General features: G+C 37.4%; 1 protein-coding gene and 1 pseudogene across 1 annotated transcript; one reads left to right on the top strand and one right to left on the bottom strand.

Annotated features, from left to right (window-relative positions):
- Window positions 1–35,242: 35,242 nt before the first annotated feature.
- LOC129766761 (uncharacterized) lies at window positions 35,243–142,699 on the bottom strand. The gene is made up of 9 exons (XM_055767358.1): window positions 142,595–142,699; window positions 136,314–136,493; window positions 130,846–131,065; window positions 125,888–125,916; window positions 123,139–123,338; window positions 43,038–43,152; window positions 42,694–42,774; window positions 36,401–36,601; window positions 35,243–36,340 (listed from the first exon to the last, which is right to left on the bottom strand). Exons 1-9 carry the CDS (start codon window positions 142,604–142,606, stop codon window positions 35,966–35,968), a joined length of 1,413 nt encoding a protein of 470 aa, XP_055623333.1. The 5' UTR covers window positions 142,607–142,699; the 3' UTR covers window positions 35,243–35,965.
- LOC129772173 (U4 spliceosomal RNA) lies at window positions 72,178–72,361 on the top strand (annotated as a pseudogene).
- Window positions 142,700–144,179: the final 1,480 nt, after the last annotated feature.

Genomic DNA, 144,179 nt, shown 5'->3' with positions numbered 1-144,179 from the left:
ATTTTGGTGGTTCTATAAACTAGCGATTGCAATGGTTTCTTTTATTATAGCTTTGCCTCGTGGGCCGCGATCACATACTGTATGCTGGTGGCGGCGGCAGCAGCTGTGAAAATGTGATTTTCCCCCCTCGTTTTTTCGGTATAACGCCACCGCGACCGTTCAAGAAGCTGCCCACGGCAGCCAATCCTTTGTTCGAGCACCCTTGTCGACTTAATTAGCGTGGCAGTTTAGTATGGCGGCGATTGTTGTTGGCTTTTCCTGCCCGTCCCATGCTTGTTAAAGCTTGTTGTGTTCGCGCACGGCACAGCGGTGGAAACAATTTGATCTTCATAAATTTCACAGTCGCCCGATACGGTTCAAGATCGCGTGCACAAGAACGGCATTGGGCGGTGGGAAATTATGCGCTCCGGCTGCAGGGATATTCGGACTGTTCGTCAGGCTAACCGAATTTCGTTCAAACTGAACCCAGCTAAGATCTTAATGCGTACAATGTACATGCTCCGAGCCTGTCATGTTTTTTTTCTTTTATGTTAGTTACAATTTGTATCTTTGTATTATTTCTAGGAAAAATAACATTTTGAATTAACTGTTCAAATGCTCGCTCAAAAATCGAATTTCATATTAAAAACTTTAATATCACACCTCTAATAAATTTATTTTTACCGAAATACTACTGTCTCAAACTACCAAAAATCGATATATTTTTTTTTTAATTTCAGTGCCTTATGAAATCGAAACAATTTTTCAAAGGAATATAAATATGACAAGGACTCTTCTCAAACCTGAAGCTATTTCTTCTCATTAGAATGATATGAATGTTTTGAGTCGAACGAAAACATATCATTCTCGCATATCACATGAATAGGACCTATCTATAATTCTTCGGCTTCTATAATGAATAATGAAACCAGGTGTGTGGAATTTCTATATGATTTCGAAACCTAAGACACTGCACTTTTTTGGCCAATATGATTATTCATTATATTTTATTATATTCAGTCAACCATCAGTATTTCAACCGTAAACCGTTAAAGTATTTAAACAAATTTGAACGCATTATTTTCATCAACGTTGTTGTGAATCTTTTTGTAGTTTAATTTTAGTATTTAAATTATTTCGATGAAAAAGTCTTTGAGTATATCGTTTAGTGTGTCTCTTTTTTTGTAGAATATGTGTTCATAATTTTACAAGTATGTATATTAGGATTCCAATGAATGTATGGGAAAAAATCGACCCTAAAATTTCAAAAAATTACCCTATAAAAAATGTTCACCACCTCGAAAAACACCTTATACAAAATATCAGCTCAATCGGACATAAAGGAGAGTGGAGCAAAGCGGTCAAAGTTTGAATTTTATGAAAATCGAAAAATCACCCAATGGAGAGTTGAGGAAGTAGTGGTTTTCGAAAAAAAAATTTGATGCCAAATGTCTTAAAATTGCATGAAACGTCGAGATCTATTGTCATCTCGAAAAAAAATATAAATTAATAAAATGAATAATAAAATTATAAAAATTGTATTTAAATTATTATCAAAAATCGACACTCTGGAACTTTTCGGAATACAAAACGAAAAGTATGGTTTAAGGTGCCAATGAAAATAATTATCTCGATTTTTCATTCGGAACTTGCTGCGAGATGTTGATTTGCACTATAATATACCCTATGCAAAACGTAAAGCGGTATATAAAACATAATTAGCGGACTTCATTTACTAGTGTCCAAGACGTGAAATTTTTTTTGTTTTTTTTTTTTGAAAACCGAAAAATCACCGAAATCGGAACCTACCAAATTTTTTTTGTGATGTCAAATGTCTTAAAATCAGGGGGTCTTCGTAGCCACTTGGTTACGCGTTCGCTTACTAAGCGATCGATCGTTAGTTCAAACTCAGGGCCCTCAATTGACCATCTTTGTGTTGTTATAGAATGCACGCAACCATCATCAGCTATGGAGATCGATCCACGGTGGAACAAAGATCGATTCATCCATACAACTGTTCTATAAATAACCCAACAATGATCAATATCAACTGTCTCCGCTGTCCGGTCTGCTGAACAATGGAAGAACAGAAAGAATACCCTTACGCCTAAATGGCTACTACAGTGTAATTTACCATAATGTAATGGAACAGAACATCTAACGCCTAAATGGCTACTACTTCTACTGTGTAATTTACAATTTATAGAAACATAAACATATGTACATGTACACGATAAAAACCCGGCTCTGTTACAGATAATGCTAATGAGCCTGATAAATAAATAAATGGTATAAAAAAAAAATGTCTTAAAATTGCATTATACGTTGAGATTTACAGTCATTAAAAGAATTGTCAAAAATTGACTTTTCAGGCGGAAATTGAATGTTTTTTTCGAAATAACAGTAAATCTTGACAAGAAATGCAATTCTAAGACATTTGACATTAATTTTTTTTTTTTGAAAACCATGATTTCCTTTACCCCCTTGTGTGATTTTTCGATTTTCATAAAACCCAAACTTTGACCGCTTTGCGCCACTCTCCCTTAAGTCTGATTGAGCTTATATTTGGCATAGGGTGTTTTATCAAGGTAGTGAACATTTTGAAATACCACAGGAGACCATTTTCATTGGCACCCTAATGTATATGCTACGTTTTATGTTGGTCAATTCCGTTTATTTTAACAATTTCTGAAGCTTCCAGCTAGATTGTAAAGGGTGTGTCACATCAAATTGCATCACGGAAAAAACGCTGTAGAAATTTAATTTTTAGGAATTATATCTTCAGCTTTAGTTTTATAATCAGATAAGAGTGTATAGATCACGTTGGCCATGCTTCACTGTCAATTTTTCGTAAATTTGGAAAAATGTCGTCGAACGAAAAAGAGCGTCGTGAATTAATCTTGTACACTCATTTCGAGAATCCGGAGTTGTCACATCGGGACATCGGTAAGATGCTGGGAATCGTCCAATCCACGGTCAGCAGAGTACTAAAACGATACTTCGAGAACCTAACCATCGACCGGAAGGTGAAGAACGGCAAAAATGGATGCTCCGTCAGTGAAAAAGATCACAAGCGCGTAGTTAAGCAGTTTAGACGTGATCCGAGAAGTTCTGTCCGGGATGTCGCCAATAAGCTGAATTTGTCAAGTTCATTCGTCCAGCGGACCAAGCAGCGGGAGGGCCTGCGTACATACAAGGTTCAGAAGGCTCCTAACCGCGACGAAAGGCAAAACATGGTGGGCAAGACGCGAGCCCGGAAGCTGTACACCGAAATGCTGACGAAGCCGCATTGCCTGGTAATGGACGACGAAACCTACGTCAAAGTGGACTTTCGTCAGCTGCCGGGCCTGTTATTCTTCTCCGCAGAGGACAAATTCAGCGTTCCGGAGGAGATTCGCAAGCAGAAACTATCCAAGTTTGCCAAAAAGTACATGGTGTGGCAAGCGATCTGCTCTTGCGGAAAGCGGAGCGCCCCCTTCGTGATGACCGGCACGGTAAACGGGCAGGTTTACCTTAAGGAGTGCCTACAGAAGCGCTTACTACCACTATTGAAGCAGCACGAGGGCCCAACCATCTTCTAGCCAGATCTCGCTTCGTGCCACTATTCAAAGGACGTGTTGGAGTGGTACGAAGCCAACGGGGTCACCTTCGTGCCAAAGGAAATGAACCCGCCCAACGCGCCGGAGCTTCGCCCAATAGAGAAATATTGGGCGATTATGAAGCAGGCCCTCCGGAAGAACCCAAAAATTGTCAAATCGGAGGCGGACTTCAAGAGAAAATGAATTTCTGTTCAAAAAAAAACTACAACCTGACGTTGTACAGAACCTTATGGACGGGGTAAAGAGGAAGGTGCGAGCATACGGGCTTGGGCTCGAAGTATGATTAAAAAGAAAATGCCAAAAGTTTTCTAATAGTTTTTATTTTACTGTCTAAAATTTTCAAAAGGATCGGTCTACTGGGCGAATTTCTACAGCGTTTTTTCCGTGATGCAATTTGATGTGACACACCCTTTAGTTGAGCATTTTTTTACCTAAATTGTAAAGATGTGTAAATTTGATCGGAAAGGTGGAAGCATAGAAATAGAATAGGGTGAAATTTCTAAAAACGGAGAAATCCGATGACTTTCATAGTGAAATTCATGTTTTGATGCCGATCGTTTCAGATCTCTGCAATCTGCATCGATTGAGTCATTGTGGTAAACTTTTTCTATCATAGCTCCGAATAACAACTTGCATCGATATTCGAGTGAGTTCGGTAAGTATAAATTATTTTTTTCAAAATTTTCAGTGCCATGTGACGCCTCTAGAGATACCAAATCTGTTATTACATTTTATTATATTTCTTTAGATGCAAAATTTCCAAACTTGTGCCTATTAGGAAGGGAAACCTGATCGGACGTTGAGCTAAAGCTCTCTAGAATTTTATTTATTCCGTATTTGTTTCGATTGAGTTCGAGAAGATGTGAATATTTTCGAATGTTAGATTTTTTGCTAGAGTAATTAGGTTTTTTTTTTGAAAAAGACTCCTGATTTTCTGTTATTACTCTATCTAGTTAGTTTTATGTATCTGTTAGAATTTTCGATACACCATCGGTTACTAAATTTCTCATGAAGACTATGTTCCACGTTAAAGTCATATTCTAAGATAGTTTAGTTACTATTTACATTGCTTAGCACGTTGTCAGTCTCTTGACAGTGTCAGTCCGTAGGAACTGACAAAGCTCAATTAGAAAAACTTTTATTACTGGGACTCACAGTTAAAAATCAAGGAAATGAAAGAACATATGGTTTGTTTTCGGATGTTTTAAGTTACTATGTTACCACTAGGCTATTTTCTTTTTGTACAATAAATATCTGTGGGAGCGGGGACCGACACTGATATTATGCAATTGACGAATTTCATGCCAACTCATATTATTCAAGGGTCAAAGTCATCAAAGGAACCCCTTGAAGAGCAAAATGTGATAAGATATATCTGCTTTAGGAAGCATAACATTGTTAGTCGGAAACTCGCGACATCTGCTATATGCAGTTGATCTATATGTTTGTGAAACGGTCTAGTATAAGTATTTAATGCTTTTGTGATTTTCTTTTTCGTTATTAGTTTGTTTGTCTTGTCCCCTCATCTCACCGTCGCCCACCCTCGACAGCTAGTCGAACACCAGATGCTATCCCTGGTCATTTTGCACAATGCTACAGTGCGTGCGGAAAACTTCGGTTGAGACAACGGTACCCCTTATCTTAATCCCTAACCTGTCCTGTCCCACAAAAATGGTTGCCCTGTTAACCTCGAGTAAGCCGCGAGTATTCGGTCGAATCTTACTAAACCTAGCAATTAGTTGAAACTTTGTATAAACAAACCTTGAATTAGCGGCTCCGCAAAGCTTATGCGGTTACCCCCATTTTGTTTATTTTTGGGCTTAGCTCTTGGTCAATGCTCGGAATTTCTTCACATTACATCAGCTTATGAAGGGATCTATTGCGGACATTTCCCCGCAAACCGTTTTCAAAAATCTTGATTTGGCTCGAAGCTTTGAGCACAGAAGTGAAACAACTCAAATTCGAGTACCCGAGATGCCTGGGTATAAAGTTGGCACCCAATTTTTTTTTCTATTTTTTCAAATTAAAAGAATCGTCCTGAAATCACTGAAAAATGTATTTTTTGACATTTTCATACAAAATAGAAGTGAAGTACACTATCTTACGTAAATTAACTCAACTTTGACGAAAAAACATGCAATTTTACATAACAAAGAGGAACAAAAGAACGATTTTTTCAAGAAAAAGTGAACAAATTTCATTTCGATTTATGTCCAACTAAAAAAGTAAAACGAAATCAATCCCCAAATCAGGCGAAATATAATTTTGCTGCATGGGCATGTAAAACTTAGCTTAGTGTATCATCAATACTATGTTTACATTGGGGTTCCAAATTACCCGCATACCGAATTTTCACTTTGGAATGAAATCTATGAAATTTGTGATTCAAATCTCGATACACTTTCTCGAATTCATTGAAGAACATTAATTTCTTGATCCAAATCAGCTTTAATATTTAAAATCGGCTCACTATTCGATTTGTAATGATTTTTCAAAAGACGCACATGAAAAATTTTCGAGATTTCAAAAACAACAAAACTTGGAATGTTTTTTTTAAAAAACACAGATATTTTGGGTTTTTGGCATCTGACGTTTGTTACTACATTACTAGAACACTTTTTTTTATTCACCACCAGAGTGCGCTCATTACCGCCGGAGATCCGGGTGGGTACCAAATTACCCACGGGGTACCGAATTTGTACCAGTTCCTCTACAAATAAATGAATTGGAAAAAAAATTGTCAGGGGTTGTATTTAAGACACGACCGTATATTTTCGACGTAAAACTACACAATTATAATATGCAGTCCACTTTTTTACCACTTCGAATATTATTTTAGAATGCATCGAAATTTTTGTAATGTTCTTGTAATGTTGTTCTTCGTTACAAATAAATTTGATGAACATCCTTTTACGTTTGATATGATGCCTAGGAGTGCTCCCTTGGCCGAGTGGTTAGCGTCATAACTAACATGCCGGGTGTTCGGGTTCGATTCCCGTTCTGGTCGGGGGAATTTTTCGTCAAAGAAATTTCCTCCGACTTGCACTGTGATCACGCGTATTCTAGAACTTGCCACTCAGAATGCATTCAAGGCGTGTTATTTGGCATAGAAATCTCAACTAAGTACTAATGAAAATGACGCAAGTAATACTACGTTGAGACGGCGAAGTTCCTCTAGGAACGTTAGTGCCATTGAAGAAGAAGAAGAAGATGATGCCTAGGACAACCAAAATATATGAACGGAAAAACTGTCAAACGATCATTGTATTTTACATTTCCCTCTGAAACTATTGCACATCTCATGTTTACGTAGTTCTCGAACCGCGAAAGTTCATTCACCTCTAGTATCTGAAATGACGATTTTCCCAGGCTTCTCAGTTTAAAAGTACGTTTTAGGGAAACATATTCCGGTCTGCACAACGACAAGCGAGTACAAAAGTACTCAACACCAATAAATACCTCCGACTTGCATGTATTTGCAAAGCGAATTCCCCCAGGCACATTGATTTTGCAGTCCGTGTCAGGGAAACAAAGCCTGGTGGGAACAAAAATACCCCAGACTTGCATGTATATTTGCAAAGCAGATTTCCACAGGTACAACGATTTTGATGTCTGTGTTGAGGAAGCCGTAAATCGGGTCAATCAGCCATTGACAGTTAGGGCGTTTAGATAACGCTTGAAATTTCACAGTTATTCAACTGTTGTGATTAGACACGTAGAAATATTTCCTATCGATTGATGCAAACATCTTTCCGATCTGTTAAGAAATGTTCGAGTTATAATCATTCGAAATACGGGTAGGGTTAGCACACAAATAGGCAGAACAAATATATGTGAAAACAAGGAGTTCTTCCAGTTTTCATGAATTCAAACCGTTTAAAGATTAACGAATTATAATGTATAGAATATCAAACAAATCTTAGAGAATTTCCTATTCGATTGGTATGCAAATCATGAGAATTCGTTCACAGTGAAAATATTATTAACGTTAACCCTTCCTGAAAGACGTAGTTCTACGTCAAAAAACATTGTTAGTCGTTTTCCGGTGGTGGCTCATTTTTTTCCCAAACAACAAAGTAGTTTCGGTTGCGAATTAATCGCTTAAATCAAACAAAACAACTGTTTACCTCTTCCCGAATATGAAAACAGTCGTCGAAACTGATGATTTTATCAGTTCAGTTCAAATCAGTTCAAATATTCCAAATTTCATGGAAATCCCTTAAATACGATATTACATCCGAAAGAACAATTTCTGTTTTGACGTAGGATTACGTCTTTCGGGAACATATTGGGGTACAAATTGAAAATCGAAAAACGAGCACATCGTGAAAATTGTCCAATTTCAAACGTTTATTGCTCAGTCATTTCACGATGGATTGATGAGATTTTTGCGTCAATCGATTTCTGCACTCCATAACAATTTTTGATATTGAAGAAAATAATATATGACTTGAAACTAACTATCGAACAGTTCAAAAATCTCAACCCCTATCCTAACGGAAATACCCACTTCTGATTGGTCGAAATTGACGACACATGCGGCGGTTCACTAACAGAGACTTCAAAACCAAGCTGCCTGGGGGAAATCGGCATTGCAAATGCATGAAAGTAGGGGAGACTTTTGCTCCCACCGAAATGTGTTCCCTAACAGAGCCATCAAAAACAAGCTGCTTGGGGGAAATCGGCATAGCAAATACATGAAAGTAGGGAAAACTTTTGTTCCCTAACAGAGATTTTGAATTCAAGGTACCTGGGGAAAATCAGCATGATAATACCCTCGTGGTCGATAGTTTAACAAATGGCGCGCACAAATGGATAGTGCTCATTATAACTAGCGTGGACATTGCTGATTGCATACGTGCTGACAAATAAGTTGGGGGCGATGAACGAGTGTTTTTAGTGTTTAAGAATATTGAAGAATAGTAAGAAAATTAAAGAATGATGTTTCAATGAACTGAATAGAACTTATGTTTGATAGAATATAAATGAAATTTTAATTTGGAACTTTTATTTTGGTTACTTCGTGTAATTTCATATAAAAAAATTTTCTCTGTAATAAAGTAACACGTTTTTTTTTCTGGTGAGAAAAATTGTTCTCTCGTGATACGCATCACCCAATGACTAATCACCATCCTTCTATCATCAGTCGGTTGTGAACACTGGTGGAGTGAACAAACAATACCTAGCAACCAGACAAAACCGCTCTTTTTAGGGCCACCAAATCATTATCGATTAGTTTAACAATGTTATTCTTCAAACATATCCAAAATCAACATACAACAGATAGCCTAACGGAATCCTACGTCAACTATGCGGTCGTGTCTCGGACACAACCCTCCTGTGACTTTTTGTTTATTATTTTCAACATTCGACAAATTCGTGTCTCGGATAGCTTCATATGTTTTTAAATAGGGTGGTCAAAAAGTATTTGTTGGTTTTTAGTTAAATCATTGAAATTTATGCATTGGTTCATTGTTCCATCTCTTCCCCTTGTGTTATTTTATGGTTTTCGAAAAACTCAAACTTTGACATTTTTATGACAATAGTAAATAAAATCTGGTTGAGTCGAAATTTTTCATAGGGTATTTTCTAGCGGGAATCAACATTTTGCAGAAAGCCCCGTTAAAGAATTCGAGATGACCATTTTCATTGGCACTCTAGTGAACACGTGTACTAGTGTAAGTCGGAGTATCATTATTTGCCCTGCTTTTACCAGCTGAAACGATAATTTAACCAGATGGTGGCATTAAGGTGCTCCATATTACAATTTACGTGTCGTTTAGGTACAGAAAATTGCAACAATTAACAGAGTTCAAAGCCTGTCAGAGCCGAGTGAAAATAAAACCTCACATTCTAGATGCTACTTTATTTTTTTTATTGTTACGCAAGCGCAATGAATACATCAACAAAATAAATTTTAAAGAGTATAGATGAGACTTTTTGCAGCTTTTCTATCAATTTTAATTTAGTGTTTGTTTTTTTTTCGTTAGCGAACCCTTAACGAATCATTTTGTTTTATGCAACTGAATGTTGTTCGGTTTCTGAAAATTCCTAATAGTTCATTATTTTCGATGCCCTTTCATCCTAAATTCAATTGGTTAATATACCCATCGCAACATAAATCTGCAATTATTTCCATCTGTTTATACGCTCAACGAGTATAACATTCAGACTGGGACGGTTTTCTAATTGGTTACCCTTGCCGAATCCATTAAGAGCTATCATACAAGAAAGAAACCAACAGAACCTCGAGTGCAGAACGGCTTTCCGCGGAAGATGCATCGAAAGCGACGTATAATTAGATTATTTTCCATTTTCGATTGTTCTGAAAGGAACTCCCTCTCCGACGAAAGAGCATATCGATGAATTTCAATGTCTTCTGGGTTGGTACCGGTTGAGCCGAATGATAGTTTCCGAGGTCTCGTAGTTTAATAGTTTCCGAGGAAAATGAAATCGCTGGACAGAGGTGGATTGCCTCCGTTACCGATGCATCATCGTTATTCACGATTTGAGCATCTAATGTTATGAAAACGTTTTTTGTGGTTTCGAAATATTTTAGAAATTGAGTCAAGGGTAACATGGGAGCACTTCGGAGCATCGAATGCTCTACACTCTCCGATTTTTACGTAGGACTACGTCTTTCATTTCTATACCGGAGTGTAAAATCAAAGTTTCGAAAACGAAAGCGTTACGTCGGAGACCGAGATTTTGAGCGTTAATAGCTCCTAAACAACTGAACGAAATGGTATGATAAACACTTCATTCTAAAGATAAAATGTCTATGCGTTATATACTTGTTACTTTTTGACCCAAAAACTTGTTTCAATAGGCTTAAAATTGCTTTCAAAACAGGCTATTGAAATCACCAATCGGTATATAAGCGAGCGTCGCTCGGAAATCCACTCAGTTCTAATTGAACAGCGATTGGAGCATGTTGTCGCTGTTGTGATGAAGCTCTTCGTTTATCATGAAAGCGCGGATGAACGGTGTCACCAAGAGCCTGTTTGTGCACCTTAGGCCAGACATGAATCCATCAGGAGGAGAGTGATGCCACAAACGGTTCCCCGGGAAGATCTCGAAGCAGCCGCTACACACACACACACACACACACATACACGCGCGGAATTCTTTCCGTTTGGATGCCATTCAGCATCGAGAAAGTTCCGGAAAATAATCTGCCAGTTCCTCTGGGAATTTAAAAATACATTCATGTGAAAGAGTTCATTTGAATGTTTTCTATCCATGTAACACTGTGACCAAATATGTTTCAATCAAGTGCTATTAACAGATGGTTATCGAGTTAGCATTAACCACTGGTGGGCTTCCAGTATCGAGGAAAATGTGGAAATATCTAATCGTTACTGAAAATAATCTGTCAGTTCCTTTAGGAATTTAAAAATACATTCATGTGAAAGAGTTTATTTGAATGTTTTCTATCCACTATGACCAAATACATTTAGTTTTGTGATTTTGCAATTAATCGCAATTAACAGGATAGCTTCTGAAGATTATTCTTCCCCATCAGTAGGATATTTCCGTATCCAATATTGTATGCGCCCGCAATCGATTATTGCTCAGTCGCCGAAAGTTCCGAGCTCAAAGAGTTCATTCCCCTCTAGTTTGCCTTCAAAATTGCCATCGTAAACCACGCCTTCTCTCGATTCAATCACGCACAAAAAGCATACTTAAGCGATATTCTGGTGGTGAGACGCATTCATTTTTCGTAAGGACATCGACAAGACAACATCGTTGCTGAGGATGCTAGACGGCGAAGGATCGAGATCTGCCCTGAAACGCAAGCAGTTTGTTTGAAACTGTGAGGGAGCACAGAGAAGCCGATCCTTCAGGAGAAGAGAAGGTGACCTTCGAAGCAGCCGCTACACACACACATACACGCACGGAATTCTTTCCGTTTGGATGCCATTCAGCATCGAGAAAGATCCGGAAAATAATCAGCCAGTTCCTCTGGGAATTTAAAATTACATTCATGTGAAAGAGTTTATTTTGATGTTTTCTCTTCATGTAACACTGTGACCAAATATTTTTCAATCAAGTGCTATTAACAGGTGGTTATCGAATTAGCATTAACCACTGGTGGGCTTCCAGTATCGAGGAAAATGTGCAAATATCTAATCGTTACTGAAAATAATCTGTCAGTTCCTCTGGGAATTTAAAAATACATTCATGTGAAAGAGTTCATTTGAATGTTTTCTATCCATGTAACACTGTGACCAAATATGTTTCAATCAAGTGCTATTAACAGATGGTTATCGAGTTAGCATAAACCACTGGTGGGCTTCCAGTATCGAGGAAAATGTGGAAATATCTAATCGTTACTGAAAATAATCTGCCAGTTACTCTGGGAATATAAAAATACATTCATGTGAAAGAGTTTATTTGAATGTTTTCTATCCATGTAACACTATGACCAAATACATTTAGTTTTGTGATTTTTCAATTAATCGCAATTAACAGGATAGCTTCTGAAGATTATTTTCCCCATCAGTAGGATATTTTCGTATCCAATATTGGATGCATAAAACCTTGTACCTCCAACGTAACGCTCTCGTTTTCGAAGTCCCCCAAATATTTATTTATTTATTCATTCATTCAGAATGGATTCAGATTCAACTTCAAACAAAGGATCACTGAATCAACGATAGTCCTACGTCACCATTGCGGATATACCATAGATATAACCCACTTTCTGTTTTTTTAAAACTTTCTACATAAGTTGGCAACTACAATATTACAATTTTCATTAGAATTTGACCAATTTTGTTATTTACAGATTTTGTATAAAGGCGTATTCAACAAATCCTGGTTACAATCCTGGATTTTGGACATTCGATTTCAAATATCAGATGAGACCAAGAACGCAGATGATAAACGCCTAGATTTCAGATGTAAATTTCAGACCGTGAGTTCTGAAATTCGAATTCCAGAGACTCCGAATACGAATACGGAAATACGAATGTTTATTTGAATTTAACATTCAGCTTTCTGGATGCAGATTCCATAATTTGGACATATTCAAGATTTGGAATGCGAGCATAATTTTTCGCATTAACGATTGCTGTCGATATATCAAACAAAACGCATATGCATGCATCTCGTACTGCTAACGTCAGTTCAGCAAATGCGATGTGAGAACACAAACTCAACCATTGATTAGCAACTGACTCCCGTTCTAGTGCGTCTCGTGTTTCCATCTCGATATATCTTAAAATCAAGCGTTGAGAAATCGAAAACGAACGCATAATTTGCTTGCATACATGAAATACCTCTCCTACGGAACCGCAGCAGAAGCTGTTACTTTGAGCAATCGCCACTGCGCCGTGCTTCTGTTACAATAATTCCACTTGTAGGTACACACGCGGCGGCCCCAACAGGGTTTCGCCAACATGTTTCACAGCCTCATAACTGGATAAAATATCTTCATCTTTTCACTCACTCACACACGGACCGCAGAAAACCCTCCTCAACTCTGGGGATTAGCGCCTTGTTGTTTCAAGGCCGGCCACAAATAATGGTGCAAGTCGCGTCGCACTCTTCAAAATTGATGAAACCAAAGCACTTTGAATTAATTCGGCCGGACTGCTTGCAACTGTTGCTTCCGCCAGGAGCCATTCAATGAATATATGCGTCAAATTCAAAACACTGTATTGGATGATGCTATCAGCTTAGAACTAGAGTCATGTCGCAGTTGAATTTTGCACCGAATTAGCATTATAATGTCTTGCACCGGTAGCTGTTTGTGTTATTTTCGTAACTGCCGATAGTTACTCCAGAAGTCGCAATACTAATGAGCAATTTAGAATTTGCGAATGGACGGACAATGGAATTGGTATACTCTGAATTACAATTGATAACAGCACCAGCGAACATGAAGCACGTAATTCTATAATGAAGTGGGTTATGACGTATGTAAACCACTCTTTGTTCTCAGAAGAGTTCGGAAGAGAATGTTCCTAATGGTGCTCATACACTGTTTGACCAAAGCCAAATATTTGACTTTTGACGTAGGACTACGTCTAACCGGAAGATATAGGGGGTGAAATGGAAATCTAGGCACTGAACAAGTAGGAAAAAATGCAAGATTTGGAACGCTTATAATTCGAGCATTTCTCAATAGATCGCAAATGTTTTTGCATCAATTGATAGGAAATATATCTACGCATCTATCATAACGAATAACATTTCATTTTTCTTGAGATAAATAATTGAATAATTGTGAAATATCAAGCATTGTCAAAATGCACTATATGCCAATTTTTGATTGGTCCATTTTGTGCTCCTCAAATCGTACCGACCAAAACGGGCAACCAGAGCAGCAGCGAAATAGAATGAAGCACGATTGGAAAGGAAAAAGAAAAAAATGAACGAAACATTGGTCGCAGTCTCACACATGCGTAATTCTCGAGCCAGCCACTCAGCTTAAAAATCCCCGCTCCGCTGCCCTAACGATCATTCTCATTCAAACCGTACACCACATCGGTTTGCATCACAACACATCAACAAACCAACCCAAGCAGCCATGTCTGGACATGGTAAAGGAGGAAAAGTGAAGGGAAAGGCAAAATCCCGCTCGAACCGTGTTGATCTGGAGTTCCCCGCAAGGGTAGCTAGGCCGAGCGCGTTAGTACCAGTGCAGCAGTCCACCTAGCCGGCGTTATATAGTTTCGGCCGCCGAAGTGATCGAGTTTGCTGGCGAAGCTGCTCGCGACGATAAGAAAACCCGCATTCGGAACAGAACACATTCGGTTCGGTGGACATCAAGACAACAGGCAGTTGCAGCGAGTGGCAAACGCAATCGCAAAACGGCATCAGGTAGCAGAAGAAAAAAGTTTGTTCTTTATACAAACTGCTTTGGTGGCAAATCCAGAACAAGGCGGCATCGAGGGCGTTCGAAATGGTTTTTTTTTCAAAACCACGAGTACTAAGTTTTCTAAATTGGAACCATTCCATAAAACAAGGCGCTTTTCAGGGCCATTAAACCTTCCAAAAAAGAGTTTAGGAAATACAGTTCAATGCTTTCTAAAACAATATCCAAAATAATAATAAAACACAAATTGATTTTTTCATAATTTGTTTGCCAGGATATGATGAGTATGTGAATTTGGCAGTTGTTCTGAGCTTATTGATTTTCACCAATTCTAAATTGCATCTAGATTGAAAGTACAGTAATTTACACTTATCTCGACATTTAGCTAATTGGACAGACCTGTAATACGACATATTTAGTTGGAAATTTTTGTAAACATAGAGTTCGGGGTCCAAATTATGACCCCACATTGAAAGTTGACACTGTACCACTGTCATCGTAAATGTTCAATTACAGGTTAAAATTACCTCCAATACGATACTGAGTGGTGGTAATGCGACGTGCCAATGAATGTAATTTACTGTAAAATATGTCACAAGCTGGATGGGAAGGACCCTTTTTAGTCTGCATGTAAATCCAACGAGCGAACAAATCGTAATGAATGTATTTTTTTGCCATCGCTCCCTTTTAACGCTCATTCGTTCGTCTCGTTGGACTCGCCCCTCTGGCTGAGTCTGCCGATTTGTCTCTATCCTGTGAGTGTGTACCGCTAGAGTATAAAACACGCGGACCCCAAAAAAATATTTTATTTTCTTTCAAACCGTAAACCCGTGTGGTTGTACGGCATCGGCATCGTGGACGTAACAAAGGAGGACAAGTTAAGGAAAAGGCAAAGTCTCACTCGAACCGTGCAGGTCTCCAGTTCCCTGTTGGTCGCATTCACTGATTGCTCCGCAAGGGTAACTAGGCCGAACGGATTGATGCCGGAGCACCAGTATACCTAACAGCGATTATAGAGTTTCGGCCGTCGGAGTGCTCGAGTTGGTTTGCAAAGCTGCTCACGACAATCAGAAAACCCGCAGCAAGAACAGAGCAGCTTCGGTTCGGCGCTCATCAAGGCAACAATTAGTTTCAGTGAGTGGCAAAGTGTTTCTCCGGCACGTCGCATTAAATGTAATTTACTGAACAACATGTCACAAGCTGGATGGGAAGAAATTTTCCAACTGTGAAAGCTGTGGCGAGTGGCAAACGCAATAGCTAAACAGGAAGGTTTAACCGAACAAGATGGGAATATCGAGTGATAACAAAAACACAACACCAAAGGTTCTTTTCAGAACCATCAACATATTCATAAAGAGTAAACAGTAAACTAATCCATTTTTCAGGTAGATAGGTAGGTATTCACGTAGGAGAAGAAAATAAAACAATATATTTAAAATATATATTTAACAAAAGCTGTCCCCTTTGTATAGTCCTACGTCACTCCGGTTATGTCCCCGACATTACCCATCCGTCTTTTTTTGACAGATAAAAATTGGTCAACGTGAACTGATCAAATATATGCTACACAAAACACGACAAGCAAATATTCAATTATTGGATGCCTAAAATATTTTTTCAGTCTGTTCTTCGAACCTGTCGGTACATGGTTAGGTTACCTTGGATATTTCAGTTGATTTTTTTCCATGTTCGGTGTTTGATATTGTTTACTACTGTTTAAAATTGAAGAGTGGCAAACAAAATAGTGTTTGTACAAATATCAAATCAAACCTTATCTGTCAAAAAATATCAAATATTTGACCTCCGGGCAAACAGTGTACGGCCACCTTAAACAAAACGGTTCAAATCAGATTATACAGGGTGGGCCATTTAAAGTGGAAGGATTTGTTTTTGCAATAGCAAAGTAAAGGAGTGGAATTTTAAATATTTTTTTTGAAATTCATTTATTTTGGTCCAAGGAGATTTGTTCTAACTACTTTTTGATTATAATATCTCGTAAATGACCGCCTCTGGCCTTGACCGCAAAATGTGCCCTTTTATCGGCATTTTCAGATCACTTTGCCCAATGTTTCGGCCGATATGGCAGCAATTTCTTGTCGGATATTGTCTTTCAGCGCAGCCAGGGTCCTTGGTTTACCAGTGTATACCTTGGATTTTAAATATCCCCATAAAAAAGTCAGGAGGCGTCAAATCAGGTGATCTCGGTGGCCAGTCATAATCGCCGTTTTTCGATATTAATCTTCCGGGGAGCATTTCGCGCAATAATTTGGTCGTGGCAGCCACTGTATGGCATGTAGCGCCGTCCTGTTGGAACCAGTAATTGTCCAATTCATTTTCACGAACAAATGGCAATAAAAAATCGGTTAACGTTGCTCCATTTTCGTTTTCAAAGAAGTACGGGCCGATGACTTTATCGGCATAAATGCCACACCACACAGTAACTTTTTGGTCGTAAAGAGGTTGCGTTTCGATGAATTGAGGGTTTTCAGTAGCATAAAACCGACAATTTTGTTTTTTTCACTCCTCCATTCAAGTTGAAATGCGCCTCATCAGACATTATGATTTTTTGCCAAAAGCCACGTTCATTTTTGGCCATTTCGATGGTCCATTTCGCAAAATCAAGTCGACGTGGTAAGTCAGATGGGTTAAGTTGTTGAGCCATTTGAATTTTATACGGAAACATTTTCAAATCAACACGAATTATGCGTCGGAGAGTGGTTCGAGCGATGCCTAACTCTTGCGAACGATGGCGACCTGATGTCGATGGAGTCTCTGCAACACTGGCTCGAACGGCATCAATATTCTCGTCGAAACGTCTTGGTCGTTGTCTGGACAGATGACTGGCATTACCAACACTACCAGACGATATAAATTTGGCATATAATCGACGTATAGTGTTGTCTCCAGGCGATGTTTTAACTTTATTTTTATTTTTCCACGCACGTTTAGTTAACACAATTGAGAAGTTATTTTGAATGTACAGCTGAACAATTTCAGCGCATTGTTTAGGTGTGTATTGTTCCATGGTTAAAATTGTACTAAAATGACGCTTCCAACGCGGTATGACATTTGTTAATCCGTCATCTCTGTCAAAAGTTATGGGGTAGCCAGATGCTTCCACTTTAAATGGCCCACCCTGTAGTTCAATTCCAAATAAAATCGACCTGAAAATGCAGATGTTAAAAACTTGTATTTTTGACTCGAACGATAGTTTGTATTCCGTTTGTGTTGGAGGAAATATGAGTTTTCTACAGCATTTGAGAATTTTTTGACTCAAAAGCAACTTTTGAAAAGGGCGTATCGATTTTAGTAAGAGAAATCATTGTTAATTTATATCTCAAAAATTTTGAGTCCTGCCGAAATAGCGTCTTCGAAAAAGTTATAGAGTATTGATGTTGAAACGTGAAAAAATAAACTGAGAAAAAAATTAGTACTTTTTTGACGTAGGACTACGTTTTTGATTTCTATATAGGGGGGTCACTCTACGAAAAATGTAACGTTTATTAAGAGTTTTCAAATGCATATTACGCAGAATCGTTCTTACGGTATATGTTATAATATATACCGTTAGACGGCAAATTTACCCAGATTTTTTTTCGCCTGAGACATCAACAGTGGAAATAATAAAACAAGTGAACAATTTAACAAATAAAAGAGGCATGTTTTGCGAACGGATGCGAAGGTAAATCATGTATTATGCCTTCTTTCTTCCAACTTCGTTCCCATGAATGTTGTATGTAACACAAAATTGCGTGCAATAATTCGTTCTATCTAACAAATTAGCAAGATGTTAAAGTAATCAGATGCAGGATTTCATGCATCACTGAAACTTCATGCAAGATTTCAGCAAAGCCAACGAGGAAAGTGTCACCCATACATTGATCATTCATTAATTAGGAGGAGGCAGTGATTATCATGCGATGACTTATTGAGATCGGCATTACATCGCATCACAAAAATGAAACGAAATGAAATATTAATATTCTTCATGACTCACATTCATAATTCTCAATGACTCAATTCCTTCTATGATAGATTGAGCAGTATGACCAATTCGACTTGATTGTGCTGGTCTGCAAACGAACATTATTTCATCGAAAAATCTACTGCTCCCGATGCCCTATAATAAGAATAAGACAATGGAAAGAAATCACAATACCATAGTTATTCTTTAAAAATAAATCAACTTCATGATTTAATGTGTATTTTACCTCAAAAGCCCGAAATCGTGAGTATTTTCAATTTGTTTTTTCGTTTCTTCGCCATAAATTTCAATGTGTGTAAATTATATGTATGACGATATAATTTTTTTTAGTTACCGATTCACATATACGTCATCTACCATTCCACCCTGTTATGTGTCCCACTGATATTCATTAAGCATTTCCAGTTACACAGTTGAACTTCCTGCCAGAAGCTTATTGTCTTTCTTTGTTTTGTTCGTTATAAACCGTTTGAAGGTTATGAGTACATACAACAAACGGCCCTTTTCAAGGCTACTATTTACAGTTCCAAAAGAGTTAAACTAACAGATTTCTGAACAATGAAAAGAATTACATTTAAAATAACCAAGTGTTCTGAACCTTCATAGTCCTACGTCAAACTTCCGTCCATGCCTCTAGGCTCAGACCCTTCTCCCTTTTTTATTAACAAAAAAAAATTGCAATGTCTAAAATATATTTTTTTTAAATTTTTTCTCATATAAAATAGAAGTAAGGTAGAAAATTTAAAAAACTTTACATTATCGCTACTTTTTGTATTAACCCACATGTCTTCAAATGTTTTTCAACGTAACTCCTAAACATATTACTTTTAAGGTGGCCGTACACTGTTTGCCCGGAGGTCAAATATTTGATATTTTTTGACAGATAAGGTTTGATTTGATATTTGTACAAACACTATTTTGTTTGCCACTCTTCAATTTTAAAAAGTAGTAAACAGTATCAAACACCGAACATGGAAAAAAATCAACTGAAATATCCAAGGTAACCTAACCATGTACCGACAGGTTCGAAGAACAGACTGAAAAAATATTTTAGGCATCCAATAATTGAATATTTTCTTGTCGTGTTTTGTGTAGAATATATTTGATCAGTTCACGTTGACCAAATTTTATCTGTCAAAAAGAGTCAAATATTTGGCTTCGGTCAAACAGTGTATGAGCACCCTTATAGCATAATGATGTATTTGGAAAAGCTGTTATGTTAAAATTATGAGGCTGCCATACAAATGAAAGACAAATTTCTGCATGACTCGAAAACACAAAATACCAAATTTGACATGCGAAGGTTTTAGGGGCCATAAAACGTTTTTTATGGCGAATAGACACTCTTCCCTTCTATCTGAGGGGGGAGGGGCCGGCCATACAAATGAAGCATACATTTCCGCATAATTCAAGAACTAAACGGAACTAAATTTGGCATGTGGAGGTTTTATGGGGAAGAAACATTTCTAAGGTGGTTCGACACTCCTCCCCCCTCTCTAAGGGGGTCTCCCATACAAATGAAACACAAATTTCTGCATAACTCGAGAACTAATCAAGCAAACGAAACCAAATTTGGCATGTGGAGGTTTTAGAATGCCATAAATGTTTCTATGGTGGTTCGACACTCCCTCTCTTAGTGTGGGCTGTCATACAAATGAAAGATACATTTCTGCATAACTCGAAAACTAATCAAGCAAATGGAGCCAAATTTGGCATGTGAAGATTTTAGGGGACACGAAACGTTTCTATAGACACACCTCCCCACTCTCTAAGGGGAGAAGAGAGGGGTCTATCTTTATTCTATCATATTTTCTGTATCAAACATTTATTCCATGTAACGGAGAAACATGTTATTTGCAAGTGGTTGAAAAATCTTGAACGAGAATCGTGTCTGAGAATAATCTGATATTATAATGATGAGTTTTGGTAGAAGTATTTCATAGTAAAAGGTAAATTCAACGGGGTCGATTAGAAGATCAATCAATGAACAGTTCTGCGATTGGACTCATGAACTTGCGCTTAGTAAGAAAACGTGAATGTTTGGAAGTATTGATAACAAAAAACAAATTTTGGGCGGGACGAAGTTTGCCGGGTCAGCTGGTTTACTATAAAAAATACAATAAATTAGAAAATGGCTGCATTTAAAAGGAGATTGATAATGAGTTTTTTTGTTTTAAATCACATCAGAATTCATAGTTTGTGGCTAAAAACGATTGTTGATATACAAAAATTTGAAGTTTCAAAAATTCATTAAAAAAAATGTTCCACAAAGTTCGTCAATAATAGTTTCACTATCTTGTACTCTTATTTTATTTTTTTTTACATGACTTCTAATATATATGAAAAAAATAAAAATTAAAATAAAAAAAAAGGTATTTTAGACTAGCTAACCCGGCAAACTTCATTCGGCCCAATCGGGTCCAATCGCAGAACTGTTCATTGATTGATCTTCTATTCGACCCCGTTCAATTTACCTTTCACTATAAAATTCCTAGTATTTCTAACAAAACTCACCATTGTAATATCAGATTGTTTTCAGACACAATTCTCGTTGTAGATTTTGTAACCACTTGCAAATAACATATTACTCCGTTACATGGAATGAATGTTTCATACAGAAAATATGATACAATAAAGACAGCCCTAAATCGGACAATTCATACCTCGAGTTGCTCTTATCAACACATCCGGCGATCTTTTTATTTTTGTTATAGATAGAAGAAGATATAGAAGTGCGTTTCATCACATTAAAATCCATTTCCAGTTTCGAACAAAGATCAATTTCGCTAGCGCAAACAGCAAATGAATTAACAACACTTGTCACTATGTATTTGTAGAACATATGTGAATTTAATTTTCCGAATTATCCCTTTTTTGTACAATTGTCATGTCTGGTTGGAATACTTTTGGTTGGAATATGTGTAATATTTTTATGGGACCTCATTTCTCATACCCAAAAACCCTCACATCCCAAATTGTACTTGATTGGTTCTCGAGTTATGTTGAAATTTGTGTTTCATTTGTATGGCAGCCCTCCCTTAGAGAGGGGGGTGAAGAGTCTAACCACCGTAAAAACATTTATTGCACCCTAAAACCTCCACATGCCAAATTTAGTTTCATTTGCTTGATTAATTCTCGAGTGATGCAGAAATTTGTGCTTAGTTTGTAAGGCAGCCCCCCTTTGGAGAGGGGGAAGGGTCTCAAACAATCACGAAAACCTTCCTCGAAAACCCCTACATACCAATTTTCATGTTGATCTGTTCAGTAGTTTCCGAGTCCATAAGAATCAGACAGACAGAAATCCATTTATATATATAGATAGATATTGCAAATTCAAGTTTTTTTTTGTAAATAAGAAAAGTACTAATTATTTTCTCAGTGTATATTTTTTCCACGTTTGGACATCCATACTCTATAACTCTCTCGAAGACACTATTTCGGCAAGGCTCATAATGTTTGAGATATAAATTATCAATGATTTCTCTTACTCTCCAACCCAAACGGAATACAAACTTTCGTTCGAATCAAAAATACTCATGTTTTGTCATTTGTCGATTTCATTTGGAATTGCTCAGTAAAACACACACTTTCGAATGACTGGAATATCAGCTACATTTACCTTGACATTATGTCAACTGATCTGTGTGTCACTATATTTTTCTGAAGGGTCTCAAAATATTAGGTGATGAATTAGTTCACATCATCTACGCTCTCGTGATATCCACGACCACCAACTTGTCATTCAAAGCCACCGACGCTACAAATGCTCCATACTGTTGGTCAACATTTCGTCCCGTCTTAGAAGCTATTGATTGGTCCGGAAAGATTTAATTTATAATGCAGCGAAACGAAAATCATCGCATATGTGGATCAGAACGTGACATAGAGTTGTACAATGAACTGAATCTAATCTTCACCCTCCAAAAAATAACTGCGTTCGATGAAAATTGCCTCGCACTATCCATTAAAAAATAAAACAGCCATCTCAAAGTGTTTGAGTGTTTATTATGAAAATAGTTCTGTTTAACTTTCGTTAATTACAGTTGATTATGACACAAAAAAGATATGTATCAATATTACTGAAGAATGTAAAATAGTTTTTCTAATCACATCGTAAAGAAAAGTCTACAAAACATAACATTCACAAGAGAAGAAAAACAAATATACCAAAAACCTACCTTGGCTTGTCCAACTATCACAAACTAGATTTGATTAAATTCTTCAGCCTTCAGCCATGTCATAATCTACTCCACCCGTTGATTTTTAGCCAGCTCTCCCACGAATGGATGGTACATTTTTCATGCAAATGGACTAAATTTCGTAGATGTGAATGTAATTCAAATTAATTGCAGTTTGGTTTATGTTTCAGCATGGAGCTTCAGACTGCTGTTGCAGTGGCTTTTGTTTGTGCTTTTGAAAATAAATTGCGCGGTGTAACAGTTTTCTCGAGAATCGCAAATTTGCAATATTTTTTTCAGTTTGAGCATGGAAATCTTCTTGAGTAACATGCGCATTAATCTTTTCTGTTGAATTAAATTCAACATGCATGGAGTTTGATTCTAAAGCTATGTTATTCGTATCAGCACACGAATCGTCAGACTTAGTGATTCTATTTCACATTCACTTTTTTACAACTTAACATCTCTTGAATGTTAATTTGCTACAATTTTGTGGTGTGAATTAAGTCATTGTTTTACTTCAGGATTTCCTGTATTGCAATGACGCTGAAACCATAAGAAATTTTACACGATAACAAAATATTACATCGCGAGATTTCCTCTAGTAATTAGCATCTAAATAATGACTCATTAGTCTTCGAGGACACATTTAAATCTAATCGAGATGCACTGCAATATTTACATTTTCTCGATTTTTTTCCTCCGTCTCTGAAGAAGTGGACCACTGGAAAAAGGCTTCTTTTCATGCAAATTGTTTGGCTGGAACTCAACCATCTCGCATGAATTACATAAATTTAGCGAAATACGCTGCTCAGCTCGTCTATTCAATGTAGATTGAGGGCGGTTCATCAGTTGCATTAGTGGACTGTGTTACACACACCGATGATGAGACTGTTTTATGATATTTTGGTGTAAGTTTCCTAAGCACATTGACGAAGTCCCAAACACCTCGTACAGACAATTAAATCGTATTTGTAATTTGTATGTCTTAGAAATGATTTGGGGTTATTTGGTGGATTGTAGTTGATTACCACCAATTAAGAATAAATTTCATTAAAGAGGATAGTAATTTTAACCTGAGTAAATTGAGTAAATACTTAGAACTTTCGTACCAAACCAAAATTGACTTCATATGCAGATGATTTGCAGGTGATTGACAAACTCATGAAATAAATAGAATGTCGCTTCCGGCAGAGTTGGAATTTCAGGTTGTACTGAAAATGAATCGTATACATTCAAACCTTTGTTATCTTTGGCATCGCTCTCAAAATAAAAAAGATTATCTGTGGTTTTGTGTCACTAGTGAGATGATATGTATAAGAGTGTTAAGAGGGTAGTCTAGTCTAGAAACTTGAAAAAAAAATTTCTTCATATTTCTGAAGTTCGGAATATCAAGAGTATACCCTAAAACGACTTTTCGTAGATCCAATTATTTATCGAGTTATAGTCATTTTGGTGATGCGATATCTAATTTCGTACAGCCTTGACACAAAATTTCAAACACGTTTCACTCGAAACTAGTTTTTTCAAGCTGGTGTACACGATATATCAAGTTTTACTGAATTTATTTGTTTAAAATTTCATGTGAATAACTTTTTATACATCTATAGCATGAGTCAATAAAAAAAATATTATTTCTCATTTGTACTATTTTTAAAATGTTGAAATCGTCATGAAAAACATGCTGAAAAGCAATTTTCAATTTCAAACGGTCGCAACTTTGTAAAAAAAAATACTTGGCCGAGGTTCATACTATAGCAACATGTTCACTGATTCAGAATCTGTTCGATTTTTTTGTTTCAGATATCCAAAATATATGTTTAGAAGTTACGTTGATAAACATTATTGCTATGTTTTGTATTAACCCACATGTCTTCGAATGTTTTTCAACGTAACTCCTAAACATATAGTTTTACCATAAAGATGTATTTGGAAAAGTTGTTCAAAATTATAAGCAAATTCATAAAATTCCATGAACATGGCGATATAACAAGACAAACATATCAAAAGAGCCTATTTACTATAAAAAAGACAATACACTAGAAATATTTTTTAAATATATCGAGAATGGCTGCATTTAGAAGGAGATTAATAAAAAGCTTTTTTTATTTTAAATCACATAATTTACATAACATTCATAATTTGTGGCTATAAATTATTGTAAACATAAAAAAAATTCAAAGTTTCCAAAAATCATAAAAATTCGATGTTCCACAAAGCTCGTCAAAAAAAGTTTGACCATCTTGGACTCATTTTTTAAATTTTCTGCATGACTTCTGAAATTAAAAAAATATATATATTTTAGATATTGCAAATTATTGTTTTGTTGTAATTGAAAAAAAGTACTCTTTTTTTTCTCAGTGTATATTTTAACCAGTGTGATTTTTACCTAACTTTCTTCGGAATATTTTCATGATGTACTGTCGGCGGCGTAGTGTGCGGGTGGCAAACCCGGCATTTGCCGGGGGCGCTGATCATTTGGGGCGCCAAAATCCTAGAATTTTCAAAATCAATTTTTTCCCCGAATTATATTTCATTTTTCAATTTAGTCAAAAGACATCCATCATGAGTAGTTGCTTCTTTCCGTACATGAATCCAATAAACTCACTTTGATTTTTGGAAAATTGAAACACCCAACATCATATTACACCTTTTAATTTTTTCGTTACGCATGCCTGGACAGTTATTTAAGCAATAACACGTTCCTTGTTCAAATTGAATAGGATTTATAGAAGAAATTTGATAGAGTAGGCTGCTAAGTGTAATTATAATGATAAATTTGAAAAAAGTGGTATTTTTTGGGGCGTCATTTTCATAGTTTGCCAGGGGCGCTGTCTACCCCCACTACGCTGCGGTGTACTGTATTCTTGTAGTCAAATCATTTCATTTGATACCGATATTGAAGGGATTGAAAAAAAAACATAGTCGACCATTTAATGGCGGCGACCTTTTTAAATTTATGTTGTTCATTATGTTTAATGTTCTCTAAGTCAAAATTGAATTTTTTCAAGATCATGGAATATGCAGTTTTATAATGACCAGAGATATAGATGTGTTCCAAATTTCAGATCAATCGATCAACAGAAAGGGGGTTAAATTTCTATTAATGTGGTACATCACTACAGACAAAGTTACAAAGTTACAAAGTCACAAACATACAAACGGGTCAAGCTAGATAAAACCGTTTAATAAATAAGTGCAAATCATAGGTATTTCACGTTTACCGAGAGAAAATTGTTTTTTTTTTAATAATTCGATTATCCGGAGGATTCGATCAGTATTTTTTTTATTATTGAAGAGTATTGATTTTTTTTCACTCCGGATGATTGAGTCCAACCTGTATTACTATAATTGGTACATGGAAGAGTAATATCAAAACAATGTTTTATACAATTTAGTCAATCAATCATCGAAACATTAGCGAAAATCTTCAAATACAGAGATTAAACAGCTATAAAATGTATACTTTTGTACTCTTTTGAACTAAAATAGAGTATTTATTCGCCAATTTCCGTAAATTGAAGACAAAATCTCTTTCATATTTAGTACACATATTCTATAACGTTTTATCCTAGAACTATCCGTTCTCGAGGTATAACATTTTTGTTATAATAAAAATCGTTTTTGTGAAATAATAGGAAATGTATTCTGCTGGTAGGTACCACGTCTAAGGATCTGACATCGTATAGAAGTTTCACAAAAATAATTCTTCCTTACTGCACCCCTGAATAATGGATGCATTATGAATCGTCAATTATCACTAATTTACCCGCACCACATATATATAGTATATATAGAAACGAAAATCGCCAGCATGTAGGCAACAGTACGAACTTTATGTTATGTTCGCCAAGCTTTACGGTATAATATTACTCGCGTGATGTGAGGGACGGTAAAACAGTTTGATTTACAAAACAAACTGTCTAGGGGTCGTTCATATAGTACGTGAAACAAAAAGAAATTTAAGTAGGATTAAGATATTGACAAGTTCTGCATCGCAAAATGTTGGAATTAATAAGCTCTAAAAGTCATACGAAGACAGTTTTGATGTAGAATTTGAAATATAAAAGTGAATGCATAAAAACCCGTTGTTCATGATCACCCTAATGCAACTTAGAAAAAAAAAGCGCTGAATCGATTATATTAAAAGATAGAAAAAAGCTTTATTCCACAAAGTTGTTTAAAATAACTGGGGCTACAACATTGTCGAACTATGTTTATCTCTATCTTTAAAGATAAGAAAGTTAGATTTTTTATTTCATCGACAATTTTGATCACCCTATTTTGATAACATAAAAATGAGCGCTCTATCATATGTAACAATTTTGTCGAAGACAGTTTTTGTCTAAAGAACAAATATCTCCCACAGAGTTGTTTTTTGGCGCTTTCTATCTAAGTTGCATTAGGGGGGTTTTTTTTGCTTCAACTTTTATTCTTCAAATTCTACATCAAAGCTGCCTTCATACGACTTTTAGATCTTATCAATACCATCATTTTGCGAAGCAGAATTTGTCAATATCCTAATCCTACTCAAAGTTATTGATGCTTTTAAACCCAAAAACTCATGATTTCAATTTCAATTTACTCAAACACAAAAAATAACATAGTTTTGAAAATCACATATTATATAGAGTGAAATCTGTTCTTCCCAAACCGTCGAAAATGCTGCATCCGTCAGCAACGCGGTGAATCTCATTAGAAAATGTTTTATTATACGTATGTTGGAACGTTACGAACCGCTCCGAAATTATTTTGGATTTATTTTGAATGGTGATAAAGTAGAGAAGATCCGAGTAAGATCGATCTATAACGGTTTAAATAATCCTACGACGATCATTTATTCAACCTTCTCATCTCATATTCTAACCATGGTGAACAATATTACCAGAATATTTCAAAGCGGAAGGTCGGAGCTATTTACTTTGCATTCGAGCATTTAAAGATTGTTCAGGACACTTTTGGATAACTTTTTTGAGACAGATATGAAAAATATTATCAATCTGAACAACGTGCAGTTCGATCAGGAAAATTATGCCAGTTTGGATAACGTTTTTGCAGGTGCCGCGATTGAATTGTTGATCAATGAATATTTGGTCGCATGTAAAATCTTGCATTTAATTTCAATGATCCTTTGATTATCAACATGATGAATATAGATCCAACTAATGTCATAAAAAGGAAGCATATGTTCTCCTTCTACAAAGTCTACAAAAATTCAGGATGTTGATAACGAGTTTGGAGAGATCCGAAACCTGAATTTTACAAAATATATTATTCCAATATTTCTGATTTTGCCGCATTACTCAGCAATCGTTGAACGATTGTTTTCAGAATACAATTTGAGCGGAACAAAACAGGAACAAAAACTATGCGCGGAATTCTAGCTTCCAAAAATTATGTAGACATGCATAAAGAACAGTGATGTTTAGTAAGAATCACACAGAATGTAAAACTAAAGTATAATGTTAATAATTATCATAAACAAATTGAGGAAATTTAAAAATGCTACGGTACTTACGTATTAACGCTAACGAAGCGCAATTTTTTATGAGTTTATTTTTTTGCTATAAAATTTATTCTGAGGGTAAAGTTATAGGGCGGCGAAGAAATATCATTAAAAAAAGTGAATGTTGCTTCAAAAACGAATGCCGTGAACGTGAATGGTCTACCGTGAACAAGATATCATCCATACATTTAAAAGATATTTTATGTGATTGATATTGTGCAATTCCAAATGAAATCGTCCAAAAAATGCAGATTTTAAAAACATGTATTTTTGATTCGAATGAAAGTTTGTATTCCGTTTGGGTTGGAGGAAATATGAGTTTTCCACAGCAATTGGGAATTTTTTGACTCAAGCGTAACACTGGAAAAGGGCGTATCGATTTTAGTAGGAGAAATCATTGATAATTTATATCTAAAAAACTATGAGTCGTACCGAAATAGTGTCTTAGAAAGAGTTATAGCGTATTGATGTCTAAACATGAAAGTAATATACACTGAGAAAAAAAATTAGTACTCTTTTTTTTATTTACAAAAAAAACTTTAATTTGCAATATCCAAAATACATATTTTTTAATTTTTTTAAATTTTTTTCATATAAAATAGAAGTCATGTAGAAAATTTAAAAAATGGGTCCAAGATGAGACTTTGTGGAACATCGATTTTTTATGAATTTCCGAGACTTCGAATTTTTGTATGGAAACAATCATTTTTAACCACAAATTATAATTTCTGATGTGATTTAAAACAAAAAAGCTCCTTATAAATCTCCTTCTAAATGTAGCCCTTCTCGAGATATTTAAAAAAATATTTTTAATTTATTGTCTTTTTTATAGTAAATATTCCCTTTTAATATGTTTTTCGTGTTATACCGTCACGTTCATGAAATTTTATGAATTTGCTTATAATTTCCAACAACTTTTCCAAATACATCATAATGGTAAATATATGTTTAGGAGTTACGTTGAAAAACATTTGAAGATTACACAAAACCTAGCGATATTAAAAAATCTTTTTTTATCTTAATACAAACTTTTAACATTATATTCGTGTTACACAATCAAAACACGAACAGTAGAATTGAAATCCCAACAACAAATACACCTTGTTGATTTAACCGGACGTTATGGGTACAAATATAATTTACTTGTTTACGTTATGCCTAGATTATACCTGAAGTCAGGTATCTTTAAGCTACCTCTGTACAGGTATATAAAGTCAGGTACCTTTAAGGTACCTCTATAATGTATATAAAGTTACTCATATTCAAACATCGTTCATCAGTCGAACAATCTTCCTTATAGAGTGAATAACAGTATACCACAATGGACTAAAAAAAATGTTTTTCGTGCTGTAGACTATTTCCGAAAAAAGAAAGAAATGTTCATCTGAAAAACGTTTCTTAACCGTGTCAATTATTGAGAAACTTAAGTCAATGGGATGCAATATCCTTTTAGATACTGTATACTCTGTATACTCTTCCAAACCAAAGCAGTGTAATACTGAGGAGCAGATTAGTACAGCAGTAGGAAATACTTTAGAAGAAGTACCATCAATAGTTTCAATCGTTTCAGCATCTTCGCAGGATTCCCAAAACAGCAATATACCAGAGTATTTCCGAGCATACAACATTGATCTATTCAACAAGGGAATCGCCGGTATTAACGTTTCACCAATAATGACAAAAAGACTTGGACAGGCTAGTTACCCCGAACAAAAATTCAAAGAAATTTCTAAAGGTATTAAAAGAAATCTATTTTCCTTTTCACATGAAGAAGACGAAGAGTCGAACTTTAAACAAAAGGCAAAAGAGTTTGATGAGAATATCAATCAGCTCAATTTGGCGCAATTCAAATCATGTTTCGGAATTTTATAATGATCAGTCGATCATTACCTGGAGAAAGAGACTATGTTTCTGTAGCCAAAGATGGGAAGCGTCAACACATCCAAAAATGGTTATTAATAACATCATTACGGGAAACTTTCAACAGATTTAAGGAACTTAATCCAAATTGCTAAATTGGATTTAGCTTTTTTGCATCAATGCGTCCGAAGCATTGCAAATTGCTGAGTAGTTCAGGAAATCATAACGTTTGTGTTTGTACATTCCATTAAAATGTAAATCTTATGCTTCATTGACTCAAAAAATATTCCTTTAACATTGAATGCAAAGAATATATGGAAAAAATACTATATAACAATTCAAATAGATCAAAATACTGTTACCTTCGTGAATTTAAAAAATGCCCTACAATGGACGAGTTGGGAAACTGGTTATAGATGAGCTTCAGGAACGCAATTTAATTGAAATCACTTATGCACAATGGATTTCTACTGATCGATGCGACATAGAAACTCTTGTAAAACCGGTGGAAGAATTTGTATTGTTTTTTTGCGAAATAATAGAAAAATTACTTACTCATGATTACATTAAAACACAACAGTCCACATTTCTTAACAATATAAAAGCTAATTTGTAAGAAAATGAGGTTGTTGGGATGCGCGATTTTTCACTGGAACAATGATCATGCAACAATCCATCCATTCGTTCTTCTTCTTCTTCTTTTTGGCTTTAAGAGGGTTTAAAACCATCCATTCGTTGTTTATTATAGAGATGAAAAAGGTTCTCTGGCAAATTTAAGCTTTGTATTTAAGTAGTTATATCTGAAGTTTTAAGTCATGACACAATAGCTGTGCAAGTATTTATTTTATAAATTGGTAACATTTTTGAAACAACAAATGCAGGTAAAAAGAATAAAATTCATGTCGGATGGTGCTGCATCCCAGTATAAAAATAGGAAAAATTTTGCGAGTTTATGTCAGTTTAAATCGAAATATGACATTGACGCTGAACGGCATTTTTGCAACATCACACGGCAAAGGACCTTGTGATGCAATTGGTGGTACATTAAAACGGATGGCAACAAGAGCTAGTTTGGCTAGGCAGCATAAACATCCGATTACGAGTGCAAAAACATTATTTGACTGGGCTAACAAGCGAAAAGAAGACTATCTTACAAAATTGTCATTTTCATATATGTCACAAGAACAATATGATCAGGGTGTGGAAGAGTTGAGTAGCATGTATGATAACACCAAACGAATTCCAGGTACCCAAAAGTATCATTCTTTTGTACCTGTATCCGAGAATGAGGTAGCAGCAAAGTTGTACTCTAACGACAATGCAGCAAGTTATCATAATGTGTATAGAAATATAAGAAAATAATGAAAAAAAAAATATATACAACAAAATTGTTAGTTGATAAAAATAAATGCTAAAAATTCTAGAATTATTATTAGTATCTCTTAAACTCCGATAAATATAGGAATTATTTGACCAAATTGTAGAGAATTATATTTTTTCCTTTCAGAAATGTTGCGTTCTGTTGGCGCAACATGTATAACATGTTAAAAGTTTGTATTAAGATAAAAAAACATTTTTTAATATCGCTACGTTTTATATTAACCCACATGTGTTCAAATGATTTTCAACGTAACTCCTAAACATATATTTTTTACCATGATGATGTATTTGGAAAAGTTGTTGGAAATTATAAGCAAATTCATAAAATTTCATGAACATGACGGTATAACACGACAAACATATTAAAAGGGAATATTTACTATAAAAAAGACAATAAATACGAAATATGTTTAAAAATATCTCGAGAATGGCTGCATTTAGAAGGAGATTTATAATGAGCTTTTTTGTTTGAAATCACACCAGGAATCATAATTTGTGGCTAAAAATGATTGTTTTTTTTTTCCCATATATTTATTTTAGGCTCATTAGCATTTTATCTGAAACAGAGCCGAATTTTAATCGTGTACATGTCACATGGTTATCATTATCTATAATTAGCACATTACACAGTTGCCATTTGCCAGTATTCCTTCTATACCATTGCATATGGTACATCTACACAGTAGCCATTTAGGCGTAAGAGTTTTCTATCTGTTCTTCCATTATCCAGTTAGACCGGACAGCGGAGACAGTTGATTGATCATTGTTGAGTTATTTATAGAACAGCAGCCCGATGTGTCTTGCAGAGCAGAGCAGTTGTATGGATGAATCGATCTTATTTCGACCGTGGATCGATCTCCATCGCTGGTGATTGTTGCGTGGACGTAGTTATTCTGTAACAACACAAAGATGGTCAATGAGGGCCCTGAGTTTTGAACTCACGATCGATCACTTACTAAGCGAACGCGCAACCAATGTGGCTACGGAGACCCCAAAAAAAAAAAACATGATTGTTAACATACAAAAATTCGATGTTTTTAAAATTCTTAAAAATTCGATGTTTCACAAAGTTCGTCAAAATAGTTTAACCATCTTGGACCCATTTTTTAAATTTTCTACATGACTTCTGTGGAACTTTTGCCGTCTCAACGTATGTATTAACTAGCGTCATTTATTAATACCTATTTGAGATTTCTTAAGCCAAATAACACACCTTGAATGTATTCCGAGGGGCAAGCTCTTGAATACGCGTGACCACAGTGCAAGTAGAAGGAAATTTCTCTGACGAAAAATCCCCCGGCCAGAACGGGAATCGAACCCGAACACCCGGCATGATAATGTGAGACGCTAACCACTCGGCCACGGGTGCACCTTTTCAAAAGTTACGCTTGAGTAAAACAAATCCCAATTGCTGTGGAAAACTCATATTTTCTTCAACCCAAACGGAATACAAACTTTCATTCGAATCAAAAATACTCATGTTTCATTTGTCGATTTCATTTGGAATTGCTCTGTTGGGAGTTCTTGTTATCCGATAGACGACCCTACGAGAACTTCGAGCGTACAGATTGTTATGGTAGCGCATAAGTTTGAAATTCAATTTATGAGTAAACAACGTAGGTTAGTATATAAAGTAAAGGGTGTCACATCAAATTGCATCACGGAAAAAACGCTGTAGAAATTTAATTTTTAGGAATTATATCTTCAGCTTTCGCTTATAATCAGATAAGAGTGTATAGATCACGTTTGCCATGCTTCACTGTCAATTTTTCGTAAATTTGGAAAAATGTCGTCGATCGAAAAAGAGTGTCGTGAATTAATCCTGTGCACTCATTTCGTGAATCCGGAGTTGTCACATCGGGACATCGGTAAGATGCTGGGAATCGTCCAATCCACGGTCAGCAGAGTACTAAAACGATACTTCGAGAACCTAACCATCGACCGGAAGGTGAAGACCGGCAAAAATGGATGCTCCGTCAGTGAAAAAGATCACAAGCGCGTAGTTAAGCAGTTTAGACGTGATCCGAGAAGTTCGGTCCGGGATGTCGCCAATAAGCTGAATTTGTCAAGTTGTAACCGTTCGAAGTCCCGACACGCGAGTGTAGTGAAACACGGTGGCTTTAGCGCCACTCCCAGTAGGGAGACCACCTGTCGTGTTGAATTAATGCCCAACTAACTACAAGAATAGCTCAGGGTCAAGTTAGCCTCGAACGATCACGTACGATTCCAGTAAGAGGTCACGTAGTTACAGGTGAACTCTCTTGCAAGAAATCATATCCGACCAATGCGCGGATTTCACGAACGCACAAAGAAACACTTTCAAAAATCTCACCAAACCGAATGAAAGCGTTGGGAGAGCGAATCAATCACCAATCTTCGAGAAATGAATAAAATCTATTAGGAAATGTTATCTCAATGAAGGAAAGAAAACAGTGTTTAGAACCCTATTTACAATTTTATTTTCTACTTGTTACCTACTCTCTCCTTCTTCTCTTCCTACCCTAATTCTCCCTTTTATCCTTCTCTCTTCCCAAATTTCTCCAACTTAAGAAATTCAACATAAATTAACGTAACGTGTAACGTGTTACGTTTCACGACATGGCCATGCGTAAAATTAGCACCTACCTGCGCGCAGGGTTTTACCGGACGTTGCTGACTGGCTGCGTGCTATGCTGTGTGCGCTGATACAGGCTGGATACAGATGAAGCCCGATTTATCGTCGGTATGCCACCGTTTCTTCCAGCAGCTACCACACAGTATATTGCGGTCGGGTCACAAATAAAAAAGCCCAGCGTGTAATGGCGGTCGCTGGAGGACACTGCGACTTCGTCGAATGCCGGTCGGATGATCCTTAATGTCACACATCCGTTTCGTTGCGGTTGGAATAAAAACCTATCGTGCTCCGAAAGAGCTCATTGAATCGGGGAATATCTCCGTCCCACGTATGCCGCCTGTTGAACAGGCTTTCTGTTCAACGGTAAGGGAAACTCATAATTTTGGGAATGGGAATGAGAGAAGCGGAATTACCTGCTATCCTTGTATAATAAAATTTAAGCGGAACACAATAATATTTTCTTTGTAATTTCAGTTCACTAATGAAACAACAAAAAAAATAAATCTATATAAACTAAACGTACTTTGAAAACTACCGTTTCTATTATCTATCGAAACAACATCTCCACTAAGTACCTTTTGTACTTTCGCGCACTTTAGGAAAAAAAACGTTCCACTCTCCGACCGCTCCGCAAACGAAATGGCCGAGAGTTCCTGAAAATAGTAGGCCGAGGCCGCAGCATGCCAAATGGCGACTTATTTCCGCCCGAAAGTTTCTTGCAAACGATTTAGCCGTGAAACTGTACGTCGTTCCCTTATCGATAGTCATTATCGATAATGGATACCTGAGGAAAACTGGACCCCTAATAGATGTTGTTGTTGTTTTTTTTTAAATATTCGGCAATGATTCTTTTTTTTTAATATTGACAGGGGAAAAACGTTACAAAGTTCATTCGTCCAGCGGACCAAGCAGCGGGAGGGCCTGCGTACATACAAGGTTCAGAAGGCTCCTAACCGCGACGAAAGGCAAAATATGGTGGGGAAGACGCGAGCCCGGAAGCTGTACACCGAAATAATAATTTTTATTTTACTGTCTAAAATTTTCAAAAGGATCGGTCTACTGGGCGAATTTCTACAGCGTTTTTTCCGTGATGCAATTTGATGTGACACACCCTTTATACCTAGTTTTCAGGGTATTTGTGAAATATCCCATCTTGGAAAGCGCCACGCTACCATTAGGGCATGTGAGCTAAAAAGGTTCCAATGCAGGCAATGAATGTCTTAGTGTCATTGGTAGGTGAGAATTATTTTCTGGGATATTTAAGACAAAATTCATGGTCTTTTCGGAAGGTACATACGAACTAAAAGAAACAAAAATTTCAGCGATTTGTAAATTATTCTTATATTAAAATTAATATCATCATCGGCATACATCTCTGTACAAGTCGTCCATCTATTCATTTTAGACACGATAAGTTTCAAATTTCAAAATCATAATAAAACAAAAAACAAAAAACATCTAATTGAATGTACATATGAGTATTTTGCGTAGCAAGGTCACATTTTCGAGCTGTGTATCACCCAGCTAGAAAATATTAGCAGCAAGGTTGAAAAAAAAATGACGCTTTCCGGTCTCTACGGTAGTCTTCGTTCTGCCTGTGAAACAGCGAACGGGGACATGCACCACCGTACGGATGACGATACAATCAGCTTCCGTTCGTCAACCGTCCGGTGCAGGAGAGACTGGAACCGTCTGACTAAAATCTAAATCGAGATTAAGAGTACAATCACGTTTCAGAACCGGTGGCAGCGCTAGAGTCATCTTCTCGTTTTTTACATACATACAATCGTGTTTCCTTTCGTCGGTCGTTTTCCACACCAGCCGTGTCGCTTGCGAAGCTGCTATCGATGGGGCGGTGCAATTGTTTTGCAATTGGTGATGGGACAAATGAGGGGTTTTTGGGAGGCCACAGAGTAGGGGAGTTAAAATAAATATCGGTTGGCAGTGCACAGACGAGGAACCGACACTGATTGATAGCAGCTTAGGAAGCGGGTTCGTTTCCAAGCGGAACTAGAGTGAATTTGGTTGGTTGGGTGGTCTTAGTGGTGGTAGGCAGCGATGTTTCCGTGGTATTCAACGGAAGCATGAGCTGGGGCGTGGGCAGCATAGACAGCTGGGGCATGGGCAGCATAAGCAACGGCTGGGGCATGGACAGCATAAGAGGCTGGAGCATGGGCAGCGTATGCGACTGGAGCAGCAGCAACAGTCTTCACGATGGCTGGGGCATGAGCAGCATAGGCAACAGCTGGGGCGTGGGCAGCATAGACGGCTGGGGCATGGGCGGCATAAGCGACTGGAGCAGCAGCAACGGTCTTAACGACAGCTGGGGCATGAGCGGCGTAGACGGCTGGGGCGGCTGCAATGGTCTTCACAACTGGGGCGGCATGGGCAACAACAGCTGGGGCAGCGTGGACCTGAACGAAAAACATAAAATTAGTTATGCGGTTGAGAAGCAATCGTTTTTTATGTAGTACCGATGGGCCAGATTTGGAGACGACTGCGTTGAATCCGTTAATGTCATCGGCGGTGTAGTCAACAGTGCGGACCGAGCCATCGGGTTCAACCAGAGAGTACTGTCCCTTCACAACATCACCATCACGGCTCTCTACCTGAGATTTCACATCTCCGGTCAGACCGTCTTGTACTCCATAATTGAAGGTATACTGTGGGTGGGACTGTAAGATCGGAACGAAGAGAGGTAACCGAATAAGTAGTGTTAAAGTGGGTTGCTATATGTTGATGTGGTGACTGAACATTGAACTTGGCCTATACATTCCTCAGGCATGGTTGGATTGCGATGCTTGTGCAAACGAGGGGTGCCCACAAGTTCAGTTTGAATTACGAATAGAGCTCTGGAATTTATAAAATGGACACCCCTCAGCGCGAATGATTGAAGCAAAACAAACCGGAAAATTTTGTTCGCTCGATCATTACTGTCCACATGCTTTAGGCGGCTCGCACACCGGAGCAACAAGCAACTAGCAAGCTGCAATATGCAACAAGCAACATATTTTGTTGTTCTTCGCATACCAGAGCAATAATAACGCCTGACATTATGCAAACAATCTACTTAACGTGCGAAACTTGTCAAATTGTGAGCGATAAGTTGCTCTTCAACCGACACGTCGTGTTGCTAGCGATATGTGTTGCTCTGTAAAGACGATAGCGATATCGTATTGCGTCGGTGTGCGAAATCACCAAAAATCAAATGGAAAAATCCATTGGCGATAATATTGCTTATTGCATGTTGATAGTTGTTAGTTGTTTATTGCTCCGGTGTGCGAGCCGCCTTACACTGGATGCGATTTTTTATGCGTCAAAATCGTTTACGCGATTGTGATCAACTCATAGTCATTGTTTTTTTTCACAACATTTGCTGTAATTACTTGCATTCTTGAGCGTTTCGTGTCATCAAGTCATTCGATGCGATTGACACCTTCTGATGGGTCAGATTATATAAGTGTTGTGTAGGAATATGTCATAGCGATGTTAACGTTAATCATTCTTAATCGGATTTCTGCACGTTGAATTTCAAAAAGCTTTCAAGACCAATGGAAACAGGGGCCCTTTTTACCGATTAGATCACAACTTGCTGCACTAATTCAGCAATTATCATGTCCAAATGCCATTCAAGTGCTTGGACAAAATGTGTATGTAAATGTAAAATGTGCGCTCTTTTTACAGGTTCGTCATTTCGCCTCTGTTTGCTCAATCCGTTTGTATATTCCAACCTGAGTACCGCACAACTGAAACCCCGGGCAATTATGAGACGTGGGAAAAAACTGGAAATTGAGATATTTCTCGCCATTCGCGAATGCTGCATCATACCGTTGTTCGTTGAAACGAGGAGGAAGACTGTAGGCGACAACTCGTCAACCTTTTCAGGCGTCGCGGCGTGGTGTGTACTTGCATATTTTACGATGCAGAACCACTTTCGAGCGTTAGAGAAAAAAATGCTTCTGATCATACACACATTTAGCCTAGTATGAACCGTTGTGCTGAACTTTACTCGATCGTTTTTTTGCGCTCCTCGATGCAACTTGAACAAGTGACTTCAAGTGGCTCGGGGAAATGCAGTCTTTTGATCGAGTATGATGGGACGGATGTTGTTTGTGTGGGTATTTTTTTTTTGTACAAAATGCGATCAAGGCTGAATCATTAATCATGGCATTTTACTACACTTCGAATCACCAACGTCGTTTGTAACCTTGCGTAGAAAAGAGTGCACTGCAAGTGGCTCGAAGGCGGAGCAGCGATCATAAGGAAGTTGGTGATCTTGGTGCAAACGTTGCGTTTTAGTCGTTTGGTGCTAAAATGAATCATGTTCAAGCACTTGTCGTTGAACGGTTCGCATTTGTTGCCATCTATGAAAATGGATATGGATGTGAAAAGTGTCTCAAACCTAATCACCAGCACAATGGTAATATGATATAAGGTACCAATAAGAAATTTAGCTAATCCATCTCCCGTAAGAGCTATGGTAAAAAAATCGTACTTTTTTGCTTTCCCACTTCAGTTTCAAAAGCTTTGAAATGGAAATATGAAGAAATTACTCAAAGTACATTGCGAGGTACCTTTTTTTTAAATATTTCTTCGTATTTCGAAATTTACATTTTTTTTTATTTTGCGACCCAGTATAACTCTAGTTTTTTGAACATGTTTATCTCAAATGTGTGTGTTTTTCAGACATTGAGTTTGAGGACATTGAGAGGTTCCAAAAAATATTTTATTTCTGTATATTGAGAAGAAAAAACATGCCAAAATATGCATGGTTGACGTTAGAGCCCACTGTGTTTTCAATTAAAACTAAAATATGAAAAATCATAGAAGACCTCGTGCCCACTGTTAATATTTATTCAAGAGAGACATATTATTCTATATAAATTGTTCACAGTCATGATTATTCTCCTAAAAACAAGAAAAAAAACGTTTTCCATCACTGTGTGAAGTTGGTGGTTTCGTCAACCATGCGTATTCGGGCAGAACAGTGCTCCTCCAATCATCATAATCAGCAATTATTCAGAAGTGTACGTACGCGTTTTTATATGTGTGTTTTTGCACAATTTGCGCGTTACAAAAACATTATATATTTTTCGGTATTTCCAAGTATAGAAACAAAATTGAAACCCAGTACTGTTCACATGAAATATATCTGTACATGTTTTTCTACACGTGTGAACTTTTTCAAATTTAAAGAAAACATTATGCGGTACAAAAATATATTTTTTGGCATTTCAAAAATTTTTAAAAGTTTCTTTTTTATTTTAAGACCCAGTACTAATTTTTATTCAATTACGTACTTGTTTTTTATATGTGTGATTTCTTTGGAGAATTAAATACAAAAAATAATTTTGAGAGAAATGTGCGCGATACTAAATATATGTTTGGTATTTCAAAATTTCCAAAACTTTTTGTTTGTATTCGGAAGACCCGGTACTGCTATAATTTTTGTTCAAATGTATTCGCATGTGTTTTCATTTTATTATATATGTTTTTTTCTGAATTTTTGGAACAATATTTTTGTGGTACCTCGAAATTTCTAAAAACAATATTTTTTTGAATTTTGAGACCTAGTACTGTTCTATCTTTTATTCAAATCTAGTTGTACCTATTTGTAATCTATTCTTATATTGGTGGTCTAATATTTGTTCCATTGTGTATTTTTTTCAGAATTTAAAGAGCATGGTGCGGTACAGAAAATAATGTTAAGAGCATTGCACAATACAAAAAAGTATATTTTTTTGGTTTTTCGAAATTTTGAAAACCTATTGCCCTAATTTCAGTAAACGGAATCGAACGTTGTTTTTTTTTTGTTATGGGTGATTTTTGATATTTCAAAACGTCGAAAAATTGTTTTATTTTGGATCATGAGACCCAGCTTTGCTTTATTTTTTTCTCGTTTCAATGTAATCGTACGCATTTTTATACGTGTGAATCGTTCCATTTTTTAGGAGTAACTCGTATATTTTATATTTTTCGATATTTCGAAATTAATAAAAAATAATTTTGAGACCCAATACTGATCTAATTTACGTTGAAATGTGTTCTTACGTGTTTTTTATATGTGCGAGTTGTTTGATATTTAAGAGCGTGGTACAACAAAATATTTTTTTTTATTTTTCGACATTTCGAAATACTCAGAAACTCATAAATTGGTGACGGATGTATTTCTGGGCGGCGCCTTTTCTCGATCAAATTGAACAGGATTTTTGGAGGGAATTTGATCAAATGGGCACCCAAACATAAATTTAGGATTCGTTGAAAAATCATAAAATTATAAAATCAAAAACATCGAAATATTGTATTTATACTATATATTTTATTAATTTATATTTCGGAAGGATTGTCCTACTTTTTCTTACGAAACCCATGTTATATGACATTGGCATTGTGCATTTCATCTTGATATACTTTCGCAGAACATGTTTACTTTTCAGTGGAACACATTTTAAATAATTTTTCACCATACTTATGCGAAAAATTGTCCTGAACCGATCCGTCTATACCCTAATAATTGCTTTATTCCTTATCATTGTTTCTCGCTTGTCTATCTGGTAATTTTTGTTGCTACCGACAGTCAAATTTGGACCCCGCAAAAAAATCAGCCGAATCGCGCTGGGAACGAGTTAAATGTGTTTTTTACTTGTATTTTTTTTTTGTGTGACTTTTATCAAAATTTCTAGCGCGATCCAAAAGTTATTTTTAAGAGAATTGGGTTGCACAAAAAAAATAGGTATTTTAAAATTTTTAAAACAATTGTTTGAGTGTTGACAACCAGTACTCGGTCAATCATTCGGATAATTATTCTTTCAAAAATTAGGCTCTTTTTTAGTTTTTATCTAAAAGTATTCATACATGTTGTTTTGTTTATATGTGTTTAATTTTTGATGAAACACTTTTGAAACCATGAAAGATGAACTTTGAAGAGTGTTTACACATTTTTGTTTCAGAAGTATTGCAAATGGCGTGAAAAAACGAAGAGTTGGTTTTCAGCCATATTTCTTATATGATTTTTGGATTGGAAACTCAGTCAGGAAACTCAGTGCTTTGAAATATTTAGGTAAGTCAGTAATGAAAACAGAGCTAAATCAAGGTAAAACATCGATGCAGCTTTAATTTAAGATCCGCTTAAACCAAATTTCTCGCGACTGTGAGTAAACTTTAACTTTTTCAGTAAACTTTAGCTATGTTTCGTAATATTAACTGACGACATATTTCAGCAAAATTGAAGTAAAATTTCGATCTCATTCGATAGCATTTTCAAACAAATTCGACCATATTATCAGTAAAAGTTTGAAGTTATAACAAAATTTCAGCTGAATTTGTTATCATCAAACAAAGTTTCACTATTCGCTACTGCCTTCGGATAGGAAAATTATAGTCAAATTACAATTACATTTGACTGAATTCCATTCAAAGTTTGATATATTTTCATTCAAAGTTTGGTTTAAGATCGTATCGAATTTTTGCTAAACCAGTTCAAAATGTAATCAATGCCGTGTTTGTTGAAGAATTTCATACAAACAGCTCTGGAAACTTGATCACTTTTCATTGATGAAAACTAATAATATTGGTTTCTAAACTGTTCAACACAAAGTATTTGGTCGGATTGATTTTTCGCACGAAAAATTAGATGCACAAAAAAACTTTATAAATCCGAAAATTTTGAAAAAAAGGTCTACGTAAAGGTGAAGTTCTCTTAGGAAGCATGTACCATTGGAGAGAGTAAGTCTTTGCCCTAACCTAAAAGTTCATTCAGATTGTTATATGCCCTTTCTGTAGTTGCTGATAAGAAGATGTGATGAAAATTGACCAGAGACTAATAAATGATTATTCTGTTCAAACCAATGTTCTTAAATGTAAATTCACCAAAAATGTAACCAATTAGATACAGTTGAAAAAGCATACGGTTTAAATCCAATGTTTTTCCTGCTACCATAATACATTTTCAGAATTAATTTTTTGATGATCTGTTGAAAATGAACAGACAGGAAAATTAATTTTAAACAAATAAACTCATAGAGAGTCTCAAATTTTATACTTTCTCTCAAAATTTATTTTTTTTACCATTGAAGACAATGTAAGAAAATTCAGCACATTGCAAGCTCTGTTCTCTGTCTGTCTTTGAATCGAGTTTTTATTTTCTATAAACTTATGGTTTTGAGGTTAAAGTGACGAAAGAGAACGAAATTCATTTGACACTCTATTTTCAATATATTCGAATTATTAGATTTTTTTTTCAACCGTATTAAATAATATCTTGAAAAAACGTAAACTCTCGAAGTAATTCATTCGGATAATTGTTCTCGCAAAATCTGAAGCACTTTTACTGTTCATAAAATGGTCGGTGTTAAGTCAGACCGGACCGTGTGACATTTTTATGATTTCGAGAAATTCGAGCTTGAAGTTTGGTGCTATAAGGAATTTTTATAGAGCGTTCGAAACAATTTCGATACGTTATTTCTGCTGCACGCGTGATTTTCCGAATCTGGTTAATGTGGTATGTAGCTTACGAAATCCTTTACCTAATGCAATCAATAACTAGAAATTTTCAATTTTGCGACTTGATCTTCTCTGACTTAACACCGACCAAATTAGAGTAGCATTTTGAGGCAAACATGAAAAGCACCCATTGAAATGCTGCTCAATCATAGATTTATAAATTTGGAAGTAATGTTTCGCAAGAAAAATAGATCCTTAATAATTCACTAGTAAAAATTTATTAACACTGATTCTGTTAAGCGTACCGTTCCCCCACAATACTCACATAGTAATCTCCCTTGTATTCTCCGGCCAGTGGGACAAGTCCAGCGGCGGCAACTCCGAGGAAAGCAATGCACACAACGGACTGTGTAGGCGGGGAAAATGCATGTGAAGAAGAAAAATCCAATTTAATACTTTATCACTTGAGCACTAATCGACGATTGCAATCGAAACACACTGATGCTGAGGCAGATCACTTCAAACCGAGCAGTGTTTTTTCCACGAACTGTGTTTGTTTTGCACAATCTATTTTCTTTCCACGCAAACTGATCACACTCGAAGGATCTGCAACCATCCGTTGTTTCGACCGCGTGCCGCGGCGCTTTCACTATCCACCAGGACACTCACTTTAAGGAAAGCCATTTTAAGTGTTGGTTGTTTGGCAAGAATTGCTTCTAACGCTCTGAGACGGGGTTCTGAACTGTGAATGATATCGATCCTCCAGCGGTCGGACGCTTTTATACTTAACTCCACCCCGAGCCGGACCGATCATCTTAGTCATGGGCCAGTTGTTCTGGCGCTACCAGATTTTCTGCGGCTCGCTGTTAGCGAGACTTCTATGTTCCGCAGCCACACCCCCCAGATTCATCGCTACACAAAAAGGCGCGCGCGCTCTCGCCGCCGATCGCTCCCTCATCTTGTATTGAACCCTTTTCCTCGACCGATGGGCAGGGATCAGGTAGCGAAGCACATCGTTCGAAATACGTCACTAAAGTTGCGCTAGGTGAGTATTACGCTCGTGCCGATGGTAGTATACAGGCTCAATGATGTCAACGAGAGATCGAGAGCGAAAAATAACCATTCGCGCCGCTGCAATATTTCCTCGTGTACCTATGCTCTTTTTATCGTTGTCGTCGCTGTCGTCGTCATCGACGTTGTTCAGGACAAATGCCAAAGGGGTAGAGGTTCACATCGATCGTGAACATACACTGGATTCAGTACGACGCGGAACAACATGAAAAAATGATCCGCATTCTGTGGGCCAGGTGTCGGTGTTTAGAAAATTCTCGAACGTGTCGAAAATGTAGTCGGCCTTTCAGTTGATACAATTTAGTGCTATGTAATGTTTTTCCCCAAATGAATTAAAATGTTTTTCAGTTGAATACCAATTTAGTTTTTGCTGATTGTTGAGCATGATAATACGAAGAAGAAAGATCAATCTAAAAATTGATACAGAAACCGTTGCACAATTTAATAATTTATCAGCATGTGGACTAATCAGAAAAGTGTTAATTACTAGATTACATTGAAGCTAGTGAATTATGGTCCATCGAACGAAGGTTTTTTGTTTCCGTCAATTATGTTATGATGTCATATCACAATTTTAACAAAATAGCGGTACACTCCTTTAAAACTAATTTTTTTTTTGTGTTGAACTTATTCACCAGCAATTAAATAAATATTTCTAAATAAATATTATTGCTGGTGATGAATATTGAATAGTTTGATACACAAAGTAAAAACTTATTACTCTCTTCTTTTTTTTTTTTCAATTTATTTCACACGATAATTAGATGAGTAATGACAAAAAATAGTCTAAAAATGTGGTGCTGGAATAATTGTCCGAAAGTTGGCTTATTCTTGTTTGCTTCAAGAAGGCTGGATATTAAATCAACAACTGTCAATGACACGAAGCTTAACACGTGTGATAAAATAACCATCTTATATATAAAATTCTCGTGTCACGATGTTCGTGGTCGTACTCCTCCGAAACGGCTCGACCGATTTTAATGAAATCATACTCAAAAAACTTGGTAGGCATGAGAATAGGTCGTAAACTATATATTATACTGCTAGGATATCGATTACTGTATATTTAATACCAATTTGGGTGAGTTTATGCAAGTGTTTTTTCTGATTTTTTTTTTGTATTTTTTTGCATAAATTTGGTTTGAAAATCGTTTGGTTTATATAACCAATTTTCACCTCTATCTCCTATTTTTAATTACCTTATTTGTATTTTTATACAAACAATATCAAAACAGGATGAAATTATTTACATTGTTAAATGCCAGATGCCCCTTCGTCCTCTTCATCGAGATTTCACCCCATACATACGTAACTAACCTCAATTCGACTGAAGCTAGGTGCATCGCCGGCGAGCTGGAAACCTTTCTGGATGAGCACAATGAATTATTGAGATTATTCTGAAGATACACATGCTCGGAATGCGATGTAACAGTCTCGCTATTGTGGTCAATCCTGATAAAATAAAACGACTGGAGGACACGTATGTAGATCTAATGCGCTACAGTTACTTCAATCATTATAAACATCATTACTCATTTTGAATTAATATTTTTAAACATGAGGTTGGAGGAGACGAATCAAACAAGAGAGTGCGATTATTATGTGTGTCGTTTGATGAATTGACGCAGTCAGGACAAAGTCTTGAGCAGTGCCAATAATAGCAAAATCTAGCCCTCCTTCAGCAAAATCCAGCCTTTCTTCAGCCGAAGGATCCGCCATCTCTCTCAATGGTGTGATCCACCAAGGACTCTACGGAAAAAATGAAGGTAGTCCCTAATTTGTGTTCTGTAATTGGAAACCACATTCACAAATTGTTTCTGATAATGATTTAATATTATGGATAAAGTTTTGGCGGAAATTCAAAGAGATTTATAGAAGAAATTTTAAGTTAGGACTGTCTTCTAAGTATTCAAACAACTTCGAGTAATGATTTTCAATCAAATTTTAGCAATTTAGAATTGCTTTCGTGTCTGCTGATCTGATAGAGAGTATATTAATAAATTGCGAATATGAATACGGATAAATTATTTTGATGTTTATTTTGCGCCAAGGCAAGATTGCCATATTTTATAGCACGAATGAATTGAGGTCGATCGGATTCCAGAATGCGAAAGACGAATCGTTAGATCCTATTGAGATTCAAAGCAATCGGATTCCAAAATATGGGTGACTGTTCGATATTGTTACCACAAACATGGTTCATAGCCTACGTGGTTATCTAAATCTTTTATCACCATGCATGGCAGATGGAAAATGTACAAGGCATTTTCCAAAAAGCATGAACGGGACCCAGCACACTATCACATAACACACTATCAATACATTAGTATTTTTTTATTGAACAGCGAAACTATTAATTAGAAATAAAGTATATGGCAGAACAACGTTTGCCGGGTCAGCTTGTATACAACGATACTATATCGAAACATTTCTCGATATTCACAACTCTATCTATTGTTTATTTTTCTAAAAAAAAAGTTACAACTAGTCTATCACGAAAAATCAACCAATTATTTAAATTCATGTTATGGATTGGATTTACAATTAAATTAAATGATGTTTTATTCGACTGCTCTTGATTTGAAGAAAACGTTGCCCACGCATTTGCCTTGGGGAACTGAGTATTTACCACAGGCTTGAAAATTTTCTCAACTCAAGAGCTTTTTACAACGAACATTATTTGAAATATTACAGCTCAGAAACTGCTGGTTGAATTAAAAAAATCTGTTTAGGAACGAATTGAAGATAATTAATGAAGTGTTCTCAGTTTAACTGACAAACAATATTCAAAACCAAATTTTGAACCACGGGGAAAACCAATCTTTTTTCCTGCTATTTGGAGTGTGAAAATTTAAAGCCATATTGTAGATATTTATCGCATTTGCAATAATATCAGCTCCCTATTTGACGGCTAGACTATTGGACGAAGTATTCGAAAAATTATTCAAACAACATTTTGTATTTCTTCATTTCATTTCCTTTTTTTTTGTTTTATATCTCCTATATTATAGTATAAAAAATAATTCAATGAGGATTAATCAAGGGAACTGTATTTTTGACGAAGGACTACGTATATGATATCTATATACAGCCATTTCATGACAAACCGATGTTGTGGTTCTCAGATTTTCGTGGAAAGAGGATGGTGTGTTCCTTATCGCTAAATATTAGACCCGTATTTTTTTCATCAGGGTGCCCATTTCCATTTTATATGTCTAGTGTATTGATATGGGTAACTACCAGTGTTTGGATTTCGATCAATATCGATTGATGCACAATGTGTCATGCAAGTAACTATGTAAAACTATGCGTTAAAAATGACAAACATCATCTGACTACCCTTCCCTTAGCCTCTATCGAGCTAAATAATCACATAGCTTGCACTCTCTGAGACTTAACACATTAAGGACCGCACGTTTTGAGGCAAACTTGTACGCTTCATTTGTTCGGATTCCACGAATGAGATCGTTTCCTTCGGTGTGGATGAGACGATGGCGAGTCATCGGTAGGCCTTGTTAGATTCTTGGCAGACCAAGAATGTAACCATCAAATGTACAAAACACGGGTTATTTCGTGATCCATCCGTATAGGCGGAACGCGAAACACGAGAAATCTCGTGAGCGGTCCGCAATGTGTTAAGAATCACGATCTGCTACACTAGTTGAATATGAATCATTCGCTTTGCGCAGTCCGTATGATCCTGCTGTTTCATGATTCATGGAGAGGTTCGATATGTATATGTTAGAGGCAAAGAAGAAAATAAACTTTCTGCACCGAAAGAAGTGCGAACCGATGCAGAATTGTCTCGTTCTCTTTTGTGTCGTGATTTGTAGCACGTAACAACAAAAGAATGCCGCTGGGGGGAATGACTTTTGTAAGATCATATTTGAACGAACGAAAGCGATTTTTTCATTGAATGGATCAGTTGGCAAACACTGGTAACTAGCATACACTGCATGGTTTTCATATGTGTGTTTGTAAGCGTTGAACGTAAACAAAGTTTTTTGTATTTTTCAAGTTTCAAGTTTGTATGTATGTCCACCCTAAAATGGAGTCCTAATAAATTAAAAAATTTAAAGATACGAGTCTATTATTTAGCGACAAGGAACATTACTACCAATTTTCGCGGAATTCTGAGATCGGTTTGACATGGAACGGCTGTATATACATTATGGGTCATTGGTTCTCTACAAACACTTTTGGGATTTTATAGTAGAAGAAATATACCTGGTTAAGCCTGGTTCAGATAGCTATTCATCAACACGAATGAACAGCCAGAAGTCCAAATAAGTTCTTCAGAATCATTTAGTTCTGTTTTGCATCAAAAACTCCATGATAATTGGGTTATTTGGCATCAATTCATAAAACCCGGAAAGGCATGCATGGTTTAATGAAACGGGGCTTCAGATTCTGGACTGGTCAGCTTGTTTACCAGATCAAAACCCTATCAAGAACATATGAGGAGTGATCGTACGAATAGTACATGCAGCTCACAAGCATTATGAGTGATTTGGAGAGCTTAAACGAGCAGTGTCCTCTCTATGTAGAACGAGATACACCCTACAACATGGCGCAGCTTGGTCTAAACCACTCCTAATGGGTTATTTGAACTGATTGAAAACTATAGATCACCTACGAATTAGAAACATATTGTAATTCTTGTGAAATTGACGTTAATTTTGTGAAGGAGCGAGAGTTTTTCCATCTGGTTCTATAGTTATGAAACACTGGAATTTAAGTTTTTTGGATGTTTTGCGACTGGACACAACAATAAAATTCAAATGGCCAGTCTTATCTTATGTATAAAATTCTCGTGTCACGATGTTCGTAGTCAAACTCCTCCGAAAAGGCTAAACCGATTCTAATGAAATTATGCACAAAACGTTTCTTAGCCATGAGAATAGGACGTAAACTATATTAGATACCGCTATGATACCGATTACTGTATATTTACCGTATATATACCAATTAGGGCGACACTATGCGAAAAAATCATTTTTTCTGCATAAATTGAAAAATTATTTTTTTGTATTTATTTTAATTTGGTTTCAGAAAAAAACATGAAAACCCAAATTTTCATCCTTTTAACCCCGTCCCATTTTCTTTATTTTTTATTTCGCGATTTTAAACGAAATCCGATAAACACAATATCTAAATAAAAAACTTAACAACATTGAGCTTCGTGTTCTATTTCTGTAAAAATGACGGAATTTTGGGTGGAATAAACACACTTTTTAAACGAAAAATATTGATGGAAATTTGCTATACTCTTTCAAATATGTTTTGTATGTAACAAAGTGACACATTTTCTACAAGTGGGTGGTGTACAAAAATTCTGTCTGATATGTAGTTAAAAAATGAAATGTAGTTAAAAAATATAGAAAAAAAAAGTTGAGTTAGGGTCAGGACTATGTCATCTAAGTATTCAAGTAACATGAAAAAATAATCTGTATTCAAATGTTACCAATGTAAAATTGTTTTCGGTTTGCTAATCGGATAGAGGGTAGATTGCTCCACAACTTCTGTTTTTGATCAAGGCAAGGTTGCCGCATTTCCATGGATTAAATTTTAATCGAACAGATTTCAGAATGCAAAAGCCGATTTCGTTGAAATCGTGGAATCCGATCGGCTTTCAGACCAATCGGATTCCGGAATATGGGTTAGTGTTTGATATTGTTCCGTCCAAACATGGTTCATGGCCTATGCGGTGAGCTGAAGCTTCAACCGCCTTGCGTTGCAGATGGAAAACACGATCACAAGAGTAGGTGAATATCCAATGTAAAAACGAAGAAACGGACAACCATTGACAAATATCAGTAACGCAGACTTTGACGGACAGAAAATCGTTGGGTATTACCACATTCGCCTCAGCTGAGCAAAACGTTCAATGTTTATATTAGTGTTGAGTTTCGCTGTTCAGCGAAAAGCAGTATAAAAGTCCGTGAATAAGGCAAGCAATATGGTTGTGTTTCAAATTCAGAATATCGATGTGACTACTTCTCGATTGAATGACAACGACGAAATAATGCGTCAACAAATTGTCCAGTATATCAACACCAATGAAGATGTCATATCTTTGGTTTCACAATTCATGAACGGGACCCAACAGTCATGATTTTGGCTATCCATTCAGAAAAGCTATTTTTCACTAACGAAACCGTAATTGAAACAAATGAATATTTATTTTCTTTATTTCATTTTAAACTTTTAGATAAAAATATATTAGGCTGTCAAAAAAATCCTGCGGTATTTTTTTTTTTGAATTTTCATTTGTTCATAAAATGAGTTACAATCATCTGTTTTAAGTCAAATATGCGCCGTTTTGTTCGATGACTTGTTCCCAACTAGATGCCAACTTCATTATACCCCTGTTATGGAAGCTCGCTTCCTTATTGGCAAAAAACTCGGATAGCCAATTTTCACAGGCCTCTTTTGTGGCTAACTTCTGACTACCTAGCTCGTTCGCCATGGACAAAAACAGGTGGTAGTCACTTGGTGCAAGGTCCGGACTATACGGCGGATGCAAAAGAATCTCCCATCCGAGCTCCCGGAGCTTCTGGCGCGTCACCAAAGAAGTGTGTGGCCTGGCGTTGTCCTGATGGAAGACAATGCGGCCTCTGTTTATCAAAGATGGCCTGTTCTTCATGAGTGCTACCTTCAAGCGGTCCAGTTGTTGGCAGTACAGGTCCGAATTGAGCGTTTGGCCATAGGGAAGCAGCTCATAATAGATTATTCCTTGACAATCCCACCAAACACACAGCAGAACCTTCCTGGCCGTTAATGAGGGCTTGGCCACCGCCTGAGCCGCTTCAGCGGGCTTCGATCACGACCGTTTGCGCTTCACGTTGTCGTAAGTGACCCACTTTTCATCGCCAGTCACCATCCGCTTCAGAAACGGGTCGATTTTGTTGCGATTCAGCAGCGATTCACATGCGTCGATAAGGTCAAAGATGTTTTTTTGCGTCAACGTGTGTGGCACCCATACATCGAGCTTCTTTGTGAATCCAAGCTTCTTCAAATGGTTAATAACGGTTTGATGACTTATCCCCAGCTCTTGGCCGATGCTACGGCTGCTACTGTGCCGGTCTTTCTCGGCTAATTCAGCGATTTTGTCGCAATTTTCGACGACAGGGAGCGGCGACAGGGAGCGTGGCGCATCTTCGACGACCTCTACACCAGAACGAAAACGTTGAAACCATCGTTGTGCGGTGGAAATGGAAACTGTATCGGGTCCATAAACTGCACAAATTTTATTGGGAGCTTGAGATGCATTTTTGCCTTTGTCATAGTAGTACTGTAAAATATGTCGGATTTTCTCTTTATTTTGCTCCATATTTGCGACACTATAACTCACGAACGACTTAACCAAACAAAACACTGTCAAGGACTATATTATAGCGGACTATAAATACTTTTCCAACAAGCTATAGTATGACTCGATACAATGAATACAACTAGAACTACGCGCTTACAACGACACCTCGCGGAAATAGTGCAGGACTTTTTTGACAGCCTAATATCTCTGGAAACTCATAAAAAATAGTGGTTCTATAGTTGTGAAACGCAGTGTATTAGACCCCTAGTTTTTCTTTATTTTTGATTAGGATGCCCATTACCATTTACATACATTTGATTTCAAGATATTCATCAGATTTAAATAAAAAAATATAATAAACATACAGCCCTACATCTTTAACCATGCAAACCATAAAAAAATGCAATCCATAATTACAAAAACAAAATATAATTTATTTTCAGATGTGATATTTTTTGGCTCATTTGCTTCAACTTGATATGTTGATTATTTGAATCGGTCCAGCTTTCAAGAAAAAAAAATCTACAAAATATAGCGCCCTCTAGTTCGAAGATTGTTCTATATGTCGATTATCTGAATCGGTTCAATAGCTCAGAAGTTATGAATTTTTGAATAAAGTTATTTTTGGAATAATAGGAGAAAAAATACTTTTCACGAAAATCTGAGAACCATTATATCTGTTTGACATGGAATGGCTGAATATTAGTGTGACAATGGATATATGGAAAGAATGTCATCATCGAATTTCAAAAACCGACAATGTACATTTTGTTTATTATCAATGTTATATCAATCGGACATGATTTAGGGGTGCCTTAAAGCACTCAAAGTTTTGATTTTTTGGCCACTCAGGCTGTCGATCTTTGGCCAAAATATTTTTTTCGAGAGATCTCCAGATCTCGACGATTTATGCATTTTTAAGTCATTTGGCATCGAAAAAAAATTTCGATACTCCAAATTTCCTCCCCCCTTGGAAGATTTTTGAGGATCAAAAAATCAAAACTTTGAGCGCACCCCTAAATCATGTCCGATTGGACTGAAACTTTGCACAGGTCATTTTTTGGGGCAATAAACAAAATTTACATGGTCGCTTATTAAAATTTGACATGACCAATTTCGCTGCCATCCTACTGAATATATGGATTAAAATCCATTAGAATTATGTATTCATATACCTTAAATCAAAATAATAGTTTGGAACATGACACTTTCGATTGGAAATTTTCGAGAAGTGAGAGTTAGAAACAATCAAATTACTACAATAAAATATGACTGTTCTATACTGCCCGAATACTGAGAATGTTTAAAAAAACTGCATGGTCGAGGTAAACGATTATGTCTAAAAGTAATACGTAAGCAAACATTTCTAGTTTCCCGAGAAATAACACAGGATATCAAAAGACATCGACAAATGATTCATTCCAGCCGCAGTGAAGAAGAAATGCAGAGGTGGTTCTGTCTCAACCATAATGAACATTTATTTTTATAATGCATACAAAATGTGAGCAAAAAGCAGACATTGATATCAAGTTGTGCAAGTGAATGCTGATTGCAACTTAACAGTTGTGCTGCAGTTGCCAGTAGGTACCACATTATACAGCTTATGAGCTGCCAATCAATCAAATCCCTTCCAAATATAAATCCTATTGCATAAACAGCGATCTTAACTGTGACCTTCCATTGTGGGCAAAACCAACTAGACAAATTGGATCTTGCGAATGCCAAATGCTGCAATGCAACCGTTTTGAGCCGTTCCCCGATTGATCATTTTACCGGATGTTCTGGTCAATGTGGTTCAGTCGTTGCGGTGCTCAACACGAGCACAAGATACGCAGCCACGGCAGAAAGATAATCATCTCTGCTCCCACGGGCGGTTCCCATTGTTTGCTCTCGCGCGGCACGCAAAATCTTAAACCGTGGTTGAATTATATTGCTTCCTAATATTGAACACGGTCCTAGCGGCACCGCTTAACCGCAAGATTGGAAGTGACCTTGAGCAGCGGTAACGTTCTAAAATGTGAGTTCACCCGATTTGTCTCACGGAATGATTAAGAACGAAAAAAGGATATATGATAAAGTCACTAAGTTGCGATAGGAAGCAAATCGTAAGAGAATGATGTTTAGTTTTTTTTATATCGCATCAGCTATGCCTCTACAATCACAATGGTTTAAATCCCACCTTTTTTCTACTATTAATCGTTCGTCTTAGTTAGTGGGTGCTATACATAGTCACTAACTAGTGGCGAGCAGGGTGTGGTTTAGGAGGATATGAAGATTGATTATCTCAAAACTGTGTGATGAACAGATACAGGAAGGGGTGTAAGCTAAACAACAAACAAGGTAGAACTAAACTTGGACTCTTCACGTGCCTGTTCGTAACTCCCGTTAATCAAAATAAAATGAATTAGTTTGTCGATTATTTCACGCTAATAATAATCGATTTCGAAGTTTTGTTTGGGATATACTAAAATTGTTCGAAATGTCCAGTTTTTGACGTAGGACTACGTCTTTCATTTCTATACTGGGGTGTAAGTTCGAAGTTTCGAAAACGAAAGCGTTACGCCGGAGAACGAGATGTTGAGCCTTAATAGCTCCTAAACAACTGAACGAAATGGTATGATAAACACTTCATTCGAAACATAAAATGTCTACGCGTTCTATGCTTGTTACTTTTTGATCCAAAAACTTGTTTCAATAGCATTAAAAATGCTTTTAAAACAGCTTATTGAAATCACACCAATCGGTATAAAAGCGACTGTCGCTCGGAAATCCTCTCAGTTATGATTACGCAACGATAGAGCTACCATCGCTGAAATGAATGGATGTTTCCCTAACACAGACTTCAAAACCATGGAGCCTGGGGAAATCGGCTTTGGCTCGGTTATTCAAGACTACATATCTCTTCTACGCATACCGTTTGATGATTAGGCAAAATGTCACTAGTTTAATAAATGATTCAATGAATGAATCAATCACTCGTTCGAGAACTCGCGAGCTGATCGGACAAGTTTGAGAATCGATCCGATAACGGTGTTTTTTTTCACGCAGATTTATATTGTGCTTTTTTCCATCAGCGCTTGCGAGTGAAGCGAGCTCAATAAATAGTGGTGCACGATCGAGGCGCTGAGGATCCAGTTCAGATCAACACACATCCATCACACGCTACACAGCAGCGGCAAGTAGAAGTTTATTTTTCTATTGTTCCATTTATCATTCCTTCAACCTCCTGTGTACGATTTACACCATTGTCCAACATTGTATTTACCAAATCGGCAAGCGTTGGCATTAGGGGTGTACATTTTTCTTACATTACCGTTGAACTTTTGTTGAAACTGAGGGCGGGGAGGATCCCCCATCCACGTCATTGAATGTTTCTGATGCTGACCCACCTCCTGAAGAGCAGGTGGATGAAGCAGACGTTGAGGAGGAAAATTCTGTGTATGAAGTAGAAAGTTCTGAAGATGAGGAAATTGATGAAAAACATGATTTTCGTCTAAAGGAATACCCGGAGGGATTCAAAGGTCCATTCATTGTATACTTTAGACGAAAATCAAAACCTCTTAATGTCATTCGCATCTCAAAAAAACTAACGCAGAAATTTTCCAAAGTTACTGAAATTACTCGGATGGGGCCAGACAAATTACGAGTTGTCGTCTTTTGCAGAACCCAAGCGAATGCAATAACGCGCTGTGATCTCTTTGCAATTGAGTATCGCGTATACGTACCCTGTTGCAACGTTGAAATAGACGGTGTAATAAACGAAAAGGGTTTGACTCGAAAAGAGATACTCGATGGTGTCGGTCGCTTCAAGAACTCCTCACTTAAAAGTGTGAAGATTCTTGAATGCGATCGACTGAAGTCTGTGTCACTTAAAAATGACAAACGAGTTCTCAATCGGACAAACTCTTTTCGAGTGACATTTGAGGGTTCCGCCCTTCCAAACTACGTTGCAATAGGTGCACTTCGTTTACCTGTTCGGTTGTTTGTACCCCGGGTAATGAAATGCAACAAATGTATGCAACTCGGTCACACGGCCGCCTATTGTTGCAATAAACAACGTTGCGCAGATTGTGGAGAGAGTCATGATGGGACTTCTTGCGCAAAAGAGCGCAAGTGTCTTCATTGCGACGAGGCTCCACATGATCTTTCTCAATGCCCGGTGTACATACAACAAGGGGAAAAACTCAAGCGTTCCTTAAAGGAACGTTCCAAGCGGACTTATGCAGAAATGCTTAAGAGTTCCGCTTCAACGACTCAGGACAATCCCTACTCCATTCTGCAGAACGACGAGCCTGTTGCTGACGCTCCCAATGCAGGAAGTTCCGGTACATCGCAGGGTGCCATTAGGAAAAGAAAAATTACTTCTTTTCCATCACTCCTCAGAAAGAAGACCGAAACTTGGTGGCGTACTATAGGGGATCAAAAAATGTCACTCCTTCTATAGAGTCACTCTCCCATCGATGACAGGCATTGAAGTTGTCGCTTGCCAGACACAAATCAATGGCAAAGACCTCTGCATTGCCTCGATATATATTCCTCCAAGAACCGTGGTCGGCCGCCATCAGTTTTTTGATATCATCGAGGCACTGCCGGAGCCGCGGCTAATCTTAGGTGACCTTAACTCCCATGGAACAGCATGGGGTTCACTCTACGATGACAACCGTGCCACTTTGATTTATGATCTGTGCGACAACTTCAAATTGACAGTTTTGAATACTGGGGAAGCAACTAGAATAGCCAACCCTCCTGCACGGGCAAGTATGCTAGACATATCACTTTGCTCTTCTTCGTTATCCCTGGATTGCACGTGGAAGGTAATCCAAGATCCCCACGGTAGTGACCACCTGCCAATAATTTTATCGATCGCCAATGAATCAGGTTCTCGTGAGTCAGTCGATATTGCGTATGACCTCACGAAAAATATTGACTGGAGAAAATTTGCAGAAATAATATCTGAAGCACTTATTTTAATGCATGAACTTCCTCCACTCGAAGAGTATAATTTTATATCGAGTTTGATTTACGAAAGCGCACTTCAAGCTCAAAAGAAACGTGTTCCTGCTACCACTTTCCGACGTCGTCCTCCATCACTTTGGTGGGACAAGGAGTGTTCAAAGGTCTACCTTGAAAAATCATCCGCTTTCAAAAAATTCCGGAAAACTGGACTAGTGGAATGGTTTCGAAAGTACCAAGCTCTAGAAGCCAAACTAAAAGGTCTGATTAAAGCAAAAAAGCGTGGATATTGGCGAAAGTTCGTCAATGGTTTGTCAAGGGAGACCGCTATGAGCACTCTTTGGAATACGGCTAGGAGAATGCGTGGCTGGAACCATACAAATGAAAGTGAGGAATACTTTGACCGTTGGATTTTCAAATTTGCAAGAAAGGTTTGTACCGATTCCGTTCCTGCACAAAGCGTCGTACGCGACATTCCGCTCCATTGCGACTATGAGAATTTTTCGATGGTAGAATTCTCAATTGCCCTCCTCTCAGGTAACAATTCAGCTCCTGGGTCGGACAAGATTAAATTCAACTTGTTGAAGAATCTTCCCGACTTGGCGAAACAGCGTTTGCTGAACTTGTTCAACAAGTTTCTGGAGCTGAATATTGTCCCACATGACTGGAGACAAGTGAGAGTGATAGCCATACGAAAACCCAACAAGCCGGCTTGCGATCACAACTCGTATAGGCCGATTGCAATGTTATCCTGTATTCGTAAATTGTTAGAGAAAATGATTCTACTTCGTTTGGACACGTGGGTTGAAGCGAACAATTTGCTGTCAAATACGCAGTTTGGCTTCCGCCGAGGTAAAGGGACGAACGATTGTCTGGCGCTGCTATCTTCTGAAATCCAAATCGCATTTGCTCGCAAAGAACAAATGGCTTCCGTTTTCCTCGATATCAAAGGGGCATTTGATTCAGTTTCCATGGAAATTCTCTCAGAGAAACTTCATAATCGTGGACTTTCACCAATTCTCAATAATTTCCTGTACAATTTACTGTCAGAAAAGCACATGTTTTTCAATCATGGCAGCTTGAAATCTGCTCGATACAGTTTTATGGGCCTACCACAAGGCTCCTGCCTAAGCCCCCTCTTGTACATTTTTTACGTCAATGATATAGATGATTGTCTAACTAGAGACTGCACGCTGAGACAACTTGCAGACGATGGAGTTATTTCCATCACGGGTACTAATCCCGTCGTTCTGCAAAAGTCGTTGCAAGATATCCTGAACAATCTGTTCACGTGGGCCCTCAAGCTGGGTATCGAATTCTCTACGGAGAAAACTGAAATGGTCGTTTTTTCTAGGAAGCACGAACCCGCCCAATTCCAGCTTCACCTATCCGGCAAAACAATCCAACACTCTATGTTTTTAAAATACCTGGGTGTATATTTTGATTCTAAGTGTACCTGGGGGAGACACATTGCGTATTTGAAACAGAAATGCCAGCAAAGAATCAATTTTCTCCAAACAATAACCGGAACATGGTGGGGTGCCCATCCAGGAGACCTCATTCAGTTGTACAAAACAACGATATTGTCAGTGTTAGAATATGGCAGTTTTTGCTTCCGATCATCCGATCAGCTGCCAGGATTCATATTCTCAAGCTGGAGAGGATACAATATCGTTGCTTGCGTATAGCCATGGGGTGTTTGCATTCGACACATACGACGAGTCTCGAAGTTTTGGCAGGAGTACCCCCGCTTACTCTTCGGTTCACAGAATTATCCTACAGATTTCTCATTCGTTGCAAGATCATGAATCCATTGGTGATTGATAACTTCGAAAATCTACTCCAACTGACTCCTCAGTCAAGTTTTATGTCTTTATACCATGAGTACCTTACCCACGACGTGCACCCTTCACCAGGCATCTCCAACCAAGTTTGCTTCCCATACTTCTGCAATTCCTCTGTCATTTTTGATCTGTCCATGCGACAAAAAATCCATGGAATCCCAGACCACCTACGCTCCGATTCTATTCCGCCGATATTTTCGGCAGAATATGGGAAAGTTAGATCTGATAAAATGTTCTTTACTGACGGTTCATTCATAAACGGGTCCACTGGCTTCGGCATCTTCAATGAAAATTCCAGTGCCTCTTTCAAACTCAAAGATCCTTGTTCCGTGTATGTCGCTGAACTGGGTGCGATATACTACGCTTTAGGGATTATTGAAACATTGCCCATCGACCATTATTTTATTTTTTCAGACAGTCTCAGCTCAATAGAGGCAATCCGCTTAATGAAAGTTGATAAACGCTCATCTTATTTCCTAACTAGAATAAGACAACTATTGAGTGTTTTGGTCGAAAAATTATTCAAGATTACCTTAGCATGGGTTCCCTCTCATTGTTCGATTCCGGGGAATGAGAAAGCGGACTCGCTAGCTAAGGTGGGCGCTTTAGAAGGCACACTTTTTGAAAGGCAAATTGCTTATAATGAATTTTTCCACATTCCTCGTCAGTATACGCTCGTAAGTTGGCAGCGCATGTGGAGTGGTGATGAGTTCGGTCGTTGGTTACACACGATTATCCCTAAGGTCTCGACGAGTGCATGGTTCAAGGGATTGAATGTAGGTCGTGATTTCATTCGCGTGATATCTCGGCTTATGTCCAATCACTACAACCTAAACGCGCATCTCTATCGCATTAGGCTCGCAGCAAACAATCTTTGTGATTGTGGCGATGGCTACCACGACATCGAGCATGTTGTCTGGTCGTGTATCCGGTTCCATACTGCTCGCTCTCAGCTCTCTAGAGCACTGAGAGCACAAGGCAGACAATCGGAGATCCCCGTCCGGGATATCTTAAGTAGCCGTGATCCTGATCTTCTGCTTCATCTCTACCTGTTCCTCAGAAACGCCGATGTCAACGTTTAATGATGTTTCCTTCGTTGTGTCCCTGTTTCATATCCCTCCTATACGATCGATAAACTTTTACTTAGTCGCGGCAATACATACACACACTCTTTACAGATACACGGGCCAAAGGTTGTGCATTCAACAGGAGCCAAAGGTTGTACCGCTCATGACAACTCTACATGAACTGATGATTGCGCCGGTTAGTAACCATTCTATCCTGGATTCCTCGAGTCGAGAAAGACGCACCACGCTAGATATGAGGTACAGACTAGGGGGGCGTTGCTGATTGAGGGTCAGCTGCATCCCAATAGGAAGTATCCTGTGTCGGGCACACGCACAGAGCATTAGAGACAGCAACATCCGAATTACGAAAACACTTGTAATACTAACCTCGAGCCAACCGCGAGTAATCGGTTACATATTACTAACATAGATAATAAGAAAAATTGTCAAAGTATTGAATTCCCGGCCCCGTGAGGCTAACGCCATATGAGCCTTGATAAAAATATATATTTTGGAAAAAAAAAATTATTCAATCAATACATACAAAAGATAGCTCTGCGCAGCGGCGATATCGTACAAAATGAGGAACATCTGAGGTGCAATTATTGCCAATTAAGAAAATACAAATGATTACTAAGCCAACGGCAGTCCTACGTCAACCTTGCGGTTATATCATAGGTATAACCCATCCGTAGTTTTTTGATTAAAAAACACATAATTTTCAGGAAAATCTCAAAATATTTTTATTCGTAGTAATCTCCGTTCGATTCTACACATTTCACCCATCTCTCAGGCAAATTCCGACACCACTTTTTGGCTGCAGTGCTGCTCTGTAAGTATTTTGCGGCCATTTGTTTCCCATTGTACAATGGTCTAAGAGATGCATTGAGGTGGAAATTAGCATTTAGAGCTCGACATTCTCTAGACAAAAACTGTCTTAGACAAAGTTGTTACTCATGATAAAGTGCTCGCTTTTATGTTGTCAAAAATAGGGTGACCAAAATTTTCGATGAAATAAAAAATATAACTTTCTTATCTTTATAGATAGAGGTAAACATAGTTCGACAATGTTGAAGTCCCAGTTATTCGAGACATGTTTGTAGAACAAAGTTTTTTTTCTATCTTTCGAATTAACTGATATAGCGCATTTTTTTCTAAGTTTCGTTAGGGTCACCATGAAAAAACTATTTTTTGGTCTAACATTCATATTTCAAATCCTACATACAAACTGTCTTCGAAAGACTTTTAGAACATACTAATACAAACATTTTTCGACGCAGAACTTGTGAATATCTCAACTTCACTCAAAGTTATTCATTTTTCATCCAAAAAAAAAACGCTCTCTTCAATTGCTTGCCATTCTTTCTGGGGCAAACACAAAAAATGTTTGTTGACGGGATTTGAAGAAAAAAAAACAAATTTCACTCTATATAATATGTGATTTTCAAAGATATGTTATTTTCTGTTTTGAGTTGTTTTTGACTAAGTTACATCTCAAACGCAGAACTTAATATTTCAGAAGACGCAGAATGGAAACAAAAAATTCGAACCGAATCTACAAATTTTCACCTTCAGTTTTCCACAGAAGACACAACTCTCCACGCTGAAAAATACCTTATGTCACTTTTAATCCGGAAACAATAATAGTAATAACGGAAATTGAATGATCGATTGAAAAGAATCCCAAATAAGTTATTCACAACTTATCAGTCATCCAGCTAGCGATCAGACGGCAGCAAGGCTTCCCAAATGCTATTTCTCAAGGCCGAGTTGTTTAGATTAGTTTTTAAAATTGGTCTCTTCAAGTTTAGAGGCGAATGAACTGAGAAAGTTTAAAGCCTCTATAATCCGAAACAACATTATTACACCAATAGATAAAAACTAACTCCCGAATTCACAGAAGCCAGCAAAAAAAATATAAAACGGATTTTCAGAATGTATCGGAATTTCTAAAATAACTCTTTAGTTAAAAATTTTAGAACCCTAAAAATTACCAAAGGGTTTGCGTTGTTTCGTAGACGAAGCTTTATGAAATCTCCACGGTATGGAAACCAACAACATACGTTCCATTTAATATTTCGCTTCTGTTTTGATTCTGATCTACACTATGCTTGTCTTGCATATTCTGAAGAGATGCATTCTGTGGCGAAAAAATTGTTCAACACAGTAGCAAAATAGAAACCGGGGTTGACCAGGGCGAGCACAATACATAGAGAACTTTCAGTGACCGCCAACGAGATCCATCGACAAATCTTGACTGATATGGACTTTCAAGCAAGTATTTATATTTATAGATTTTTGTGATTTCAAATTTCGAAGCAGTTCTGAGCTTTTGAAACAAGTTTTGGGTCAATAAGTAACCAGCATTACTCATACATCGTTTATCTTTCGGATGAAATGATTGACATTCAAACATTGTTCAACCGACAAAGAGGTATTGACGCTCAAAACATTGCACCATTGTGGCAGTTATTTGTGGCTTCCTTCCACCTTCACCTTAAGGAAGATTATTTAGAAAGCTTCGCTGCCGTCTGGTCGCTATACCCAAAAATAATTTTTAGCACATGTTTCGGCATCCTTATCTATTACATTAAATGAGCTTAAAAATAACAGAAAATGTGCTACTCTTCCATACCGGTGTAGCATTTGTATGATATATGTGCCATAGCAATATAAGAGCAATTTGAGAGAGCGAAACAAGAGACACATATAAGCTCGCATTAAACCTTTTCGCATACATGCTATATACACGAACCAGACCGAAAAGGAAATAGGTTCACGTTTATGCTCTCCTTTTTGCTTTTAAAAAACACTATCCAACTTAATGTCAAAAGTTTTGGACTTTTTTCCGTACAATCCCAAGCTGACGTTCAGTCTGAGAGAATGAGATGTCTACTCTCATGCATACAAACATTTTAAACCTTTGAAAAAGGTGCTTCAATATTTTGCATTTCACCCTTCTTCGCACGAAAAACTGTAAGACACGATCGCATTTTCGACGAAGAACTACGGAATTATATTATTCAATCCGCTTGCTTATTGCTCCGGATATTATTCTAGAATACATCGAATTTTTTGAAATAACATTTCAGTTATTTAGTTATTCTTACTAGTTTAGTAATAAAAATTATAATTCAAAATATGAAAAATAAAACACATAAAAGTGTACGGTGTATTTAAAATGTTATTTTTCCTAAATAGTTCATTAATTTTCCAACAACATTGTCAAACATCTTATTTTAATCGAGATCGGGATTTGAGTTACGATTTTTGAAAAAATTATGATTTTGAATACGCCATTACAAAATGATTAAATCTCTAACTGTGGATAATGGAAATCCGATGTGCCTAGGATTTTATTTTAGTCTCATTAATACTCTAAATTAATGAACGAAGGCGTATGATAACTGATAACTGCTACTTGCCTAATTATTTTTAAGCTTTTAGTACCTCATCTATTTTATTATTGATTTGTTTAAGATGGTATTTCAGTGTAGAAGCACGAATTTCGGACGTTTTTTCGAGCTCCGAAAAAATAAACTAAATAATATTTTTACTATTAATTATACCATTATTTGTTTATTTATATTTTAACACTAAAACTAAAATCGAACGGAAAATATATATTAATAATTAGAAAAATTACAAGCTGATGAAGTGAGGGAGTTGAAAAAAAGTTGGGTCATAGCGTACACAATTCTAGCCCTCCTGGTTATTTGAAATAAAAAAATCGAACAGATTCTGAATCAGTAAAGATGCCGCTATCGCAAGAATCTCGGACAAACCAAACACATTTTTTTTACAAAAATTGAGAGAAAATGCTGTTCAAAACGTTTTTTTTTCTGGTTTTCTGATTTTTAAAAATGGTAAATTTTAAGAAATATGGTTTTTCATTAGTTCCTGCGATGAATAAATGCATACAGATTGTATTAATATAAATATGAAATAAATCGGTCCAGAAGAAAGTCCTTTCTGGGGTAAATTCATGAATGCCTATACCTCAGAAATATGAACAATCTCTTAATCACAATGGAATCGTTTAACTTTAAAATTTTGTTTACTTATTTTATTTGGTAGTTTTTAATACATTATCTGTAACATTTGTATATTTCTCTACCTTAGAATCATTCAACTTTTTTTTTATTTTTATTTTTTACCTTATTTTTGTCGAAATGTTTTTTTATGACGTACTGTATTCTATTGATCATTTCATTTGATACCAATATTGAGGGGATTGCAAAAAATGCATAGTTGACCATTTCGTGACGGTGACCTTTTTGGATTTATGTTGTTCAGAATATTGTGTTCTTCAAGTCAAGCAATATAATAATTACTTAGTGGCGGCCAAAATGGATTTCTGATTGGAAGATGAAATATGCAGTTTCACAATGACAGCAGAGATAAAGGTGTTTTCCAAATTTCAGATCAATCAGTTAACAGAAACGGGGTCAGCTTTCTATTAATATGGGACAACGCTATAGACAAACACGTTACAATCATGTTACAAACAGAGCAAGCTAAATAAAACCGTTTAGAATACGTATAAGTGCACCAACTATTTATATGTCATTTTTTCACCCGCATATTCCTACCCTATGTCTCAAAATAATGTAAGATAAACTATAATGTTTACAGTTGTGGGGAGTTTTTAATAATTCATTTACTTTCATGAAATGTGCAATTTCGTATCACGTTTGGGAACAGTTATTTTACACGCCATTTCAAGAATGAATTACTCTCAATTTTCGCAGTTCGAGCCACAACAGTTCCTTAGTACTTAAAACTATCTCATCTGATCATCTTCATACAGTTCAACACGAAGCGGAGAAAAATTACCATTCTCAACATGATTTATATCTCCCAAAATTTGCATAAATGAGCGTTTATGACGATAGACGTTTCGTTTACAATCGCGATAAAGTTGACATGTTTATGGTCAATAAATAAGTGTCTTTTTTCATTCCACACGAGATAAATAGATTTAATGGAACTGTTCGAAGGAACACATCTCGACTATTGGCACAAGTTTCATGGTGATATACTGTCGGTTACGTGAATGAATTTATTGGATTTGGAAAAGAGTTCGCTTTGTTTAGTTGCAAATATTGTTCTTTTTTTCATAGCGTTTATTTATCAGGCTCAGTTACCTGTCATCTAACATTATAAAAAAGGACCTGGGTAAGGAAGTAAAAAGTGCTCCCAACCCAAATAACCCGCTCTATGAAAAATATTGTATAGGCACCAAATAAGAAATTATGACTATTTTTTTGAACCCCTATGAGGTTCACCATAGGATCTATGGTAAAAAAATGTATTTTTCAATTTTTTTCATGCCATTCTCGAAAGCTTCGAGCTAGAAATGCGGAGGAAATGCTGAAAGTGCGTTATACAATTTTTTTCATCCAAAATTTTAGAAATAAAAGTATTTTTTTTGGTATTTCGAAATATCACTTTTTTTTTATTTTAAGATCCATTAAAACTAAACTTTCATTTAAATGTACCTGATTTTGATATATATTTTTTCCAGAGCATTATGGTTTTTTGGTAATATTATATTACATTTTGGAATTATTAAATTAAGTTTTGAGACGCAGTACTGCTTTGAAATGTGTTCACACGTTTTTTTTTTAAATTTTGATTTTTTTCCCCTAATTTCCACTGTCTGCATTTTTCATGAAATCGATGATTAATAAAATCGTGGGTTTAAATTCATAAGACTAAACATGTCACCATCTAACGTTTTGTATAGAATTATCATATTTCATATAAAGCAAATTTTTAAATGCCAAATAAAAAGAATTTTCGATGGTAATTTTTTCATAGTACAGGTCGGACTCGATTATCCGGAGACTCGATTATCCGGAATTCGATTATCCGGAGTATTTATATTGATTTTCGGAAATTTTGAATAATTTGAATAATAATTCCATATTGAATAGCCAATATGGGTATCAAATGAAAGGGCTTGACTAGTAGAAGACAGTTATTTATGAAAAATGCAAATCCAAACTGGCCACTACAAAATGGCGGATTACACATTTTTTCAGAACTCCATCAATATGGGTATCAAATGAAAGGGCTTGACTGGTAGAACACAGTAGATCATAAAAAATCCAAATCCAAGATGACCGCAGTCCCCAAATAAACAATTACTTTTTAATGGTTCCATTCAGCTTGCCCTGTTTGTATGTATGTTGAGTGTTTGAGTGTTTCGTAGAGTTGTCCCACATTCATGGAAAATTGACCCCGTTCCTGTTGAATGATTGATCTGAAATTTGGAACATACATTTGATTCTACTGTCATAATAAAACTGTATTCCATGATCTTGAAAAATTCAATTTGGCCGCAGCTAAAAAATGGCTGAATGGTTTTATTTGGAGCATACACTACGCTATGAACAACATAAATTCGAAAAGGTCGCCGCCATAAAATGGTGAACCATGTATTTTTTTGCAATCCCCTCAATATTGGTATCAAATGAAATGATTTGACTAATAGAATACAGTATATCATCCAAATATTCCGAAGAAAGTTAGGTAAGAAATAAAAATTTAAAAAAAAAATTGTTTGAATGGTTTTATTATAGAAAAGTATACTAATGACACAGATAATATACTAAAAACTAGAAAATGAAATAAGTAAAACAAAAATTTTAAAGTTAAACGGTTTAATGTACTAAAAGCTAGAAAATAATTAAACCAGTAGCAATTAGTAGTTATCACATCCGTTCCTTAATTAATCTAGGGCAATGATGAGACTAAAATAAAATCCTGGGATATATGATGAACTGACTGTGGATAATGGGAATCCAACGATTATTTCTTACCTAATTTCCTTCGGAATATTTTCATGATGTACTGTATCCTATTAGTCAAATCATTTCATTTGATACCGATATTGAGGGGATTGCAAAAAAACACATGTTTCGTGTTGCCCAAGTCAAATCATTCAGCCATTTTTAACGACGGCCAAATTGAATTTTTCAAGATCATGGAATACGCAGTTTTATAATGACACCAGAGATAAAGATGTGTTCCAAATTGCAGATCAAACGGTCAACAGGAAGGGGGTTAAATTTCTAATAATGTGGTACAGCGCTACAGACAAAGTTACAAAGTTACAAAGTTACAAAGTTACAAAGTTACAAAGTTACAAAGTTACAAAGTTACAAAGTTACAAAGTTACAAAGTTACAAAGTTACAAAGTTACAAAGTTACAAAGTTACAAAGTTACAAAGTTACAAAGTTACAAAGTTACAAAGTTACAAAGTCACAAACATACAAACAGGTCAACCTAGATAAAACCGTTCAATAAATAAGTGCAAATCATAATTATATTACGTTTACCGAGACAAAATTGTTTTTTATAACTCGATTATCCGGAGGATTTGATTATCCGGAGTGATAAAAAAATCAATACTCCGGATAATCGAGTCCGACCTGTATATACTATGGCTATCTTTTCCATATTTATTTCCAATCTATTGATAATGTGGTAAAAAAGAAAAAAAACTACGTTTTTAGCCATAGCTCTTATAGTGAACCATGTAGGGATTCAGAAAAATTACTTAATTTTCTAATTTGCAACAATACTTTGCATAGCGAAGATGATAAAGTTTGGGGTTCTTTTTACGAATACACGAATACAATACAACAAATTTCAGGAAAATAAAAAAATTAGAAAATTTGTTAAAATATAAATTTAAAAAATATATTAGAAATTTTTGAGATATTTTCGTGCCACACAGTTCTTGAAATATTCAAAAAAAAACCAATATCAAAAAACACATACACAAACAAAAAAAACATGCATATTTGAATAATATTTCTAAAAAAAATCCAAATTTTAGAAATATATTTCTTATATCGCGCAATACTGTTAAAATTTTGAGTTTACAATGAAACATATAAAAAAAAATAAAATATTTCTACATCACATTCAAATAGAAATCACAAAAAACATTTTTCATACTGTCGCGCGATGAATTACGCCTCGTCGATATGTTATTTGCTTGATTCTGAGGGAACAGCTTGGGCAGCACCGATAGCTTATGATAATGAACCAATGGGAACAATGGGATTATCCTTTGGATAATGCTTGACAATTTTCAATCGTCCAATAGTTTGTTTCAAAAAGATATACAAGTTTCTTTATTTTATTAGGTACGTAGAAATAATTCCAATCCATACGATCTATCTGAAAAAAGATCGATTTATGAGCGTACAAATTCTTTCATTTTATTGTTGCATGCTCACTTTTCAGATTTTCATTTTCACACCCTGCCATCCTGTAATAAAAAAATCCATGGAATAAAATTGACGGTTATATTCAAAAACACCGAACCTTGTTTTCACGATTTCCTGAAAAGTTCAGACTTGATTACATGCCCCAAATCTATCTTTTCCTCCAAACTATCGATTTCCGTGTGTAAATAATCATCAATATTGTCTAAATCTTCTTATACTCCTCCTCATCCTGAAAATATGTCACCCTACTTACTACGAGATGACCCCGAATAATCGGGGTAAAAATATGCTCAATAGAATTAGACATTTGACTCCTTCAAACATATGTAACTGAACTTGTAACATTGAATGACTTGAAAAAAAAACAAAAGTTCAAATCATGTTCTTAATAGACATACAAGAAGTGGACACACTTCGCTCAAACACGACATTCCTTAATTTTTATGGTGACCGAAATGCATCGATCAGTCGTGACATTATTTCTCGCCAGATTAACATCCGGTAGCGAGGGCAGCGCGTTTTGGCCGTGGGAGACTGACCGGGTCGTTTTTCCCCTGCCCGCGCGTTAAAGTTTATTGATCTCTTTGTTCGAATTGGTCGCTATTTCTTCAACGCCTAGGCACTGTATATGGTCAGAACCTTTTCCACGCCTCGCCATCTTTCTCTCCACCTTCAGCTTGATTCCGGTTCTGGCCATTGGATCCAGGATGTATAACAATATTATGTCTGATTGGTACTGAGGCGAAATAAGACATTAACTATCCGTTCCACCTACATTGACTTGACCGGACTTGGGTAAGCCGTGGATGCTCGATTGAGAAATTGGATTGTAAAAAGCGCCTTGTACAGGCGGAGCTCTTCTGAAGCAACGTGGCATGCAGATTCAATTTGTTGACACATGAAAGAATAACAGTATAAACTAGATTTACTGTGTGCAGCCAAATGAGTTGATACACGAAGTGACTCACAGTTATTCTACGCCCATGTCGTGGATAGTGGGCCATGTCGTACATTTTTCAAGCAATGTGTGTTCTAAATATGTTTGGTATAAATTATCCAACATTTCTATTCGAAAGTTTGACGAATAAAAAAATATACTCGAAATAAAAAAAAAATTACACATTGTGCGCTAGATTACGTACAACATAAACATTGGTTGAGATTCATGGGGTGCAGAATATTTCCTTCTATAAATACGCCAAATCAGTGCACAACGCCCGGGTTCGTCGTTCATTGGAGGAGTCCCTATGTTTTGTATGCCCTCCGCAGCATAGGTAGAGGAATGGTTATCATGTTTACGTCTCAGTTTATTTATTTATTGCATCTCTGATGATGAATAACATGTTTATTGACTATTCAGTGAATAGGTTTACCAGAAACGCACTTGTCATGAAAAAATATAAGCATGGGGAGCCAATTCGTGTAGGCTAATGCATTGTGTTTGCTGACTTACATCGACCTCGCACATCTCGGAAGTGTCCAGCAAGATGAAGTCTTTTCGAATGTATTATGGTTTTTATTGTTATCGCTGTAAATTGGTTCACCATAGGAACATGAAACAATGAGTTAGTTTTATTCACCTAGTTCACATGTCAAATATCCTTCCGTACAGGTGTGACTTCTGTCTCTCCATATTGTATAGCTGAAAAGATTAGAGGTGGATTGCGGAAAAAAAATACTCTGAATACCGCTATTTTGAAACTGAATGTTGACTATCAAAAGTACCCTCAGGGCATGCAAGACATTTGAGGTGCGTGACTAACGGCTGTTCCAGCTATCGGAAGTACACCATTTTCGTGAAAGACAGCAATTCTACACGTTTGTATGGTTTTGGTTCATAAAACCCACTTTGAACTATAGTCTGTCGTTCGTATTAATTTGAATGTATACTTCACATCACACCACAATAAAATTAGGTTTCATGAGTTTCAATAGCCCAAGGCGACAAAATGGAATGATATTATATAATTAAAAAACCGATTACATCGATGCTACACATATATGGATGTGAATTTGAACGAGATTCGCGCATAATCAGTGACTGGAAGAATTAACTTGTCCGGTTGATGTTTTAGATCAGCTATACCATTTTGTACGTGTAACAATCAGGAAAACTTAAGAAATCATCTAGGGAACATGAGATGAGAATAAAAAAGTTTGACAAATTACACATTATTACATATTACACATTTACACATATGTTAGTTGTCTAGTTTCTAATCCTGTTGACGTTAGTGAATAAAATGAAAATATGGATATGAAAATATGAATATGAAATCATTACCCTTTTTCTTGTGCAAGATTTTTCATCCAATTGCAAATAACATGTTTCTTCGTTATATGGAATAAATGTTTGATACAGAAAATATGATATAATAAAGACAGCCCTAAATCGGACAATTCCTTTCTTTTGCTCTTATCAACACATTTGGTGATCCATTTTTATTCATATAGATAGTAGACGATATACACTGCGTTTCACAATTATAGAACCACTCATTTTTTCTGAGTTTCCAGAGATATGTAAGAAGTCGGTTGAATTGTAATATATAGTGTATAGAACCAGATGGGAAAACGCCGCTTTTCATTGAACCATGCGATGACACTCCGGATTTCATAAATTGTTGTCAAACTACCCAATTATCACATTGTTTTTGATGCAAAAACAGCAGTAAATGATTCTGAAGTACTTCGTTACACTTCTAACTGTTCATTCGTGTTGATGGTAGGCTATCTAAACCAGGCCTTTATGAAAAAATTTCCCCAAACCATGAAAATCCCATTTTCAAAGCTGCGAATCCAAAAACTAATATGGAAGCTAATCCCATGGGTTTCGTAGAGGCGAATGAACTGCAAAGTTTAAAGCCTCTTATAAACAAAGAATCGAATCGAATGGGTTTCACTATTTCATTTCTGAACTTCTCTGATAAAAAGAAATTCGACTTGAATAGAATTTCTTCATACTGGAAGGATTTACGGAACGTGTCATTTAATTTTTCAACTTGTAACTTTGCAGCCGGCAGTTTGATGGATTGGGTATAATTTGCTCAAAAAAGCCTGGTTTATATAGCTTACCATCAACACAAATGAACAGTCAGAAGTGCAATGAAGTACTTCAGAATCATTTACTGCTGTTTCTGCATCAAAAACAATTTGGTGCCGAAAAAAAATATTTTTTTCACAAACAAATTTATTCGAGATAACTGTAAATCTCGACAAGTAATGCAATTTTAAGACATTTGGCATAAAAAAAAATAAAAGCCCGGATTTCCGGTTTTCAAAAAACTGAAATTTTAACGTCTTGAAGTCCGAATGAGATAATATTTTGCACAGAGTATATTATCATGCAAATCAACATTTCGTAGCAAGTTCCGAATGAAAAATCTAGATAACTATTTTTATTGGAACTCAAAACCATACGTTTCGTCTCGTATTCCGAAAAACTAAGTCCCAGAGTGTCGATTTTTGACAAAATTTTTTTTTTTCGGGATATCATTAGATCTCGACGTTTCATGCAATTTAAAGACATTCGGCATCAAATTTTTGTTTTCGAAAAACCCGATTTTCTTTCCTCCCCCTTGGGTGATTTTTAGATTTTCAAAAAACTCAAACTTTGACCGCTTTGCGCCACTCTCTCTTAAGTCCGATTGAGCTGAAATTTTGCAAAGGGTGTTTTTTTAAGGTAGTGAACATTTTATATAGGGTAACTTTTTGTAATTTTAGGGTCGATTTTTCCCATACATTCATTGGAACCCTAGTAAACATGTTGAAGTAATCAGATGCAGGATTTCATGCATCACTCAAATTTCATGCAAAATTTCATTAAAGCAACCCATACAGTGGTCGTTTGTTAATTGGGCTTTTTCACCGAAAAAGCTACTGCTTCCCATGCTTTATAATAAGACTAATAATGAGAATAAAAGCAAATTTTATTTTTTTGTGCGTTACAAACCCTATGATGGTGATGAGTACATATAGCAAACGGCCTTTTTCAGGGGCCAATTCCGGGGACCCTGAAAATATTTAATGGCTTGCGTGGTTTTGTAGAATCATTGCGAGAAGCAACGATTCTTTCTTGCCTTTGCGAGAACAATACACTAATTGGTCATATGTCGCAATTTGTTTCTTTATATCAATGAACGCATTGCACTGAATATTTAACGAGAGGCAGCTTCCGTGCATCGCCATTCCACAAGCATCAAACACGCGTCTGACAGATGCACATAGTTGCAGCGATAAACTTTAAGTGAAATATTCGATAGCATTTACAGCTCGAGGGGAAACATAAAACACAAAACGATCAGAATATATGACCTTTGTTGTTTATGCAATACTTATACGCTAGCGACAGCTTACTTACATCGCAAATATTACCTTTTCGCTATCCCCCTTCGTTGTTTCTATTTTTCTTCTTCTTCTTCTTCTTCTTCTTCTTCTTCTTCTTCTTCTTCTTCTTCTTCTTCTTCTTCGGAGACTTTAAATCCAATGATTCATTCGACTCCGACTGTTTCCTTTTTTCTTTCTTTGTTTTTAAGAAGCTTTAAACGTTGCATTTAATTCTCTAATTCTAGCGGCTGCATAAGTTGTCAAACAAATCTTAGAAAGTTTCCGATTCGATCGTTTAAATTCGTTCGCAGCAAAAATAGTTATTAACGTTAACTTTATTTCATAAAAACGTGACCTGTTTTCTGATTCGGCACCCTGAATGTAAGACTTAGTCCTACGTCAAAAACAACTGTTCTGAACAATCACAGTCCTACGTCAAACTTCCGTCCATGCCCATAGGCTCATACCCTTCTACTTTTATCACATTAAAATCCATTTCCACTTTCGAACAAAGATCAATTTCGTTACCGCAAACATTAAATGGTTAACGAATTGACGAATTGAATTTTTCGAACTTTCCCATTTTCCTTCAGAGTTTTCCAAAAATTTTCAACTGTCCAAACAACGGTTGGGATATGTTTGGTTTAAATATGTGTATTATTTTAATAGGACCCCCACTCCATTCCAGAGGAGTGAGGGCTGTCATACCATCATAGAAACATTTCTCGTACCCGTAATACCCTCATATCCCAAACTTGGCTCCATTTACTTGATTAGACCTCGGGTTATGCAGAAGTTTGTGTTTCATTTATATGGCAGATGTCCGGCGGCCGGATATTCGGCTCTTTATTAGCTAACACAAAATTGAGAGAAACGGCATGTGACAAGGTGCAAATAAAGTGTTAAATGTAAGAAACAAATAAACACATTTTAAAATAATTTTTTTTATGAATATTAAATTTTCATTTAGAGTAAGTATCCATTTTAGCTTTGCGCAGTGGCGATATCGTAAACAATGAAGTTATACCGAGGTACGATTATTGCTAATTGAAAAAAATCTTATTTAATAGTGCATCGCAAGTGTTTCTACAAGGAATTTAAAGGGTGTGTCACATCAAATTGCATCACGGAAAAAACGCTGTAGAAATTTAATGTTTAGGAATTATATCTTCAGCTTTCGCTTATAATCAGATAAGAGTGTATAGATCACGCTGGCCATGCTTCACTGTCAATTTTTCGTAAATTTGGAAAAATGTCGTCGAACGAAAAAGAGCGTCGTGAATTAATCCTGTGCACTCATTTCGAGAATCCGGAGTTGTCACATCGGGACATCGGTAAGATGCTGGGAATCGTCCAATCCACGGTCAGCAGTGTTGTGATTGTCCTTTTCAGTCTCAAGTTATAACGCGTCAAAGATGGAGTCCACCAAGCAAGAAATTCGCCATATTTTACGTTTTTACTACCTGCGAGGTAAAACTGCAACGAAGGCGGCCAAAAAAATTCGTGTGTTATGGACCCGATACTGTAACGATTCGCACAGCACAGCGTTGGTTTGATCAATTTCGTTCTGGTGTAGTGGCTGTTGAAGATACACCCCGTACTGGTAGGCCAATCGTCGTGGAAACCGATAAAATCGTTGAAATCATCGAAGTAGACCGGCATGTGAGCACTCGCTCGATTGGCCAGGAACTGGGTATAGACCATAGAACCATTTGGAACCATTTGCAGAAGATTGGATTTCAAAAAAAGCTGGATGTATGGTACCACACGAGTTGACGTAAAAAAATCTTTTAGACCGAATCAACGCCTGCGATGCACTGCTGAAACGGAACGAACTCGACCCATTTTTGAAGAAGATGGTGACTGGTGATGAAAAGTGGATCACGTACGACAACCTAAAGCAAAACAAGTCGTGGTCGAAGCGCGGTGAGCCGGCCCAAACCATCGTCAAGCCCGGATTGACGGCCAGGAAGGTTTTGCTGTGTGTTTGGTGGGATTGGCTGCTATATGAGCTGCTCAACTATGGCCAGACCCTCAACTCGATTCTCTACTGTGAGCAGCTTGACCGTTTGAAGCAGGCGATTGACCAGAAGCGGCCAAAAATGATCAATAGGAATGGTGTTGTTTTCCACCAGGACAACGCTCGGCCTCACACATCTTTGATGAACCGCCAGAAGCTACGGGAGCTCGGATGGGATGTCCTATTGCACCCACCGTATAGTCCGGACCTGGCTCCAAGTGGTTATCATCTCTTCCGGTCCATGCAAAACGCTCTTGGTGATACTAAGTTGGAGGCTTGCGAAAACTGGCTGTCTGAGGCTTGCGAAAACTTGCTGTCTGAGTTTTTTGCAAATAAGGAGGGGGGTTTTATAAGGGGGGGATAATGAAGTTGCCTTCTAAATGGCAACAAGTTTGCGAACAAAACTGCCTCTGACTCGTTTGAAACCAATGTAAACCTTACAGAAATGATGTATGAAATTACATCGGAAATCTTCTTCGAGAGAATTTCACCTTTGCATGTTCATTCATGCTGATTTACAATAAATTCAAGTGTGCGTTTTGCCCCATAGGGGCATTTTATACATCCTTACCAGAATATTTGTCCAAATTGAGTATTATTTAAAATATTTTTGTGATGCGGCTGAAAAAAATCTAAGGACTATCGTTGTCAACGCAGAATTCGCCGAGATAGCAACCCTATCCACCGATGTTACTGGAGGGGCGAGTCGGCTGTCAACGAGCTGAACGGTTGCAAGAAAGGCAAGTGATTTCAAGCGAAATGTCAGAATAATTTCCGTTCGCAAAAGGCAATTTTTCATTTCCGATCAAAAAGCAAGTGAGTTAAGACGTGTTATTGGAAATTTAGAAATAGTGAAAAAAGAAAGTAGGCAAACCAATTTTTTGAAGCAGGTAATTGAAATTGGAATAATTGATACAATCAAAAAAATTTTCTTTACAATCTCGGAAATCGTCGTAATTTTTTTTTTTTTGCATTGGCGTATTTTGTATATCGATCAAAATCGTAAAATCGCATCCTTAAATTAGTCGATCATAGATACTTAATACATTATGTAGATTGAAGACAACTATAGTATTTGTTACGACCCCTCGGTCGGCGCGTCTCACAATGTAAGCGGATCGACAGACAACTCGCCGGCCAACGAGAAACGTCAAACGATATAATGACAAACGTTTTGTAATAGTTTAAAACAACAGAATTGAATACTATTAACTGAAAGAATAGGAGTTTGAGATGATATGAATTCTTGAGTGCTACGTGAAATTATACAGAATATTCTACTTAAACCTAAAATATGAACTAGTTACTCTATATTAAAACTACTTACTTGGTAAATACCGTCACCGTTTTGTTTTTGTTTTGTTGTTTCATGCTAATTAAATTGTTTTCATTAGGATAACCTTAGAATTAGAATTCGAAAACGTTACATACATAGTTAGAAAAGCTAGTTGAATTCTAAACATAAGTAGAAGGAAAGAATTACTTGGAAATTAAATATGTACAACTGAATTCAGGAAAACAGGAAAACAGCCTACAGCGCGTAGCGCAAACTAGAAGTGAAGCAAATTAGCAGGGATCAAGAAAACACTAAACGTAGGTTGTTAATTCATTGTAATCAACCTCCAATTATTGGGCAGCCAATATGAAAGTATGTCGGAATGAATCATACGATAAAACCAGGCTCGAGCAAATGGGAGACAAATTCGTGAGACAAAGAAATAACATTATATACAGAGCATTGCTTAATTGTTTATATCCTGGCACGACATTTAGCTACCTATAGTTCAATTAACCTTTACTTATGCCACCTGCAATAACAAACCACATGTTAGAATGGCCATTACAAATTACTCACAACACGAATGGAACTCTTTGAATGAACCAAACCAAAGCGTACGCGCCTGGAGGCAAAATCGACCGAGGAACGAAGGCAACCCGCCTCGAATGCAAATGCATAATAAGCCACCAACTCGCATCAATGAGGGTGCATACATTCGTTCCGTTCCGGGTGTGGGTGGCAACGTTGAATATGTTAGAATATCATTCTGATATTTCAATAATTCACGCTGCTGTTTTGCTGTTCTGCGAGACGCCGAGCAGCACCCTGTTTATCCACCCATTAACAAAATGGTGCCTTATTTGGCAAAATTCTGATGTATGGAAAAAAAAGGAAATACCTGAACATACCTGAAACGCCTCGAAGCGCAAACGATTGGCAATCGTTCTTATATACGCCACACGTGCCCTGCCGAGGTCAAACCGATCCATCAGCGGTTTGTTGGCTTCTGCATTGTGTTCAGTTGTCGATTTAATTCACCATAATGTCTTGGTTATATCAGCGTTGGAATCAATTAATTCAACCAATTGCCATAAACAGCTGGACAGTTGAATCGATCTGGTTATCTCAAATCCATCCAATTCTTCTGAGTAAGTGGGTAACATTTTGAGCAGAGTTACTCAAGCCTCCCTTCGAACCTCCTTCGCTAATCATCAATCAGATTGATTGCCCGAATCCGCCATTCGCCGCTCATTTTCACGCTCGTTGGTGGTAAGTGTTCAACATTTGCGGCGCATAGAAATAACAAACCGGGTGATTCCAATCGTAGCCCTTTTATCCGAACAGTGCCGCTTTTCTTCGAACTTTAGCAGTTCTAATTTGAGTGAAGAGTTCTCCCGGGTGTTACGCGACTCGCTGTTTGTGGATCAGGAGTAGAGAGTGCTGAGTGGACTCTAGCGATTCTAAGAAAAACGGTTGCGATTAAAAGTTAATTATTTTTCTCCTTCGCTCAGAGCTGGTGAATGTCCGGATCGTGGATACTAAGTGTGGTTCCCGGCTTCAGACTTCAAGCAGTGGTTATATAATCTCAAATTGCCCTTATTCCAGTCACAATATGAACGTACACACAGAGTTGCGAACCTCTCAAGGACTATCGGGCAATAGAATTAAAACCGGATTTACTCTACGAAGATCACGTATCCAGGCTATTCAATTAGAATCGTTCCAAGCCGATATAGCACACATAAAATAGGCTTCAGTTCCCGCCGTTGCGAAACCAGCGCGACATTCAGTATGATCAAGCGAGTCTGTGATAAATGTGTTCAAAACAAAATTTACGAGACAATTGGGGAGAAAAGAGCCAATTACTCGAACCATTTTCGCGGCAGTGTAAAACGCTTATAAAACACACCCTCACACGCGGTTATTAATCCTCTGCTAGCCATCGGAATACTGTTATTAACCTTGACATTACCGAATAAGCATACCCTCCAGATCGCACTCTGAATGGACCATTTGCACTTTGCCAGAATGAATATCCAGCTGAGAAAAGGCAAAAAATTATCCTCCAACGGTGCATTCGAGGTTGCGATGCGATTGTCTTTGACTGAACCAGTTCACCCGCACCAAATGGGTGACATAACCTCAAACACCAACCGATTGAAGCGCTCAATAAAATGTCCAGCAAATCCTTTGTACAAATTGAGTACTAAGCGAAGGCGTAGCCTGCTAGAACCGGATAATTAATTGTACTGAGATACAGTGACGCTAATCGGTGGATTAAACGCAACAAAGATGAAGTGCATATGGGAAACAATTTGCCGTACACAGGGTGATTCTGAGTGCGCTTGATTCCTCGCAAGAAAGGAAGGTAGAGTTTTTCAATTGCACTCAAAGTCTGGTCGACTAGCATCCGGGAAAATTATTTGTTCTAAACATAGCAGCGCCCTTATTAACGGTTCCATAATGTTCTGAAATAATTTGTGTCGATTTTGATAATCATTGCATATTATGACGGTTTGGTAGAACTAAGGAAAAATCGAAATAAATATATTCATTCCATTTTAAACAACTAGAATCAGCGTTCGGACCTGCTCATGCAACAGAATTAATTGCTTTCAACCACCGCAGATTCAATAGTAATGGTAATGGTAATGGTAATGGTAATGGTAATGGTAATGGTAATGGTAATGGTAATGGTAATGGTAATGGTAATGGTAATGGTAATGGTAATGGTAATGGTAATGGTAATGGTAATGGTAATGGTAATGGTAATGGTAATGGTAATGGTAATGGTAATGGTAATGGTAATGGTAATGGTAATGGTAATGGTAATGGTAATGGTAATGGTAATGGTAATGGTAATGGTAATGGTAATGGTAATGGTAATGGTAATGGTAATGGTAATGGTAATGGTAATGGTAATGGTAATGGTAATGGTAATGGTAATGGTAATGGTAATGGTAATGGTAATGGTAATGGTAATGGTAATGGTAATGGTAATGGTAATGGTAATGGTAATGGTAATGGTAATGGTAATGGTAATGGTAATGGTAATGGTAATGGTAATGGTAATGGTAATGGTAATGGTAATGGTAATGGTAATGGTAATGGTAATGGTAATGGTAATGGTAATGGTAATGGTAATGGTAATGGTAATGGTAATGGTAATGGTAATGGTAATGGTAATGGTAATGGTAATGGTAATGGTAATGGTAATGGTAATGGTAATGGTAATGGTAATGGTAATGGTAATGGTAATGGTAATGGTAATGGTAATGGTAATGGTAATGGTAATGGTAATGGTAATGGTAATGGTAATGGTAATGGTAATGGTAATGGTAATGGTAATGGTAATGGTAATGGTAATGGTAATGGTAATGGTAATGGTAATGGTAATGGTAATGGTAATGGTAATGGTAATGGTAATGGTAATGGTAATGGTAATGGTAATGGTAATGGTAATGGTAATGGTAATGGTAATGGTAATGGTAATGGTAATGGTAATGGTAATGGTAATGGTAATGGTAATGGTAATGGTAATGGTAATGGTAATGGTAATGGTAATGGTAATGGTAATGGTAATGGTAATGGTAATGGTAATGGTAATGGTAGTAATACAGCCATTCCATGCCAAACCGATATATTGGTTCGCAGATTTTCGTCAAAAGGGGTAATTTTGTTCTTTGTCACAAAATATTAGAACCGCATTGGTTTTTTTTATTAGGGTGCTCATATCAATTTTAGGGTGGTCCAAAAAATCATTTTTTTCCACTTTTTCAAGAAAAATGACTTAATGGTCGACATATCAAATTAAAGCCTAGCCTAGTTCAGCTAGCCTTTTATTGAAAAACTAGCTGAACCGACGAACTTCGTCCCGCCCAAAATAGATTTTTTGATTTGAATACTTCCAAACATCCACGTTTTCTTACTAAGTGAACGTTAGTGAGTCCAATCACTCTTCATTGATTGATTACCCTTTGACCTTTTACAATTTCTTTTTGCTATAAATTATCTAGTACTTCTACAAAAATTCGTCCTTATAATATAAAATTATTTTCAGACACAATTCTCGTTCATGATTCTTCAAGCATTTGGAAATAACATGTTTCTCCGTTGCATGGAAGACATGTTTGATAGAGAGAATATTACAAAATAAAGACTGCTCAAATCGAACCATTCCTTCCTCGGGTTTAGGGCACACCAACACATTTGGCCTTCCATTTTTATTTATAGATATAAGATATGGAAATACGTTATTTCGCCTGAAAATCCATTTCCAATTACGAACAAAGATCAATTTCGATAGCGCAAATATCGAATGGACTGACAACGCTTATTATGATGTAATTTTCGAACATGTGGGAATTCAGTTTTCCGAATTTTCCGACCTTTCTTCAACGTTTTCCGAAAATTTTCCGGTTTTTCTCTCCACTATATTGATCTACGGGAAGAGACGAATACAACAAAATAAAGAAGGCTGAAATCGCACCATCCCTTCTTCGGGTTTTCCGCTTACCAAGATACTTTGCCTTACATTTGTATTTATATAGATATCAAACTTGCAAAAGAAATGATTTTTTTTTCGTAATTTATGACTGTAGTCGTTTTTTATTGTTTTCATGGCTTTGGACTAGAGGGGGCTATATTTTTTTATATTTTTGACGTAGAACTACGTCTTTCATTAAGGGTGCCAAATCAGAAAATAGGTCACGTTTTTATGAAACTTTGCTTTCGCTGCGCTTCGATCTAAGATTGGACCCCACCGGTGGTAATCCAACTTGGATATCGTCGTTTGGTTTTTCTGTTCGTTTTTTTCGCGTTATTCGTATCGTGTATTTTTCTTTCCGCGTCATAAATTGGACGCTTCGCGTAATGTGTGATGAGCAAGAAGAAGAGGAAGGCAAGCTCTAGCCCTGCAAAAAACGAACGCATTGCCAGGGACAATAAAATTTCGAGGCAAGCGTCATCTAATGATGCACGCGATGTTGGTGCAGTGAAAAGCGCTCGCACTGAACCGAGCCTTCTTTAATGTGGCACCGCATCGAACAACTGCGAAGTAGGCGCGTCGGTCGAAAATGTAAACGTCGTTACCCAGGCAGCAACCAAAATCAAGCTCCCCCCGCTGGTAGTTAAGACGGTCGCTCTTGACACACTCATCAGCGAATTCGCATCGATAGGTGTTACAGCAGAGTACAAGCTGTGTGGCATAATTCAGTCTTTTTCCAAGCAGTTAACATTGTTTGTTTTCCGTCATCATAAGGGCTTCGTTGGTGCCTTTGAGAATGCATCAATGCATTAAATTGACGTTATGGCGAAGCAGGCGTTAAGGTTATGCGTCAAAAAATTATTTGGGGAATATCAAGCATCTCGAATGTCTTACTGGAATGTTATAAGTTATTTGGGTTCGTGTACCAATCGTAAAACTGCCTTCAACTAGGATTGCATTTGCGCTAATATTGATCATAATGAAGCATTGCTACTGTTTTCGAGGTTGTTATCAACAAACAGAGTTTATTTCGCTTGTTTAGTCACCAAGAATGTAAATGTCGTTCTGGAACTTTATTTATGTGATTAGGTTTCGCTTGTCAGTAGCAAAACTTCCTCCACTAAGTGTGAGAACTGCGCTTCTCTCGAGGATGAGAAAGTAATGCAACTTTTTTCGAGGCCAGTAATATTAACAGAAGAGTTTCTTTTGAGAATAGCGCAAAATGATGAGAAGTGTTTATATTCCTAGTAGTTTCAAGCCACCAATATATGGCTCTGTATACATGCTATGGCGAACGCTTGTTTGGCGCTTGGTTTACGTTGTACGAACGATGCCTAGAGGTGCGATTCCTTTGAGGCAATACTAAATAACATGTATCAGGATATTTGATACTTGCTAGTGTTGTCATTGTTGTTGTTTCCATGCGGTGCCAAAGATATATTGATGTAGTTATGAGATGTGGAATAATGGGGTGCTGGTGCAACATGTATATAATCGACTGTAGCCGAGTCTATGTCAATTGCGAAAAAGGCCACCGGAATAACGTTGGAGGTAAATTTTCAATGCATTGACATGAAATAAATTGCGACATACGATCAGCTAGTGTATTGTTTTGCGAGGGCAAGAATGAATCATCAATAAATTATCGTCAACTGATTCTACAATGAAAAAACTATTTCAGAGATTTTTCTACTAAGCAGTTGTTTCTAAAATTTCACAGCATTATAAATAATATCCGAAGGTATAAATAAGCGACTTATATAAAATAACAGCGTAGTTCTACGTCAACTATGCGGTCGTATCTTGGACACAACCTCCTATAATTTTTTCTTGAAAGCTGAGGATTTTTTACATAACGTATTTCGATATCAGAGATGCTATTTATGCTATATATGATTTTTCAAAGATAATCGATAGTTGGAAAAAAACATATTTCCCTATTTTTTCCACACAAAAATTCATAACTTTCGAATTACTGGACCGATTTATTTGATCGACATATCAAATTGAAGCTTCGTTTTCTTCGAAAAAAAAATTACATTATTGAGTTAGTTTTTCATAGTTTTCTCGGCTAAAGATAGAGGGCGCTATGTTTCCTTTATATTTTTTATGGAAAGCTGAGAATTATTTACATAGTATATATCTCGATATTAGAGATGCTATTTTTTCGATTTCGAGTTATTATATTGACATGTTTTAAGTCTTCGTTCAATATTCCCTTGTGACTAGAATAGACCTATGCGACTTGAATCCAATATTCCCGCAAGTATGATATTTTTTCACAGAAGGCTTATTGGCTTCAATTTGATATGTCGATCATCTAAATCGGTTCAGTAGTTCAAATGGTATGAATTTTTGCAAAAAGTCATTTTTGGATAGAGGGGAAAAATGATTTTTCGAACCACCGGTTTACTTCGAAAAATCATATCTCAAAAACGAAAAATTGGAATCTCTGATATCGAGATATGTTATGTAAAAAATGCTCAGTTTTTAAGAAAAAATATAAAAAAGCGCCCTCTAGTCCAAAACCATGAAAACTATAAAAAACGACTACGATCAATAATTACGAAAATAAAATAATTTTTTTTTGCAAGTTAAATATTTTTTTAACAACTGGTAATAACTCATTGGCTTCAATTTGATATGTCGATCATCTAAATCGGTTCAGTGGTTCAAAAGTTATGAATTTTTGGAAAAAGTATTAAAAATTGAGCTTTCGAACCACCCCAAAATGGAAATGAGTACCCTAATAAAAAAAAAAAAAATACGGGTCTAATATTTTGAGATAAAGAACAAAACTACCACTTTCCATGGAAATCTGAGAACCACTACATCGGTTCGACATGGAATAGCTGAATAGTAATATACCCAAGGATCAGAAAGTACAGAAAATTCTTAAATGAAACAAAATAGAGTTAAATTTCAGGAAAATTTGTTTTATCTCCTTCAAAATATGATCCATCTGAAGCAACACACATGTGCGAACGCTTCACCCAGTCCTCCATGCATCCCTGGCAGGCCGACGAAGGAATGACCTTTACTTCCCGCGTCGCATTCTCTTTGATCTCCTTGACCGACTGAAATCTCTTTCCACGAAGTGGCAAAAACAAAATCGCATGGAGGCATATTAGGTGAATATGGTGCCTGCTCGATGGCATTTACTTGATGTTTGGTCAAATAATTCGGTTCAATTTGGGTTCGATGCGATGACGCGTTATTATCATGAAAAATCCATGAATTAGCCGACGCTAATGCTACATGGAAAGTTATCGAACTTATACGATCCTCGTCTCCCTTAGGTGTGTATATGTTCGACTTTTCAACTGCTGTAATTTTTACAGTTCACCTACTTTTGAGACAAATCTCGAATCCTCAGATGCACCCTGTGCAGATACTATCCACATGCGATAAGCCATAAAATCGCAACTCAGTCAGATTAGATTAGAAGCTGCGGTGCAATTGGAAGTCAATGGTGGTCAACCGTGTGACCACCGTAGATGAAGCCATGATAAAAAAAACAATTGCTCGAGTGTGGGGAATCATTATCTTGGCAATGATCATGAGGCGTGGGAAAATCTCGCCGGGGAACTGGTTGAATTATAACAATTAGATTGGATAACTGAACAACTATCTGACACTAGCTCTCTGCTGTCAGGAAGGACCAACGCTCAAGCAAGAGATGTCTCAATTACGAGACGAATGATTCTTTTTTTATCAAGACATATGCATCGTCATGATCTTAATTTGATAAATGACTTATGCACCGTAAAGAACATTAATCATTCAATGATGGTTTGTGAATCGTTTTGCATCTGAGAATATAATAGTTAATTTACACTGGAGCGGTTTTTTTTCGCGGGGGATACGTGGCGCGTAAAAAAACGGCAAATTCCAAAATCAGTGTAACAAAATGCGTAAATTCCAAAATCAGCGTAAAAATAAACCGCGTAAATCTAAATCCATGTAAAAATCTATCAAACAGTGAATTATTAGTTTAAAATGCAACCCATATTCTAACAATTGATTAACTTTTTTTTGCATGCTTGAATCATGATATCTGTTTCCCCTTTTATTTCTCAGCTACTTATCAGTGATACAATACAAACTTATTTCGTGAAAAGTCACGTGGTTGAAAATTGCCGCGCAAAAAAACCGCGTAAATTCCAAAATCAGCGCGAAACTTCTTCTTCTTCTTGGATGGCACTAACGTTCCCAGTGAAATTTGTGCCTTCCCAACGTAAGTATTACTTGCGTCATTTTTATTAGTAGTATTTAGTTGAGATTGCTATGCCGAATTATACGCCTTGAATGTATTCTGGAGTGGCGAGCTCTAGAATACACGTGACCTCAGTGCAAGTCCGAATAAATTTCTTCGACGAAAAATCCCCGGCTAGAACGGGAATCGAACCCGAATCCCCGGCATGATATTGTGTTACGCTAACCACTCGGCCGTGGGAGCACAAATACGCAAAAACAAACCGCGAAATTCCTAAAGCCGCGTAAGCGAAAGCGAATTCAGTGTAATAGTAATAGTTTATTTTATATGTTTATATGTTTCCTTCAGGATTGATTTTTTTTCACGCAAGACTTCATCTTTCGGGAACATATTGGGGATACAACTTGATAAACTAAAAATCGGTCGTGTCTTCAAAACAATCCTATTTTGAACGCTTATTTCTCATTCATATCGTAATGGTATACGACATTTTTGCACCATTCGACTTGAACAATATAAAGTAGAGTAAAAAATTACTACCTTTTCAATAGTTAATTCAAAAATGGATTAAATAGTAGAATAGTATTGAAATTGAAATTTCCAATACATTTGTGCATACCGTGAAGCGGTTCCCTAACTCGGACTATTAAATATGACACCGTGATGTTACAAGAAAGCTTATTACTGCATTCACAACTGCACCAATGATCCATATAGAACACTACAAGCACTGTATGACGTCACAAAATAAATGACAACTGTCATTATGACACACATTCAAAAAAGTGTTACCTTTTTGTAGTTCTATATCTTAATGAAGACACCCATTAAAATATTTCTTGAATCACTAAACGGCTAATTCAGATGTCGATTGTACATATACATCGACTATTGTTTTTATCACTACTTGAAACTGGTGCTCTGCGAAAATTTTCAGCGATTTTGTACAGGGTCTTTCACATTAAACGCTCACGCAACAAATTTTAATAACTTCTACAAAAAAGAACCGATTTTCATTTAAAAAAAATGAAAATAAAGCTTATTTTAGGAAATTTTCGATGTGACCACCCCTTTTTTCGATAACGCGTATTAAGCGAAGAACAAAATTCTTCATGAACAACTCTAACATTATGACGTCGATGTAATTGAAAAATCGAGTCATTTCGAATTATCATTAAGGCTTCGGTTGCTCGAGTAATACGATTTCACTAAAAATACACGTTCTTGTAAATTATTCATCTTGACACTAAAAACCATCCGATCAGACTGAACGAGTAGTCAAATATTATCGTCACAAAGTGGGAAATGCAGTGTTACCATCGACGGAACGAAAAAAGAAATTTATAAGGAGCTTTTACATTTTTTTTTTTGCGTGAGTGTTTAATCTGAAAGCCCTATACCGTTCTGAATCATATTTCGGACAACATCATATTTCACATAATGCACTGATGATATAACTATCAAATTAATATCACAATTGCTTAATCGGCAGAAATCTTACAACACTACTCATTATCGTTTGTGTTTTTTTTTTTTTTTTATTAATTCGTTTATTTTTACAGGCTCAGTTACTTAAGTTTAAAGGAGCCGAATTCTTAAATATATTTTTAAAACTATATATATATATATATAAACAATTTTCTTACATCTATGGTTAGTAAGGTGGAAAACCGATTACTCGCGGTGTACTCGAGTTTAGAAGGGTGACATATTTTTAGGAGAAGGATGGGATATAAGGAAATTGTAACAATGTTGATGAGCACTCAATTCTTAAATCTATTCGTATATCTATAGTTTATTTACATTTCAACTTATTCTACTATTTATAGCAAGGGGACGAATTACCCGCAAAGGAAGGAAAGGAGGGTATAAGGATGTAGGGACAATCACACACGAAGATCTATAGCTTTAAGGAAAACATATATATGGGACATGTAATCAAGGTCTAACCGAGCCAACACATCTCTCACCGGCACATTGGGCTGTCTTCCTCGGGCCCGAAGGGAGTTTTCTAAATTCGATCTGGCGACCAGATACACCTCGCACGACCAAACAACGTGCTCAATGTCGTGATAACCTTGGCCACAAACGCAGAGATTGCTGCTGGCAAGATTGAAACGGAAGAGTATTGCATCTAACGAACAGTGATTGGACATGAGTCGGGAGAAGGTGCGAATAAAGTCCCGACTCAAATCCAGACTTTTGAACCACAGTTTGAGGCTTACCTTTGGGATAATCGAGTGAAACCACCGGCCCAATTCATCTTCATTCCACTTGAGTTGCCAGTTAGCGATGGTATTTTTGCGAACTAAAGAATAAAATTCATTGAAGGCGATTTGACGCTGATATATATCGCCTTCAATTGCACCTACCTTTGCCAATGAGTCAGCCCTCTCATTACCCGGAATTGAGCAATGTGAAGGGACCCAGACAAAGGTAATGACATAACAGCGTCTGGATAAAGCACTCAAAATTTCTCGTATTCTCTCAAGGAAGTACGGCGAGTGCTTTTCCGGCCTCACTGAACGGATAGCTTCGACAGAGCTAAGACTATCCGTTACAATGTAATAGTGTTCAACAGGTCGTGAGGCGACGCTGTCCAGCGCCCAGTATATCGCTGCCAATTCAGCAATATATACCGAGCAAGGACTGTGTGAGGTGCTAAAAAATACGTTGAACACTCCAAATCCTGTGGACTCATTCATAGAGGACCCATCAGTAAAGTACATATTATCACAATTGACACGCCCATACTTTGCATTGAAGATTGTAGGAACGAACCCCAATCTAAGATAATCTGGATTTTCATGGATTTTCTCCTTCATGAACAGATCGAAATGTACAGAGGAATTGATGTAGTCAGGAAAACAAACACGGTTGGGAATATACGAAGAAGGAACAACCTGCATAGAGGTGAATTCATGATATGAACTCATGAATCCGGAGTGAAAATTTAGCTCGATCAATTGCTCAAAATTTCCGATCACCAATGGATTCATAACCTTACACCGGATGAGGAACCGAAGAGATAATAAATTGAAGCGATCTTTTAGTGGGAGTACGCCTGCCAAAACCTCGAGACTCATGGTATGCGTTGAGGGCATACATCCCAACGCAATACGGAGACAAAGATTCTGAATTCGCTCGAGTTTAATGAGATGTGTTTTGGCAGCTGATTGAAAACAGAAACTGCCATACTCCATCACTGAGAGAATAGTTGTTCGATACAACATAATAAGATCTTCGGGATGGGCTCCCCACCAGGTGCCGGTAATTGTACGGAGAAAGTTTATTCTTTGTTGACATTTTTTACTCAGATACCTAATATGGGCCCCCCAAGTACATTTGGAGTCGAACCAGACCCCAAGATACTTGAATGACATAGCATGAGTGATCGGTTTACCCAAAAGTTGAAGCTTTGGTTTTGCTGGTCTATGCTTCCTAGAAAAAACCACCATCTCTGTTTTCTCCGTGGAGAATTCGATCCCTAGCCCAATGGCCCAGGTTGAAAAATTGTTCAAAGTATCTTGTAAGGGTCCTTGCAGGTCGGATTCGTTTGATCCTACGACAGACACCACTCCATCATCTGCAAGTTGTCTTAGGCTGCAATTTTGTGTAAGGCAATTGTCGATGTCGCTTACATAGAAGTTGTACAAAAGGGGGCTTAAACATGAGCCCTGGGGGAGGCCCATGTAAGAGACCCGACTTACTGCCGAATCTCCGTGAGAAAAGTTCAAATGTTTCTCACAAAGCAAGTTATATAACATATTATTCAATAGAGGCGGCAGACCCCGAGAGTGTAATTTTTCTGACAAAACCTCTATTGAAACAGAATCAAAGGCCCCCTTTATGTCCAAGAATACTGAAGCCATTTGTTTTTTTTCGGCGTAAGCCATTTGAATTTCTGAAGAAAGCAACGCAAGACAATCATTCGTCCCCTTGCCCCTGCGGAACCCATATTGTGTATCTGAGAGTAGGCCATTCGTTTCAACCCATCGATCAAGGCGAAACAAGATCATTTTCTCCAACAATTTCCGTATACAAGACAGCATTGCTATTGGGCGGTACGAATTGAAGTCGGACGCGGGTTTTCCGGGTTTTTGAATAGCTATAACTCGTACTTGTCTCCAATCATCTGGAACAATATTATGCTCCAGAAACCGATTGAATAAGTTCAACAAGCGATGTTTCGCCACATCAGGGAGATTTTTCAGCAAGTTGAACTTAATTCTATCCGATCCCGGAGCAGAATTGTTACATGAAAGGAGAGCAAGAGAGAATTCTACCATCGAAAACTCGGAATCAAGATCGCACCTATCTTGTGGTATATCTCGAACAATTTTTTGCACAGGAGCGGAATCAGGACAAACCTTCCGTACAAAATTAAAAATCCATCGATATGAATATTCTTCGCTTTCATTCGTTGAAGAGCGATTTCTCATGTTTCGAGCCACTTTCCATAATTTTTTCATTGACGTTTCTCGTGACAAACCTCCCACGAAATTTCGCCAATAAGCACGTTTTTTCCCTTTGATCAAGTTTTTAAATTGATTTTCAAGGTCCAAATACGTCTGAAAATTTTCAGGGGTTCCACGTTTCCGAAAAGCTTTAAATGCATTCGATTTTTCTACATAAAGCTTGGAACATATGCTATCCCACCATGGATTGGGAGGCCTTCGACGAATAGTGGAACCTGGGATGGGTTTCGTTTGAGCGCGAACCGCGCTGTCATAGATCAAACGAGAAAGGAAGTTATACTCCTCCAATGGAGGTAAACCATCTCTGGAATTGATGGCTAGAGCAATCGCGTCCGAATATTTTTTCCAGTCAATGTGTCTTGTGAGGTCATATGCCATGTTTATAGATTCAGAAGAATTCGACCCAATGGTGATGGAAATTTTGATTGGCAAGTGATCACTACCGTTGGGGTCCTGGATTACATTCCACTTGCAATCTAACGATAGTGAATTCGAGCAAAGCGAGAGGTCAAGAGCACTTGGGTTAGCAGGAGGTTTAGGTACACGTGTTGTTTCCCCAGTGTTCAAAACGGTCATATTGAAGTTGTTACAAAGGTCATATATCAACAATGAACGATTGTCGTCGTACTGTTCCCCCCAGGCAGTTCCGTGAGAGTTGAAGTCTCCCAAGATCAATCGTGGCTCAGGAAGAAGTGAGCACATGTCATCAAGTTGTTTGCGGCTAACCGCAGCTCTCGGAGGCCAATACAAGCTGACAATACAGAGGTCTTTACCTCTGATGTTTGCATGACAAGCAACAGCTTCGATCCCTCCAATAGGTGGAAGGTCAATTCGAAAAAATGAGTGGCACTTATTGATCCCCAATAGTACCCCTCCGTATCTGTCATCGCGGTCCAAGCGTATAATATTAAAATCGTGGAAAGAGATATCATCTCGCGAAGAAAGCCAAGTTTCGGACAGAGCAAAAACATCACAATTGAAGTTATGAATTAAAAATTTGAATGTATCCAATTTAGGGATAAGACTACGACAATTCCACTGAAAAACAGTGATATCTCCGACCTCTCTATCTAAATTAGACATCAAGAGAGATAATCATTGCAAGGAGGGGCCATGTTTGCATCAATTGCTGTAAAATTGTCTTTAATACTGGAAGCATTGAGATGACAAGGGTTCTGATGGAGTCGGAAACATTAAAACACTTGAAGATTTGGTCCAAAAGGTCAGACAACTTTATAAATCCCGATTGGGAAGTTGAGCTGGACGGAAAAACAGGGACAGTTGGGGTTTTTGATGTCCCCTGGAGTGCTGGGTCGTTCGAAGGTGAACTATTCCCACGGAAGCCAGGAGGAACCTGATTTTGCTTGTCCGCTGCACTCGATTTTTTAGGCAAGCTAACTGGGGGTATCACCGGGGGGACTTGTTCTTGAACTTTGCTCACATTTTTGCGCCGGGGATTCCCTTTGAAAATAAACGGTGTGCCCCCGCTAGCTGTGTCCGCTTCCATTTCATCAACTGGCAACGTGGAAAAGCTATTGTGTGTTGATATTGGTTGTTGTTGTTGTTGGGCCAGTGGAGAAGCGCCCTTTAAAATTTCCGCAAAAGTGCGTTTCGAGCGTTCCTTTAAAGAGCGCTTCTGTTTCTCCCAGCGACTCTTGTAAGTTTCACAAGCTGAGAGCGCGTGTGGGGATCCTCCGCAATATGGACACTTATGCTCAGTCGCACTGCAGGATTTCCCCTCATGTTGCTCTCCGCAAGTGGCACAGCGCTCCTTGTTGGCACAATAATCTGAAGTGTGACCAACTGACTCGTTTGTGTTTGACGTTTCCTTAGCGTGAGCACGTAGATTTTACCCGTTCATAAATACAGTAGAACTCCAATCAATCGCAGCGGATGATCCGCGGTGCGGTTTATCCGCGAAAGCGAGTTCCATAGTAATTCTATGAACCTTTCCTAAATTTGTCAATGATTGGTAGGTTTTTGTTCTTTTGTTTTGGTTTTGTTAGGTTTTATTTAGACATTATTTGACAATTGATGTACACGACCTTACAGATTGATAGTTTAATGATCCCTGTATTGATAAAACATAGTTTTCATACTGAAATATCTTTTCTTTGTGTTTGCACCTAATTTTTAGTAATTTATTCTGTTATCCGTGATATTCGTGATCCGCGGGTAGCTTGCTCGACTATTCAGGATTCTCCTATGGGTTTTTTTTTATCCTACAGACAGTGTCCAATGCAATGACTGTAACCGTACCTTTCCCACAGTCCAAACCCAAACGCACCAGTCTGTCGGGTTTCTCATTACAGAGAACAGCAGAATGACTTGGAGTCTAGCAAAAGCGGTCATTGTTCTCTAAGGAAAAAAAATATCTGTAGAAAGAAATCAAAGAGTTTGATAGAGGAACCAAAGAGTTCAAGAGCTCTTGAAGGCAGCTTGCTGTATTTCTAGAGATGGCAGGTTTTTCAGACTGGAGAGTTAAAGGTGGAGGCTTACAAAATGAGATTAGGCTTCAGCACTAGGTATGGGGTAGATTGAAGTTAGTGAAGAATGGTCATGTATGTCATTAGTAATTCCGTAGCTCAGGGCTCTTCAGAACTTCGGCGGAGAGCTTTGTAAAGTCAACACAAGAAAAATGTTGTGCTTCCGAGGCCTAGTGGTTAGCGTCACATCTAACATGCCGGGTCGAGGGAATTTTTCATCAAATTAATCTCCTCTGACTTGCACTGTGAACACGCGTATTCTAGAGTTTCCCACTCAGGAGGCGTGTTATTTGGCATAGTAATCTCTACTAAGTACTACTAAAAATGATGCAAGTAATACTACGTTGAGACGGCGAAGTTCCTCTAGGAACGTTAGTGTCATTCAAGAAGAAGAAGAAAAGAAAAATGTGGCTCTGTGTTCTTTTTCTCAAAATTTCTTCGACATAGGGAAAACAGTGTTACCACATTTTTATCTGTACCAGAAGGCCAAAAAATCTTTCTCAGCTGTACCTTTTTTAAAAAAAATCTGTACCAAAAATCTGTACCATCGGAAATATTAATTGTAGAGAAAAATCGTGAAGTGCGAAAAAAGGCTTATTTATTTACTACAAAATATTATACTTACTAGCTTTATATCTAGATTTACTTACTACAAATACTAGTACTTACATATTAACGCCACCGACGCGCAATTTTTATTATGAGTTTATATTCCGTAATGAAATTTCATCAGAGGTCAGAGGGCGGAATTCCCATCTAACGAGGATAAGGTATCGAGACGGCCCAAGCCGCCGAGGTGACGCAATCTGGGTCGAATTCAATGTACAGGGTTTTCCAACTCTAAATTCCGAAAGTAAATTGTAATAAAACACACTTAGAATTCGAATTTCGATGAAACTTTTAATTCAAATTAAAGTTTGGTTTATGCCATTATGTGTAAAATACAACATCATTCAAATGTCCACCTAGGGCTTCCTCGCACACCTTGATCCGGAACAGATAATTTTCGATGACTTTTCGGCACATATGGGGCGGTATCTCGGTCATAACTTCACGAATGTTGTCTTTCAAATGTTCAAGAGTTTGCGGAGAGTTGGCATAGACACGGTCTTTCGCATAACCCCACAAAAAAAAGTCTAGCGGGTTCAAATCGCATGATCTGGACGGCCAATTGGCATCACCAAATCGCGAAATTATGCGTCCTTCAAATTTCGTTCGCAATATGACCATGTTCGGTCGTGTTGTTTGGCACGTGGCGCCGTCCTGCTGAAACCACATGTCATCCGTATCCATATCTTCAATTTGTGGCAAAAAAAAATCGGTTAACATGCGGCCATAGCGCTCACCATTCACAGTTACCGTCTCGCCGTCCTCATTTTCAAAGAAATACGGCCCGATGACTCCACCAGACCATAATGCGCACCAAACAGTGACTTTTGGCGGATGCAATGGCCTCTCAACAATCACGTGTGGATTTTCTGAGCCCCATACACGGAAATTTTTGGTGTTCACATAGCCAACACAGAAGTATGCATGAGAAGACACAAATCTGTTCTTCTCATCAAGCTACACTGATAGGTTTTGTTCTGTTTTCATTCATACCAAGAGATGCAGCTCTAATATGATACTGACCATGATACGGCTCAAGTGAAAATACTGACCAAAAAAAGAGAGAAATTTCACACGCGAGAAAAATATGTACCAATCTGTATTTTTTGACGATAATCTGTAATCTGTACCGTACAGAATCTGTACCAAAAATAACGAAAAATTATAGGAGGTTGTGTCCAAGATACGACCGCATTGTTGACGTAGAACTACGCTGTTATATTATAAAAATCGTTTGTTTAAACCTTCGGATATTATTCTATAATGCTGTGAAATTTTAGAAACAACTGCTTAATAGAACAATCTCTGAAATGTTTTTTTTTTCATTTTAGAATCAGTTGACTATAATTGACTGATGATTCATTCTTGCCTTCACAGAACAATTCACTAGCTGATCGTATGTCGCAATTTATTTCATGTCAATGCATTGAAAATTTACCTCGAACGCCAGGAACGGTGGCCTTTTTCGCAATTGACATAGACTCGGTTACAGTCGATTATATTAATATATCTTTGGCACCGCGAGGAAACAAAAACAATGACAACACTTGCAAGTATCAAATATCATGCTACATGTTATTTAGTATTGTCCCAGTGAAATTGCACCTCCAGGCGTCGTTCGTACAACGTAAACCAAGCGCCAAACAAGCGTTCGCCATAGCATGCATACAGAGCCATATATTGGTGGCTTGAAACTACTAGGAATATAAACACTTCTCATCATTTTGCGCTATTCTCAGAAGAAACACTTTTGTTTATATTACTGGCCTCGGAAAAAGTTGCATTACTTTCTCATACTCGAGATAAGCGCAGCTGTCACCCTTAGCGGAGGAAGTTTTGCTACTGGCAAGCGAACCCTAATCACATACATAATTCCAGAACGACATTTACTTTCTTGGTAATTAAACAAGCGAAATAAACTCTTTTTGTAATATCAACAACCTCGAAAACAGTAGCATTGCTTCATTATGATCAAGACTAGTACAAATGCAATCCTAGTTGTAGGCAGTTTTGCGACTGGCACGAGGACCCAAATAACTTGTAACATTCCAGTACGACATTCAAGATGCTTGGTACAATCTTAACGCCTGCTTCGTCATAACGTCAGCTTAATACATTTATGCAATGTCAAAAACACCATCGAAGCCCTTATGATGACGGAAAACAAACAATGTTCACTGCTTGAAAAAAGACTGAATTATGCCACACAGCTTGTACTCTGCTGTAACACCCATCGATGCGAATTCACTGATGAGTTTGTCAAGAGCAACCGCCTTCACCACCAGCGGGGGGAGCTGGTTGCTGCCTGGGTAACGGCGTTTACATTTTAGACCGACGCACCGAAGTCGCCTACTTCGCTGTTGTTCGATGCGAAGGCTCGGTTCAGTGCGAGCGCTTTTCACTGCACCAACATCGCGTGCATCATTAGATGACGCTTGCCTCGGAATTTTATTGCCTCTGGCAATGCGTTCGTTTTTTGCAGGGCTCGAGCCAGCCTTCCTCTTCTTCTTGCTCATAACACACTGCGAAGCGTCCAATTTATGACGCGGAAAAAAACACACGATACGGATAATGCGAAAAACGAACTGGAAAAACCACACGACGATATCCAAGTTGAATTACCACTGGTGGGGTCCAATCTTAGATCGAAGCGCAGCGAAAGCAAAGTTAACTGGATTGCTCAACAGTCCGATGCCGAATGAAAGTTTGCCTCATTCTTTCTTTCTTTCTTTGTTTTTAAGAGGCTTCAAACTTTGCAGTTCATTCGCCTCTAATTTGCCTCAGCGAGATCCACTGTTTATACTCTAGGCAAGTATTCCCCTTCATTCTTATTCTTTTCCTTTGTTCACGGTGACTTTATATCCTACGATTTCCCCTTCGTTGCTCGTCGATAAGTTGCTCGTTATTGACAGCTCTGTTCGGGAAAGCACACAAATGGACTGAACAAATGCATGGGAAAATAAAAACGCTTAAAGTTTTCATGAATTTTAACCATTTACAAATCAAGGGATTCTGATGTATAGCATATTAAACAAATCTTAGGGAATTTCCGATTCGTTTAGTATGTAAATCGCCAAAATCCGTTCGCGGCAAAAATAGTTATTAACGTTAACTTTATTTCATAAAAACGTGACCTGTTTTCTGATTTGGCACCCTTAATGAAAGACGTAGTTCTACGTCAAAAAATCTGTACCTTTCCAGATAAATCTATACGTGTGGCAACACTGACGGAAAGTGTTTATTAAAAAATATATTCATCATCAAGCGTCAAGTGCTCAGCTAAGCATGATCACGACACCTCTGCCGTAGCCGACCTTGCTATTGACAACGAAACTCTATCTATTTCAAGGGAAGATTGGTTCCATGGTCTAGTTTTGTGTCTGTTTAAAGCTGCTATGGAAGGAATATGAAAGTTGATCAAGTTGGCTTCGTTTCAGTGCCATTTGGGAAATTACCACGATCTTTTGGGCAGAGCCAAAACACAGCTTTAGTCATCACACAGACCACCGAGTAGTGCTTGAATGGCAACTGACTACATTCAGCGATCATGGTAAACTGTAAAATTTATTATAAAGGCTCTGGCACATCTATACTTCTACTAAAAAGGTCAACATCACAAAACATTCAGTATTGAACCAACAGTTGACGATTTGAACAATAGAAGTTCTCTGAGCACAGGGAACTCGAGAAGAAATCGTTGTGATTACCCGGAGGCGTTCATCCATAGTACTCTTTTTTTTATCCCTTTTGTTTATTTTAGGCTCATTAGCATTCTAGCTGTAACAGAGTCGAATTTTAACCGTGTACATGTCACATGTTTATCATATACAGGTCGGACTCGATTTTATATAGTCGACCATTTTTTTTTCAACAATTATTTTCAAATCCTATACATAATCGAATCTCAAGAAAACAATTTTTTCATTAATGTATGAACATCAAACATTAATAGAAAAATAGCTTTTTTGTGATTCGATTATGTATTGGATTCGAAAATTAACGTTGAAAGTGAAATTGCGATTATATATAATCGAGTCCGACCTGTATATGCATTAGCACATCACACGGTTGCCATTTTTCGGCGTTAGAGTATTCCATTCTATACCGTTGCATATGGTACACATTTACAGAGTAGCCATTTATGCCGTAAGAGTTTTCTCTCAGTTCTTCCCATTATCCAGTTAGACCAGTCAGCGGAGACATTGATCATTGTTGAGTTATTTATAGAACAGCAGCCCGATGTGTCTTGCAGAGCAGAGCAGTTGTATGGATGAATCGATCTTATTTCGACCGTGGATCGACACCTCCATCGCTGATGATTGTTGCGTGGACGTAGTTATTCTGTAACAACACAAAGATGGTCAAATGAGGGCCCTGGGTTTTGAACTCACGATCGATCGCTTACTAAGCGAACGCGCAACCAATGTGGCTACGGAGACCCCCATAGTACGTTTCAAATAGTGAATATGGTGCTTTCGAATTGTGAGTTACCGTAATTTAGCACGTTGAATACATAACACAAGAAATATAACAGTAAATGCTTAGCAAATGCCAACGATGATAAATGGGATTGTATCATTAGTTTTGTCCGTTCTCCTTGTATTACCCTCTATACTTATATGCCTACTGGAATGTCAACCGAAAGGTAGCATATATGATATGACAAATCTAATGTATCGATTTAGGATAGAACTTTAAGTCTGCATTGATTTCCAACGGTTCAATGAGTAATGGCAACCATTAGCCCCGTCGCAATTGATCGAAAATTATATTCTCGAGCACATGCCTCCATACATTTTGCGTGTACTCTCGCAGCAATGCCGTCACGAGGTGGAGATCAGCACATAATTAAAGCCACTCTAGAAGTGGCTGAATGCATGTTTTATTCCATCGGGGCTCTGTTCAGGATTTCCTCGAATTGACGGCGTTCAGAATATAGCCATCACACTCTAGCGGACAGTAATTATAATCGTTGATGGATTGCTGCTGCGTATGAGGTGGGGTTTTCTCGTCGCCATTCACATTCAGTCAGAAGAGAGACAGTTATGCAGCGGGTTATTAATTAATTTATTCTAACCTAAGGCCGGTCGTTTGTACGACCTTGCTTGTGTGATTTGATTCACATCGCTTTGAACGCACAATTTCTGAGAGTGCAATTTATTGGTAAAAATCCACCACCGACGAGCCGTCAGTCACCTCCGTCCGGGATATGAGTAAACGGCGATTGGTCGAGTTGCGAATTAAATCAACATGCGGACAATCCAACCGAATGGAAATCATTAGAATTAAATGGGCATTCAATGTCAATATACATTGTATACAAATACTTTAGGTTGCTAATGAAGAAAGTCCCTCGTTTATCTATAGTTTTCGGCTGGTTGGGAATCCTTTTTTTGAACAGAAAAATTCGCAACGCTTAAAAATCTTCACTGCGATACAACTTCCTGCTGCGAAAATATTATTTTCAATATTACAAAGAAAAGGTGTAAAATATTCCGCTATTCACAAGCTCCACAACTATTTTAGAATGTGCTGGATTAATCTGGTCCTGGGTTTTCGAAAAAAAAACTAATTGACATAAAACAATACAATTTTCCTATATTTTCAGCATCTATAGAATTCAAAACACCGTCATCGTAACTATCAAATGATAGAAAATAATAACGACAAAAGAGGAGCGAAAATTGATCATTAGTGTATTATTGACATCTTGTATTGCACACAAATCCCGAATGTTTTTGTCTGTTCTTTTCGTCTCATCGCAAAACGGAAGCTTGGCAAACCACAAAAAAACGATCCAGTGAACGCTAAAAGTTATAAATCCTACAAGAAACGTTGGTAAAAAAAAAATCGAATGGCACACCTTATTTCCAAGGTCGCTGTTTTTGTTGTTTTCGTTTTCGTTGATCTACAAAAACTCAACATCCGCCAAACGAGCGTCGCACCTGTCATCGTTTCACTAAATTGCCCGGTTATTAAACGAACTGACTGTTTTATGAAACGTCTACTCGAAGAATTTGACAATTAGGCTTAAATCAAAAAGCTTGCTCTAAGATTCCAATCATCACATTTTTGCTCTACGCAACACTCTCGTAGAGATAAAATCTGATAAAATATTTTCGCTGTCTTCAAAAAACATCTAATACACCCTTCCAATATCATCTCAGCATTCAAATGGATCAGAACACAGGAACGATTAAATGTCAATCCTTTCCCGGTGATTTGAAGTTTGGATTCGATCACGGAGCAACCATTCCCAATCAGCGTGGCGTTGCCCGTCAGCGTCGTGAGACACAGATTTACTAACCCTTAACGGACCGTTACACCAACATAGCACATCGGCACGAATCAGGCAGTCGGCAGCGCGTAAAATACTTCCGGGCCGTCAAGAGTTAAAACGGATCACCGAAGCGGTGACTCTGCGCCCAAGGCGGCGAACCTCCCCGGGGCGTTTAAATCTATTCATAGGAGTTGGTTACAAATAATTTATCTCCGTCTCGGAGAGCCGCCGACGGATGATTGTTACCGTAAATCAAATAGCTGGCCGAAAAGGGGTGCTTCTAATTCATCGGTTGTTCTATACAATTCACTCCATTCAAAGCTTGTCGTGTATATTGGCGTGAATTCGACCGTTCTAACAGTAGTATAACATATTTAACAATTCGCTACTGCCGATGGTTCACATTGTGTCCGTTGGTGGTCTAGCAGAGTTCGAAGCGTTCAAATAATACGTACACACGGTATCTTTTCGCTATGCAACGTACGACGGAAAAAATAGATGATTAATGTTGCTTCCTTCTCATCTTAAAATATGTTTTCAATTTGCTCGATGTCTATATTGTCCATCTTTGAAACAATTATCGGATTTCTCGTCTGAAGAAATCCCGAACATATTTACACACCAATTAGTAATTCACAATTTGACGCTTTCGTATGTGATTCGTGGATAAAATTTTTGGTTAATTTGGGTTTGGTATTGCATTGGTCAATAAAACATTGTGTTAGTCTACAAAACCAGAAAACAATTTTTTTGTTCCCTCCTGCTATTTTTGTCCACTACATCTACACATACCAAGATCAAAATGTTGAGGTAGAGTATTTCAGTTTAATATTTTTGCCGACCCTGATTGTGTTTGATTATAATTTACTGCCAGCAATCACTCCGATTCAGCGCCTTCAAACTGCTTGGTTAGATTCACATATGTATTCTTTTCTTGATCACACCTTTTCAATTGTCATAAACATTATCAACTTTTCCTCCCATAAATTGTAGCACGAAAGCCAGAACATAAAATTGCGAAGAAGTTGCTTGGAAGTGGTTGTGACCATCCGAATGCACGGGGTGTTAACTTACTCCGGGCAAGTATTTAAAGGTGTAATAGAGGGTCATATTTGATGAAAAAAGTGTTCATATGGTGAAATCTCCACTATGACAGAGCTTTTGAACTTGTGCATATAATGGAATCGTTTACTGTGGATAATGGAAATTAAACGTGCCCCACGATTTTATTTTAGTCTCATCAATGCCCTAGATTGATGAAGGAAGGAGTGGGATAACTGCTAACTGCTACTTGCCTAATTAGTTTCTAGCTTTTAGTACATTGCTATGTTTAATCACAATGAAACCGTTTAACTTAAAAAGTTTTTTTTTACTTATTTTATTATCTATTTGAAAATGAAATTGAACGTATTTTGAACGAGAAATAAACAATTAACCCTCACACTGGAAACAATTCATGATAAACTATGCAAATCAAATAATTGCTTCATATTATTTTAAGGAAAGCTAAAAAAAATATTTTAGGGGGATTGTGTAGAGGCACGAATCTCGGACGTTTTACGAGCTCTAAAAAATGGAACAAATAATATTTTTACATTGCATTAATTCATTTTTTTTTATCTTTTAACAATACAACAAGAATAAAACGGAAAAAAATTATAGGAGGTTGTGTTCAAGATGGACCGCATTGTTGACGTAGAACTACGCTGTAGTTCAATTCAAGTCGCTTGTTTATAACAGCGAATAATATTTTATAATGCTACGAAAATTTTTAAATAATCATTCTACCAGTTTGGTCACCCTGAAATGTGTTTTTTATTCTAGAATCATTTGACGATAATTGATTGATGATTCATTCTTGTGCCTGCAGAACAATACATGCTTGAGATAAGGGCAGCTGTCATCCTTAGTGGAGAAAGTTTTGCTACTAGCAACCGAAACCAAATCACATACAAAATTCCAGAACGACATTTCATTGTTTCCTATCTAGAACGATACTGAAAGTTTGCCTTTCCTTTCATACCTTGTTGAATCAAAAAGACTTGAAACTTCTTCAGTTCATTCGTCTCTAGCCTTCAAAAAGGCCCTTGGAAAACTCTACTCTTTCCTCATATTATTCCTCCACCCCCATTACCTTGAGAAAACTATTTGATCCGACGCCGTCCAGCTCGCCCAGCAACGGTGTTGTCCAGTCGGTGTCCTCACGAAGAATGAAGTTTGCCTTCCTTCCTTGTTTGTATTAGAGAGGCTTTAAACTTTGCAGTTCATTCGCCTCTAAAGTTTGCCTCAGCAAGATCCACTGTTTATACTCTAGGCAAATATTCCCCTTCGTTCCTCTTTTTTTCCTTTGTTCACGAAGACTTTACATCTTTCGATTTCCCTTTCGTTGCTTGTCGATAAGCTGCTCGTTATTGACAGCTCTGTTCGGGAAAGCACACAAATGGACAGAATAAATGTAAAGGGAAATGGGAATGCTTCCAATTTTCCTCAATTTAAACCATATACAGACTATGGAATTGTAATGATTAGTATATCAAACAAATCTTAGGGAATTTTCGATTCGTTTGGTATGTAAATCGCCAGAATATGTTCACGGCAAAAATAGTTATTAACTATAACTTTATTTCATAAAAACGTGACCTATTTTCTGATATGGAACCCTTAATGAAAGACGTAGTTCTACGTCAAAAAAATACTCGAAATTAGAATACAGGGCGGACTCGATTATATACAGATTTTGATTTCTTTTCACTGTATATAATCGAATCCTGTATATAACCGAGTCAAAAAAATATTTTATTATTCCTTTTTTTTGCTTGTATTTTTCGTTTTTTGAAAATAAAAGAGGTTTTGATTTTTGATTCATCCCCTTCAAGTCAGAAAACACCTTTCTCACATGAAAAAAATTATAGGAGGTTGTGTCCAAGATACGACCGCATTGTTGACATAGAACTACGCTGTTATTCTATATAAGTCGCTCGTTTATACCTTCTGCTGTGAAATTTTAAAAACAGCTGCATAGTTGAATAATCTCTGAAATGGTTTTTGACGTAGGACTACGTCTTTCATTTCTATACCGGGGTGTAAAATCAAAGTTTCGAAAACGAAAGCGTTACGCCGGAGACCGAGATTTTGAGTGTTAATAGCTCCTAAACAACTGAACGAAATGGTATGATAAACACTTCATTCGAAAGATAAAATGTCTACGCGTTCTATACTTGTTACTTTCTGATCCAAAAACTTGTTTCAATAGTCTTAAATTTGCTTTCAAAATAGGCTATTGAAATCACCAATCGGTATATAAGCGAGCGCCGCTCGGAAATCCACTCAGTTCTAATTGAACAGCGATTAGAGCATGTTGTCGCTGTTGTGGTGAAGCTCTTCATTTATCATGAAAGCGCGGATGAACGGTGTCACCAAGAGCCTGTTTGTGCACCTTAGGCCAGAAGGGAATCCATCAGGAGGAGAGTGATGCTACAAACGGTTCCCCGGGAAGATCTCGAAGCAGCCGCTACACACACACACATACACGCACGGAATTCTTTCCGTTTGGATCGAGAAAGATCCGGAAAATAATCTGCCAGTTCCTCTAGGAATTTAAAAATACATTCATGTGAAAGAGTTTATTTGAATGTTTTCTATCCATGTAACACTGTGACCAAATATGTTTCAATCAAGTGCTATTACCAGATGGTTATCGAGTTAGCATTAACCACTGGTGGGCTTCCAGTATCGAGGAAAATGTGGAAATATCTAATCGTTACTGAAAATAATCTGCCAGTTCCTCTGGGAATTTAAAATTACATTCATACGGCAGAGTTTATTTTAATGTTTTCTATCCATGTAACACTGTGACCAAATACATTAGGTTTTGTGATTTTTCAATCAATCGCAATCAACAGGATAGCTTCTGAAGATTATTCTTCCCCATCAGTAGGATATTTCCGTATCCAATATTGGATGCATAAAACCTTGTGCCTCCAACGTAACGCTCTCGTTTTCGAAATTCTCCAAATATTCATTCATTCAGAATGAATTCAGAATCAACTTCATACAAATGATCTCTAAATCAACGATAGTCCTACGTCACCCTTGCGGTTATGCCATAGATATAACCAAGCAAACCATTTGTCATGACAATTGTCATGCGTAAATGCGAAAACAGAATAGAAACATACGGTATGAGGCATGATGTCGACGCCAACCTCTCTCAGTTTCTATTCTGTTTTCGCATTTTCGCATGACAATTGTCATGACAAATGGTTTGCTTGGATATAACCCACTTCCTGTTTTTAATATGACGATAATTGAATAATGATTCATTCTTGCCCTCGCAGAACAATACACTAGCTGACCTTATGTCGCAATTTATTTCATGCCAATGCATTGAAAATTTACCTCGAACGCTATTCCGGTGGCCTTTTTCGAAATTGACAAAGACTCGGCTACAGTCGATTATATACATGTTGCCAATGCATTGAATTATTTCAGATCTCATAACTACATCAATATATCTTCGGCACCGCATGGAAACAACAACAATGACAACACTTGCAAGTATCAAATATCATGCTACATGTTATTTAGTATTGCCTCAGTGGAATCGCACCTCTAGGCATCGTTCGTATAACGTAAACCAAGCGCCAAACAAGCGTTCGCCATAGCATGCATACAGAGCCATACAATGGTGGCTTGAAACTGCTAGGAATATAAACACTTCTCATAATTTTGCGCTATTCTCAAAAGAAACGCTTCTGTTAATATTACTGGCCTCGAAGAAAGTTGCATTACTTTCTCATGCTCGAGATAAGCACAGCTGTCACCCTTAGTGGAGGAAGTATTGCTACTGACAAGCGAAACATAATCACATACAAAATTCGAGAACGATATTTACTTTTTTCTTGGTGACTAAACAAGCAAAATAAACCCTTTTTGTTAATATCAACAACCTCGAAAATAGTAACATTGCTTCATTATGACCAAGATTAGCGAAAATGCAATCCTAGTTGAAGGCAGTTTTGCGACTGGCACGCGAACCCGAATATGCAATATACATTCTTATAACATTCCGGTACGACATTCAAGATGCCTGGTTTTCCCCAAATAATTTTTTGGCGCACAACCTTAACGCCTGCTTCGTCATAACGGCGGTTTAATGCATTGATGCTATGTCAAAGGCACCAACGAAGCCCTGCTTGGAAAAAGACTGAATTATGCCACACAGCTTGTACTCTGCTGTAACACCCATCGATGCGAATTCGCTGATGAGTTTATCAAGAGCGACCGTTTTCACCACCACCGGCTTGATTTTGGTTGCTGCCTGGATAACGGCGTTTACATTTTCGACCGACGCGCCGATGTCGCCTACTTCGCTGTTGTTTGATGCGGTGTCGCACTCGCGAAGGCTCGGTTCAGTGCGAGCGCTTTTCACTGCACCAACATCGTGTGCATCATTAGATGATGCTTGCCTCGAAATTTTATTGCCCCTGGCAATGCGTTCGTTTTTTGCAGGGCTCGAGCCTGCCTTCCTCTTCTTCTTGCTCATCACACATTACGCGAAGCGTCTAATTTATGACGCGGAAAGAAAAACACACGATACGAATAACGCGAAAAACGAACTGAAAAAGCCACACGACGATATCCAATTTGGTGGGGTCAAATCTTAGATCGAAGCGCAGCGAAAGCAAAGTGATCTGGATTGCTCAACAGTCCGATGCCGATTAAAAGTTTGCACCAGCGAGATCCACTGTTTATAGTCTAGGCAAGTGTTCCCCTTCATTCTTCTTCTTTTCCTTTGTTCACGGAGACTTTAAATCCTACGATTTCCCCTTCGTTGCTCGTTATTAACAGCTCTGTTCGGAAAAGCACACAAATGGACAGAACAAATGTATGGAAAAATGGAAACGCTTAAAGTTTTCATGAATTTTAACCATTTACAAACCAGGGGATTCTAATGTATAGTATATTAAACAAATCTTACGGAATTTCCGATTCATTTAGTATGTAAATCGCCAAAATCCGTTCGCGACAAAAATAGTTATTAACGTTAACTTTATTTCATAAAAGCGTGACCTGTTTTCTGATTTGGCACCTTTAATGGAAGACGTAGTTCTACGTCAAAAATAAATTTATTCGGATTCTCTCAGAAGGTGATAGACAATCATATTTGATGAAAAAATCTTCCTACGCATTTGTTCGAATTTCAACAATGACAGAGTTATAGAACTTTTTTTTGCTTCGGACCCTGTTGCCTCAAACTAACTCTACAGTGAAAAGTACGCTACGGAAGACGATTATGTTGCTGTCATTTGAAACATGAGAAAATTAAGTACTGGATATAATAGTGGAACAACCGAATTAGTGGATTTTAATAATATTTTGGAAGTGAAAAACTGAAATGTTAATAATTTTTAATGTGTTATTATTAATTTTATCCTAAAAATTCATATTAAACTAGCTTATTTCTATCAATTGAATTGAAGCTCTCTAACCGCTCTACAATTTGTTCTTTGACACCCTACTTCTATCTTTCTTAATTTGGCTATAATATCGATATAAACAATTCCTGGTGAAAATTGAGCAAAATCTTTAAAAATCACGATTTTTACCCCACTGTACATGTAATATCCACTTAAACTTCACCTTAATGTTGAAAGGTTACATTTATTCTTAAAATAAGTCATATTTGAAATATAAAAAAAAATATTTTTTTCCAAACTGTATATAATGGAGTCCAAAATTGTATATAATCGAATCACATATACGAGTCTGTATATAATCGAGTCCGACCTGTAGTTACAAGCTGGTGAAGTGAAGGGGTTCAAAAAAAGTTGTGCCATGGCGCACACGATTATGATTATCTGGAATAAAAAAAATCCAACAGATGCCGCTATGGTATGAACCATGGAGAAGTGTAACGATTTTTTTTGACGAAATATAAAATAAAAAAAATTTAATGAGTTCATACGATAGAGAGATGTATACAGATTATATTCAAATACATTTGAAATAAATCGGTTCAGTAGAACTTGAAACATCATGTACACCAGTTTGAAAAAAAAAACAGTTTCGACATTTTCTTCTTCTTAAATTTGTCGTCCACATCGAACTTGCTCTTGCCGGTGAAAAACTCCAACCCCTGAATTTGTCATATTTTGTCAGCATCTTTTCCTAAAGCTTCCGTGCCCGAGTTTTAGCCGTCGATTGTTGCCGCTCATCGCGGTTTGGGAAGTTCTGTACCTAGTATGTATGTAGTCTAGCTCTCTTCTTTGCATTCTGGACGTAGCTCTGCGACATGCCGATCTTTTTAGCCAAATCACGGTTTGAGACGTTGGGATTTGCTTTAATCATCCGCTTCACCTTTCCCTCCGTCTTTTTGTTCTCCGGTCCCGGTTTTCTTCCAGCTCCTTTGCCGTGGTCCAACGTCAACCGCTCCTGCAACCGCTTCAACACTTTGGAGACGGTTGAATGGTGATGGTTCAACATTTTTCCCAACTGCCGGTGCGACAGGTCAGGAAATTCCAGGTGTTTGGAAAGAATTTGTTCTCTCGACTCGCGTTGGTTCACCTCCATTTTCGTTGAATCGAAAAACACGACTTCGAGTTTGAAAGCATATAGACAATACACATCAATGAGAAAGTGTGCAAAATTTGGTTGATTTTTACCCAATTAGTTCAAAAATATAATTGTTGCCACAGCAGCCGAGAAATAAATAAGCTTGGCGAAAGATCTTTTTCGATCAGAGGTGGCCGACACAAATTTCGCAAAAGCACGTAAACTCTGAGAGCAATTTTTTATACGGTGTGCTGGGAAAAGACTATTGAAACACTTTTGTTTATTGTTAGAACCATAATCGGCATTCGATAGGTGCTAATAAGATAGAGAGGAGTAATTCGAAGCATATCTACTATATCCACTGAATTGTAAGTTGTTAGCAGTACTTAACCTTAAACCACATTAGTATTATACAATGTTAAATTATAGTTTTGAAGCTCATCAAAAATAAAGCTGTCAGAAATCAGTGTCCTGCTCACTATTGCTTCCTCGATTACGGTTTGTAAAAACTCGGTTGTGGATATACTTGTCTGCTGTCGACAGAAAGTATATCATATAAAATTACTTTGTAACAAAATCTCGAGAGAAAAAAAGTCACAGGAGGGTTGTGTCCGAGACACGACTGCATAGTTGACGTAGGATTCCGTTAGGCTATCTGTTTATTTTGGATATGTTTTATGAATTACATCGTTAAAGTCTTCGATAATGATTTGTGGCCCTGAAAAGAGCCGTTGTGTTTGGTTGTTGGGCATTGTTTGTTCACTACACCAGTGTTTACCGAGTGATGATGAAAGAAGTATGGTAAACAGTCGTTAGATGGTGCGTATCAGATAAAAGATACCGTCTTCTGTGATCCTAGACGAGATGCCTCCTGTGTTATGTATGGATGAAATAATGAAAAAAAAACTCACTAATGTAATATAAGATACCAATACCAAACACAATAATAAAATTTTCTCATCAGTAAAAACATGTCACTTTAAAATAGAGAAAACATATTTGAAATGGAAAAAGTAATTTTCTTTTCTAATATTTACTTTCTGAGTGTTTATTCAACCCAATGCGATTTTTAATTGGGCTAACAACACCTAATACTAAATAGTTAGCATATAGAAATCAATTTTTCTAATATTTCTTCACTTTTCCAATTTTTCTGGTTGTATAAACTTTTCTTGGGTGAAAATGAACACAACAACTTAAACCAAACGACCCGTTCTCGAGCGGGAACAAACCTTGGTTTTTATTTATGAAAATTGAAATAATTCGTTTCATATATCAAGTTATTTTCAACACAACTGCTACCATATACAATTTTACACTTACATTTGTGCTAAATTTTTCACAATACACGATCGGTCATTGATATGAAATTTCACGAAGCAACCAACATTAAAGTTCCAATTTTAAATTTTATTTACTAGAATTAATCGTATCACTCACCTTACTTGCAATAAGAAAATGCCCCCGACTTGCATATATTTGCAATGCCGATTTCCCTCAGGCAGCTTGGTTTTGATGTCTCTGTTAGGGAATACATTTCGGTAGGAACAAAGGATCCCCCTACTTTCATGTATTTGCAATGCCGATTTTCCCCATGCAGTTTGTGTTTGATGTCTCTGTTAGGGACCCGCCGCATGTGTCGTCAATTTCAACCAATCAAAAGTGGATATTTCCGTTTGGATAAGGGTTCAGATTTTTCAATTGTTCGATAGTTAGTTTCATGAAATATTTTAATTTTCTTCAATATAAAAAATTGCTATGGAGTACCGAAATCGATTGACGCAAAAATTTCATCAATCCATCAAGAAATGAGTGAGCAATAAGCGTTTGAAATTGGACAATTTCATTGGATTTTCGATTTTCAATTTGTACCCCAATATGTTCCCGGAAGACGTAATACTACGTCAAAAGGTTCTGCGATATCCGCCGATTGAAAATCGTGAATCAGCAGCGGAAAATCTCTCTCAAGTTCCGCCTACATGAATGGGCGTAGAGAACGTGTAACTATCTCGTTCCAAGCACACAACGACCTTGCCGATCGAGAACGTACCTTTTTCCTTACCCCCATCAAATGATTGGGTGTAAAATACCTTCTGCTTCCAATACGGTTCGACTTGGGCGGTAATTATATTCTTACGTTACAACTGTTATTAAATTTGCTCGGATTAGCGTCGTACGGAATCGTACAGAAAAAGACTTCGAGAGCGGATAGACCGTTAATAGCGCCAGCAACAACAAATCTCCTCAAGCCGGGGTCTTTGTGCGCAGTTGAGTTCCCATGCAGAATCGACCGCGCCATGGAATGGTTCTAAATATCACACACAAAGCAGACCCCACCGGTTAACCACAGTCCACAGTAGATGACAATCGACCAATCGATTTCACTTACGTGGTCCAACTGCCTTGCTGTAATGACGTGATCTTGGCCGTTTTGTGATCGCCGAACGAGTCCACGTTGCGACAGAGAATTCACGAATGAATCAGCACCTTCAACGTGTCTTTTCCTTGTCGCCGATAGCACTTAACTGGAGCAATAGGCTTTTTGATCTGGATAGTTGATTGTCTCGTACAACTCGTTTGAACCAGGTGCTGATTGAAGTAGGTTAAGAACAGCTGAGTCAGACTAGGATCCTGTTTTTGTTCTCCCTCTGCTGCCGGCTAGACTGCGACGAGTTGATTACAAAAGACAATAACAGGTTGTACATGGCAACATGGAATGGAGTTGGATTTTTTGATCGACAGTAATTGTTGTCAAATAAAATGACGCCCGCTTTAAAAATAGCGTTGGATCCGGCAACACCATAGCAACAATTCGGGTAATAAAAGTATAACACATCATCACTTCACACTCAGCAGCGCTGTGTCCTTAAACGAAGTTATAACTTGATGATAATTAGTAGTAATCGTAATTGAATGCAACGTCATCAAATCAACGCGATTGTCATTTAGCACAATTAAGAATCCATTCTATGCAACCGTGTTCATAGCGCACTCTACTCAAATTACTAACAACGATGAAAACGACACGTGTAGGGTTTAGAGATTTAATTAATAACTTCATTTTTCTCATTTACCGTGGAGATAAAAGTTGCTGGAACGAGGGGTCAATAATCATATTTTATGATATTAGTTGAGTCAGAGTACTTTGAATTAAACATGAAACTATTCTTATCTCAAATCATATTATAACATATAATCCTACTACACGAGGAAAAAGATCTTCGATACACCCCTCGTCAAATATGAAGTTGATTCGTACCCTGCATTGGACTGATTGGAATCCGACCGATGTCACAGCTCCGCCTGCCTCATCGTCCACCACATCGCTCTAGTTCACCCATCTTGAACGGATTCAGTGAAAAATTCCTATGTGCAAATTGTATCACGCCACTACCAGCAGCATAGTTGACTCGGACGCGAACTTGAACCAAAGCAGATCAAGGAAATGATCAACAACATGTTCTGTATACCCCGCATAATATTTGCGATCGATTGCAGACCTAATAGCAATAGCAGCTCCAAATGAACACGTGTAATGTTTTGTTCCATTTTATTGGTTTTGCAATAGTTCTGTGTACTCATAATAATGTACGTGTTAAACCGCAATTGTCCCCTTCACCGTGAACGAGTAGTGTTAGATTCTGGTGATTCAATCCCATCTGTTGCCTGCCTGTGCACCGTTGTATTTAGTTTATGCGATATCCTTTGAAAGCCGAGTGAAGGTCAATCCAAAAGTTGTCAGAATCATTGATTACACACACTTGAACGATTCTCACTCAAGCGATTCCAATTCATGGTGCTATCGACTATCGAAAATTCACGAACACATAAGAATGTGAATGAACTTAAAAGTGTTTTTTCCACTAACTTCGTCACCCATATGAAATATTCTAGGATGTTTCCTTGTTGCTAACGCCCATAACAAACGAATCGTTATAATTCTATGGCTGGAGCCGTAAATGTTTTTTTTATATATATATTTTGACTTGCTGAGAGCATGCAATTTCCTATAGATTCTAATCAACCCTTAACGGGTCTCAGTTCTTTTCTGATGACAACATATTGGAGAAAAATAAAGCCGAGATGCAAATTTATGCAAATATTATACGTTGAATAAAAATGATTCGATTCTTAAAATACAATTTGGAAATGTTTGAAAAAAATAGAGCCGAACATGGTAGACGTGACAAATAAAAACATAGTTTATATTTTCCATAATTTTGCCATGGCAAAAGAGGTACGAGCTTTAGTCGACTGAGAAAAGAAATGAAGTTAGACATAGGCGTAGTGGGGACAAAGTGGTCAGTGGGGGCCAAGTAGTCACCTGCTTGTGTGGTAGTATAACTATCGACTATAGATGCCGTATTGATAGTCGTATTGATAGCCTTATCATTGAAGATTTTCATCACTTTTAATTCACCCTCTACTTCAGCAGAGCTGTCGCATGTGAAAATATAAATAAAAACAGAAATCGCTCTTGGGAGGTGATCTGGCGTAGTGGTAACATCCATGCCTCTCACGCTAAAGGTCACGAGTTCAATTCTCACTCCCGACATTCTTCCAAAAATGGAAGTAAAAGTGACGAACAGCCAAATGAGTTGAAAATCACTCTAATACTGTCGCTCTTTCGGTAGCTATTCGACCGTAGTTTTGTGCGCATCGTATATAAATAATTTATCATGAAATATAGTTCATTCGACCTGATATCTTTGGACGACTGTTAACGTATTGTAGGAGAGGTGATTAGTTTTTTCTTTTGTTTAATCTCAGCGATTAATTCGCACATAAATTACTTTGATGTTTGGTCCACTTACCGCTCTCTTTTTTATTTATTCTTCATTTACATATTAGGCTGTCAAAAAAGTCCTGCGGTACTTTTTTTGAATTTTCATTTATTCATAAAATTAGTTACAATCATCTGTTTTAAGTCAAATATGCGCCGTTTTGTTCGATGACTTGTTCCCAACGAGATGCCAACTTCATAATACCCCTGTTATAGAAGTTCGCTTCCTTATTGGCAAAAAGCTCGGATAGCCAATTTTCCCAGGCCTCTTTTGTGGCTAACTTCTGACTACCTAGCTCGTTCGCCATGGACAAAAACAGGTGGTAGTTACTTGGTGCAAGGTCCGGACTATACGGCGGATGCAAAAGAACCCCCCATCCGAGCTCCCGGAGCTTCTGGCGCGTCACCAAAGAAGTGTGTGGCCTGGCGTTGTCCAGATAGAAGACAATGCGGCCTCTGTTTATCAAAGATGGCCTCATGAGTGCTACCTTCAAGCGGTCCAGTTGTTGGCAGTACAGGTCCGAATTGAGCGTTTGGCCATAGGGAAGCAGCTCATAATATATTATTCCTTGACAATCCCACCAAACACACAGCAGAACCTTCCTGGCTGTTAATGAGGGCTTGGCCACCGTCTGAGCCGCTTCACGTTGTCGTAAGTGACCCACTTTTCATCGCCAGTCACCATCCGCTTCAGAAACGGGTCGATTTTGTTGCGATTCAGCAGCGATTCACATGCGTCGATACGGTCAAAGATGTTTTTTGCGTCAACGTGTGTGGCACCCATACATCGAGCTTCTTTGTGAATCCAAGCTTCTTCAAATGGTTAATAACGGTTTGATGACTTATCTCCAGCTCTTGGCCGATGCTACGGCTGCTACTATGCCGGTCTTTCTCGGCTAATTCAGTGATTTTGTCGCAATTTTCGACGACAGGCCTTCCGGAGCGTGGCGCATCTTCGACGACGTCTACACCTGAACGAAAACGTTGAAACCATCGTTGTGCGGTGGAAATGGAAACTGTATCGGGTCCATAAACTGCACAAATTTTATTGGGAGCTTGAGATGCATTTTTGCCTTTGTCATAGTAGTACTGTAAAATATGTCGGATTTTCTCTTTATTTTGCTCCATATTTGCGACACTATAACTCACGAACGACTTAACTAAACAAAACACTGTCAAGGACTATATTATAGCGCGCAAAAATACCTTTCCAACAAGCTATAGTATGACTCGATACAATGAATACAACTAGAACTACGCGCTTACAACGACACCTCGCGGAAATACCGCAGGACTTTTTTGACAGCCTAATATTATCTAAATATGGTTTATCTATATATCTGGATGAGGAAAATAAATATAATATTATTGCGTGAAATTCAAAACATTGTTATATTTCAAAACTTATGTTTCGGAATGTCCTATTTGGACAAAAATGCACCGTCTTGTTGTATAATTTTTTGCTATTTTATAGGTAGTTTCATAATGCCTCTCACGAAGAAGTCTTGGTCCTTATGCGTGGTGCACGAATTACGTAACGCTAAAAAATTTTGGACCACCTCCTCCCATCCGCTTACGTAGCGCAATTCCTATCTCAAACACACAGATAATTTTATTGCATTAGTAATTGTACAGGCATTTACCCGTTAAGCAAACAGTGTCCGAAATTTGTTTTTTTTATGAATAGTGTCCGAAGTTTGTGGTTACCAATGAAATAGGTATATTGCACTAATTTATTAAAAACATCAACCAAATAATAACTGTGCATAAAGTTTAAATCTATTTTCTGCATCAAATACCTTAAGCGTCCGAAATGTGATTCAGAACGCTATGAATGTTTTTTTCCTGAAAATTTCGAGTATTGCATTTAGCATTTTTATCGTCTTTAATTTTTCTTAATGTTCCAGAAATCTATGATTTTATTGTATTAATGTATTCGTAAAAAGTGCCCCCAAATCCTATCATCGGCGCTATGGAAAATATTATACAGGATACCTTATTAAAAAGGTAGGTAGTTATACTGAATTCATGTTTGATTTACTAAAAGAGCTGTGGTGAAAAACGAGGTGTTACGTTATTACACGCCATTTTCAATAGCTTGGGAATGAAAATTTCCAAGAAAAAAAATCGAGAAATTATAGAAATAAATTTATCGATTTTATTTGTGCTTCAAATTTTTGGATTTTTAAAACAAATTTATAGACCCAGTACTGCTTTTAAATGTGTTCGTACGTGTTTTTTCACATGTGGAATTTTTTCTATAATTGGGCGTACTATTTTTGTCTGTTTGTTCTGCATTTTTTATTTCCATAAAATCGATGATATTATTGCATTCGTGAATTTTTATTTGTGAGACAAAACATATCGGCATCTGATCTATTTGTAGAATCATTTGATTTCGTATTTTTTGTATTTTTCTGGTTTAAAATTTTTATAATTTGCGACGCAATGCGTTTATTTTGACACTTTTATCAAATATGTAAGGAAAGCAAAGAAATGTTAATTTTTTTTTTTGGATATATGTACTGAGCGGATTTGGTTATATTTAATCTCCGTTTTATTTCCATTTTCACGAGTCTAAAAAAAATAATTTTTCTTTATATACATGACCTAGCTGACCCGCAACACCGCAATACTAAATATATTATTACCTAAATTTATAATTTAGTATCCCAAACAGTATTTTTATTAGTGATAAGGTTGGGGCACTTTTTACCTGATTACCCTTTCAAGCCCTTTGAATTCATTAATACAATTAAATCATAAATTTTAGGAAAATAGTGAAATTGCAGACTGTCAAAAAATGGAAAGATATTTTTGTACAGCGCAATGTACTTCAATTTTTGATTAATATTTTTTGACAATTTTCGCGATACACCATAGTAAAATGCACTCTTACTATTTTATTTTTATTTTTTTATCTTGAAGCTTCTGAGAATTGCGTGCATAAAACTAAAAAGTACGTTTTTCACTAAAGATTCTATGGTAAACCACAAAAGGGTTCAATAAAATAGCCAACATTTCTTATTCGGTACCATATACAATATTTTCCATAGAGCTGGTGATTCGGTTCGGAGGTACTTTTTACCTTCTTATCCAGCCTCATCGTCGCGAACAAAGTCCAACCGGTCCTTTGCAATGTTAATGCGATGTTGTTTTTGGTCGAAATTGAGTAATTTTGATACGAATTTCGCGGCAACCTTCATGTCGCATGTCAAAATTATTGGTGAAAATCGAATGACACGAGTTAATCGATATGTTTAAGTCCTCAACATCTTCTCTAAATGTTTTGAAATATAAAAATTTTAAATTTTTCATTCAATTTTGAGTGCGTTGAGCCCCGCGTCGGTCCCTAGGAGCCGACATTGAGTGTATGTAGGAAATCGCTGACAGGCTGGGACTGACAGTTACAGAATATGAAAATAAAAATATATATGGTTTGTTTTCGGATGTATTACAAAATGTGACTACTTTCTAATTGAATTTATGACTGTTATCTATTTATACAATAAGTATCTTTGAGAGTTGGTACCGAGACTGATATTGCGCAAACGTTCTTGATGCGAGCTGACTGAAAAGCGCAGCAAGTAAAAATCGGGGCTCAACGTGTTAAAGAAAGAGAATTTGAAATGTTATTTTTTCTAGAATTTGAAGCTTTGTTGAGTACCATATTTTAATCAGGCAGTTAGACGTCAAGTTTAGTTTTTTGAAAAAGCCAATAATTGTGGATATTGTGGTAACTTTTTTGGACAAATGACTTTTTTCATATTCTAGAATATTGTTGAACGAAATGTATAAATTAATGTAAGTGGCGTGGAATATTTATTGAAAATAATGCATAAGATCATTACCGGACTATTCTTATTTGATTATATTCCTATTTGTCACCGGATTGAACGTTTTCATATATTATTCGCTGTTTATATAATAATAAGTACAAAAGAAAAATACAAATATTTGACTTTTGTATAGTTATTCGCTAATACAATGGTCATACATATACACTAGGGTGCCAATGAATGCATGGGAAAAAATCGACCCTAAAATTTCAAAATGTTCGACGAGTAATGCAATTTGAAGACTAAATTTTAAACCTCGATTTTCGGTGATTTTTCGTTTTTCAAAAAAACCCAAATTTTAATTTATATGATACCAGTAAATGAAGTCCGAATGAGCTAATATTTTGCATAGGGTAAATTATCGTGCAAATCAACATTTCGTAGCATGTTCCGAATGAAGAATCGAGATAACCATACTTTTCGTTTCATATTCCAAAATATTCCAAAGTCCCAGAGTGTCGATTTTTGACAACAAATTTTTTTTCGAGATGACACTAGATCTCGACATTTCATGCAATTTTGAGATATTTGGCATAATTTTTTTTTTCGAAAACCCAGATTTCCCCCCTTGGGTGATTTTTCGATTTTCAAAAAACTCAAACTTTGACCGCTTTGCGCCACTCTCCCTTAAGTCCGATTGAGCAGATATTTGGCATAGGGTGTTTTTTCGAAGTGGTGAACATTTTTTATGAGGTAACTTTTTGAAAATAGAGATGACCATTTTCATTGGCACCTTAATATACACACTTCTGCAAGAAATGCACTTATGGAAGAATTGTAAACTGTAAACTATAAACTAATTGGTGGCTTATGGTTATTTTTACAGTTACAGTTTCATGGGTTTTTTTATAATATACTAGCTGCCCCGGCAAACTTCGTCCCGTCCAAAACTTATTTTTCGTTATCACATTCACGTTTTTTTACTAATTCAATTGTCATGTTTGGTTGGAATATGTTTGGTTGAAATATGTGTAATATTTTTTCGGGACCCCCTCTCCATTTCAGAGGAGGGGGGGAGGTGTCATACCATCATAGAAACATTTATTGCATCCTATAACCTCCACATGCCAAATTTTATTTCGTTTGTTTGATTAATTCTCGAGTAATGCAGAAATTTGTGTTTCATTTGTATGGCAGCCCCCCCCCCCCCCCTTAGAGAGGGAGAAGGGGTCTCGAACTATCAAAAGAACCTTCCCCGACCCCAAAAACCCCTACATACCAATTTTCATATCGATCGGTTCAGTAGTTTCCGAGTCCATAATATATATAGATGGGCTGAACAATATCGACAAGAATACAAGTCGCAGGAAGTTCCTAGAGAAATCCTTTTATATCATCTTTTGTGCCCCATAAAAAACAGGCAATTATTCTTAGTTTACCAAGAACACAAAAACAAATAATATTAGAAATATTAAAACTTGAAATTCCAGAACCTTTATAATCTGGTAACTAGTTAGAAGGTCGTTATACATTCTTCTTTACAAAAATAGACCCGAAAAACACGCTACAACTGCATGAAATGTAAGAAATATGTTGTATGTTCTGACTTTCACACCAATGAACCACAATCGATTTATACGTTTTAATTTTTTTTGTAGCTCTTTATACTTTCATGCATTATATTCAGTTGCTTACTTTTAATTAATAACAGAAAAAAGTCGAAGTTCGTTATTTGTGTTGAAGTATCAAAAAATACTCTGTTTTGAGGAGGCGGAAGTAGATGACTGTTTAAACTGAATTAAGACGAAGAAAACTTATTTTCTGGAGTTTTTTCATTCAATTATATCCTTTTCTTCAAATAAATGCCAATAAAACCCGATAAATATGCAATAGCAACATTACAGAAAAGTTCAGCTTTCGGTCTGTGACACCGTACGCGAGTATACGTGTTATGATTGTGGAATAATATTGAACTGTATCATTTTTCATTATTAAAAAAATTGATTAATTATACAGAGATAAACTAGCCTTCAACTGAAAATTTCTATAATAAAAAAAAAGATTGATTTGTCAAAATGCCATCGTGGCAAAGGTAACATTTGGTTTACCATTTCGAGAAGTGGAGCAAAAAAGAACCGGTCAAGACCTTGACGAATCTTGGGTTTCGACTGTTCTAGAATTTGGGAATCACATAACCACGATCGTTTGTGTAACGTTACGAGAAATAGTTCATCAGCATCCGATCGCATGATCCGAATCTAAACAAGTCACAAATTGAATGACATTTAAGTTTGAAAGCTGCGACTATACAAGGCTATATTGTCCAAAATGGAGAAAACTACATTATTTGTATAACACCTCATTTTTCGTTATTCTATTTTAGTTTTACAACCTCGATTCGTTTAGCTAAATATAATCCTTACAAAAATCTTAAGTTCATGCAGCATGTATAACCTTCTCGTGAGTATGGTCACGATCTGATATTGGAACTGTGCAAATCGATTGCACGCTAAACAATGGACCAATCTGAGAACACTTATTTTGAGATTTGTATATTTCCAAAATGTGTAGCGTAATCGTCGAACATTCCATAAAGCGTGAATACCACTCAAGAATCCGGCTCTGAATAGTTCATTTTCGTAATCGCTGAACGACTCAATTGCCACTAACAGTGACCTTCGCCGAGCGGAGGTATGACAAATATGAACATCACATGTTTCAGTAGTAAATATTTTCATCGCTCGGAACTTGTACCATGCGCTGCGGATTAAATAATTGACCCAGCTTAAACTAGTTTCAACGGTTGTCACCCGTTTTCCTACTACTACGAGCTGACATGACTTTGAATATGTTCATTACTGATTGGTCGCAAACACGAAGCATGCCAAGCTTCTTGTTAAAGTTCTTTTTTATTCGTTTGAACGCGAGATCTCGTAAAAATAATCTAGGTAAACGTCTAATCCTGTGCATGATCACTGATATGGCTCACGCGCAACAAAGCCACAAAATGGAGCTTGATTGAACTCCCGGCAAAGATCGAACTATTAGCATACAATCGTGCCATCGATTGGGCTCAAGATTAGCGAACAAAGAAGGCAAGCGCCGCGAACATTTATCGGCACAGAATATGTCGATCTGGTTGCGTTTAAGTCCAAGTACACCCGGGATAGCGCGCGCGGTTGAGGTTGGAGACCGTACCCGTACTTGAAAAATATGCAGAGTCGACACAAAATTGTGCGTATTGTGAGGTTGAAGGACAACGCCGCTCGAACTTGCTGCATATGTGGAGTACGGTTCATTCATGATTTTACGATCCAGTGCTCGGGTGGAATTCCTCAGCAATTGCTGTCACCGGGTTGTCTCTTGCAGGTAGAATGCCTAAGCGTGCGCATTGGCACATTGCTGTTGTTGCGGCAGGCTCGAAATACGTCATAATTTCAGTGAGGGCATGCGGAGTGAAGGTTTACGATAAAGAGTTGCGCAGTCGTTGTTCGCTGTTTTTGGATGGTGCAATTCAGTTTCAACATTTGTGGGTTGTGGAGTTTAATGCTTCAACCATAGAGGTGTCCAATCGGATGACGAATATCTTTGTAAAATAATATATTTTTTTTCTGTTTAATTAATTTTTCCAGGCTTTCGTGTTAAGGCATGTTCATTTGGCTTATTCAAGGAAGTTATTCGATACGCCCCATGCAGCCGTTCACCGAAACGAGATGATTTCGGAAGTTAGAGCAAACATTACAAACATAATCATCCAACACTGACTGTCATGTCTGGTATATTGGTGACTCCGCTTACGCTTCTTTAAGCTTAAAGCTGATGTGAATCTAATACCACAGTTCCACATGTCAACAGCTAATATACAACTAATATTTTACATGAAATAGTGGTCAATATTTAGCATAATATGAACGATCCAATTTAGGTGAAATACGCGCCGTTTTGTTCCATAGGTTGTAACAATTTTGAAATTAATGCCGTTATATCTCCATCATAGACCCAATTGACAGAAAACAGAAACAGTTAACACAACATTTACATGAAACAATTTTTCCAAAAGAAGAATCAATCCCCTGATACTGGTACTAGTAGGGGAGGACGGGGGAAGCAGCCACCAGGGGTAAGAAGGCCACTCTCTAGATTATTGAAACAATCAACTATTGGACAATTATAATACATTAAAGGGGGTGTCACATCAAATTGCATCACGGAAAAAACGCTGTAGAAATTCGCCCAGTAGACCGATCCTTTTGAAAATTTTAGACAGTAAAATAAAAACTATTAAACAACTTTTGGCATTTTTTTCTTATTCATACTTCGAGCCCAAGCCCGTATGCTCGCACCTTCCTCTTTACCCCGTCCATAAGGTTCTGTACAACGTCAGGTTGTAGTTTTTTTTGAACAGAAATCCATTTTCTCTTGAAGTCCGCCTCCGATTTGACAACTTTTGGGTTCTTCCGGAGGGCCTGCTTCATAATCGCCCAATATTTCTCTATTGGGCGAAGCTCCGGCGCGTTGGGCGGGTTCATTTCCTTTGGCACGAAGGTGACCCCGTTGGCTTCGTACCACTCCAACACGTCCTTTGAATAGTGGCACGAAGCGAGATCCGGCCAGAAGATGGTCGGGCCCTCTTGCTGCTTCAATAGTGGTAGTAAGCGCTTCTGGAGGCACTCCTTAAGGTAAACCTGCCCGTTTACCGTGCCGGTCATCACGAAGGGGGCGCTCCGCTTTCCGCAAGAGCAGATCGCTTGCCACACCATGTACTTTTTGGCAAACTTGGATAGTTTCTGCTTGCGAATCTCCTCCGGAACGCTGAATTTGTCCTCTGCGGAGAAGAACAACAGGCCCGGCAGCTGACGAAAGTCCGCTTTGACGTAGGTTTCGTCGTCCATTACCAGGCAATGCGGCTTCGTCAGTATTTCGGTGTACAGCTTCAGGGCTCGCGTCTTCCCCACCATGTTTTGCCTTTCGTCGCGGTTAGGAGCCTTCTGAACCTTGTATGTACGCAGGCCCTCCCGCTGCTTGGTCCGCTGGACGAATGAACTTGACAAATTCAGCTTATTGGCGACATCCCGGACCGAACTTCTCGGATCACGTCTAAACTGCTTAACTACGCGCTTGTGATCTTTTTCACTGACGGAGCATCCATTTTTGCCGTTCTTCACCTTCCGGTCGATGGTTAGGTTCTCGAAGTATCGTTTTAGTACTCTGCTGACCGTGGATTGGACGATTCCCAGCATCTTACCGATGTCCCGATGTGACAACTCCGGATTCTCGAAATGAGTCTTCTTGAATGGCGTTAACGTTCCCTTGTGGAACTTTTGCCGTCTCAACGTATGCATTAAATAGCGTCATTTATTAATACTTGGTCGAGATTTCTTAAGCCAAATAACACGCCTTGAATGTATTCCGAGGGGCAAGCTCTTGAATACACAGTGCAAGTCGAAGGAAATTTCTTTGACGAAAAATCCCCCGGCCAGAACGGGAATCGAACCCGAACACCCGGCGTGATAATGTGAGACGCTAACCACTCGGCCACGGGTGCACTTTTTTTTCTCGAAATGAGTGCGCAGGATTAATTCACGACGTTCTTTTTCGTTCGACGACATTTTTCCAAATTTACGAAAAATTGACAGTGAAGCATGGCCAACGTGATCTATACACTCTTATCTGATTATAAGCGAAAGCTGAAGATATAATTCCTAAAAATTAAATTTCTACAGCGTTTTTTTTTCCGTGATGCAATTTGATGTGACACACCCTTTAGTTTGGTGCATTGCATTACACTTAATCATGTTTACCCATTTCTGCGTGTGTATAGGTTAAACGTCATGACAAACAATGAAAATAAACTTTCCAGATGGCGACGAGCACCGATTTATTATTTTGCATGCACGAAATTTAGTGTTTTAGGTACATATGGACATGTCCTGTGAAATCAATGTTACAATAGTAAACACACAGACCTGTTAATTGTGTTTGTGTAGAGAATGGTATGTTTTTAAAGCATTTCATAGGATTATTGAGACACTTTTGCTTGACTCATAGAGGGGGCAAGGTGACCACTATTGTAAGAGATGTGATTTGCCATAAGCGCACCTTTGACGACTGTGAGGACTGAAATATAAATGATATATTTCAAAGCAAAACTTAACCGGGCAAACGTATGCCGTCCGACGCTCGCTAACGCTCGGTCGGACCTATAAAAAGGATCGTCTTCTATGTTTCAAACTAACCGGGCAATCGATGGAACACAGGTTTGTTTGCGAAAGGCCGCCGCTTCCGACAGCGGATCGGCGGCCGACTCGGTTTGCGTTACCTCGGCGGCTTAGGGCCGTCCTGTTTCTTATGCTCGATTGATGGGGACTACGTCCCCATTACGTTGACCTCAGAATAAGTTTAATTAAAAAAAAAAACAATTCATAATGAAAATTGCGCTCCAGTGGCGTTTATACTTAAGTACCCCAAATCCCAAACACGCATTTTCGTAGCACTAAAAAATGACAAACCACTGCATACAACAAGGCAACAACAATACAAATAATACTTGAATGCCAGTGCGAACAATAAAAATGCTATCTATAGTATTTCGGCTTCGGTGACGCTAATACGAAAGTACCGAAAATTCCCATACATCCACTGGCACTCTTATATACAGTCTCCGATTTCTTTTCACTGTATATAATCAAATCAAAAAACCGCAAACATTAACAACGCTTACCACGATGGAATTAAAAAACATATGGAAATTCAATTCACCGAGTTTTCCGATTTTCTTTCAGAGTTTTGAAATATCCCCTCCCACTCTTGTCACACTTGATCTATAGTACAATGGCCTTGATCTGTAGTACAATTTTTCCGGAAACAATCCTAGAAACCGATGCTGACACAATGAAATGTATCAATGTTGTATACATTGTGTTTGATAGAACTCTATGCTTAGGTTGGCAGTCTTAACCCGTCGTCCGCTACAATTGTCCCAAAGATCACTAAAAATAATCGATGTTGCGCTTTGCTTCTCTGGTTTTTTTTTGTTTCAATTCATGTTTTAAATAATTGTAACGGTAGTGTGAAAGCTTACCGCTTGTCTTCCGATTCTGAAGTGTGGCATACATTTGGGCATGATCAAGCTATAAAAGCTCCGCAATGAGCTTTTCATCCGTATAATCAAGCTTAACCCTCCTGTACTCGCGTACAAAATCATAACACGTATACTCGCGCACGGTGTCACAGACCGAAAATGGAACTTCTCTGTACTGTTACCATTGTGTATTTTTCAGGCTTTATTGGTATTTATTTGAAGAAGAGGGTATGATTGAATGAAAAAACTCCAAAAAATATGTTCTTTATTATGTTCTAATAGTCATTTAATTCAGCCTCCTTTAAAGTTGAGTATTTTTTGATACTCCACCACAAATAACGAAATTCGAATTTTTTACTGTTATTAATTGAAAGTATGCAACTGAATATAATTCATGGAAGTATTAAGAGCTATAAAATAACATAAAAACGTATTAATCGATTGTGGTTTCATTGGAGTAAGAATCAGAATATAGCATAACTTAATGCTCGAAACAAACATATGTTTTTGCATTTCATGCAGTTGTTGCATGTTTTTCGGGTCTTTTATCGAAGAGAAGAATGTATAACGACCTTATAGATAATTACCAGATGATAACGGTTCTGGAATACAAAGTTTGCATATTTCTAATATTATTTGTCTCTGTTTTCTTGATAAACTAAGAATTAATGCTTTTTTCAGAGGGGGCATAAAAAATGATATAAAAGGATTTCTAGGAACTTCCTTTTCTTTTTCTTGTTTTCTTGTCGATATTGTCTATTATAAAAAATATCCCCGAAAATGTAACTGTTAAAAATTATCATTAGCTACCGATTAGTTTATAGTTTACTGTTTACAATTCCTCCACAAGTGAAATTCTTTCACAAGTGTTTGTATATGTATGACCATTATATTTAGCGAATAACTATACGAAAGTCAAACATTTATATTTTGATTTTGAATGTATGAATCTAACAACGAATATATCGACGAATAGTTAATATATGGATCCGTTCAATCCAGTTACAAAAGGGACTGAAATCAAATAAGAATAGTCCGGTAATGATCTTATGCATTATATTCAATAAATATTCCACGCCACTAACATTAATTTATAATTTCATTCAACAATATTCTAGAATATGAAAAAGGCACTTGTCCAAAAAAGTTACTCCTATACTCGCGTCGGTCTGTCAGACCGAAAGTGTTAAAAAAGTGGCACACGTTCCCTTTGTACCAACACATGCGATACGCTGAACGATGACGAACGACGAATAACGAAGCTAGAGAGAATCGCAAAGTCGTAGTGTTGATATTTTCTGAGAAATGAACGAATTATTGATTTCTCGGTCTGACAGACCAATGCGCGAGTATAGGAGTGTTAATGTCGATGAAAATCAGCAATACACATTCGAAGAATACAAGTAGTATAAGTAGGGAAATGGGGGCATAGTAGTCACCTTAAGGAATATATCCATTTCCAGCGTTCACATACCGCTTTAATCCGCCCCCTGATTTTTCCAGTTGGAAGCAATGTTTTACAAATTTACACACTTTTCATTTCTTACCTTCCAAGACACCATACACCCTCTGGAATTCACTTTGCTGTCAAAACAAACAGTGTAATTTAAGTGTTATTGTTGGAAAATTTAAGAAAATTATCTTAGATCATTGTTCAAACTAAGACTACATTGGTAGCGAGAGCTGTGGGGCTTAATAAGCCATCAGTGAAAAGATTTTTCTTGCAGTCGAAATACATGAATTTGTTTGCATTTTTATAATTCAAAATCTGAACTATACAATTACATATAATTTGCAACTATCCCCCTTCTCTCCTCTTAAGGGGGACCCCTTTCCGGAAGGTCGAAAAATCATGAATTTTCCAGATGTTGGGAATAAAGTGAAATTTTCGGGTGTTTTGGTTATTGTTTAAGTTATATTTGAAGATGTTCTTTCCATTTTTTGAGTGCACGAATAATGATTATTACGCTGTTGACAACTGGATGTGTAGATACTGTCTGAAAATCGATACCTTGCTGGTGGTATCGGTTCTGAAGCAACGGAGTGTCGCACAACGGTTTCCAATGAATATTTTGAAACCTTAGGACAATAATTAAAGCGTAACATAGGATTTTTTTAAATTTCCAGCAATATCCAAAATGGTGACCATTTTTGTTAAAAATGAGTTATTTTTCATAAAAAAAATTTGTTTAGAAGCTCACCTATTTCACCTAAAACATCTATTTTGGTATTCTATAAGAAATCGCGTTCTTCGTCAAAACAATTATCAACAGATACTGTGGAATGGTTCATGAATAGTAACGATTTGAAGTCCAACAAACATGGGGGTCCTGGAAATATGTGGAAATCCTTAGGGTGTCGGTTTTATCCTGATTTCCCCTACACGTTATTCGGTAATCAAGCGATTCATATTAACATATCTAGAACAGAACCAATGACAAGTCTGATGATTCCAGTAATAAAAGGGTGATTTTGGGTGATTTTTCGATTTTCAAAACACTTAAACTCTGACCGCTTTGCGCCATTCTCCCTTAAGTCTGATCGAGCTGATATTCTGCATAGAATATGTTTTCGAGGTGGTGATCATTTTTTATGTGTTAACTTTTTGAAATTCGAAATGACCATTTTCATTGGCACCCTAGGCTATATTTTTCGATTAAAAAAAATTGTGACCCTGTTTTGTGATACAGCGATTCAAGCGATTTTACTTTCGACGGATTTTAACCCCTCTTTCGCAGAATCTTTATTTAACCACAAAACCTTGTAACGAGATACTGTCTCACTCGAGAAGTGAGATCCTCGTTAACATATAAACGTCAGCATAAACTACAACTTCCAAGAATCTGGGCACACACACAACTAAGGCATAAAAAGCACCGGGTCTCCCCGTACTCACCGTATTTTGTTGCTGGAGTTAGATGTCATCATATCACCACGATCAGGGAGTGATCTGTCCGCCAGCCGGAAATACTCAACGGCATTCTCGTCGTGCCGTACCGCCGCTCGCTTCGCCCGGAGCCACCCGTGGGGATTTCCTGCTGCCTCTGCTGCGTCGCCCGTCACCCGCGGCGTCACGATCCCGTGGGGATTCTCTGCCTTTCTCCAAGTAAACTTTTGCGGCGCTCTGGTGCCGCAAATACAACACGACTCGGCTGGCACTCACTGCTGCACGGAAACTCGACCTCTCAATACACTGGCCCGACTAAGAAACCCTGCCAAACGTGGCACAATGGCAAAGAGGCGTGCTTCGACGCTCACTAAGAGCCACCAGAATTCCTTTCCGCAGCGTGCTTGTGTCGCAAATGCGGCGCGACTACCTGATATTTCATTGCTAACGCGGGAATTGGGCCACTTTAATTTATGCACTGACCCGAAAAAACGCTGCCAAACGTGGTTCGCCAGACAAAATGGCGTGCTTCGAGACGCACTTAGAACCCCACAACTTATCTTCCGCGATGCGCTCGTATCGCGAATCCCGCGCGACCATGCGGTTTTCGTACTTCCCACGTGGAAATCTGCACTTAATTCACTGGCCCGGAAAAACGCCGCCACCGGAAGAACGTTGTCAAACGTGGCACACTGCGCAAAATGGCGTGCTCAACGGACACCTAAAGCCATTAAAAAAGCTTCGTACGAACGCACTGGTGCCGCGAGTTCAGCGTGGCTTGCAACTTATTAATGGTGAATAACTCGCGCGCACCTTTTCCGGTGTTTCGTTTCGCGACTACTTTCGCTAGCGTTTAGGCCGCGACCAAGAACCGACGAACCTTCCCGAAATGCCACGTGGCAGAACTCGATCCAAAAAAATACACACTCCGAAAAAAGCGCCCGTTCACTCGGAGCGTCAGGTGCAAAAGAAAACGAATACCGATTTTGTTCTTCCTCCACGGAAGTGATGCTTAACAGCCGCTTTGTTGTGCGATTGTTCTATGCGCACGGTTGGTGATGACATTTACTGTCATATAAGTGTTATACAGTACGGGGGGTGCTGTGTTGTGTGTGCTATTTATTACTAATTATTTTGGTTTATGCTGACAAAAGCGCCACGAATGTTACAACCTTTTTTACCGTTCGATCGTATGTCTGCTCTCAGCCACCACAGCAAGGAACCATACTTATCGTATACTTCATTTAACCATGTATCAGTCTACACTTTTTCTGAACAAATCATAATATCTAGTGAACATTTGCACTCTTCACTTTTTTCTTAATTAATACGGAACAAATAAACCCATACCAAAATTTAATCCGACCGCAAAGAATTAAATAACCATTCCAAGGAAACAGCATTAGCAACCGGCGGAATGACGTTGTCCTGCGTTAGCCCTGATGGAGGAGCTAGAATAACTACAACCAAAATAAATTTTTAGCACATGGTTTTGGCATCCCGATTTATTACCTTAAATGATCTAATAAATAACAATAAATAACAGAAATACTACAGCAATATGAAAGCAATATGAGCGAGCGAAACAAGAGACACATTGCAAATAAACACGCCTTAAAGCTTTTAGCATACTTTACCACATACATGTCCAGGCTGAAAAAGTTATAGATTCACGTTCATGCTCTTCTTCACTCTTGGAAAATACTTTGAACTTAATTTTATATCCAGGTGTAATATTATCACGCATTTATGCAGCAGCAACAGTGGCTCTGCGGATAGCATAGTCGTGTAAAACTGCCTTGCATTCAAGTCAGCCTTGGTTCGATCCCCACTTGACATCAATTGAACTTCTTTTGGGTACAATACCAAGCTGATGTTCAGTCAAAGAGAAAGAGATATATGCTACCATACATACAAAAATTGAACTCATTGCGAAAAAGCGAAATTATCAAATTTGCTGATTTTTCATGTCTTTGAAAAGCTATGGTTGCTAATGTTGCAATGTTTCCATAAAAAATGATAGCATAATTTATTAGCTTCGACTAATCGTCATTTTTTTCAAATTTGTTCAACTTCATTGAGCAATAATTCCGATTAAAAGTAAATATGTGCGGAAAGTGTATTGAATTTCAATAATACCAACAAAATACAAAACAGGAACAGGAACAAATGCAGGGTTTAACCAACGAACATTTATTTACGGAAAAACAGAAGGTTGGAAAATAAATAATCCTTGAACTTTGGGTTTTTTACCGCCATTAACCAAAACTACACCAAAGGCTTTTCTCAAAAAAGTGCTTTCTACAGCTTGACCGATATTGGGTTCACTGAAGACGATTTTGTTAGTGGTGTTTTTTTTTGTATACGTTTGATAATATCGCTGTAAGAAACCGAAGAATTTCGAGTTTCTAGTGTTTATATCAGAATATATACGGTCGACAATGATTTTCAAAGTTTCTAAAGCTTTATAGTACCTGGCTGCGCAAAGAAGTAAAACGTGCCTCAAACCAAATCACCAGCATTTGGGAAAATATTGTATAGGGTGCCAAATAAGAAATTTATGTTTTTTTCTTGCATCGCTATATGTTTTACTTTAAGAGCTGTGGTGGAAAACGTATCTTAAAATATTTTCTTATGCATTTCGAAATTTTCAATACATTTTTTTTTCATTTTGAGACCCAGCACTTTTCCAATTTTGTTCAATCTAAAACTGCTCAAATACGGTTTCACTATAAGATAGCTTTTAGTACTCACTTACCTTGGTCTGAAGATTGTACGGCACAATCACTGCAATTCCAGAAAAAAAGGATCGACCAAAAAATTCGCTCAAAACATCTATATTTATTCGTCATTTAAAAATTTTAGTTTTTGAATTGTTCCTTAGGATGCACCTTCCTGAATTAGGGTGCAAAACGTACTAAAAGCATTGATAACTGGAACACGTACAAGATATGGAGAAATATGTATGTACGTGAATTAAAGAATTTGAAAAATAAATTTGTCCAAAATGAAATTAGTTCAATGCAACATTATCCAAAGAAGCTGTGGAAGAAAATTAAAAGTTTATGCAATCCGGGCGGCAGTAATGACATAGACATTGTTTTTGATAATGGTACGGTTAATGACACCGAAACAGCAGAAAAACTAAATAAATATTTTACGTCAAGTGTACAAGAAATCCACAGAAGCATTGTTTTTCCATCGAGACAACTTAATTTTACTTTCCCTAGCCTGTCTTCCCAGTTGAGATGTTTCAGAGCCATTGACACGGAAGCATGGAGGAAGTTGGTGATGGATTGAAGAAACTGTGCAGGAGTTGAAGATGTCAGCAAAAAAGTGTTGATAGATGCTTTTGATATTATCAAGGAGCATCTTCTTTACATAGTAAATGAATCAATGTTCCGGGGCGAATGCCCGCATAGGTGGAAAAATTCTATCGTCATACCTATTCCTAAAATCCCAAATTCGTCTAATCCAGAAGACCGTAGACCAGTTAACATGTTACCAATGTACGAGAAAATTCTAGAAATAGTAGTTAAAGAACAGCTCTTGGAGCATATAACTAAAAACGGGATTTTGGTTGATGAACAATCTGGATTCAGGAAACACCATTCGTGTGAAACGGCTCTGAATTTGTTGCTATTGAAATGGAAGCAAGCTATCGAGAAAAAGAAAGTTGTTCTGGCCGTCTTTCTTGATTTAAAAAGAGCATTCGAAACAATTGATCGTCGAAAATTAATAGATTTGTTTTCCAGTTATTTTGTAGTAGTATCTGCATTAAATTGGTTTGAGAGTTACCTCTATGGGCGAACACAGATCACTAGGTATAGAGACGGAACCAGTTGATTTGGGTGTCCCTCAAGGAAGTGTTCTGGGGCCATTATTGTTCTTGCTTTACATAAATGATATTAAACAAGTGTTAAACTATAGCGACGTGAACTTGTTTGCTGATGACACAGTAATATTCGTTGTGGCAGATACTTTGGAAGATTGTTACACAAAAATGAACCATGAACTTCAATATCTAGATGACTGGTTGAAGTGGAAGAAGTTAAATTAAACATTAATAAAACTAAGTACATGGTTCTATCGACACGTGTTGTTGAAAGTAACAACTTTAATATAACTATTGATGGACAATCAGTGGAGAGGGCGTCATCAATAAAATATCTTGGTGTTATTTTAGATGAAACACTACACTTTAATGAACACATAAACTACACAATAATGAAAGCAGCTCAAAAATACGGAGTGCTTCGTAGAATAAACCGATTTCTGACCTTAGAAAGTAAAATGACGATTTACAAAGCATTGATTGCTCCGCATTTTGATTATTGTGCATCCGTTTTGTTCCTTGCAAACAAGAAACAAATGCAACGAATGCAAATGCTACAAAACAAAGCCATGCGCTTGATATTAAAATGTGATCGGAGAACTCCACGGAGATTTATGTTAGAATGCCTACAATGTATGTCAATAGGCCAGATAATAAAATGTTGCACGCTTACGTTTATATTTAAAATGACGAATGGAATGACACCGAATTATTTACAGAATACTTTAACATATGGAAGAGATATACACCAATACAATACTAGACAAGCAAGTAACCTCAGAACTATGAACTTCCTATGAACTTGCACACAAAACTCATTTTTTATAAAGGGTACCGATTGTATAATACACTGCCCCGTGAAGCAAAAATAACAACAAACCTCAGAATATTCCGAAATATTTGTAAGGAGTTTTTAAAGAATTATTTGGAATTGTGACCTGTTCGATAGTCAGTGTTATTGTGTAAACTGACGAAGTGATGACGGATAGAATATTACTTTTATATTTGTTTGTGCATGTGTTTTTGTTTTTTTTGTCTGACTAAAATAATGATGGTATTTAGTTTTAGTTTTTTTTTAGTTATTAGTTAATTTGAAAATTTTGTAAAGTCTACAAAAGTTTGCGCGCGCGTTGACAGGCATAGAAAATTGAGATTGAACAAATGCAAAAGAAAATTAACTTCCAAGAGTAATGAACTTCATTTAGAAGGGAAAATTGGAATGAAGCTGGGGATAGCCAAACCTGAATACTCGTAAACTCTTCTGTGTAGTAGAAGGTTACAACGAGATTTTTCAAGGTTGTGGTAGATCTGATTGCAGATTCCGATAAACATGTTTGTCCCTAAATTATGTAGAATCTGAAGCGTCAGTAAAACTAATTTGAAGGGTCTAATGAAGAAGCTGGAATGATGCTGGGGATAGCCCTACCGGAACACTCGTAAACTTATCTGTTAAGTAGATGGTTATAACGACATTTTTCTGGGTTGTGGCAGATCTGATTGCGAGTTCCAGTATACATGTTTGTACCCCGATTATGAAGGGCTTGAAGTGTTGGCTAGAATTAGGCTCGGGTTTGCTCAGCTGTCTGGGCTCGATAACGATCGCATCAGCAGACCGTTATCGAGAATCTAGTAAAGCGGGAAGACCCTTGTAAATTTACGGCTGATACGGACATAGGTATTGGGTTCAATTCCCGATCGGTCAAGGATTTTTTCGGGTTGGAAATTTTCTTGACATGCCTTGGGTTTTGCTGCTGGGCCTGAATTATCGGCTAGAATTAGGCTTAGGTTTGCTCAGCTGTCTGGACTTGATAACGATCGCATTAGCAAACCGTTATCGGGAATCTAGTAAAGCGGGAAGACCATTGTAAATTCACGGCTGATAAGGACATAGGTATTGGGTTCAATTGCCGATCGGTCAAGAATTTTTTCGGGTTGGAATTTTTTTTGACATGCCATAGATGAAATGCGCTCACGCAATTCCTTCAAATGTTCATTTGGTAAAACTTCTATGTCTGTGACAAAACCAGTCCGTTCTTTTATTTTTTTATTATCTTGCTTACTGGTTCAGTTTTAAACTATAAAGGAAAATTCTAACATTTAATTATCTTTAAGATAACTCGTCCAGCTCAAATCTTTGTAGGGGAATGAGGTGGGACCATCATTATAAAAAAAAAATTAGGGTGATCTGAAAAACTTTAGTCTTTTAGTCGATTTTGCAATTCGGCAAAATTGCTTTCGATCACTTATATCAAATGTAATTTTATTTGAGATGTAATTTTGTAATTTTATTTTAAATATCTTCGAAAAAACACGATTCCTGAAAAATGAAAAATCACTTAGCAATACAATTCCTTTTTCAATCTTCCTCGACGCGGCGCAAGATACATCAAACTCCAACTGATCGATGTGACTGATCAAATAATCATCTTCTCAATGCAACCTTGCGCTTGAACATCCATACCCAAACAAATTAGAAAACTAAACAGAATGAATTAAATAAAGCTTGGTATAACCATTTAATGAGGCAGTACAGAAAAACAAACAGCTTTTGCTTTACATCTTATTCACATTTTATTAAACCATCGTTTTTACAACACTTCATTCCTTTCGTTCCATCTTCGTTCTTATTCCGCAACAAAAGCTCATTTCACGCTAACGACAATATATTACACTACTAATTAATGAGAGAGTACGTGTGATTAACTTGATGTCTCATAGATCATTATCCATAAAATAGCTACACAATTATCAACATAAATACAATGTAACAAGTTTCTGTGTCGGTTTTGTTACTTATTAGATAAATGAATTAAGGTGTTATGAGTAATGAGAGAAAGGAAAATAATATGATTGCCACTGACACCCGTCACAGAATAAGATTTTCAGCCCCTACTTATCTGACTATTCCACAAATTACGGCAACTGACTGGCTACCTGTCAGGAGGGAAACATTGCATCACACACTCCCCAGGCTAAGCGATCTAACTGGCACACGATTGGCATAAACTCGCATCAAATCACGCTGGAGTTCCGCTTGAAGTTTCCTGTTTTTTCAATCTCATCTGGTTCAGCAAAAACCAGCTTCTCAGGTACTGTTTCTTATCTCCTCGTCGCCAGCTGTATTAGCGGGATCCCAAAGCCAGGTGATGTTTGAGGCGATTGAGGAAATTTCAATTATACACATACTTAACCTGGCGCCTATCTTTTTTTATACACACGTTGAGAAGTTGTTATGGAGCAGGGGAAGATGGTGGTAATTCGTGTCGGAAAACTTGTCGCTCTTGTATTTACACCCCTTTTCAAGATACACTCGTTCGATAAGATACCTATAATTAGCTATTTACATTGAATGTGTTTTTGGTCATGCTCCTTCGGACCTTCTACGAGCTTCTACAAGTATGGGGCCAACGTCACGCTTGCCAACTTTCCCCGGTCGAGATGTATTCGATATTTTCGTTCGTTAAGCAGCTTTTTTGTTCGATATTGATCATATCCACCTTAGCGCCTTGTTGGTACAAGTACAAAACATAGCTCCAAGTGGAATTGTAATAGAATGAGTAGGAAAAAAAACAACAACAGCATAACAAGTAACAAGGATGTATCACAGTTCAAAATAACGAACGTAGATCATCAAACCCTGTTCGAAAATGATGCTGGGACAGGGTTCGGAGACGATGAACGGTTGAGATGGCGTTAAGCCTTCGACCAAATCGATGGATCGATGGTAGCGTGAATATTATCCGGTGGCGGTGAAGTTCAGAGAAGAACACTTCAAAAATTCATTTTTGGTATGGAAAGGCAGAATTCAAACACTACTGTCTACACACTAAGCGATACTAGCTAGGTCGGGTTCTGGAAGAGTGCTTGTGCGCTCACTCAGTAATGATCCCCGTGGTGGGCCACAGGGGCAGTCTTGTGGACGACGGCGTTGAATCCGCTGTGTTTATCGGCGGTGTAGTCGACGGTACGCACCGAGCCGTCCGGTTCCACCAGAGAGTACTGGCCCTTAACAACATCTCCATCGCGGGTTTCGTGTTGGCTCTTGACGTCACCGGTGTGGAAGTCGTTCACTCCGTATTTGAAGGCATACTTTGGCGGGGCCTGGTGGGTGGAACATGGCGAAAACTTTTGTTAGATTGTGGCATGGTAATGAAATCTTCTTTGGATGTTTATTCACTATCGAATCGGGGAATATTGATGTTTCATGATGTTTATTTTGTATTTTATAATAAATTTATCTGCACTAAGATACCTGGGGTCCTCATTAAGTTGCCGCCCGAAAAAGATCGAGGTAGTGTATTTATTAGAAAAAAAATGTTCGCAGTATTTGAATGAGAGTATTTTTATTTTTTACAACTTTCTACAACAAGCAAATTGGCGATACCATATAAACGGAACGATGCCGGTTCTAAAGTTGAACTTGTTTTTTTTATCTATATTATAGTGATTTTCAACTCATTTGGCTGGTTTGTCACTTTTTACTTCCAATTTTGGAAGAATGTCGGGAGTGAGAATTGAACTCGTGACCTTTAGCGTGAGAGGCATGGATGTTACCACTACGCCAGATCGCCTCCTTAAAGTTGAACATTTGTCTAACCATGTTCGCACTTCTTTGGAAATGTTTGCCACCCAAGACGTACTGCATCATCTAATTTGTTCGAATGACCTTAAGTGTTACGTTCAGTCTGAGCAACTCATAGTACAGCCACAAACACGAGTTAGTTTAAGATAGAAAAGATAAAAAATGTATATAAAAGGGTGGACACGGACTGCATTTTTTAACGTAGAACTACGAAATTATAAATACAAGAAAGAAACTCTTCTGCACAAATATTTTGTTGCACTGACAAGGGCTAATTAGTAAATGCTTTCACTGAGTGGAGGGCACGAACATTTCGCGAAGCAATAAAATACCAATTTGTATGTACTGATTTTCAAATTAACTCTCAAAATTAACATGTACTGTTAATTTTTTTAATATCTCACTGTAGTTTTTTTTAATATTTCTTGGCAAAATTACATTTCCATGACTCCCAAATACAACGTTTCAAAACAGGATCAGAAAAACCCAACCGAATCGGGTGTGTGATGGGGTGGCGACAGAAACCGTTGCGGAACAAATTTTCTCCTTCAGTTCCCTACCGAATAACGCAACTGTCACCGCTGAAAAATACCTTCTTCGTAATCGACTAGAAATGCGCTGCACTTTGACGCCACTTTGAACTCGGAGATATTACTTAAATTCACGAAAATAAATTGATCGTTCGAAAAAGGCAACCAATAAGACATTCACGATCTATCAGTCGTCCTGCTAGCGACCAGATGGCAACAAAGCAAAGCAAAAAGGCTTTCTCGAGACCAAATGTTAAGTTTAGTTTTCCAAATTGGTCAATTTTTATACTAGAAGTGAATGAACTAAGAAAATTTGTCTGAGTCTGAGAAAATCTATATAATTCAAAACATTATCATCATTACACTAATAAAAAAATATTCACTTTTCATTACTTCTGATATTATTTTTAAATAATATCCGAAATAGTCAAAAGCGAATCGGTTTTCCAAAATAACTCTTTAGTCGAAAGATTTGGTGGCCCTGAAAAGTACCGATGGGTTTACGTGGTCTTGTAGAAGCAGTTCAAGATGGCGAGAACAATACACGAGATTTGTGTCCTTATTGTCAATGCACTTAGCGCACTCAGTATGCAGCGCGAGTATTCTTCTCATGCTGGACGAGGCGATTACATATTTGTTTCCCTACCACCGCTAACCACGAACGTTATCGAACGTCTTGACCACGATGAACCTTTAAGCGTATTTATAGATTTTTGTAATTTCAATAGTTTTCCTTTCATCTTTTGAAAGTGATTGTCATACCACTTCGTTCAGTCGGGAAGGAGATTTCAGCGCTCAAATCCTTGCACTCCAAACGTAACGTTCTCGTTTTCGAAATTTAATGCTTGCATCCCAGTACAGATGCAAAAATTATGTAGTGCAAAAAATACAGAAGCACCTTCTATCAGTCGGCATGAAAATCGACACAGTACTTCCATCAAACAAAATTGCACCATCCCGTACTTCCTTTGTATCGAGCAAAACCGCTGTGTCTAACATCAGCATTAAGCATTGATAAATAATGATGAATTAAAAGGCTCTTAAATTTCTCAGTTCATTCACGTCTAGCCTTGAAAAAGACCAATATAGACAACTACACGAAATTGTGCACGACGCCTAAGGGCAATGAAATGTTGTGAAATTGCGAAAAGCTTGTATATATACAATATATTTAAAACGGGTGGAGCTTAAATTGCGATACTTTCTCTATTCACACTGTCCGTAGAAGGGACGCTGCATTTGCTATTTCTATTCCATTGAAAAGGGCCCCGTCTGACTGGCATCATTTCTGAAAGACGCAGTTCTCAATAGATGTGATTTTGACATAAAATCATCTAAAAAATCCGAAAACATCTGAAAATATCAAGATTCCTGTTTGCAAGTTATTTTGGAACTTGAATCATTTTGTACCGATTCTCATTCATTTCGATAGATGGACCATGGTTCGTTAATTTGTTAGAAATGTTCCTAAGAAAAATAAAGCAATAAATGGTTTGCTTTGAATTCTAATAGTTGACGTAGAATTATGTCAGGAAATTTGTTGAATGTTTTTGCTTTTGAATATTTTAGAAAAAGGTACGCCGCGGTCTCAGACCTGCGGTAATGACATTACCATTACTGCTGTTAACCTACCCATGGTGATATTTTTTTCTATTTTCTCGCTCGAGTATGACAGGCCCCGCAGCTTGCTTGTCCTATCAGTGACGATTCGATTGACGTTACAATCCGCAATATAGGAAATATATAAAATATTTTAGATTGATATGAATTGTGAAGTAGGGAATGGTAAAAAGACGCATAGGTAATTTCAGGGACATAACCGAAGACGGATAAAACGGATAGAATCTGGCCAAGACACCTGGTATCGATCCTAGAACACTGTTACTGATGATAATATTATCCCAAAATACTTTACATAAATATAATTTTTTTTTCCAATGAAACACATGCTGATTCAAATCACCCAGCATCAAATTTTAATGTCCAAGAATCATCTGTTTTATTTTATGATATATTTGGTAATTTGAGGCTTGATATAATGATTAAACATTATTGATTGAGAGAAAACAAGTGTAACTTAGTATACAATGTGACATTTTTAATTAGATCGTATTGGTTTGGAAATATTAGGCGATTTCCTTAGGGGGTCCAAATTCCTCCCATTTACCCTACTTTTGGTTTTATGAATACGTCTGATTTTGTGCCAAATAACCTTTATTTCCAAAAAGGGTTGATGTCATTTGAAAAAAACAGTGACTGAAGCGCATCGCGAACTCCCAAAAGTATACGCAGATACTGCTGTAAGCGACCGACCGATTGACGGCAGTTAAGAAAGACCTAACACCATCGAAGACACTGAATTGGAGGCATTGTTTGATGAAGATCAGTATCGGTACCAAATTCAATTCATGCGGTTAAGCCGAGAACTGCGCCCAAAACGGCCACAATAAGAGAAGAAGCACAAGAAAGTGATTCTATTGAATGACAACGCTCGGTAACGATATTCGAGCGCTGCCAGAAAGATGAAAAAAGTGGTAGCTAGTGATGGACAACATTTTGAATGATTCATTTGAAACCATTTTTTTACAACAAATTTGCATTTTCATAAAAAAAAAACGAGAACTTATGCCAGATTTATACGTTGTCAGTACCTCGGTACGAGTTGAACGTCAAACGAACATGACGAGCATGACGAACGGCACAATACCACTAAATTTGACATTTTATTTGTAATTGTATTTGTTACAAATGTATCATTCAAAATATTGCCCGATCACAAGCTACAACTTTTGACGTCATTGATTTCTATATGCATATTACGCAGAATCGTTCTTACGATATACGTTATAATATATAACATTAGATAATATATAACATTGGACGGCAAATTTATCCAGCATTTTTATCGCCTGAGACCTCAACAGTGGAAATAGTAAAACGAATGAGCACTTTTATGAATAAAAAAGGTATGTTTTGCGAACGAATCCAAAGGTTTCAGCTTGGTTCCCGAGAATGTTGTATGCTACACTTTTGTGTAGCATACATGATAGAATGGTCACTAGGATAGAACGAGTTATTGCACACAATTTTTTGTGTGCAATAACTCGTTCTATCCTAGTGACCATTCTATCATGGATTCCTCGAGTCGAGAAGACGCATCACGCTAGATATGGGGTACATACTAGGGGGGCGTTGCTGATTAATGGTCAGCTGCATCCCAATAGGAAGTATCCCGTGTCGGGCACACGTACAGAGCATTGGAGACAGCAACATCCCAATTACGAGAACACTTGTAATACTAACCTCGAGCCGACCGCGAGTAATCGGTTACATATTACTAACATAGATAATAAGAAAAACTGTCAAAATATTGAACTCCGGCCCCGTCAGGCTAACGCCATATGAGCCTTGATAAAAATGTATATTTTGGAAAAAAAAACAAACTCGTTCTATCAAACAAATTAGACATATAGACAATGTGTAGAAATAAGGGTGATGTAGATGGTGAAGTGGCTGAGTGGTTAGCATCTCACATTATCATGCCGGGTGTTCGGGTTCGATTCCCACTCTGGCCGGGGAATTTTTCATCAGAGAAATTTCCTTCGACTTGCACTGTGGTTAAGCGTATTCTAGAGCTTGCCCCTCGGAATACATTCAAGGCGTGTTATTTGGCTTAAGAAATCTCAAATAGGTATTAATAAATGACGCTAATTAATGTATACGTTGAAACGGCAAAAGTTCCACAAGGGAACGTTAACGCCATTCCAGAAGAAGGTGAAGTGGGTTATTTTACTAACCGTAATTCCATACAAAATCGTTATTTCAGCGATACCAAGGTGATATTTCAATGGCCCACAGTGTCATGGTCCACAGGGCCACTGAAGAACATGTCGAGATCCTTCTTTCCACTAGCCATGGGTAAGGTTCCGGCCCATTATGCCAATATATCACTGGAGGTGTGAAGGTCATGGAGGATCTATTCCAATAATTTCGTAGCCTAAACGGAGAAACAGCTGATCGCCAAGGCCACTGAAGAACATGTCGAGACCCTTCTTTTCACTGGCCATGAGTAAGGTTCCGGCTAACCTTAGCCAATTATATTTTGTTTTTTTTACCCTTTAACCCAACCTATTCAAGATTCTAACACCCTGTATATGAAAACTACATTTGAACTTTCATCAATTCCACACACTTCGTCATTTGACATTCCACAAAACGACAAAGCATTAGAACTCACATAGTAGTCAACGTGTTCATCCTCGTGGTGGGCATACTCGTGATGTCCATGACCGGCGTCTCCGATCGAAACCCGTGCGACCTGTCCGTACTGATGGTCAACCTCCTGCTCACCGTAGTAATCTTCGTATCCACCGGGGTAGGCAGCGGCGAAAGCCAACAGGGATGCAAACACTACAAACTGAAATACAAGAAAAAATGTGGTGATTTCGTTCACATGATATTCGTTCAGCATAGATTGGGTTGTTTTCAGAAGATTGGAAGACAACTGCGGAAACGTTACTAAAATGGTTGCGTAAAATACGTATAATGTATAATAAATATGTATTTTTATAGCCATGTTTTATTTTTATATTGAGCATGAAAATAGCGATTCGACTAATTTGTCGAATGAATTCACTACAAATCTCGCAAATGACCGCAGTTTTGTTCCACCATCAGACCGGGTTTACTTTCGCACAAACCACTTTCGCTTTCGTGTTGGATCCGCATGGAGTCAGTGGACACTGCACCACTGTGTTCGCTGACCGGAGCCAAACCTAGCCTGCAGAAGGCAGTGCAGATTGTACACCTGTTATGCACCTTGTTTGCGATTTTACACATTTGAATAATGATGAGGCCGTCTTCTCGCCAAAGTGAAGAGGAAATGCAACTCTAACGCATGGTTGTTGCGTGATGGTGAAGAGCCCGTAATAATCGGAACTGCAACCGAAGATGTAACGTTGTTGAAGCTTTTTGAAGGGGATTGAAACGGAAACATTGAATATTGTATACATTGTGGAATGCTTGCTTGAAGCACGTGAAACAGTTGTACAAACCAATTGGCGATCGGTCAGAACCTGTTTTGAGGTCTTTCACCAAAACACAAAGCCGAATCGGAAACCGATAGGAAAAATACACATAATCTTGACTTGGGCATGTACTGAGTTCATTAATGAAAATTATTAGCATTATACAATAGAACCCCGGAATTGGATGGCAATTCTTAATTCATATTAATATGTTCCATCTCAAATGTTTATTCCACGATGAAATCATCAAAAACGTGGTGTAGTGTAGAGACCCTGGATTATTATATGATTTTTTTCTTATACATAACAAATCAAAAGGTCAGAAAGACATATTTTCCGTATATTTTTTTAGCAATTCGCTATTATTCATCCATAGATCGCTAATTTTTTGGACGCTCAGATTCCAAGATATCGTCACTGACCAACATACCCTATGACCAACCCGCCCTACTCTATATGTATTTTTATTTTTTGTATCTCATTATCGAGATAAATATTAAATCATATGTTAAAATTGTTTGAACTCTTTTCACTATGTTTTATATACGGAGTGATGGTTATACACAATAGCCCTTTCTTTTGTTGTTTCTCCATCCATTCTTTCTGAGCCTCTGTCACCTTGCTTTTGGCGAACATGGCAATGGGCAAAATACCGACAGGGCAATATACCAATCAGCTTCTAGGGCGAATGCTCGATAAGGCCACGGACCGAAGAGATGTTCCCAGTAAGTTATAATTTGTTTTTGCTGATAAGTTTGCCTCCTAATCTGGCAAGCGGTACGCAGCTGCGCACAAATAACCAAGGTTTTCATTACAAATCAGACTATGAGCTAGAAGTTTTATTAGTTAGAGTGAATAGAAAAACGCGTGGAGCCGATCTGGCGTAGTGGTAACATCCATACCTCTCACGCTGAAGATCACGAGTTCAATTCTCACTCCCAACATTCTTCCAAAATTGGAAGTAAAAAGTGACGAACCAGCCAAAAGTGTTGAAAATCACTATAATACAGATATAAAAAAAAAAAGAAAAACGCGTGCTATAATACACAAAAGCACAGAAGGATTCTGTGAAGCTTTGGCTAGCTGCTACTTTAGCTAGAAACACACTCTTAAGACCTTAATCCACCCAATTGCCAACAATTTCGCCAATAAGTTCGAGGCTGATTGGAGTATTGGAAAATTGTGAAACGAAAGCTTAAAAAATGTTCGATGTCACAGGGATCAATGGTTGGTGTAATATAATGGCCATTGGTCGGTCACTCTAATGGAGTTTTCAATAACTGATCCATGGCATTCGAATGAAAGTTCACGATTTCATCAAAACTAGACCGGATTTTTAAAACATTTTTCCTTAAAATACTATGAAAACAGTTATTTAGTCCGGAGATAGAGATGATTTCTAGCGTCCCGATTCTAGCTAAAAAAAAGCTTTAGGATGACCAACAGAATATCCAAAAACTGATGCGAAGTGTTTCAAGAAATTTCCACGATTACATAAAAATCCAATCCAACTTCAAGTCTCCAGTTTTAGAACCTCTTAGCTACATGATTTGCTTTGATCTCGGTTGACGGTTCAATTAAAGTTGGAGCACAAGAAAATTATTATGATTAGCTCTTCAGAGGAATTTCATGCTAACTCGACTGATCGTTGGCAACACCATCTCAGATATTAGTGAAACGTTGTAGGTGTAAAGACATGGGTCTTTTAAGAAACTTTGCATACTTGAAATATTAAAAAATGAATTAGACTACTTTTTGAAAAGAGCTAGAACTTTTTTGTTGATTTTTTACGAAAAATTTTAAATCAAAAACTATAATATCTACAAAATTTTAATGAAAAGAAAATTTTCAGATTTTCATGAAAAATACTAATATTTAAAAAAAATCAAAGAAAAAAATATTTAAAAAATTAAAATTTATTTTTCTTAAAAACATATTTTTTTTAAATTCTCAAAAAAATATATTAATAGCCCTTACAATTTCCAGCAAGTCGTCAATATATAGGAAGATGGGCACTTTTACAGGGAAAAAGTTTTTTTAACATTCACTTTTCCATGTTTTTTTAAATTGAATATTATTTCATGTTTCCTTTGAAAAATTACTATTAATGTTTAACTCGCAACATATTTATATATAAACCAGCTGACCCGGCAAACTTCGTCCCGCCCAAGATTTATTTTTTGTTATCAATACCTCCAAACATTCACGATTTCTTACTTACGATCATGGGTTCAATCGCAGAACTGTTCATTGATTCATCTTCTAATTGACCCTTTACAATTTACTTTTGATATAAATTTCCTAGGACTTCTGCCAAAATTCGTCATTATAATAGCAGATTATTTCCAGACACAATTCTCGTTCAAGATTTTTCAATCACTTGCAAATAACATGTTTTTCCGCTACATCGAATAAATGTTTGATACTGAAAATATGATAGAATGAAGATAGCCCTAAATCGAATAATTCCTTCTTCGAGTTTTGCTCTTATCAACACATTCAGCCATCCATTTTTATTTATGTAGATAGAAGAAGAAGATATAGGAGTGCGGAAGAGAGATGTGTCTATCCAACATAGAAACATCTATTGCACCCTAAAACCACCACATGCCAAATTTGGATTCGTTTGCTTGATTAATTCTCGAGTTATACTGAAATTTGTGTTGTTTCATTTGTATACCAAGCGGGAGGGAGGGAGGAGGTGTACAAAAACCATGAAAAAAAAAAATTAGCAATTACTAGCATGTTTTCAAAACCGAACTGCAATCAAAATAAAATTAATAATTGTAAAAAAAATTAAAAAAAAGCTTAACTACAATTTTACATACAGGGTGGGCCATTTAAAGTGGAAGCATCTGGCAACCCCATAACTTTTGACAGAGATGTCAGATTAACAAATGTCATACCGCGTTGGAAGCGTCATTTCAGTACAATTTTAACCATGGAACAATACACACCTAAACAACGCGCTGAAATTGTTCAGCTGTACATTCAAAATAACTTCTCAATTGTGTTAACTAAACGTGCGTGGAAAAATAAAAATAAAGTTAAAACATCGCCTGGAGACAACACTATACGTCGATTATATGCCAAATTTATATCGTCTGGTAGTGTTGGTAATGCCAGTCATCTGTCCAGACAACGACCAAGACGTTTCGACGAGAATATTGATGCCGTTCGAGCCAGTGTTGCAGAGACTCCATCGACATCAGGTCGCCATCGTTCGCAAGAGTTAGGCATCTTTTTATTGCCATTTGTTCGTGAAAATGAATTGGACAATTACTGGTTCCAGCAGGACGGCGCTACATGCCATACAGCGGCTGCCACGACCAAATTATTGCGCGAAATGTTCCCCGGAAGATTAATATCGAAAAACGGCGATTATGACTGGCCACCGAGATCACTTTTGTTCTCATCGAAAAATGTTCCCTAACAGAGACTTCTAAACTAAGGTGCCTGGAGGAAATCGGCATTTCAAATTCATGCAAGTCGGGGGTATTTTTGTTCCTACTGAAATGTGTTTCCCTAAAACAGACTTCAACACCAAGGTTTCTGGGGAAATCGGCTCTGCAAATAAATGCAAACTGCGAGTACTTTTGTCCTCGCTTGCCTTTGTGCAGAGTGGGATATGTCTGTCCTAACACGATCTTCTAAACATAGGAACCTGAGAAAATCGTGCAGACACTAGAAGCGAATGAACTTTCCAGTTTCAAGCAAATTCGAGGTTCGAGAAGTACGTACACTTGAAGGAGGAAAATGTAAAATAAAAAAATCGTTTGATATTTTTTTTTGTCTATATTAGAAAGAATTCAACCTTAGTCTAGTTCATCAAACGCTTGATAATTCATCCGTACATATATTTTGTCCTAGTCATCATACCAAACGTAAAAGGTCTGTCATTAAATTTACTTGTAACGAAGAACAATCTATCACAATAAATGAATTGACTTTACATGGTATTTGTTCAATTTTTTTACTCACAAAGCAAATATATTGAATTCAATTGAATTTGGAAACTGTTTCATTCAATCAAGAATTTAATCAATACAAACGAATGATTGCTAAGCTAAGGGTGTCCCAGGTCAACCTTGCGGTTATATCATAGATATAACCCACCCATTTTTTGTTTTCTGCTTCAAATGAAGTCCTGGAACTGTTATTCTTCAAAATTAAAAGTATGAAATTCTTGGAAATATTTGACCTTCAATCATCTTGCATTTCGTTGTAATGTTTCTGATCAACTAGGTTTAGAAAAACATCTAGGGAAAGAAAGTTTACTGATCTACTGATTCCCCTAACTCAGCTTTTATTGATAAGTAATTATTTCAAAACTTTTCAAATGTTTGGATAAGCAGGCTGAACCTAGTTTGCTACTCTTTCAAAAGTTATTGCACTACAACAGTTAGGTGCGCACCTTTGCCCCGCGCTACTCTAAATTGTATACTTCGAGTCATGTAAAGAAATTTTCTAAATATTGTTCGCCAAGCTCAAGTCTTATAGTTTTGTTCATTATATTACGGATCTAGAGATTTGCTTTGAAAATCAGCACAAAAATATAAAAAGCATAAGAGCTTCAAATAACAATTTATATTTACTAAGTTTACTGAGCAAAGATTGACCGATGATATTTTGTGTCTGTTCATTGCTCCTTTGTTTGTCTGAAGAGTTCGAAAATGATCTTAAGATGACTTCCTCATAAAGATAGTTTTGTTTTAGAGGTCGCCTCATTTTCGTTCCGTCGTATTAAACGAAGTATGTCTGGAAATTTAAAAATTTGTAAAGAATTTGAAAACTACAACGGGTACAGGAATCGAAATGTTGTATGTAAGAGTGCAGTGCATGGGTGAAAATGAGGTATTTGTGATCAATATATCAAAATATCGTGCTCGTCTCCTGAATGCAACGTGACACCAAAAAATTCTAGGTAGATAAGTGCACAAAAATTCAATTATGAGCTCGATCGGTTTTCTTTATTTATATAGAAACTCGGGTGTCCAATTTGTTGGTTCCCATCGTTATTTTGTCACAAAAATCCGAATCACAAATCCAATCTGTTGGATAACCATAATGTTTTCAAACAAAGGTCGAATATTTCACTGATAGTCCAACCGATATATTACAAAACAATCGAACTTATCAAACATCGAATCTGCCACTAGTCGTTTGTTTGGTTCTTAATTAATCTTCAGCATATTTGCACTATACACTAGTACATTTACAAAGCTTTGTTCTGTTCTAAACTATCGAAAAACTTCGTAACATTTGTTGTAACACTTGAGTAGGATGAATTCCACCAGAGAATATTGGTTCAATAAACTACTCTCACTTCTGGTATGTAACATCGAACTAAACATCGAACTATTCGATTAATGTTCTTCGAATGATCCAGGTTCCATGTTGAACATCTTCTCGTAGATCGAGCCATCCCAACTACAGTTCGCAATCTTCGTAAAAACACAAAAAACACTGGATGCAACTTTGTAATTATTACCTTGAAAGCCATCTTCACACTAAACTTTGTTTTTAAAAGGCACACTGGAAAAATTATTTAACGAACTCAGAAAGAACACTCCGCACTACGTTGTGGACTAGCACTGAATGATGGTTAAACCATCAAATTTCCACGCTTTTATATAGGTGAATCGATAGGGCCTGGGAATCGCGTGGTGTGAGCGCCAGGTCTCTCTGGGTCGAAGAGAACAAACCGCCACTAGCGGGGCGCAAAAGAAAGCGAAAATTCAGTGGGTTTTTTCCCTAACCTAAGGGAAGCAAAACAAAAACCAGCTGATGCAAAAGTGTCTTCATGTTCATCGCTCACTCTCGCGATCGAACCGTGACACTGTCTCTCCTGGGAGCTAAGGTTGTCATCGGTGAGCTGATCCTTCGATGGCGAGCGATGGTGAGTGTGACTAGCAACCGCATGTCGGAATTGATATTTTTCCGACCATCATTGCAAAAACAATAACAGAAACCAAAACGACGACCACGATTAGTGCGGTTTGGTGACAGTTCATCGCTTGCATAGCAAACAAGTAGTTTGCTGGTTTTTAATTGAACGCCTGTTGAGTGTGGCTGTGCAAGAAGTGGTTAGGTATCAATTTTCGGTATCTAACAGGTGGAACTTTGATCAGATCAGTAAGACCATGCGTTGGTGTCCATCGTTGAATCGGAAAATTTGTTCAAACACATCGTGCTGTATGTGCCACGAATAACGACGTCACTCTTATCAGCCCAACCAATAAACCACGATGGCACGAGCTAGTGAAGAGCCTTGCGAAATAAAAAATTATCTTGTCAAATCCATTGCTTAACATTTCATCAGAATCCAACAACTCGGTTATCGTTGATGCCGAATCCTTCTTTCTTTGTTTGTATTAGAGAGGTTTTAAACTTTGCAGTTCACTTGCCTCTAATGCCGAATCAGAAGCAAGTGGTAGTAGAATTTTTACCAAAAGTTTAAGCTAATAAAATCAAGAGCGGCAGTTTTCACCCCTAGAAAGGTTTTTATCGACTCTACTTGACAATTAATCTCCAATGCGTTGGAGCCTAAAAAACGGTTGTGTCCCATTCACCCGAAACACGTTTACCCGAAGCACATTTCCCCGAATGTAACACTTACCCGAAAGTAATATTTACCCGAATGAAAAAGCAAAAATTTCGACAAATCAGATTATGAATTTCATCAAATCTCCTGTTACGAAGTTATGAAGTAAGATTTGAGATTTTTTGACTTCGCTGTGTCATTTTAAGAAATTAGTGTAGGCACAATGCCGTATTGCTCAAGAAGGCCAAGTGATCATCCAGAAATGAGCATGGGTTATGGAATATTGCGAAAATTAAGCAGGTCGACCCGCCGTCGGAAGCGGCGGCCTCTCGCAAGCAAACCTGTGTTCAACCGATTGCCCGGTTTGTTTGAAACATAAGAGACGATTTGTTAGGTCCGACCGAGCGTTAGCGAGTATACGTTTACCTGGTGCATTACGGTCGGCGGTCAACTCAAGTTGCATCACCTTGTCGGCTTAAGGCCGCCTCGGTTCCACATCCTCGTTAGATAGGGACTTCGCCCCCATTACAGT

This window comes from Toxorhynchites rutilus, chromosome 2, assembly GCF_029784135.1.
Source record: "Toxorhynchites rutilus septentrionalis strain SRP chromosome 2, ASM2978413v1, whole genome shotgun sequence".
Classification (NCBI taxonomy): domain Eukaryota; kingdom Metazoa; phylum Arthropoda; class Insecta; order Diptera; family Culicidae; genus Toxorhynchites; species Toxorhynchites rutilus.
The sequence above is the reverse complement of the archived record's forward strand: the minus strand, read 5'-3'. Positions and strand labels throughout refer to the sequence as shown.

Coding starts and splice junctions, on each gene's coding strand:
- LOC129766761 (XM_055767358.1), bottom strand. Junction 43,153..123,138: donor AACTCCAGCAACAAAATACG/GTGAGTACGGGG, acceptor GGTGGAGTTAAG/TATAAAAGCGTCCGACCGCT. Junction 36,602..42,693: donor AATACAAGGGAGATTACTAT/GTGAGTATTGTG, acceptor CCGATCTTACAG/TCCCACCCACAGTATACCTT.